Source organism: Hippoglossus stenolepis, chromosome 17 (genome assembly GCF_022539355.2).
Source record: "Hippoglossus stenolepis isolate QCI-W04-F060 chromosome 17, HSTE1.2, whole genome shotgun sequence".
Lineage (NCBI taxonomy): Eukaryota > Metazoa > Chordata > Actinopteri > Pleuronectiformes > Pleuronectidae > Hippoglossus > Hippoglossus stenolepis.
Genome location: NC_061499.1, coordinates 15644401 through 15753318, shown reverse-complemented (window position 1 = coordinate 15753318; position 108918 = coordinate 15644401). Strand labels below are relative to the sequence as shown.

At 41.7% G+C, this 108918-nt stretch overlaps 8 protein-coding genes and 1 long non-coding RNA gene across 13 annotated transcripts; all 9 read left to right on the top strand.

Annotated features, from left to right (window-relative positions):
• Positions 1–633: 633 nt before the first annotated feature.
• fhod3a (formin homology 2 domain containing 3a) lies at positions 634–57756 on the top strand. 4 transcript variants are annotated; one of them, XM_035182995.1, is made up of 30 exons: positions 634–1202; positions 7413–7522; positions 12029–12096; positions 30648–30715; positions 31520–31625; positions 33845–33939; positions 34756–34867; positions 34996–35090; positions 35984–36127; positions 36332–36567; positions 36734–36760; positions 38890–39003; positions 39249–39653; positions 40568–40627; positions 41097–41231; positions 42514–42564; positions 45052–45269; positions 47118–47456; positions 48547–49235; positions 50269–50409; positions 51777–51935; positions 52052–52234; positions 53246–53365; positions 53679–53840; positions 54064–54254; positions 54356–54560; positions 54690–54713; positions 54986–55196; positions 55306–55470; positions 56318–57756. In XM_035182995.1, the coding sequence occupies exons 1-30, from the start codon at positions 1038–1040 to the stop codon at positions 56398–56400; spliced, it is 4881 nt and encodes a 1626-aa protein (XP_035038886.1). In that variant the 5' UTR covers positions 634–1037; the 3' UTR covers positions 56401–57756. The 4 variants fall into 4 exon arrangements, with proteins under 4 accessions (XP_035038886.1, XP_035038887.1, XP_035038888.1 ...); XM_035182996.2 differs by lacking the exon at positions 54690–54713; XM_035182997.1 differs by lacking the exons at positions 36734–36760; positions 38890–39003 and having other exon boundaries at positions 635–1202.
• Positions 57757–57852: 96 nt separating this feature from the next.
• LOC118124825 (glutathione S-transferase A-like) lies at positions 57853–59476 on the top strand. Its single transcript, XM_047344151.1, has 6 exons — positions 57853–58099; positions 58527–58592; positions 58686–58791; positions 58887–59005; positions 59081–59166; positions 59259–59476. Exons 1-6 carry the CDS (start codon positions 57932–57934, stop codon positions 59389–59391), a joined length of 678 nt encoding a protein of 225 aa, XP_047200107.1. The 5' UTR covers positions 57853–57931; the 3' UTR covers positions 59392–59476.
• Positions 59477–60078: 602 nt separating this feature from the next.
• Positions 60079–63765, top strand: LOC118124823 (glutathione S-transferase A). The gene is made up of 6 exons (XM_035182993.2): positions 60079–60342; positions 60875–60940; positions 61056–61161; positions 62790–62908; positions 63148–63230; positions 63320–63765. The coding sequence occupies exons 1-6, from the start codon at positions 60175–60177 to the stop codon at positions 63450–63452; spliced, it is 675 nt and encodes a 224-aa protein (XP_035038884.1). The 5' UTR covers positions 60079–60174; the 3' UTR covers positions 63453–63765.
• A 2531-nt stretch (positions 63766–66296) lies between these two features.
• LOC118124822 (glutathione S-transferase A) lies at positions 66297–69450 on the top strand. The gene is made up of 6 exons (XM_035182992.2): positions 66297–66548; positions 66659–66724; positions 66902–67007; positions 67803–67921; positions 68970–69055; positions 69141–69450. The coding sequence occupies exons 1-6, from the start codon at positions 66381–66383 to the stop codon at positions 69271–69273; spliced, it is 678 nt and encodes a 225-aa protein (XP_035038883.1). The 5' UTR covers positions 66297–66380; the 3' UTR covers positions 69274–69450.
• Positions 69451–70724: 1274 nt separating this feature from the next.
• Positions 70725–74514, top strand: LOC118124851 (coagulation factor XI). The gene is made up of 9 exons (XM_047344218.1): positions 70725–70852; positions 70992–71148; positions 71477–71586; positions 71688–71853; positions 72638–72756; positions 72839–72971; positions 73231–73337; positions 73617–73776; positions 74236–74514. The coding sequence occupies exons 1-9, from the start codon at positions 70792–70794 to the stop codon at positions 74336–74338; spliced, it is 1116 nt and encodes a 371-aa protein (XP_047200174.1). The 5' UTR covers positions 70725–70791; the 3' UTR covers positions 74339–74514.
• Positions 74515–77173: 2659 nt separating this feature from the next.
• On the top strand, positions 77174–77905 carry LOC124855031. Its single transcript, XR_007034968.1, has 3 exons — positions 77174–77398; positions 77541–77628; positions 77796–77905. It is a non-coding gene; the product is annotated as an uncharacterized LOC124855031 (long non-coding RNA).
• A 6829-nt stretch (positions 77906–84734) lies between these two features.
• LOC124851130 (coagulation factor XI-like) lies at positions 84735–94665 on the top strand. 2 transcript variants are annotated; one of them, XM_047344215.1, is made up of 9 exons: positions 84831–85029; positions 85164–85320; positions 85649–85758; positions 85860–86025; positions 86336–86454; positions 86537–86669; positions 86910–87016; positions 87301–87460; positions 87920–88293. In XM_047344215.1, the coding sequence occupies exons 1-9, from the start codon at positions 84858–84860 to the stop codon at positions 88020–88022; spliced, it is 1227 nt and encodes a 408-aa protein (XP_047200171.1). In that variant the 5' UTR covers positions 84831–84857; the 3' UTR covers positions 88023–88293. The 2 variants fall into 2 exon arrangements, with proteins under 2 accessions (XP_047200170.1, XP_047200171.1); XM_047344214.1 differs by lacking the exons at positions 86910–87016; positions 87301–87460; positions 87920–88293 and adding exons at positions 93984–94090; positions 94370–94665 and having other exon boundaries at positions 84735–85029.
• A 615-nt stretch (positions 94666–95280) lies between these two features.
• Positions 95281–101752, top strand: LOC124851080 (coagulation factor XI-like; the record flags this gene model as incomplete). Its single annotated transcript, XM_047344243.1, has 9 exons — positions 95281–95323; positions 95463–95619; positions 96380–96489; positions 96591–96756; positions 100078–100196; positions 100279–100411; positions 100665–100771; positions 101051–101210; positions 101668–101752. Coding segments are annotated over 9 exons (1080 nt in total), but the record flags the coding sequence as incomplete, so codon positions are not given.
• Positions 101753–104386: 2634 nt separating this feature from the next.
• LOC124855039 (coagulation factor XI-like) lies at positions 104387–107270 on the top strand. Its single transcript, XM_047344242.1, has 6 exons — positions 104387–104515; positions 104656–104887; positions 105358–105514; positions 106274–106383; positions 106485–106660; positions 107199–107270. The coding sequence occupies exons 2-6, from the start codon at positions 104821–104823 to the stop codon at positions 107268–107270; spliced, it is 582 nt and encodes a 193-aa protein (XP_047200198.1). The 5' UTR covers positions 104387–104515; positions 104656–104820.
• The last annotated feature ends 1648 nt before the right edge of the window (positions 107271–108918 follow it).

The following is a 108918-nucleotide window of genomic DNA, read 5'->3' as shown; positions in this document are numbered from 1 at the left end:
AAATATTAAAGTATACTCCTACAAATATATAATAATAATAATAATAGTTATTATTATTATTATTATTATTATTACAGAAAAGGGTTCCAAGTTGGTCCACATTGTAGTTAATGTGGGACTAACATAAATACTGTACCTGCATTAACAAATTTTGGCCACAAGAGGTCAGTATATGTCAAGATTCTGCTTTAACTTGTTGCAAATAATATTCGTCCCTGTATTACTCTGATAAAAAAGTAAAGTGTGTGTGTGTTTTACTGTTTTGTGAACTAATAGCACACTTGTTTTGATTACATATTTCACCTCTTTATCCTAATAGTCAATTTGTTTAAAGTCTCCACCACATTCAACAGGCAAAAACTCTCTTATGAAGCTTTATACATATAAGTTTATACACTCTGCTACTGTATGATCTCATGATTCTGTCTATATGTTTGCACCTTTGCTTATTCATGTTTTACATGTAGGTTCCTCGAAATAAATGTAGGTTGTTATAGGATTAGTTTTCATATGGGAAGCCAGTGCTATAAGCCGGGCACAGATATGTGAGGGGAGGGGGAGGCAGAGATGAGGCAGAGGGGTAAATGGATACGGGGTGGGGGAGTGTGGGGGAGTGTGGGGGAGGATTTAGTGGGACTCAGACAGCAGACTGTCCCAAGCTGCGCTGATCCTTCACTCTCCGGCACAGAGCTGCAGTCAGTCCGCCTGCTGCTGCTGCCTCCTCCCGTCTATTACCACCGGCCACCTGCCTCTCCGAGAATAACACCGCGGCCCCAGAGAGCCGGGACGACTTCCACAGAGAGGAGGCGACACCAACCACCATCACCGGCTCCCTGTGCCACCGTCCTCCACCCGGTCCGCCACCTCCAGTGTCCCGCAGGAGGGAGGGAGCAGGCTGCGCACAGGGCGCACACACACTTGGCGACCCGGGGTTTGTTGTCGTTACCAGGAGGGAGAGCGGAGAGGGGAGAGGTCCAGGAGCGCGCAGCGGGTTCAGCTGCTCCGGCTCTGAGTCGCCCCAGTTGCATGGATGCACCATGGCCACGTTTGTGTGCCGGGTTCAGTTTTTAGACGACACCGATCCGTTCAACAGCACCAACTTCCCCGAGCCGACCCGACCGCCGCTGTACACCTTCAGGGAGGACATCCCCCTCATCAACCAGTTAGCAGGGGTCCACCGGCTCCTCAGAGCCCCGCACAAGGTAGGACCTGTCCCACCACTCACTTCTGTTCCCTCAAACACTCACTTCACTTTTATTCGGATATCAGGGCACTTTACATATGGTTGAGAACTTAAAATGACAAAAAAAGCACTCCCTCATTAAGTGGAAGAAATCTTTAGAACCAGACTCAGTGTGTACCTGCCTCGACCGGTCGGGTGAGAGGAGATACACGGGGAGGAGAGGGGAGAAGGAATATGTCATATATATCCATCATACCGATTTTAATATCTCATCATAAAACCACATGAAACCAATAAAATCCTACAGGAGGTTTTGTCATTCTAATGTTTTCTTTATGTCAATACATTTGTTCAATGTGAGTGTGCTTTGCGATCTTCAAGGTTGCTCTTTCCACTCCGAGCCTCCTTCAAATAAACTTCCATACCCGCCATTCTCCGGCTATTTTGGGAACTCGTGCAAGCACAAGTGACTCTGGCTCCGCACTGACACACGGCTGCAAATGTTTGCCTCAAATCCCACACTGACATCAAACATGACTTGTTTCAGACCAAAGATCCTCATTTAATCCCACGCTGGCAGTGGCACACACACTGGCCTTGCTGAGTTGCCATTGAGCAAGGATGCTAACCTTTGACCCCTGCTTTTGAATGAGAAATCATCCCACGTTTATTGCTGCATTGTTTTGCACCCTGCTTTGCATGTTACTGTGACAGGTGGTTGCAAAGGCATTACTGCAGCTATATCCTGCGTCGCCTCACTGTGCCCACAGGTGACGGTCGTACAAGCCCAGGACTTAAAAGATGCTCCTGAACAGTACATGATTAAAATTCATTGGATGAGTCAGATGCTGATGATGGATGTGGGAAAGTGACGAAGAGTAAGAGATTTTTCAGTGTTTGAAACAATCCAGAAAGAAAATATACTTTTATTTATATGGCACCTTTCAAAACAGTCATTACAAAGTGCATAGAGGAAAAAAGAAACCAAGAATGGAAAACATCAAAGACAAGAAGCGAACTAATACTATGTCATTTGAAATTAAACCGAGCAGATGATTTAACACAGAATCTAAAATAAAAAATGGCAAATGATATAATACAAAATCAAAACTCAAAGACAACGGTTTCATTTAATGAAAAACTTTGACTATGAAATATGCATTGCAGATAAACCAGGAAGGATGTACACAAAGTTTTGTCACTCTGCACCATAGACTGTTTAAAACCAGCTGTACACACACCGTCCAGCACGCAAACAGTAGAAAGTGACAGTATCTGTCTATCTTATAGGTAACAGCAAAACAACAACTAGATGTCATTTGGTAAAAGTTTGTTTTTAGGGATGATTTATTAAAGAAAAAGCAGCCTCACAGACAAGATTGAGTCAGACGCACAAACACACCCACAGAGGCCTTACAAGTAGAACAGATACTGCATGTGACCACATCTTTTATTCTTCAAGATGTTCCATTCAAGCTGGAAACTTAGACTTTTGAACACAGTTGAAAGTTAGACGGAGAGAAAAAGAGAGTTCAGCTGCTGGCACAGAGCTCTGACAGCGAACTAGTGTTCAACAGCAGAGTGGTTTTCCAGATCGAGTCAAGTCTCTCGCTGCCCCATCTTTTAAAAAGCCACAAAACAAATGAAAAATGGCCCGCGGCACAGAAAAGCTTATGATTACAACCTATACAAGGACAGATGGCACAGCTTGTGTTCCTGTTTGCAATTTTGTCCACATCAGGAGGAGCGACTGTGCGCAATGGCCACGAGGATATTGCCCTTAGATTATAGGGATGAAAGTCAACTGTTTGCAAATTTGCCCAGTGGACTGTCAAGATCTAAATGACGGTGCTTAAAAGACTTTAGTGTCATTATGTTATTGGAAAATATCAAAAGTGCTTGGACCATATGCCTTGATTATTTTGAGATAGTGATTCTCTCTTTTGTCTCAACCTTCTGCGCTCTCCTCTGAGAAAAATGCCTACTGTATTATTATGTTGCGATGGTGGAGCTCTGTGTATGGCTACACGTAAAGTATAGGTCACTTGTCCCAGAATTCCTGTGGCCGGGGCCCTGGATCCCTGCGACACTTTGTTCTCCTCACTTTTGGGTGCTGTGGTTTTCCTGACCTCTTCCTCCATGTCCTCCTCTTCCACCTCTCTTGACCATGTACACACACACACACACACACACACACACACACACACACACACACACACACACACACACACACACACACACACACACACACACACACAAGGTTAGGATGTGTTGCCAAGGTTAGGATGTGTTGCCAAGGCTAAATCAGTGCGCATGGGATGTGTCATTTTGTCCAACCTTGCTAAACAAAGCAGTTGCCTTTGGATTCCTATAGAAGAGACAATCATTTTAACCTTTCAAGCTTTTAAGAAATGAACCTACATACAAAACTCAGATATAGACAAAACAATTCACAATTCCGTTCCAACCTACTAATATTACAAACTTATGTCTGTATGTATTTGGAACTGGCAGCCTGTGGCCAGTACGTACGTCCCGGCGGATCATTTTGATAATCTGATTATTTTTATTTCGCCATTTCAAACTGACAGAGACAGAGCCAAGGGGTGCTGATCTCTGTCATGCCAATAATATTCATATAATTACTTTCTCTAAATACATGCACATTCTCCTGTGTCACTGTCCTTGAGACAAAAAGAGACTGAGAAATGTTCTGCTGTTGAAACATTTGATTTGCAATGAGAATAAGCTCTTTAAGATAATGTTAGTCATCTGTATTTATAGTATATATTCGTCCCTCTCTGTATTTTATTTCTGTTATAGTAATATGTATAAAATTTTCTCTTGACTACTAATGCATAACATGTATTCAAGATTTAGTTTGTTTGTGTTTCAGTTTATTGTAGTATTTGGGTGTGGTTTTTATATAAGCCATTACCGGTTTCCACCACACCCCACGTGCATATGCATAACATTTCATCTATGTATTTCATATTTATGTTGTGTGAACTAAATTAAACTAAACTAAACTAAGAAAAAAATCTCAACAAAGCTCAGACACCAGGTCTAAAAATGATAAATTACACATGAACGCAGAAGCATCACCATAAGTCAAACAGCTACAGTTGTGCAAGGGAAAACTCCCATTCCCCCTCCAAAAAAACAACAAAGCCTAGACTTCACAGCTTAACTTTTATTTCATTACCAAAGGCTTCCCATTAAAGCAACACTGGGAGATTTAATGGCTGTGTAGAACACGCCCTCCCCCCGCACTCTTCAAAGAGCCTGATCCTCCTCCAGCTCCGATCCCGACGCACAAAGAAGGTTCTTAAAATCTCATCGTCCACGTTACGTAAGGGCATCGTTAACTGTCGTCCCACTGTGATCGCCAGCAGGCTCAGTGTTGTTTTAACGTGGACGTAATTACTCCCCCTCACCACCGCTTTTTTGTCCTCCCTTTGCTTTGCTCTTCTGGGAGAAGTTGATTAAATGAGTGTAAAGTATACGAGCCACTCAAGTGTTTGCCTTTCCCGTCCCGGAGACTTGAGTGTGAAGGGTTTGCGGTTCCTCCTGGAGCCGCCGCGGTCCCGGCTTTACGCAGCATGATCTGTTTTGTTATGTTACTACTCCTATTACCCAATCCAAGGGTTTTGTGAAAGAGACCCCTTTTGCAGGGGGAGCTGTTTACATATTGAGTTTCAAAGTGGTCCTAGATCACCTCTTGCTGTCCAAGCAGTATTTATATGATTGAGTAATGTGCAAACATAAATTGGAGCAGCAGAAAGAGGAGATGGAGGTACTAGAGGATGTTTTGGGTGAGAATGCAGGGAGAGATAAATCCCCTGACATGCTAAAAGGATGAGGGACACGGCGACATATGGGTGGAATACTGATGAAAACGCTGAATAATGCTGACAGATTGGGCACAGCAAGTGTTTTTGTCTTATTCCTACAGTAAAAATCGGGGGAAGTGGGACAAGGCGTGATTAACACAACCCACTGTCCCCACCCGCCCTCTTCAAACCTCAATCTGAGATTTAGCAAATCTCACATGCTGTGTTGGCACGAGAAGCGTGAATAAAAATGATAACAGTGACGTTGCACCTGGATTCAATAGCAGGTGAAACTTGGCTTAGACTACAGATACGGCCCTTAGTTGCACTAGAATCCTTGTTATTTCTGTTTTATGGGTTCAAATTTTTGGCCATGCTAGCAACCAGGCAGGCAATGTTGGTCTGTCCAATACTTGTGGTCCAGAATGAAATATCTCATCAACTATTTGATGGATACGCACAATGCTTTGCACAGACAGTCATGATTGCAAGACAACGAACCGCTTTAAGTTTAGTGATCCCCTAAGTTTTACTCTTTGGGGTTTGCCTTGTGTGTGTGTGTGTGTGTGTGTGTGTGTGTGTGTGTGTGTGTGTGTGTGTGTGTGTGTGTGTGTGTGTGGGGTGTTTTTTTTTTGTGAAGCATACCTTTGCCAAGGCCCCCAATGTAACCACATTTAAATTCACAAGATCCAGATTTTTCTTTGGGTCTGCACTAAACTGCAAACACTATTTAAAGATATCAGTCCTTTAAACATGCCTTTTTTTTTTATCAACAAAGATCCATGAATTATTCTCTGTGAATTCAATGGAAATGTTGAAAAACACCCCATCTAAAATCCTGGATCCAAGTCTTGAGCCGGATCTGTAACAAAATTGTACGGGTTCTTCTCTGACCCATACTGCATCCTTCTACCAAGTTTCTTCATAATCCGTTCAGTAGTTTTTGTGTAATCCTGCTAAATATCAGAGAGACAAACAAACACAGACAAAAACATAACCTCTTTGGCGGAAGTAAAGATGGCTTAAAGAATAAACGATAGAGTCGTTCTGTAAAGTTCATCGGCAGTATCGAGCTGCTTAGATTCTCATTTGAATCACTTTGGGATATTCGGTTACACCCCCCCACCCCACCAATCCACTCCCAGCCTCTAAACACCCACCCTTGAGCTCCTGTGTGCATGCTGCCTCAGAGCAGAGCAAATATAGCAGGGTTATATTTATGCTGTGAGTTCATTCGACAGTCCGTCTGGCTGTTTCCAAGTGAAAGGGAGGGACAGACAGAAGAGCACCAGCGGGTCTTGTGATCTGTGGTCTTCGCCTGGTCAGCGAGTGTTGTCATGCAGCACAGGGTGGAGGAGTTCGGCGGGTGGTGATTTGGCAACTCACCAGAGGCCGGGCTTGGTTAAAACCCACCGGTACTATCGAAGTGCTAAATGCTAATTTATCTCAGGGCTCTGATCTCGTACAACAGCAGCTTTAACACTGGTTGTTTCGACATCATAACGTTACTTTTTTATGTGACGTCTCCCTGGGATGGCAGCTTGCACCTGCTATCAACTTGTGACTGTGCCCATAAACATCGCTGCCAGTGGTGCGCAGATATATTACTGTGCACCTGGTCTCAAACTCAGCGGGGTTTCTCATTACACAGCATAGTGGGTCAATTCTGACACTGGCCGCTCTGCAGTTTGACCTAAGATCAACTATCGCCGATGACGTGGGAGTAAGGTTGATCAGCTCTTGAGAGGTGAAAAACAGGAATATATGATGACAGTGATTGACTTAAACGTGCTTTAGCTTCGTATTATACGTGATTTCATAACATTTAAGTGTCATATTCCTCACAGCTGGTATTTAAATGCACACAATCTGTCATTCACTTTCTTTCTTCACTTTCTCCCTCTGGTTTTAGTTTCATGTTCTCCAGCCTTTATGGCAATGTCTCTAGTAGTTAAATCTCTTAACAGCTTTGTAATGGTAAAAGCAGAGCCACACTGCATATGGTCCCCCCCTCCACACTTTTTCATGGACCACTGTACGTACTCGTGTTCAAACCCCTACCCTGTAAACTGGCTTAGTTTTACGGGCTGAAATTGTTAAAAAAAAAAAAAAAGGGTGTGAAATGTTGGGAGACATAGTGTGGGAGCATTAAAAAAGTGAGCCCAGAGACCATTGTACATCACAGCCAGGGAAATGTCACATGCCACCTTGGATGTCCAAGTTCCTACTCAATGTTTTTTCCATCCCTAATGTAAATGCCAATTTTAAGTGGGGGCAACTGCAGCTATAGTGCTTCTCTCTTTGTGTTTTTCAGTTAAGTTAAATTCAACATAAGGCCCATTTCATTCATTTCAAACATTTGGATTAAAAAAAGATGTATTTCTTCCTCTCCACAGCTTGATGACTGTACGTTGCAGCTCTCTCACAATGGCACCTATCTGGATCTGGAGTCCTCTCTGGCTGAGCAAAGGGACGAGATGGAGGGATTTCAGCAGGACGACACAGGGTGAGAGTGACTCACGTTTATATTCTCTGCCGCAACCGCACACACCCCTAGAAAAACACACATACACTTCCACTCTCCTCCGTCAAAACATCTCGAATCATTTAAGTGTTGAGTCCCCTCGCCTCTCCTCTCCCTCAAACACACACACATTTCTCTGAGCTTCTCCATTCTTATAAAATGGGGAAGAATCACAAGCTGCTGGATATGGATTTCTTGGAAGCGCAAGTTCACGGAAAGTATGAAGCCCTTTGGAAAGCGAGACAGATGTGCCCTCCCTTCCACAGCAACAGCTCCCCTCTCTGAACTGTACTTTTATAATACTTGTTATTCTGGTCGTCTTTGTGACAAGAGTTTCACAGTTCACAAACCTGTCAACTCTGGATGCTCGAGGAAACAACACGACCACTTTCTTACAGTACTGCTGAGAATCATTTTCAGTCTCTCACATATCTGCCGTCTCTCTTTGGGTCAACAGGAGAAATGGAAAATTGAATCCAGCGACTACGGCTCAGGATTTCCCACAGAAACTTTTGTAGCAGAAGTGATGAGCCAGCTGGATCCTGACATATCATGTCTTGTGATCCATTTACTAGATTTAGGCCGCAACAATAGCCGTATATTATAAGCTGTGCAAAGTAGTACCTTAGTGTTGACAGGTGTATGATAATTATCAAATTTATGGGATAATTATAATTAAGCAAAAAACTAAAAATGATCCAGCTTGATTAGTGATCGTAGCTGATTTCTAGGTTGATTGTTGATGTATGTTAACTGTCCTGTTTAGAGACAGTTAATAAAGATGGACCACCTGACTGCTTCACAAAAGTGAAACCAAAGTGTCTTGATCACCACCTGGTGGCTGGCTGCAGTATAGGTCACGTCTCCCATGTTATTAGATGTGTCATGGATCAAACTAAAAAGTCAAAGTTCACATTAGATTCATTTTAGGTAGTTTTTATCACACTATTGTGTGTAAGTTTGTTTTAGTTAGTTATTCGATGTTAAAAAGCTGGTTATAAGGTCATGATTGACAACTAAGTCTGATTTCTGATTGGTCAAGCACATAGCTACATCCCCCATCACTACTTTGTTGGCTGTGGCTCCTAATGTACAAGATGGCAGCGTTCTTATCTGGGATATTTTGGCTTCATTTCTGGATAGTGAGGAAATAGTGTCATCCATCTTTATGTACAGTTTATGATATATGTCAGTGAATAACGTCGAACTGACTCTGGATATGCAATAACCGGCAAACACAATCAGTCAAGTCAGTTAGATGTTCTGGTTATTTTTCATTTTTTAGACGGGGGTATTTATTATTAATCGAATCAGTCTTTACATCAGCATACAGTAGGACTGAGGAGCTATTGTAAATAAATAATCAAACAATGTGGCATTAAAGGGATAGCTCACAGAAGAACTTAAATTCACTCATTATCTACTCACCACTATGCCAATGGAGAGGTGGGTGAAGTGTTTAAATCCACAAAACACTTTTGGAGTTTCAGGGGTAAACAGCGTTGCAGTCAAATCCCAAACAATTGAAGTAACTGGGGACTCCGTCTTTAAACGTACAAAAATAAAAATGCCTCCATACAGCTCCTGTGGTGTCGCTAGTTATGGTAGCATTGCTGCATAGCTGCAGTTGCTGCGGAGTACCGCTGATGTTGTCACGTGCCCCTTGGGCGAGAGCATAGAGGCGCGAGCTTGTGCGGTGCAGTCAAATTTGAATGTCGGGGCTTACAGAAAATTGGATGACACCACACGAGCAGTATGGAGGCATTTTCTGTTTTTTCCTGTTTTTTTTCACGTTTGAATAATGAAAATCTACTCACCACTGAGATTCCAAAAGTGTTTTGTGTCCTCAAACATTGGAATAGTGGTGAGTAGATTATAAGTGAATTGAAATTTTTCAGTAAGCTATCCCTTTAATTTCTTTCCAAAGGTACGTCACCTTCACATTTTTTTTCTGTGGTGCTATGGCTAGCCACCCCATTTCTAGCTAGCTAGCAAAGTTAGCCGGTTAGCTTGTTTTTTTTATCTTTTCATATGTATTGTTTACTAGCCAGTTAGCTAGCTAAGTTGGCAAATCATACATAGCAAATAGACCAAATACATGTTTACTAATGTTAACAAGTTAACAAAATGGGTACAAGTTTTCCAGATAACTTCTCGTTGTTTAACACTAAGCCATGTGTTGCTTAGCTGACCCGGTGAGAATTTGAGCTAATTAGCTTCATAATAAATAACTGAAAAACATAGTGTGACATTATTAACATTATAGTTTATAGTGTGAGGAGCTAGATTAATTGCACTAGACTGTCCTGTTGAGTTTAACTAGGTCACAACTACTCAGCTCTCAGGTATTGCCTCCAACACAATGCAGTATTGTGTTACCTGAAATCACTTTGTGTACACACAGCATTGTCATGTAGAGCTCCGAGAACAGAGAGTGCAGCTGTTAAGTGGCTGCATATGTCTGTGATAGTGTGTGTGGTATGTTGATGTGTTTGGAGACTGGGGGCCAGTAGAATGATAAGTGATGGCGGACCCACAGAGCTGCTTGTTCTCTGTGTCTGATTGCGCTTGTTTCCATGTGTACGTTTATTTGTGTGTCCGTGTGTGTGTGTGTCTTTGTTGTGCCTGGTGAGACTTTTGACAGATGATGGACAGGTGAATAAAGGTGTGTGTGTGTGTTTCGGGGCGGCTGAGACCTTGTGGAACTGGTTGAGTCGGACGTGCCTGTCTGTCATCGTATCAAACGGAAGCTCTTAGCGAGGTCACACTGTACTGGCAGCAGGAAGTGATTCATACGTTGGGTTGGGTTTGACCCCTTTGCCAGAGCAAAGCGAGGCTAAGGATCCTTCTTACTAAGCCTGTTCTGTCCTCCCTCTCATATTATTTATATTGTGTCTTAAATGAATGAAATTATCACACCTAATACCTCAGCCTCACACCCACACCACAGGCTGTTTTTGACAGCTTCTGCTGTAATTATAGCAAGAAGGTTACTAGTTCGAATCCCGGTTCTTTTTATGTTTTCCTGCGTCTGCTTGATTTTTTTTCCGGCTTCCTGCCACAGTCCAAAGACATTGGATGAGGTGTAGACTCTAATTTGATAAGTGAATCTGTGAATGCTTTTTTATTTCTGTATGCTGTTGGCCCTGTGATTCGCTGGTGACCTATCCAGGGTGCACCCCCTGTAACCCAATGTCAGCAGGGATTGGCTCCAGCTACCCTGTAACCTTCAAAGGTTAAGCAGTATAGATAACGGATGGATGCATTTTCTATTTTTTTACTGACAACCAGGAACTAGAAAACTGAATCTAGCCTTTCACTATAAAGAGAGCAGAGTCTGATAAACAGCACATTGGTATGTACATAATTTCAGTCCGAATTTACGTTCCCACGCATCAAATATGTGTTGAGATTCCAGCTGTGGCTGGACACTGCTCGCCACAGCCGACAGCAAACAAAGTCCTCTGGTGACAGGACAGCTCAGTCTGCCTCCACTGTAGGAGAGTGAGGATGGTATAAAAACTGCTGTAGATTATGCTTCCTTTTTTTATCCCTGCAGATATAGACAAAAATGTACAATCACGTTATATACACCCACACTCTGTGTTTACAGGTCTAGATTTTCTCCTATTGTCCACTTTTACTCTTTCTGCATTTCTGCTTTAACTGTCCTCCTCACACAATAAATGATCAGACTGGTAAGGAAAACAATTTTTTTCTATCATCAAATTTCATGTATCTAAACAGATCTTGTTAACATGTTGCTCTATTCCCGAGCAACGCTGATAACAGAGCACAACAGGATTACATGAGGCCAGCTGTTCTCTTGTTTGGGTGTGTGTTATCCTTACTACATGTTATGCATAACGAGTATCTTCCAACCGTGTGTATTTTGGGCTGGATGCTATCAGCATGGTAGTGATGGAAGCTCCTATAGATCGGATGATAAGGGCTGAGGTTAGAAGAGAGAGTTTGACTCAAAATACCATCATACTCTCCTCTCATGTTTATGTGCACTCGTTTTGTTTTTACACTGGAATTACGCTGTGTATGAATGTGTGCTCATTGGCATGATGGATTGCAGAGGTGTATAAATGTGTGTATAGTGTGTTGTGTCTGCTCGGGCAGTTCTGCTGTCTATATCCTCAAGGCTCAGATGTGTATCAGTATAGGGGTGCCAATCTAATGCAGGCCACCATTTGTTTTCACCATTCCCGTCATGCCAGCAGGTTTGTGCCATTAAAAGGTCCATCATAACAAACCCTTGTGTCATATTGTGTTTGGAAATCATATTTTTCTTCACACAAGTAACAAAATCAGTTTGCTAAAGCCACGGAAATTACACTTGATTCCTGAAATGAAACAATCGCTTTGGCCTTAGGTGAAATTGTTTAATTCATTCAGCTACTTTCATGAAAATATTTTAGAATAACTTATTAATCTCTTTTGTCGTTCCTCTCTTTCTCTCTCCATCTCTCTGTCTCTTAGGGCCAGAGGGAAGAAGCACAGTGTTATTCTACGGACCCAGCTGACAGTCCGTGTGCACTCCTGCATCGGTGAGTGCATGTGTGACATGTTTATATGTGCTTAAAAAAATGTTTTTCCCTGGGCACACACACACACACACACACATGCACAGTTTGACAAATCAGAAAGCACCAGTACACACTGTACTGAATGTTCAAATGGCTGTCCAGGGGTTTACACATGGTACATACTGGGGTCAGACCTTCAACACAGATCCATCAAATATTTGTAATCATGATACTACAGCATGTTTTTATCTCTGTCATATAGCCTTACACAATTAACATGCTTTAAGATGAGAAAACAGACAACAAAATCTCCCATGTATTCCAAGTGGAGTATTATGGCCATGTTGTTGTTGTGAAACTTATTCTGAAGTATAACTTTAAAAATTGTTCTATATTCCTCATTTTAACACAGACGACAGGCTGATCATCTGATATTCCCCTCTAAAATGACACGTGGTCTAAAATTCAACTTTATTTTTGTAAATATTTGACTTTTTTTATATAAAGTCTCAGATTTTTTTTGCTTTAGGTGGTCCTAATACTCCATAGACTTAAGTAGATTAATGACCCCCAAACCAAAGATAACCTTTAAATCTGTAGAATTTTCACATTGGTATATATTCATTAGAGTTGAAAGAGTTGAAAGGGTGGAAAATGTAGCTCACTCACTCGGTCCCCTGGTCCAGCTTGAAATAGCTCTGCAACTAACATTGATTGTTGTGAATTTGGTACAAAAATTCATGTCCCCCTCTGGACCAATTGTAATAACATCATGGTACTTTAAATACTCATGTGGCACTGCCATCACATCAAAGTTTCTCTCTGGTTTACGACCAAAAACCAAGATAAACTAAGATGGTGAACACACAGTCTGTTTCTTAGTCTTACTTTCCTTTGAGTCAGTGCTCCTCACTCCTTTCCTCCGTGACTATAGTCTGCATGGTTCACATTCTCCATGCCAGTGATAGCAGTGCTAATTCTGGATCCTAGAATTAGTGACTCTCATTCGTTGAGAACGTGAGGAGGTGAAAGGTCACACTGAGTGGGGCTGAGGGTGTTAAGGAGAGAAAACATGTGAATATATAAATACATATATGTATATTGTGTGTGATAATAATAGAAAGTCTACATGCATGCCACTAATGGGCCTGCCAATGTAATTGTATATATTACTATATTTGCTTGTCTCTACTATTTTAAAAACCAGCTTCCTATGAGAGCATATATTTAAGGCTGCATCATTACAACATGAGAGGCATTTCCTATCAAATGGCACGAGTGACATTTTGCCCTGGGCCAAACATAATGATTTTGCTCACTGTATTGACCGCACTCCAGATTTCAGTCGGCATGGCACAGATTCAGGGCAGCAATCTGATCGGGAGCGAAGCTGATATTCTGGAGCGGCAGGTTGTAATTCAGCTGCATTAAACAAACGTATAATAATCACACAGCTTGAGTTAGTCCAAGAGATCCATTTCCTTCAGAGATCCCACCCCCCTCTCAGTTGCTGCTGCAGTGAGTCGGTTCAGCTGTCCACTCATCGAGCCCTTTATCGCTCTGTAATCCTGCGGAGACTTGACCTTCAAATCGCCCGAGTAATGGGCAGCGTACTATCCACTAAATGAAAAGTCTGTCACAATCAAGGATAAAGATTATTTGTATAATCAAGGATCTACGATTTACAAGATGGTCGGTGGAGGATCACATGTTTGAACTAAGCATACACGTAGATCGCTGATGATGCCGCATGATGCTTAATGTTTACTATCTATGATTAAAGCAAAAGAAAGGATCAATTCCTGACAGATTCTCCTAATCTACGGGCTTGATCAGCAAATATCAGGATTTGATTGTATTAGGGTCAAATATTAGGAAGATTTTAAGGTTTCCGTCCTTCTTCAGTCATCTATTGATCTTATTTCAAGGCCACTAATAGAAACACTGCTTTGTTTGGCATTTCTTGGCACGACTGCTAATGCCAGACCCACACTGGAGGATAACTTGGCAGATTTTTGGTTGTATACGCCCCTCACGACAACTGCCAGGTTGTTCCATATTTGAGGTCAGTCTGGTTATCTGCCCAAATGATCCTGTAGCGTGAGGCATTTACAGAGATAATCTTAATGTTACTGATTGGATCTGAGTGTCCCGGATTTCCAGCCGTAAATCTTAAACATGTTTGGTATTCACTGCTTGAAATCCAGTAGAGTGAAATCAACAGAAATGGAACATTGAGTTGAAACCCTAACGAGAGTGAGCTGAGTGTAAGGCATCACAGAGACACTGATCAGTAATGATATAAAATGTATCTCCATGACATTGGAAGGTCAGAGAAAGTAAATGACTACATTTCTAATGATCACAATAGAATTAGCTTGTAGCAGCAGCTACCTGTTTGAGACTAACAATAAAACTTTATTCCCAAGTCACCTCCAGCTGATGTTGCAGAATGTATCAGCCAATTTTGCCCTATATGACGTGATCCACAGTGTTTCTCTTGTATTTAGTTTTTTGGTGCAAAACATCGTATACACACCCAACGTGCAACCAGCTGTCCATCACCTCCATTCGTTTTGCCCTGGAGTCGTGTTTGATCATGAACGATTCTGTGAGATCCCAAGTCCATCTCGAAATTGTCACTTTGGAAATGTCAATAGTATAAATGCCAAGACTGTGGTCCTGTGTCTTGACTTAATCGTCTCACTTTGATGATCCAGCACTTACTACATAACTCCCACTGTAAGACTGGGGTATTAATGTTGTCCTCAGTCTCCTCTCAGTTTTAGGTTGAGTAAGGTTTGGCCTGAGCCTCATCATTTTAATTTGTTCTTTTGTCTTTCAAAATCTGCTTGTGTGCCCTCTCTCACTCCCATATTAACACACCCTCTCTCAGTCTATCCCGTGTTCAGCAGTCTTGTCAGATCAGAACCGTTTGTTTTAGGGTTAATATTAGCGTTGGAGCCATAGACTGTATATAGGGTTGCAGTGCACTCGCTGTGGACCGTGGCTGAAGGGTGCAGAGAGGTGGTAGGGGTAAAGTGGAGGTGATATCTTTAGAATGTGTTGACAGCACAGAAACATGGGGGAAAGGAAGCGCAGCGCTGAACCTCCAGTAGCTAAATGTGTTACAGGAAGTAAGGGGTGCCAAAAGGGTTGATTGAGGAGACAAGAGAACTGGAAGGAATAATGTTGATAGGTGGTACAGAAATGATTTGAATGTTTTCTTGTGGCACTATTTTTATAAGCTATAATCAGCCAGATTTTTATTCAACAAGACTAGCAGTTCCCCTTACACCCCATAATATGCGTAAAGTGTCAATGTTATTACTTTGTTAGGGAGGTGGATTTAATCATTGTTATTATCTGGCTGCATCAAACTTAGTGATGTAAAAAGAGCAATCATCTGCTTAATGTGTTAGACAATTATTTTATGACATGGCTTAGTGTCATAAAAGTGTCCAAAATGTAAAGGGCTCATCCTCTTGGGAGCATGAATGTGGATCTTGGCTGTTGGCAGTATGGTAAATGGCTCCAGAGGAAAGGTCTAAGGGTCACCTACAACAGATTCTAGCAACATATTAGATATAGACCTATTAATTATATTCTATAATCTACTGACAGATATAAGATACCCTTATTTTATTTTCGTGGCAAATGTATTTACTCATCTGGACATTTTACAGTCAGAAACTATACATGTCAGTTCTATGTGTCAGGCAAACTATGCTAGAGACAGTGTTTTGCATGAACCTATTTACACATCCATTGGATACAGAGCTAAACATTAACTTGTAATCATGTCTCTGGCCTCCATGCTATCAGTTCAGCTTTAATCCTCTTTTTAGGGCTTGGACTCTATAAATTCCTGAAGAAAATCCCAGAAACAAAAGGCAAATTTAGCTGAGAAATGCTTCACTCTGTTCATTAGGTAGCCACTAGAGTTAGAGTTGTTTTGTTGACAGTTGCCTTTTGTGGTTCAACTCCATGATCACTACTGTGCAGACTCTTCCTCCAAGTTATGTCATCAGCGTGAGATGGAAGCACCCATATCAGGGCTATTTTGGCTTCAATTTCGCACAGTAGAAAGAAGTGGACATGCATCGTCCATTTTTATACACAGTCTATGTTTTATAAGAACAAATCTTTGAGCATACAAGTGACGTCAGCTCTAGCTATGTTATACCTAGTGTTTGTTTTTATGATCTTCATTACCTGGTGTATCTGCTCTACATTTGACATAAAAACAAAATACAAAATATGTCTAATGAATAAATTCAAATGTAGAAATGATAAAAGCTCATATAAAACTTACAGGCTGAGTACAAACTTCAACTCCTTTCAATTGCAAACGGCTTAATATACAAGTAACTGTGACAGAAAGTTTCCAGAATCCAGAAAGTGTTTTTTCTTCCCATGTGTCTCATTTCCCAGCCTCTCCTCAAGTGAAAGGGTATGCGGTAATTAAATACAGTTTAAGTTATCAAATATGGAGAGGCTATGCTATTTGACAGGTAAAGCTCCCTGTAATGAGTGGTACAGCAGGTGAAACAAAAGAACTGGAGTGCAGAACAAAAGACCTTGCATGTGTTTTGGAGCACGTTCAATCCCTTGGCAGTGAGCTGTGGATTTTAGCTTTTTTTTCCACTCAAAACGAAAGAAACCCAAAAAAAACTGGCCTCTGCGCTGCTGGATTTCTGCTCCCCAATTATCCATCTCTAACCACCCCCTGCAGTATAGTGAAGGAGAGGCGGGAGCTGGAGGGTGAGGTGAAGTAAAGGTTGACTCTCTTTGATTTTGTCTTGTCGTGTTTTTACATAACAAATTAGCATCATGTTGAAAATGTTTCATCTGTCTTCGCTCGTCTGTCCGTCCAACCTCATCCCTCCCTTTCAGCACAGGATTCACAACTCACAAAATACGTCTGTCCTCACACCACGTTTACAAAAGAAGAGTTTATGCTAACTGTATTTATACATTGTAATGATATATTTTGAGGATTTGATGGTATCAGTGAGGGTTGAATCTCTGTAAATATAAGCTTAAACTGACATGGTGGTCTTGAGTGACAAAGCAGCAGTCAGCGCTCGATGTTGCTTTACCAGTGGGGGTGCACAGTACTCTGGGCCTGAGATGCTTCAGAATGAGATGACCACAGCTGGTTTGAACAGCGATTTACTGTGGTGCTGTTCCCCCCCGCTGTGGGAGATAAGGCCTGGTAATGGCATGGTGTGACAGGGAGATAATGCTCAGTGGGTAATGGGTAAGCTGTGAGGGGCCAGTGGTGTACAGTTGAACATCTGTGGCTGTGCAGTCATAAAACTCCAGACCCATTATATGGTTTTGCTAAAACGCTGCCCTTTAGCATCTGTGCTACCCTTTCCCAACATGCTACTAACTACTTTTCAATCTGGCATCATTTCCATTGCTACTTCATCCTCTTTTTTTTACTTTGCCCTACATTGTCCATTTGTCCCCATTTCAGTTTTTCAACATCTCCCGACTGGTTGCACGCAAACACTCTGCACTTCTGTTGTTTAACCCCCTGCATTTCATTCTTTTCCTGGCCTGCATGCTTTGCTCTCTAAATCTATATTTACTCCGCTCAGCATCACTTACGGTTCCTAACACTTTGTTCTCGTCGACACCTGTGGCTTCAGCTCAAGGAGCTGTCGCTTTATGATTTGTGTGTTTGTATGTGTGTGAGTCAACAAGGACATTTTTCTGTGCTTATAAATAGCGATTCCCGATACCAATTCCGATACCTAGACTTTGCGCATCGGCTTATACCGAGTACTGATCCGATACCATACCATTTAAGAAAATAATAACTCATACAATGTAGTATAACAGCTGTATGCTACTGACCCTGTATGGAAGTGATGATTGCTATCATTGTTGTATGGCTCAGGTTAAATCCTATGAGAAACAAATACATACAGAGAATGAATAACTTGGAACGTAAATTTTCTTGTGTGACATTCATAACTGAAAAAGAACACAAATACATAAATCGATGAATACACAACAATGAGCACGACACAAGTTTTTTGGTCATCTGTCTTGCTTCTGGGTTGTCTTCGTTGGATTTGTCACGTAATTTTTAATGCGGTTTCCGAAGTTTGGTGCTGTAGTTTGTCCTTTTTTGCCGTTGGCCATCATATGAACTCATTGCACTCGTTCACATGATAGTTCTTTAAATGCTTTATGAGATTTCTACTGATGTAATTGGGAACAACAGTGCCACCATTTGAAACTGAAATCTTGCATATGGTTCATGTCGCTGTTTGCGTGAAATATCACCAAATTGCTGAAATCTTAGTTAGCTCTGGCTAACGCTACATTACCAGAAATCGCTTCTTCTTAGCCAATCTAAAAACAGTCCTTGCCAGTTGCAGTACAGCCCAACTGCTTTGGAGCAGCAAAGAAGAAGTGATTTCCCTGAAAAGAAAATTGCAGTTTTTAGACGTGGTAGTGGATCAGTACATAGATTTGCAATACCTCGCCAATACCCAACCTCGCATTTTCGCCAGTAATGGAGGCATTTCCGATGTTGGTATCTCTAATTGTTTGCATATGCCTTGACAAGTTTTCGACCTGTCACTCAGTCATTTTTAGCTGTGCTATGTGCACATGTGTTTATGTTTGTGTTTGTACTCCTGATCTGAGCATTACCTAAAGTCCAAAAAGAAGGCAACCTTCTCGGTTCTCATCTGTATTTCACAGAGAGAAAGTGTTTTCCCTCTACCCACACCAGTAGCTGAGACCCTGAGGAGCCACCGAGAGCATTGCGCCCACATGAGTCATGCCTAACTTAATGCTGTGGGAGATGGAGAGATCATCTGATGAGACATTAGGGATGGAGGTGTAGAGCAGCAGATGTGGTGGAATAACATGCCTGTAACATGCATCTATGTTGAAGCTGTTCTCCATTCCCACTGCTGTAGTGTTTCTCCAACCTGTGTTTTAACTGTAAATAACTTGCTGTCTTGCAGCTGTAGATCATGTTGGGTGAAAGGGTCACTGGGCTAAAAAAAAGTTAATCTGGTTTCTGTTGCAGTTTGCTATAAGCAGAGAACAATAACAAGTATGCACACTGGACATCAGGCTCAGCTGTCCGGCTCCACATTTCCATATTATGTGATTATTTCTGTCTTTTATAATCCTGTTGCATGATGTGTGTCTCCATTGTTGCTGTTATCAGTTGCTGTGTTGTGGCGGCTCCTGTGTATATGTCACAGTGTTGTGCTTACTGTGGATGTGGCAGGGTTTTCCCTGGGCTCTATTATGCTGACAAACATCAGCAGACCAACTGTTGTGCTGTGGCACCACTCACTGCGGTCTGGGCTTTTTTTTTTCTTTCCCAAGTCTCAGAGTGCTTGCTGGAAGAAAGTAAGAAATATACAGTATCCCTACGTGTGTGTCTGTGTGTGTCTGTGTGTGTGTGTTTGCCTGTGCACACGTGTGAGTCTGGGCTTGTTCATACATGCACCCGAATGTGTCTGCACAAAACCTCTGGCTGGTCTGTTTTAATCATTTTGAGGCGATTACATAATGCAATAAAACATTACAAGTACCACAAGCTAAACATCCAGCGCGCTCACTGGAGAATCTGCAGGCTTGGCGTCTTACTCGGCCATGGGCTTTTGGAGATGATGGGTTTAGGGAATGTGGGAATGTGTGGAGAGAGATGGGGAGAGGGCCGGTTTCCAGGGAAATGGTAAATCACTTAGGGAAGGAAGCACAAGGGGAAAACAAAGCGGGGAGGAAATGCACCTGCCAGACAGAGCAGCAGCAGCAGTTGGCAAGTAGATCCTCGAGTTATGTCATAGCTCTGTGGTCTGCTGACTTCCAGGTGAGGACAGAAAATAGAGAAAGTTATGCCAAAGTGTTACAGTTACAGCTGCTGCTTTCTTTTAACAACAACAACACACACTGTGGTTCTTTTACACTATAATGTGCATTCCCAAAATATATTGATTTGAAAGTTTCAACTAGAAATTAATTTGGCTGCACTTTGACTGATGCATGTGAAAATACTGTATGCATTCAGTAGTGTTATACAGTATTTCACATTAGCTTTTTGACACTAAAGTTGCTTAGTATAAGACTTATATCTGTCACACAGACAGACAGACAGACACACACACAAACACACACACACACTTACACGTTTGTCCTTCTATCTTAGTGAGGAGATATTTAATTCACTAGCCCCTTACCCTAACCTTAACCATCCAAACTAAATGCCTAACCCTAACCTAAGACCAAATAAAAAGTAAAGACCGTTCAAAATGTCCTAATTTTGCTTAAAATGGCCCCCACAAAGATATTAAGGAATCCCCCTAAACACACACAAACAAGTGAGGGCTATAATATCAGGTAAGTGTGGTATGAGTCAGAGCTTGAATTCACCGTGCTATAATCCACTCAGCAAGCAGCACATATCCTCCAATATCCTCTGTGTTTGCTCACTTTGGCTCCTGTTAGTCCTGCTCTGGTTTCTCTGTCTGTTTCTACTGTGTTTGTCTTTCTCACTCTTTCTGCGCCTTTCTTTTCTCTCCTTTATGCCTCTCTTCCTCTCTCTTATTGGCTCGCCTTCTTTTTTCTATAAACCCAATCCAGCCAATTTATTTAGATGACTGTTTATAAAAGTACGCTGCCTGATACATTTAAAACCCCACAAATTAATGGTTTAGATACTGAAATTTGATTGACATTATTGTTTGACTTGTCATAATTGCCCTCGATGTTCATGACAATTTCTCAATTCTGGATTTAAAGCTTTTGCAAAATTTAAAAGTGTGTGTACCTCTTATACTGCACTTATACCTCTCTCTCTCTCTCTCTCTCTCTCTCTCTCTCTCTCTCTCTCTCTCTCTCTCTCTCTCTCTCTCTCTCTGCAATATGTATTTTTTGTCTCTCATTTCATTCACACATTCTTTCATTTTCAAGTCTTACTTCTGTCATGCACCGCTGCTGCACATGCCCAGTGAATCAATTAACAATGACACAAACATCAAGCATGAGACACACAGGCTGACAGTGAGTGAGTGAGTGAGTGAGAGAGACAGGAGGACAAAGGGTGGGGAGGGGGGCGAGGGAAAACACGCTTGTTTCACATGTGCACAGTTGAATGTGGGCTTGAACACTGCCATATTTCCCACAATCAACTTTTGTTTCAGGCTACTTGCTGCAGAAAATCAGGTCACACTTTATAAGAATGCACTATCACAGATCAAATGCAATTACACAACAACTGTGATGCACAGAAAGCGACGTCAGCAGTTGAACAAAAGATTGATTTCTAAATACATTTAAGTGTTACAGTCTAAGTAAACACACACATGATTTAAATGTTAGCCAACTGCGGGTTAGAGCTTACAATAGGGACTGGAAACAGGCAGGCCAAAGCAACCAATCAACACCTGTAGGAATCACTCACATTATATATTATTTGTTTAATTCATTTAAAATCCAAAGTGTACCCATGACTCGTCATGGTTTAATAGTAGTTATGTGCCAGACTATTTTTTGGTAGTGAGCAGAATATTGCTGCTCACTCTGTCTGGTGATGGAAATTTCATTAAATATAATGTGTTATTTAGTGAGCTTTAGAGGTGCTGACAGACAGAGCCATGCAGGCAGTTTTCCTCTGTCTTCAGTCATTATGCTAAGCTAAACTAACAGGCTGCTTATAAAGTATAAAATCCAATATATTGAAATATTTCTGTGAGTATATAATGCTTCATCACTGTCTCTCTGGATACAGAACACAACTACCTAAAGATGTCTGTGTGTGTTTATGAGTGGGAGACGATGCAGCGACTGTGATGGCAGAGGGTATATTTATGTTTGTGTTGTGGGTAACTATTCTTGTGTGTGTGTGTGTGTGTGTGCGTGTGTTTTGGGACAAATGTGCATGTGAAGGGCAGAGGGTATTCTGGTCTTAGCATGTGGTGGGGCATAGTTTATTTGTGAGTGTGTATGTGTGTGTGTTCCAGGTCGTCCGCAAAACATAAATCATTAAATTTCAAGGTTAAGTCTAGGTTCAGGTTGAGATGAGGTTAGGTTTAGGTTAAAGTTAAAGTTAGGTTTAGATTTTCTTGTGGATTAAGGTTGGAGTAAGTCTCCAGTAAATCAATGACAAGTCAATGTAATGTCTTTGGAAGTCATGGAGACACAACTCTGTGTGCGTGTGCGCACGTGCTGGGCAGTGAGTTGCCTTCCTGAAGACATCTGCTTCCAAGCTTCTTTAACATCTGATGTCCTTCAGTGTTCGAGGTTACAGTCTGGAGATGTTTTAAATGTGTGTGTGTGTGTGTGTGTGTGTGTGTGTGTGTGTGTGTGTGTGTGTGTGTGTGTGTGTGTAGGTATGTATTATGTAGTATATATAAGTGTGCTACCAATAAAATATAGCAGCCATTTGTTTCTACAGGGGTGGATTTATGGGAAACATATAAAAAAGTTTGTTTTCCTTCACTCCCAAGTGTTTCCATTCACAGTACGTTTGCCTTTAGGCCTGAAGTTGTACTGTATCTGCCTGTGAGATGTGTGAACATACTTTGTGTGTGTACATGTGTGTGTCACTGGTGAGCTTAGTGTAATCGCCGTCTAGGTCCGTCGCCATTCTTTAAATCTCACGAATCCCACAGTAAAACCTTGGAGGTCTCACTCTCCCTTTCTGTCTCTCTTCCCCTCTCTCTCACACACACACAAACACACACACACACTGAGCTCATGGGGCCTCTATCGTCATCCGTACCATCAGCAGCCTCCAGTGCTGCTCGTACTGTATGCCAAGACCAACACACAAAAAATAGACAGTCGCAAAATAACCAAGTTGTCCTCAGCAGTCTGGCCCACGCCGCCTGCCAACTTTTCCTTTTCACTTCACTTGACATGAGACTGAAGTCGTGCATTATTGTCCAAACTATATCAGCGTCTGACAGATTGATAGAGTATTTATTCTAAGTACAGATTAATGGACATGGCACTCCACAGATGTGTGCACACAAGAAGTAAATACCACCCAGCGGCTTTGCACATTGGTACTGAGACGAAATGCAAACTCTTACAGAGAAATATCACTTGCAAAAGGTCAACATTAAAGCATCGTGGAATTTTACAATGAGTTGTCTCAAAATAATGAAAACAAATATGCCATGTTTTTCCAAAGAAAAATTGGAAACTTGTGATACACATGAAATTACATTGCAAATGGCTGAAAATTGTCTCGTCCACTTGACTCGTTCTTCATTGACTGAATGTAAAGTCAGGGCAGCACAGACACACACACACACAGTGCACCGCCTGACCTGAACAGAGCTTCAACCCATGCAGTATCTAGTGTTGTTACACTATGCTTGATACCCAACACTCCTATATTTAGCGTGATACCAGTGCACTGAGGGAAAAGACTTCCTGGGATTAAACCAAGCACTCCAGTGTGCACCCCATATGACTGATTGGCCCAGACAGCCGCGTCGGGGCTTTTTTAGAGGGGTGCAATGAAATCCTCCAGAAACACGAGTCAGCAGTTATATCTGGGCTTAAATTCAGGACCACCAGCTGTGACCCGCCCCTTTCTCGCCTGGCACACAAACAGTTGCACCTTCCTGAATAATATTACCCTTGGTCGACCTCAGTCTGTTTTTATCCGTAAATATCCTGCGACCTAATAAAAATGAATGACACTAAAATGATCAAAGCACAGGGAATACAACACCATGAAAAGACAACGTGCTTCTTATTTCAGAAGACGGCCTCATAGATGTGATCTCTAGGTTAGCCTGAGTCAGCTAACCTTCCTGAATCACAACAGTCCCAGTGGGTCCACAGTCACACACTGTGGCAGGTCCACATTGACTGTGCAGCAGATTAAAGGTCTGTCATGACTCAGGGCAGCCAATATATTTAGCTATCGTCTATTCAAACTTAAAATAATGCTTTTGTGCATGTTGCGGAAAACCTGATTTCCACAAAGTAGACATTTTACAAATCATGCAGCCATAACTGAACAACTTACAATAACTGCAACCAATGCAAACACATACAATTTTGCACAAAGGCAGGTTAGCACAGGTATTTGCAGAGAACAAGCCCAGATAGCTTTGGGAATTTTAAAGCTACAGTACACAACTTAATGAAATTAGTTAGTGCTAGCATGAGAATCCCTCTTCCTGCTCTGTTACACTCTACTCAGCCCTTCACCGACATCCTTCAATGCACGATGTCTCAGCAATTGCACAAATTGTGGATTAGTCTTAAGCTTTTTTTCAACAGGTCAAAAAAAATTTCCGCAGCGACTAAAATCTTGCTCAACTCCTCAACTGGCAATGGAAAAGTAGTCAATCACCTTCTTTAGTGGGTTAACCTGCATTTAAAAAACCTGGCAATAGTGATGTTTTCCAACTGCTGGCTGCTAAGTGGCTTCACTTTTGGATCGACATCCATTAGCTCACACGTCTTTGTCCTTCTCTTCTCTCTTAGTATAGGGTGAGGCTTGCTCTAACACCTTTTGTTGGAATATATCTGAACTTCTGCCAGGATTTTTGATGAGTCTCCATCATATAAGTCTTTGACAGCACCTCACATTAAAATACAGCTGGTAAAAAGTTACATTCAGTAGCTTTAAGTATTCATATTTTTATAATAAAAAAATCGTTTTTAAACTCAGTCCTAGTGCTAGAACTAGGTACAGGTAATGCACCGCAGGTTTCTGACTTTCTTGGAGAGCAGCCTTATTGAAAAAAAAAAACAAGACTATGAGAGCATGTGGTTGAACCAGAACAGTAAAGTTCTAGACTAAAAGGCTCTGCAGAGCTGAGAGGAAATACAGAGTTGGGTGATAATTCTCTTTGGGTTTATACAAGTGACCACTTTGACTTACAAGTAGTCTCAGGTTCTGTTGTTAATTAAAAAATATTGATTGAAGCCCCTACACGGACATAGAGGCGTCATTGAATATGCTCATAAATTACTGGATTTGTCATTTTGTTGTCGTTTTTCCTTGTCTGCTACTTCTCATCTTAACACCAGTGCTCCTTTAACTAGGTCACCTTTGAGAAACATCTGCTGAGCTGGCTGCCTTTTGTTAAATCTGATAATTAAACACAGTAGTAGTAGATTTTAGCTGCCCTTTGTGAAGGCCAAATAAGTAGAATTAGACTATACACACTCAACTGGGGACTCCAAATTTGCACTTAGTAGTATACAGCAAAATACAGTGTATTTCTGAAGATAATTTCTGTGGATTAGACCCAATGTAGCCTGAGCTGGCCTGTGTGCTTTTCTGTTTGGAGATGTGTAGATGATGCAGTAAATGTTGAGGGATTAGTCAAAGCTGAAGGGTCACAGCACTAATCTCATTATGGCACGAGGAGGAGGAGGGATCTGACCACTCCTGAGCGACTTAGCAGGCAGCCTCAGCCCGGAGGGAATCCCTGTTTCACTACAGAACACACACACACACACACACACACACACACACACACACACACACACACACACACACACACACACACACACACACACACACACACACACACACACACACACACACACACACACAGTCACTTACACACGCACATGTGCTGTAATGCACATACAAGCTCTTCCAATGCAATTTTCCACTTCTGAAAAAAGTGGAGTGCAGAAAGTTTCTGGAGGGATTCATTCAAAATAGTGACAGAATGATAAACAAACAAAAGGTCTTTGGATGATATGATGACTCTGTCAAGTCCTCACTTGTGCTGTTGACTTTGTGTTAAAGCTGTGAGATTTCAAACTGATCTCCCATGTTTTATAGGTTTTATGTGTTGTTTAACATCATTAAAGGCAAATAGAAGAATTTGTATGTGAATACACTAATACACGTATACTACACACTAATAGATGCCGTTCCCCTAAATAGGCCTTTAAAAATGTTTTAATGTTTGTTTTAATGCACAGGTTGTTTGGGGCGCTGCTGCAGATTCTGCTGAGTGGAGTTATAAGAGCAACAAAGTTTCAGTATTTCATTTGACACAGTGGCAGTTTGAGGTGCAACTCTACTGTCCACCAGTTGCTTTCCTTTGTGTCTCCAGAGTAAAAAACACACACACTCATAATCATTCATCTTCCGCTGCAAGAGCAATAAATTAATACATTATTTCTTGATAATTGATCATTTTTTCTTAATTATTTACACTAAGCCTTGAGGGAACATAGAGAGAGCATTCTAACAAATGCAATGCTCTGCTATTATAACCAACAGTAGCGAGCCTGTAGATACTGAGTGTCCGTCACACTCCCTGGGAAATCTACGATAATGTCAAAAAGAAAAGAAAAGAGAAAGTAAAGAAATTCCAGAATCCGTCCCTTTGTCTGGATCTGTGCCAAAATTGTGTCCAGGTCCAATTCTTCCACCAAGTTTCGTGGGAATCTGTTCAGTAGTTTTTGCGTAAATCTGCTGACAAACAAACAAAACAAACAGGGTTGAGAACATAACCTGAGAGGTAATTAAAGCAGAAGGTTACCAACAGAAGTGACTACATCAAAAACAAGTGGAAACAAGTGTCTCCGCTGGCAGATTTTTCCCCTTACTTTAAGAAAATGAAGTTTTGAAGATGGAATAAGAGGCTCAACGACTCGTTAGGGCTGACACACTGCAGGGCATGTGAGGTCATGGTGAAAAAGTGTGGACGAGAACTGCGAGTCTTCCAAAACAAAACAGTAAAACTCCAAGCAAACCTATAAATGAAATGAGCCTTTCTGTCTTTCCTTCCTCAGTCTTCCTGCACTCAGCAAACACAGGCCCCGGCTCGCACATGGGCGCGTGCACGCGATCACATGCATGCACACTGTGTACGAGCACATGCACAAGCCACAATGACACATCCCAGTGAGTGTTTTAGCTTTTCTTGTGACAATAATAAAACTGAGTGCCAGGAAAAAAAAGGAGAATGACCAAAGACAGATTCCATCCCTCTCATCTCCTTCTTTTTCACTTTTTCTCACATCTGCTGCTCTGTCTCAGACCAGATGAAGACATCTAATTAAGATACGTTTATCTTCTTAGTTTGTGTTTCATTTTTATGTCAGTTCACCTCTGGAGAGATAATGGCTCTGAAGTAATTTTGTTATGCCAAGCTGTTTGGCCAAGAGGTTGAAGGTGAGAGTAGTTTGTTTGAATTATTTCCAGCCTGAATGCACCATCATTCCAGACATGCTGTGTTCAGACAGCTGGAGCTCTTTGTGCCAATGGGAAAATGGCTGATTGATTATTTAGCATGTCAAACTCTGTTTACGCATGAGCAGCAGGGCAATTAGTGACACGACTTTATTAGCAGCTATAAGGTGATTATGGAGTATTGTCATGACAACACTTCAGAAAAACATCTTAGAACTTAATTAACACTTAATATAAGTCTGAAAAAAACGCTCTTTGTACTTCGTATCAGGACATCAAAACTTTTTGATTCAAGAATAAATCGGCACAATATCTCCTCATACTGTGCATCATCTGTCTCCAGGTAGGACAGTATTTCAGTTACAGTGCCGCCAACATAGGCCAATGTCGCCATGCAGTTTCGAGATACATTTATTTTAAGTCTGTATTTCAGTACACTGAAATTAGACTATGTTATTATTAAATTGATATATCTGGTCTGCATTTTGTGATTGGCTCATATGTGTACACTCACCTCAAGTCTGTTTTAAATTATGTTATTTATATTTCATTTGGTGTGACCTACATGTCAACTTAAAGAAAAAAAGAAAACTTGTCCGTTGATGAGGTTTGTCCTTATTTTCTATAAAAAAGGACAAAAGGGTTATGTCACAATACATACAAAAACACATCAAACTTTTCTCAAAGATGGTTTCTGTCATTTTTAGGGAGTTCTTGTCACACTGTTTGTTCCAATGTTATTTTTCTTGCAAGTTTAGCTTGTTAGTTATTTGCTGTTATTAAATGGAATAAAATGTCATGGTTGACAGCTGAGACTGACTCCTGATTGGTTGAGCAGATTTTTATGTCAGACCTTGCAAATGTGGTTCCTTCTCCTATTAGATACTCCATAATTGAGGCAAGGTCACACATAACCAAATGTTGCGGGTCAAAGTTCACTGAAGTTGAACTCCACGAGAAGCCATGCTTCATCACAGGAAGCAAATTCACTCGGTCATGAATGGGAGGTGAAGGTTCGCCACTGCTACGTTTGTGTTTGTAGGACACTTTGTGTCCAGGCTATATTAGCTTCATTTCTGGGTAGTGGGTGGAAGTGGTGACACGTCCTCCATCTTTATCTACGCACAAGGCCATAGCCTTCACTTTCTCTACCCCGTTTCCTGTCTTTCTTTCACTGTATATTTAGCTAAGAGACTTAGGGCTATCTTCCATGAAACCAGTGGTACACCAGAATGAATCAAGCCAAGTTTAAGCCTTATCGCTGCCGCTGACATGCTCCTGACAGACAGCAGACATTTTGGTAAAGGTTACCTTGACAGCCCCACTCGTGGCCTGATGAAGAACACGGACATTACACATGGTCGTCTGGATGAACCATTGACACCCAAAGGCCAGATGAAGTGTTTCCTGCCTCAATAAGAGGCCACTTGACTTCCAGGGAAACTAAGAGTCAAAAGAACAAGGAAATCAATCTAAACAGGTTATTTGAAGAGTTAAAGCTGAGCCACAGTTCAGAGTCTGTCGTCATGTGTCAAATGAGATACTGGTAACAGTATGTTCAAGAAAGATAACACAAATATATCTCTAGCATTCGATGAGGGTTGAATGGACTTGCCCAAATGATTTCAGGGAAATGGATACAGTACGAAAGAGTTTTAGGTTGAACTGGGTTAAAAAGGTTAAATACCAACAATTTACATTGATGACATGGTACAGACATATTTTGACTTTATTTCCAACTTTCTCAGTTATCCCCTCTGACAGACAGATAACCGAAGATGCATGCTAATGAACAGGCCGTCTGATGGTTGTGTTGAGAATATTTCCAACCTTTCCTAATCTTTTTCATCTTTGTGTTGCCTCTTCGCACTTTTACAATTTAAACACGTTCAATCATTTGATTATCTCTACTGTAAACTAGCACAGTTGTATGTCATGAATTCTGACCTCGGGCGAAGGGTACTGCAGATAGAGACACAGACAGGCCTGTAATTCTTTCTTCTGTGTGTGGAATGATAATGATTTTGACCCTGGCCTTGGGTTAGCCTCGTCTAGCTTAGCGACGGTTACCGCTGTGCTCAACACAGAAGGACAGACTGGCTGGCCCTTGTCTGGGCCCACATCAGGGGGAGTGTGTTGTCCTGCCCTGCCCTCACTTTTGTACTCTTTTGACCAGCCACCTCCCTCTTGATGGACTGAACGATTTATGAACAACACGCAAACTCAGGATTTACACACACAGGTTCCTGAACCCCCCCCGCTGACACACAGTTGAAAGCACAACTGTTCTTATGTGCACAAATGGTCATTATGGACATTTTCAGCTTAATGCAGAGCACTTTGGAAAATTATTTCTGTTGATGTCTGCATCATTGCAGGGGTCTGCACATGTCAATATAAGTACTGTATTACAGGCTTATGCAAATATTTGTAAATCCTGGGGGTGCACAAAATGATTGAGACACTGGAGTGTAGAGTAAAATCCAGTACAACATAAATTGCACCCTGAAAATGATCAGTCTGATCTAAAACACAAATTTACAGGCTTTTTTTCTGTCAACCCATGTTTATAGAGACATAAACACACACTTTAAAAGACAAGAAAAGAAAGCTGTAGTGTGATATTACAGCATGAATGAAGTGATGGCGATAATATTAATATAACAACATAGTAAATAATACGAAGTACTATAAACACAACATTTAGTACCAAAGAAACTCTTTAAAGGGTGATGATACATTCCTACATTATTTTTAAGGTACTGTAGGAATGATGTGTTGTGTCCAAGGGTAGAAATAATGGGGCTAAATATCAGTGTGACGGAATAATCTGTTGGTCCCAATGGTTTCTGTGTTGTGACCTGAATACTTCACAGTTGAATTCCGGCCAGCAGCTCATTAACATTCCGATACAGCTCTAATCACTACTGTAACGTGCGTGCGTGCGTGCGTGCGTGCGTGCGTGCGTGTGAGAGAGAGAGAGAGAGAGAGAGAGAGAGAGAGAGAGAGAGAGAGAGAGAGAGAGAGAGAGAGAGAGACCTTGCACGTTTTGCTCTGTGAGTGAGGATGCGGCGAAAGCGTGTAATGAGGTGCCCACCTCAGGTGATCAGAGCCAAATGGTGTGACCGGCTCCATCGACGTGCAGCGTTGTTTCTCTAGCCGGCCGAAGTGTTGTGCAAACTTCTGCACAGCTGAGACTAATTTTATTACAAAGATTTATTGAAAATGAAACATATGAATACTGGAGAGAGGTGAAATATGTGCAGTGGAAATAGATTGTGCCCAAAACATTGCCTGATGTCAAGCGGAAACACTTTTGCATTACTTGTGTCATACTTTTACTACTGTCTGTTGAAGTATAGTCCCATAACAACGTCTGTGTCTCTGTTTGTCTCTACAGAAAGACTGTATAACTCCAATGGACGTGACTTAAGAAGAGCACTGTTCTCTCTGAAGCAAATTTTTCAGGTAACACACACATTTCACATGCAATTACAGTCAGTCCATTCTTCTGCAGTTGGTTATTGTGGCCACTGTGTGCTTCCATGATGACAGGGATCTCAATCAACGTGGCATCTCTCTCCTTGTGTATGTCTCTGTGTGTGCGTGTGTGCGTGTGTGCGTGTGTGTGTGTGTGAATCCTTATTTTAGGCTGAGACAAGTTAGTAAGCCACCGATGGCTTTTTCTGGGGCAAATAAACAAAAGCACGCAAATATGACAACACAGGGTTCTTAAATAAAGCAGTGATGTGAGAACTTTTAAACTGTTTACATTTTTTTGTCGACTAGCATTTATCACATCTCCTCCTTTTTACTCACTCACTCAGAGCAGCCAAACCAAATTTAGCAAATTGTTTTCACCCAAGTCTCATGTTTGTTTCCCTGTAAAAGCTCTTGAATGAACGTAAAGCCACACGGAGCTGTGTTGATTTGGGAGTGTACCCAGTGAACCTAAAGAGTCCTGCATCTGTTCAGACAACTTTCAGACAAAGTGTTTTCATCTTCCTCGTTTATTTTAGTATGAAGGGATGTTTTAAAAGAAAAACTGCGAAGTACACTGTTGTTGACATCTGGAGTGTGTATCAGACTGCTTCAGTGTGTTTGTTTGTGGGGGGTGTACCAATTTAAATCCTCATCATGCACATCACTGCCACCATGTGGTAAGAAATGAGAACCGGGTAATGAGCTGTGGGAGATGTTTGGTTTTGTGGTTTTGTGGTGTATGTAGTAACAGTTACTGTTTTAACTTATTACACTTGTCTAATGCTTCAGGATGACAAAGATCTGGTCCATGAGTTCGTGATGGCTGAAGGTCTCACGTGTCTCATCAAGGTGGGAGCAGAAGCTGACCAGAACTACCAGAACTACATATTAAGAGGTACAGTCTCTCTCTCTCTCTCTCTCTCTCTCTCTCTCTCTCTCTCCAATATATGTATGTTGTATAAAACCAATCAGAACACTGAACAATAATAAAACACAGCAGATTTAGTGAGTGCACAGTATGTTATTTACCAATAAGAACTATTAATACTAAAATACGTGATAGAATATACATATGAACTGGAAGGGCACTCAGAAGTGTGCATACCTCCACCAAAGCCAAATAGAGGCCTTAAATTCAATCAAACTGCACCAAAGTGCACATACTCATAGATATCAGTTCCCTAAATGTGCCTTATTTTATTCATTAAGATCCATGCATGATTCCCTGGGGAAAAGATGAAAATGCTCTGCCCCTTGCTCTGGATCTAGACCAAAAATGAAAGGGATTTTCCCCTGGCCAATACCACAACCTTCCATCAAGTGTCATGGAATTCTGTTCAGTTGGTTTTGTGTAATCTTGCTTACAAACACACATATGAACCAACAAACAAACAGACAGGGGTGAAAACATTACGTCCTTGACGGAGGTAATAAATATAGTTAAGAGAAACAAGGTAAATCTGATGGCTGCTGTAGATCCAGCAGGACGGTCTGATTCCTCCATGTTGTGGCAGTCAGGGACAAACTGTCCTGCTGACAGAGTCGTAATTCGTCCCAGTGCATTTTTGTGCTTTTTCAGTAATAAAACTGTGGATGTTTATTTGTAAATTTAGAAGTGCTGTTCCCACACAGAGCAGCTGTATCTCTGGGACAGTTCCTCCGTGATCTTCTCGCAAAGTCACTCCTCCTCCTCTCTTTCTCTTCTTTTCTCTCCCTCTCTCTGACTGACTGACACTCAGTCTTTGTCTTTCCCGACACTTCCTTCCTGTTTCTGTCTGTAATGAGCTCTGTGCTTCCGTGAGCTTTTTATTATGACACTGTGGTGTATTTAGCACATGTTTTGATTAAACAACCACACATCTGATCAGAACAGAAGTGGCTTATTTAGATCGCAGCGAACACAAGAGACCACAACAGTGTAGGCATTGTTGAGCTGCTGTCATTTAGCTCCTGCAGCTTTTTCATTTCTTACACGCATGCCTCCCATAATTTCCACCATCAGTAAATACACTTGAAGTTCCAAAGAGAAGGCCTTGCTTTCATTTTTCACATTTAAACCTACACACACATTCCTCCCCACACACCCATAGTTCCCCCTCTCCATGTGTCACAGATAATCATTTCATGAGTAGCGTAATTACAGAGTGTCTTTGTTTGCTGTTAATTGTGTAATGACTGGCTATCGGCAGCCATGTGATAAATCTTACAGAGGCAGCTCTGAGCAGTGAGCGGTGGTGTCAGAGGATCTGTGGTCCCCTGAACCCCTCACTGAAACTTGTTAACTCCCCCCACCAGTAAAAACACACTGTGGAGGAGGGCATTTACAGTTCTTTATTTATACAACAAGCCTTTTTGTCAGGTGAAAGAACCAAGCTGGCATAAGGTGATTGTGTGTTGATATGACACAAGCTTTCAAATATGCACCAATTTGTTGAAATGTGTGTGTGTAGATGTAAATCTAGAATAAGAAGCTGAAGTGAAGTAAGAGTCACATACAATAGGTAATTTCTTTGATTATTGTAAAAGTCTTTGAGATCCCACAGAGCATCATAGTCGTCGTTTAATACTTGCTTTACAGTTCCTTAATCAGAATGCCATATGGTCGAATAGCTTTCTCCACTGCTCGTTTCTCATCCTCCTCATCAAAGGAGAGATTGCATTTGAAGAAAGAACAAATTTCTTGCTGTGCACAATATAAAAGGGATGAGATATAAATGAGAGTATTTGGCAGTGAGACCCCCTTGTGAGTCATCAAGGTCGAAAGGGGGCGTGGTTACACATTAAGGTAAAAACTCTGAGGTTTGGTTTCTGTGGGAAATCTCTTATAACCCCAACAACATAACACAAAATGTACAACTCTTGATTGATACACAAGACACATGCTTTTTCATGCTAGGCACTTGCCCTGGTTCTGAATAGGGAAAGACTGGAATTAATATGAAAATATAAATACTAAGTGCAAAGGTCATTCAGCACAGTCACAGTGTAAATGAAATGAAGAAACAAATGTCAAGTACCAGATCATATAAAAGCAACACACACTTGCTTTTTTAACAGTCCCTGTTTATTTACTTGTTCTGCCTGTCTAACCATTTGTTTGTGTTGTTCTCTCAGCTCTGGGGCAGATCATGTTGTACGTAGACGGGATGAACGGTGTCATCAGTCACGCTGAGACAATCCAGTGGCTGTACACTCTCGTTGGTTCAAAGGTAAAAACACGCATGCATACTAAATCACCCTCGACTCCAGTTACACCCAAGCATTTGCGAGCACACGCACAGACACACGCAGGCTTTCAGCAGCCCATCCATTGTTTGGTGGTCGATATTTTTAGCTTCTGTGCACAGTAACACATAAACACAAACACATCTGCTACTGATTTGTATTCTGTGTCCTGACCTGAGGCTGGTGACTTTCCCCTGATTTTGTGGTACTGTGGTATTTGTACTGGAAGTATCAGTCTTAATTCCAGCGCCTAAAGCCTGTCGTTACTTTGTTTCCATTTATATATTTATTTATTTATTTAATGTGGACAAATTATAGAACATACAGTGAGTGTACGATGAAATACAACCTTCCGCACTTTCTTCAATAAAACAAAGTTGAAATATTATTCAAATAAATAATATTTTTGAATATATCAGGTCTATATGTAATCCTGGTCTGTGTCTGTGCCGTGTGATTGGTTGTCTAATCACTAAAATGGCACTCATTAGAGTGCACACCTTCACCAAGGCCCAACAGTCCCCTAAGTCAAGCTGCACCAAATTTCACACACTCATAGATATCAGTTCCCTGAATATGAGTGAAAGTTGTACAAAATAATTCTGGATCTGCCCCCTGATCCAGTACCGCACCAAACTTTAAAGTCTTCTTCCCTGACATATACCACATACTTCCGCCAAGAAATCTGTTATATATCTAAAATATATCATGATGTATGCACAGGGATCAAATATAGTGATAATTTAATATTGCCGCATCACCAATTCCATTGTGCAAATTTGCTTGTATTTCTGCTCTAGTTCCGTCTGGTGTTGAAAACATCCCTGAAGCTGTTGCTGGTGTTTGTGGAGTACTCTGAGTCCAACGCTCCGCTGCTGATAGAAGCCATCACCTCTGTGGATGCCAAGAGAGGTACAGAAAACTGTGAACTAATTGTTCATTATGATTTTTGCTTATCTCATGGCTTGGTTTTAGAGGAAGGTGTGTGTGGTTGAGCAGAAACAACACAACTCAACAATGTTTTAATCTGTGATCTCCAGGCTGCAAGCCGTGGTCCAATGCTATGGAGATCTTACAAGAGAAGGATGGAGTGGACACAGAGCTGCTGGTCTATGCCATGACCCTCGTCAATAAGGTATATATTCTATTTACTGAATGTTTATATAAGAACTGGATAGAAGATCATACACCTCTGTTATGACATCTGTGCTTTATAACATACAATTTCTTATTTGTACCAGAGTGTGTTAATTCTTTTATTATTGAGTCATTTTTTTGGGGGGGGGGGGGCGGCATGGTGTTACAGTGGTTAGCGTCACAGCAAGAATGTTCTTGGTTCGAATCCTGGTTCGGTCGGAGTGTTTTTGTGTAGAGTTTGCATCTTCTCCCTGTGTTTGTATAGTTATTATCTAGCTTCCTCCCACAGTCCAAACACATGCAGATTGGGAATTTGGGTAATTGAAGACTCTAGAGTTCTAAAGTCAGTAGGTGTTAATGTGAATATCTATATTTCTGCCCTGCGATACGCTAGGATCTTGTTTAGGATGTACCCTCCCTCTCGACCAAGGCCCCATTGACTCTCAAAAAGATAAGCGTTATAGATTATGGAGGGATTGAGTTCTAATGCTGCTTAAAAGAGGCTTTCTGCTACATCATCCCCAAAGTGCAAGCAAACAAACTAAATAAATAAAAACAAGATTAAAAAAACAAAAAATCTAAATCAAAAAAAGAATTTCACTAGAAACAGCCCATATGTCACTGAAAGTCTTCATCTTGTCCATCATTTTGTAGTATGCATGCCCTTTCAGTGGTCCTACCATCAGGCACAGGCTCCACACTGCAAGGGTTTTGAACCTGGTTCTATGGCCAAGTGTCTAACTTAGCAGAATCACATACACAAGTTCAACAAATGATGTATATTTTTCTGTTTTGCCACCATCCTTTAAAAAAATAGTAGGTCATATTCTGGAGTTTAGCCATCAAAAGGATATCAAACCTCAGTTACATCTTGACCTTTTTTTTTTGCAGACACTCTCATCGCTGCCAGACCAGGATTCATTCTATGATATGGTGGACGGTCTGGAGGAGCAGGGCATGGAGATAGTGTCCCAAAGACACCTGGGACGGAAAGGCACTGACCTGGACTTGGTTGAGCAACTCAACATCTATGAGGTTTGAGGCACATGCACATTCATGTTCAGTCATTGCAATCTGATAGAAGCCTTTTATTAAAGATCAGATTTCAGTTATTAAGGGCTGCTCACGTCCAGTGAACATGATGTGATGTGACTCTGTACAGTATTTATAGCACAGTTGCGTAATACTAAAATTCTGGGAAGCACCAGTCACCTCACACTCAATCAACATTCCCCCCAGATGACCCTACGGCACGAAGACGGTGACGACGACAGCCAGCCGCCACCAGCGGGACGCCGGGACCGCCGACGAGCCAGCCTTGAGGGTGGGGACAAAAAGCAAGGTCTGGAGAGGAGGCGGAGCCGCAGGGCCTCCCTTGGGCGATCGGGCCACGCCTCCCCGTGCAGCCCGGCATCCCCACAGAGAGCCGGCTTCCAGCCTTTTAGTGGACACAGAGCCGAGGACACAAGCGAGAGGTGAGAGAAGGGGGGAGATAGACGAGTGTCAGAAGTTAAAGGTTGTCACAACAGCAGAGGGAAGAAGGGGGTTGCTTTTCAGCAGGTATAGTGAGTGATTGTGATGCTGCTAACTCAGCTCAAGAGAGAAAGGCTGACTATCTCATACCTCCACTTTCCGCTCCAGGGCTCTGTCAGGTTGCCTTCCTTCCATGTAAGTTCAAAAGTCACTGAAAAAAAAACAGTCAGCTGTTGACCTCTGTGACCTCCTGTCTATATTTTCCTGCTCCTCACCTACATGCTGTAACAGCTATGTCACAGTGTGTCCCTTGGGACTTTAAGCACTTTGAGTGTTTTTTTTTGGTTCTCCAATGAATCACTGGTGCTCAACTAAACAAAATAAAACAGTTCCCAGTAGCCACACAAGCCTTTAAGGTTTCATGTGCATTAATAAACACAACAGGCTTATTTCAGTGCTATGTGTTAATGCACAAAAAGGAGAATTTGGAGCATCTGGTGCTGTTTTCACTCAGGTAAAGATTTCTTCTCTGTGTCCTCTCATTCACTGTCGAAGATCTTTCACTTCTGCTACATGCCTCCTCCTTCATCTTTAAGCTACAATGAAGTATCGGTGGAAAAAGGGAAATTTTTTTTAATCATTTTGAGATTTCAAGCATAAAGACGTTATATTACAAGAAAAAAGTTATAATTATCATAATCAAAGATAGCCTCACAGTCCTCCACTACCAAACATTTCCTCCTCCGCAAAGAGGCAATTTCCTCCAAGTCTATCTGGTTCTTTCTTCAAAATAGACATATTTTTATATTTATATATATATGCATTTATTTCTCGTAATATTGCGACTCTATTCGGAATATCTGCCTTTTCATTATATCTGACTTTATTTTGTAATATTACGACTTTCTTCTCATAAATTCACGACTTTTCTTGTAATATTAGGACTTTTGTTCTCGTAATATTGCAACTTAAAGGTCCAGTGTGTAAGATTTAGTTGAAAGTGGCAGAAACTGAACATAACATAATCCTAGTGATGTTTTCACTAGTGTTTAATCGCCTAAATTGAACAAATTGTTGATATCTTTACCCTAGAATGGTCCCTTTGTATTCAAATACTTTATATTTACATCGGGAACAGGTCCTCGCTACGCTATGTTTTTTACAGTAGCCCAAACTGGACAAACTAAACACCTTTTGTGTTTTTATGACAGGCTGCCACAGGTTTTCGTTAATGTTTGGAAGTGGAGGGTGAGGTGAGGGGTATTCAGCTGCAGCATGCAACTTCACCACTAGATGTCACTAAATTCTACACACTGAACCTTTAATTCTCGTAATTTACAACTTTTTTCTCATAATATAACAACTTAATCCCTGTAGATTTACAACACTATCCCCGTAATATTACAATATTTTACTTTTACGACTTTTCCTCGACATAAATGTTCCCTTTAAATGGCCTTAATACTTCGTCATACTCACATACTGGCAGGGTGTAACCTGACCAAAGCAGATTATGTACCCATGCCTCAGCCAGTGTTAAAGCAGTATGTGTGGGTACGTGTGTGTGTGCGTGCGTGTGTGTGTGCAAACCAGGGCACCTGTTTACCATAGAAATTAAGTACAAATGTGGGCAACTGTGAGAATTTGTTACCATGTGGCTTTTCGGATGACGTGAGTTGTTGAGACTATCCTGCTTCATATTATGCATGCACAGCCACAGAAAAACAAACACAGCCTTTACTGGCCATCCCCGTTCTTCACACACACATGGCTCCAGTCTTGTGGAACAATACCTGCAGCACACGGCAACTCGACTGCATCAAGGCTCATCTGGTATCACTAGACAACAGCGTTTGGCGACATTGATCTCAAGTCAGTTGTTCAGCCATTGTGTGCTCCCCTCAGTATTCCTCCTGCCTGTCGTCACATTCTGTCCTCGTGTGCATGTAAAACTAACTGGAGGCATGGAGTGTGTAATGAGAAACATTCAGCCACCCTTTCTCCTGATTCAGTTTTCTGTATTGGCTCCTCTTAATCCTTTTGTTTCTCTATCACTTTATCTCCATCTGATTGATGCCATGTCTCTGTCTTGTAGTCTTGGAACAAATGTTTGTGTGGTTTGGTATTGTGCAGCTGAAAACATTATTTCCACACACCAATCCTCTCATCTAACCCTCCATCTCTCCATTACGTTTGTTCCATCTCTTCAAAAGTGTGGTAGTTTCTACTTGCATGCCATTCTCATGTATCGCATCATCTTTCACTCCATCCTTCCTTTACATTTTCCACTCAACCATTCATCCATCCACCAACCGCCTCCACAGAGAGGAGGAGTGTGAGGAAGGAATAGAGGAGGAGGACGAAGAGAGTCCAGTGACAGAGTCTGACTCCGATGAGCAGGAGGGGGCTAATACAGTGTCTAATCAGACCACCCCCAGGTATTCTAGGACATGGTGGTAACATGGAAATGAAAAAAAATTCTGTAGTCTTCTTGTGTAACTCTGGGCTCTATATGTAGCGTCACTGTTGTCTGTTGTTTATCTGGTGGGTTTGATCTCCTTGTGATCAATGTACATAGGGGTATTTAAGTGCATTACTCTGCAGCCCTTAATCCTGTTAAAGGGCTTCTCAGTCATTTAAGCATTCATCCATGTATCATCTCAATCTATTCCTCTCTTCCTAGCCCAGCTAGACATCTTCCATCCATCATTCATAGAACAACCGTCCAGTCCATCACCATCACTTCCAGAAAGGGGAGTATAAAGGAGGAAGAGAAGAGGACTCAGATTGAACCACCTCAAGCATCCACCCTCCGCTCCCCCTCTCCTCCCGTTTCCGCCCCTCTTAGCCCCCCATCCCAGCCCTCCATTCTGTCCAGCCTGCTGGCCAGGAAGAGGTCTGTCGTCACCGTCCCGGCTACCAAAGAGGTCAGCCCGCCGTTGCGTGGCAGCTCTCGGCCCTCCCCCGACCGCCTGCCCTACCTGCCCCACTCGCCCTTCCACCTCTTCTCCTACGACCTTGACGAGGAGCAGTCACCACCGGCTCCGGTCAAACCCAGTGCGGAGTCACCCGAAACGCCATCTCCCAGGTCAGAGGGACAATGTTCAGAGCTCAGTGTCCCATGAGAAGCACTGACAACCTTTCTCTTACCTCTTTGACGTTGCACTTTTTCACTTTCCACTTCTGTTTCTGCACCAACTTGGATCTCTTCGCACCACTTGTGTTATTCATCACCTTCACTTCTCACCAGTTCCTTTCACTTCTTTGACTGCTCGGCTTCTCACCTTCAGTCTGTCTGTGCACTTCTTATTATCACTTTCGTATCTATTTCTTCTTAATTCTGCCACTGCGTTGATGTCCAGATGTCTCTTGATTTCTTCTCCTCTGTATCTGTATTTTCTTCCTTTCTTATAATTTTTTTTATAGAAAGTGGCATTTTTTCATTCTTATTTTCTCCATTCACTGTCCTCTTTAATAGGTGTACTGCACTGTTGAGTTGGGTATTTCTCATGCTGGATATACTTTTTTTTTATATTACCTACATGTCACCAATACACAGGGATACGGTGCCATGATGCTTAAAATACATGCAAAAATGCTTTCTTTGACACCTTTGCAACATATTAATATTTCACCTCTTGTTATTTTGCATGTGGTACCAGACTCCTGAGTAATATACCTGTAGCTTAAAGAAATGAAGTTGCCGCCTGCCAACGCTTGCTAAATGAGCTGTCAAAGATAAATATGTTTTAGATGTGGTCTTGATGTGAAGAGAAACACCTTGCCTGGAGTTTCCCAGAAACACACATGAATAAACACCACAGCAGTTACTAATTAGGGTCACCCTAGTGTTGCACCAACATTTTATCCCCATTACGTAACAAGGTGTTGCATTCGTCTCTCGGCACCAGTTTTCACACTGACAGCGTGGTGTCGGGTGAATGGACGTCTGGAGAGAGGTCGCTCACTGTCACACGTTTTCTCCCCTCTTCTCTTACTCAGGAATGGAGGTTTCACGTCCTACTCCTCCCTCAGCAGTCCCAGTACGCCCACCACCTCCAGGTGAGAGGACCAACATGTGCCTGCACATGTACATGAAATCATCCCTAAAACATGTTCACATACAAGTGTGTAGACATGTGTGTTTGCATAAACAAACATGCACAGAGCTGATCTGTGTTCAGTCTCAGGGTGAACACAGTCTGAATGTGATCTCATCTCTCTGGTTCCTTAATGAAGAAGCTGCTTTAATTTCCTCACAGACATTACAACATGATTTATGATGTGTTACATTCATAGTTACACATATTCAAGCTCTGAACAGGCCAGGAACACATGTTGTGTTCACAAACAGATTAAGCTGTTTATCTTCTCATATTGCGTCACATTGGTACAGCAGATTAAAACAGATGAACAGTGATGTGGCAACATCATTGAAAAATATTTTTTTTTATCATCGTAATCCCCTAGCCATGAATAACATTGGTGCAATTGGACATTTTCCAATTTATTTTCTTGCTCTCTCCTTCAGACCTGCTCTGGGAGGTCTCCTGTCCTCCTCCTATCGACAACACCAGGAGTCTCTGGCCTCTGAGCGAGAGCGCCGCCGTGTGGAGAGAGAGGAGAGGCTGCAGAGGATAGAGCGGGAAGAGCGGAACAAGCACAGGTGAGTCAGTGCTGGCTTTGTGTTTGAAACGACCCCAAACAGTTTGAGATGAGCGAATAAATCTCATAAAGATAGAATAAATGATGGAAATGTAATATGATAACTCGATTAAGCCAAAGGACTCACAAAAGACCAATAAAAAACAAGAATGATCAAACTTGAAAAAGCAGAGCCCAAACTGTCTCTACTATGATTGAAGGTCCTCAAACACAGGAACATAAAACTTCAGTAAAGCAAATTAAAAATAATCTTTCATGAGACCTCCCCTGCCTTCTAGGATTGTACCCGATTCATACATTTCCACCCTGAGGCTACAAAGATGGTCCTGGCGTCCATGACATTGTTAGGCAACTAGAGAAGAGCCCAGAAACAAACAACCCAGCAAAATATTATTTCTATTTCTCCACAAGTTTGTGTACACATAAATATATAGGATGTGTTTATTGAACATTAATTAACTTAATTAAGTTATATAACTTAAGAGGTTCTGGTTTTCAGATTTGTCTTAAATTTAGATGGAACCAGTCTAGTTATTTCCCCCTGTCTTCAAGCTAAGCTAAGCTAACTGACTGCTGGCTGTAGCAGTTATGAGTGTCCTCTCAGCAAGAATACAATAAAGTGTATTTTCCAAAATGTCAAACTTTCCCTAAGTTTCCCAATCTGCAAAAAAAAGCAACCATGCATTAGTTTGAGACATGCATTAGTAAAGTGAATATTATTATAGATGCAATCGATTACTATATCATTAATTACAATAAAGATGATGTAAAGGGTTAAAAAGAACTCAAATAACAATACATATCAAGGAAAGGACAAGCATGACTTCATATGAAGAATAACAAATAGTTATATATATATAGTGCGTCAAATTAATGCAAAAGTATACATAAAATCTGGATTTCATATATTTAAAAAAGAGACTAAAAGAGTATAGAAAGTGGCTTTATGAGAAACATATGAGGATTACGTGTTACAGCAGTACCTTAAATGCTTGATGTGCATGACATGCAAATCTGTTGTATTTACACTGGCAGGTCTACAGAGAACAGACAGGGGAAGGCTACGATTGTTATGCTTTTGATATTCCATTTGATATTATTTTATTCAATATTTTTTAGCTTGTAATATTCGGAGCATTGCTATAAGAGAGCCTGTGACCCAAGCATTTCATTGCCAGCGACTGCTTAATGTAATTGTTGTGCATTTGACAATAAACTCTTGAATCTTGAATCTTGAATCTTGATTGTTATGCTTTTAAATTCTGTTTGTGTGTCTCTCTCAGCCGCGACTATGTGGATAAAATGGAAGAGGCCCGACATGCACGGGAGGAGAGGTAAGTGTGGTCACTAAATCAAAACAACACACATTCGGAACAGCTGAACCCGTGGGGGGGATATGCTTGAGCCAGTTGTTTGGGAAGCTCAGTAATAGTGTAATGTTTTCAGGTTAAAAAGGTGCCCTCCGCTGCCAGAGGCTTGGGGGGGGGGGGTTATGCCTAGCTGAATCTTGTCTTTTCCGTCTGCCTGTTTTCGTCATTCCCTAAAGGAGCTGTATTTTAACTGCTGCCTTCTGCCAGGGGCCTGATTGCTTTGGCTGCATGCTGTAAGAAAATCAGATTCCAGGATTCATCAGGCTCTCACACTGAATGACCCTGCACACACACACACACACACACAGACACAGTTTTTACTCAAGCGTTTGTCGACTTAAACAGACATGAGAAGAGTTTTCATATAATAACTCTATGTTTGTCTGCAGATGGGAATCACAGGAAGAAAGAGATTTACTGAAGAGGGTATGTGAGGTCACAATCAGATTTAGGACTGAGCCTGGACTGATAATAACTGTAGGAAGGCCAAAACCAACATGATGATCATCACAATATTTTAAAGTATGAGGAGGTAAAGCTCCTGTTTCCTCTTATTCTTATTCTTCTCCCTTTCCTACGTTTGCTTCTTTTTCTTCTATCGACACTCAACACTGTGCATACTGTTCATATCGCTTCTTCTGTTGGCTCAGACAACTTTCACCCTCAATTTAAGTTCAACCGATACAATAAAGCTAAAAGAAATAAAGCGAGACAGAGGGAAAGACAAACGAAGAGCACTTGGAGGAAACAATATACAGCACAGTAACACCTGCACAAGGCCTGCATGGAATATGATGTCCTCACATCAGACAACTGTATCCACTGTTAACTGTGTGCTTACCATAGACTGTGTATGAAAAGTGCTTAAAAGTGCAATACTGGCTCCAAAAAATCTCAAATAGGGCTCAAATAGCGGTAGGTTAGGGGGCGTGGCACCTGTCGTCTTGGATGATTGATTATACTTTTGGACCATAGACTGGTACGAACTTAGGTTGGACTGAAACGATCCCCTAAGTGTGATGCAAATAGTTGTTATTAATTAAAACCTGTGAAATAGGTTTTTACATAGGCAAAGAACACAATTTATTTCCCGTGACGATTTGGTTCAATCAGATCAAACTAAGATGTTGAACATGGGGTGGAACGTATTGGTTGCATTACCAACCCCAGCTTTAAGTAATAGTACATATTATGTGCAAAATGCCAATGATTTTTACAACCATTATATTTCAATGTATATAATATAATTATGATTATTATGAAGTGAAATGGATATATATTCAACTAAGGCCCTACAGTACTTCACTAAATCTAGTTACACTCCACATCTGCTTTCATCAGATGTTTTATACAGTGGTAATATCAGGTTAATATGTGATAATGCATTGATACTTCGAGTAATTGAAACTAATGGGACATATAAGGTACATAAATATCCATAAACAGCACAAGACTGGCCTCTGAAGTTTGTTCAAAAAATCACTTAACACAACTTATTTATTCAGGGTGTAAGGACATACAGCACATCGAAGGTTGTGCTCCAAGTTCAAGTGCACAATACACAGTTGGCTCACTCGCTCCATTTCAACAACACACACACATTAGTATCCAGTTCCTTCAGCCCTCTGAAGTGGCCTTATGCTAATGAACTCTGAACAGAAGCTCCACACATTCATGGTACGGTGGGAAAGAAGGAGGGCTTAGAGAAAGACACAGAGAGAGAGAGAGAGAGAGAGAGAGAGAGAGAGAGAGAGAGAGAGAGAGAGAGAGAGATGACTCAGTGCCCGAAAGCTCTGTTCTGGCCGGCAGGTTGAATGGTAACGTTTTGTAGAGGGAGAACAGGAGGAAGAAGAGAAAAAGGAAGAGAAATGAAAAAGGACGAGGATGATGGAGGCACATCTTGAACAGGTTTACTCTGATTTACTTCTGATGTTTGGCCTTTCTGCAGCCAAACTTACATGAACTTCTCCCCATCTCTCTCACCCTTCTTCTGTCTTGTCATTCTTCTTTCCCCCCTCACACTCTTCCTTCCTCACACTCGATGGTTGCATGTTTGGACTGATGAGTGTTTGGCTACAGAGGAGAGGAGGGTAGGGGAGGGGAGGAGGGTGAACCTCTAGACAATAGGAAATGAGTGATGAATGTATTGAATGCTTTGTGGACTATTAATGGGGTAAAGCAAATAAGTGGCGTTCACTTACATTGTAGTGTGTTAAGATGTTGGGCAGCTGTAGAGGAGAAAACATTGAGGAACGGTCTGAGTGCTTTTAAGGTAAATACAGCAGGTTGGAAGTTTGTGATGCATTCAGGTAAACTGGCAGATTGGTAATTGTAGTGGTTTAGTGTTTCTATAGTGACAGGCAAGACAGGCAAGGCAAGACGGATGGTGCATCATCTCAGACTGGTATTTTCACATGTTTTATTCTCATACTGCTTCTCCCTCCGTCTTAGGTATAAGAATGTGGAGCGTCTAGCCTCGGAGGAGTTTGAAAAGGAGCGCGTGCGGGTCTCGAGGACTCGCCCTGACCTAAACCTGCCTTTTACGCCCTCTGAGGCCTGGCCCTCGTCATCGCGCAGCAGCACCCCATCCTCATTTGCCTCCCAAGAGGACGCAGAGGTTGACCTGGAAGGCGAGACCCCCTCCATCCCCTATACGCAATCTGAGACTGGTAGGACAACTGAGAACACTCAGATTAACCATTAACACAGTACGGATATGGCTGTTATTAACCAGTTAAAATTTGCTTCTCCTGCTAGTGCTGCTAGCGCTACTATGATAAATAAGAATTTAAAGGTATTAGCCACTAATACCTTTAAATTCTTATTTTTTATAGTAGCGCTACCCCGTACTACACAGTGAATTACTTTATGGTAAATGGACTGCATAGTGCTTTTCCAATCTTATCGACCACTCACAGCACATTCACGCACACATTCATACAGCGCTTCTATACGCAGAGCTCTCTTGGGTTCAGTATCTTGCCCAAGGACACTTCGGAATGCAGACTGGAGGTGCCAGGGTTCAAACCACAAACTTCTGGTTAGTGGACGACCCTCTCTACCTCCCAAGCTGGTATTATAACAAGTGATGGGAGTAGAAACATTGAATTCAACTCACTTTCGAAAGTTGTTATCTTAAATATTTCAGTCCTGGTTTATTTGGTGGCACCAGGAGAAACAACAGAGCAGCAACTGGTTGACTTTGTTTGGCTGAACTATAAACGAACACATAGTTCAGCCAAACAAAGTCAAGTTTTAATAAACAAGGCAGTAATTGTTCACTCTGATTTCATGCTTCACACACTGCGAGTGGTTTTTAGTCGTCAGTAATAGACAACAGCAGGGGCACATAACTGGAGTCATGCTGAGGAGATGAAGGTATGCAGCACGCTGCCTGCAACTCCTCATCGAAAAGCTCTGATCTGTGGTCACATGCGACCACGTCTGATGTATTATTGATATACGATCACTGTCAGTGCTAAAGCTGGATTACATGCATGTTCTCCTATGAGTCCCTATTGTGTGTGAAGTCCAACGTGGGAATGGTTGACTCTGCCACTAACAGTGAAAATAACTATATATAGAGAAGTAATGACTGAATGTATACACAGTGCATTTGATGGCTGTTGCTAAAAATATGTTGCCTCAAAGTAGCTTCAAAACCGTGGGTTTGGCTTCAGGAAAATCTTGAGGATTATAACTTAAATGTTGTATTGTGCGGTAAAGACACCTTATATGACTTTGGATTCTACCAGCTGAAACTTATAATTAAAACCAGAGGGTCACTAGATCAATTCCCAACAATGTGCCCCCAAAGCAATCATTCTTAACCTCAAATTGTTTCAGCTCTGCTAGTCTGCTGTTTAAATGACCATGCAGGTGTGAGCAAAAGAGCGAGCGGAGAGACCGATTGTGGAAAATATTGCAGGAGAGCAGAACGAGAAAGAAACACAGAAAGAGGACGAAGGGTGAAAGGGTCAGGTGGGTTTTTGAAAGGGCTTTTTGAAAAGTGTGATGCCAAAACATCTTGTGTAAGAAAACAGCCTTGTGTCGGCGTCCATGCACAGCCGTGAGCCGTGTACTGTAGGTGAGTGTATGAGGCCTCAGAGCGGCGTGTTATTCTAACCCCGCCTTCATCACTGCACAGACTGTGCTGTTGAGTTACGTGTGTGCACCACGTACGTGAGTGTGTTTTGACGTAAACAGGAACTTAATTCTTCATTTCCTGTTCATATCCTGGTCCTGTGACAACCCGGCTTTGTGTAGCCGCCACATTTTTTTGCATTGGTGTATGGGTGTGTTTTTGTTTTTCATGTTGATACAGGGGTTTCCCATGTGCAAACAGTGGGACCTTTAAAATCAAAGGCAGCCATGTCACATGTTTCAAACAGTATTTCATTGCAGTCGTACAGAAGCTTCTGTGTGATTGAAGGGATCACGTTATCAATTGAAGAGATAAAGATAGTAAATCACGGTCTTAAAGAGGAACTGTAAGTAACACACACTTTTTATCACAGGAGAGGCGGATGACTCCGGTGCCAGTGTAGAAACGGGGGGACAAGAAGCAGAGGCCGCCGCTGAGGAGGAGGAAAAGCAGAAAGAAGAGGAGGGGGAAGAAGAGGAGGGGGAAGAAGAAGAAGTGCGGGAAGAAACGCCGGCAGAGAAAGAGGAGACAGTCGACGAGTACGAGCAGGAACCGGAGAAGGAGAGAGAGGAGGTGGAGGAGGACAGCGGCATCCTGAGCGACAAGGAACGGCAGAATGAAGAAGTAAATGAGAAGGACAACTGCTCGGCCTCCAGCATCTCCTCTGCCAGCAGCACCTTGGAGAGAGAGGAGAGGGGGAGCGCTGAGGATGGTGGGTAGTTTTTTTTACTGCAAAGCATTTGATTCAAGTTAGTTTCCAATTGGAGGAACCTTTGAGTTATATTTACAACTTATTTACAACTACTTGAGAGTTTTAATCCAATGCCAGTGCAGTTATTCCTCAAATTACAAATGTTTACCTCATGCAACGAACTCAGGGATAATTTTTATGAAAGGAACCACAAAGCCAGGTTCTTCAGCCTGCCATGACTGATCGCTTAAACTCTGGTCAGTGATAAATTCAGGTCTTAATGTTACCAAATGTGTCCTGAGATCCAATCACTCAGAGCACATTGGAGGTGGTCTTGGACTCACGTGGCCACATTATTTTCCCTGTGTGAACGTAAATGCGTCATGAGCTTCTCAGTGTCCATACATCGATTTGGTTTGTAGCCACAACATTAACACTGACCAACTCATAATGATTGATACTTTTCTTAAATTGGTAATAAAAGATTCTTGATAGCTGCTTGATTCAATTTATTCAGTCCCTTTTGACTCTACTCACTCTCCATCTCTCTCATATCTGTAAACTCAGACTGTGTTAATACAACAGTGTTTGGTCTTTGTGAACACAAATAATCTACGTGATTATTTGCATATAGAGCAGGGAAGAGTCCGATCACAAGTGGTTACAGGAGACACACTCAGGACGCACGTACTTAGCACTATCCACTTGTGATCGGATCTCTCAGGATGGATGTTAAAACAGGTCTGAACGGGGACATTGACTTAGAAACTGAATGTAAAGTACATTTGGCGGTTACCTGCTCACTATCGATGCTGATGCAGATCAAGTGGATCTTATCTGTGCCTCCTATATTTTCAGATTTCATTGATTCTATTACAGATGAGAGCATATTGCAGTGTTTTGAGAGAACGTAAAAAGTGCACAGTACGTATAAAATAAGTCAAACTACATAAGGAAACATACACAGGACCTATTACAGCCTTAATATTGGATAATAAACGAAGAGTAAAATACATGACTCTTGGTTAAATGATTCTTCTTATTGTATTTTAAATGTTACAATCGTAAAGTTCTACATCTTTTAACATCTCTCTTTCCCTCTCATTCTCAGGCTTTAAGGAGGGAGAGGTGAACGAGCAGTGCAGCAAACTCCTCAACAGCAAACTCTTCATGCTGGACATGCTGTACTCCCAGAACAAGAAGCCCAGTGATGAGGAGGAGGAAGAGGAGGATGCAGAGAAGGAGAAAGAGAGAGGAGAGGGGGAGGACAAAGAAACCCAGGAGGACACTGAGGAGCAGCTGGGCAATGATGAGGAGGGCAACAACAGTGCTGACAAGTCAGAGAACCAGGGCAGCATCCGTCAGTTCGCTGAGCGATTCGGAAACTTGATTAAGGACCTGGGAGCAGCCCCCCCTAACCTTGATGCTACCGCCAACGAGCCCCCTCCTCCTCCACCCAAGAAGGAATCAGACACAATCTGGGACCAGCTCCTGGCCAGCCCTCGAGAGCTGCGCATCGGGGACATCAACTTCACGGACCTAACGGAGGATGATGACAAGGACATCCTGGACGCCGTTTTGATGGGCGGATGTGGCGACCTCCCGCCCCCGCCTCCTCCTCCACCCTGCTTCCCTCCACCTCCACCCATGATGGGTCGCTGCCCCCCACCTCCTCCCTTGTTTGGGATTATGAGGCCTCCACCTCCTCCTTCCTTTAGTTCCACAATCCCAGTGCCTCCACCCCCAGAGCCGCCTCTGTTTAACAAGAAGAAAAAGACAATCAGGCTCTTCTGGAGCGAGGTGAGTCAAGACGCTAACAGCATTTTCAATAACCAGCTAAACTAAGGCTTTTCAGAAAAATGAGAAAATTACACATACATTATGCAGAAGATGACAACTCGAGTTCAGGTTTCACAGAACTGCTTAAATTACATAATGACATTCACTGGAGTCGCAAGTGCTGATCTCCGTCATGGCAACAGCATTCATAGAATCATTTCCTCTTTATCAATTTCTCTACAAAGCGAAAGCACAATGTCTTGTTTCGTTGCTGCAGTACTGTATATCGAGCTGAATTACAGAGTTTTTAATTTGAAAAGTTGTGAACTTGGGTCTGAAGCTTGTGTTGATTGCCTGACAAAAACAACAGCAATTCAGTAAATCCTTCAAACTTGTGATTAAACCACACACGTGAACAGAGATCAAGCAAATTCTGTTTCATTTTATTAAAAAACACAACATCGTCATTGCAGATAAACCAGGTAGGATGAACAGCAAGTTTTCTAACTTCACTCTGCACCGTAGACTGTTTATAAAAAGCTCACCACACAACGTTCAGACGCCAAAAATATAAACCAACAGTATATTGTAGAACTGCTTGAGGAGGACTCACTAATGGCAGGGAATATTTCTGAAGTGTCTCTGGAGCACGATCAAGCTAACAGCCCATTCCAAACAGTCAGGTTTCGAACGGGCACTTCACTAGTGATAGGAAATTACAGCAAACGATTTCACTTTAACAACCATTAAACTATGGTGAGCAAGGCATGCAGACATTCAGGTTCTCTACACCTGGAGGAATCAAGTGATTTAGGTCTGTCAGTATTTAACCAATTTTCTTGGTTGGGCAGATGATCCTGCAGGTCAACATGAAGAGTTCATTAAAGACACATGTTTCTATTAGCCTGTTAAGATTAAGGGGCCATCAAAGTCTATGACTCACTCACCGTGTTCCCTTTGCTGCTGTTATTTGTGATTCCTTGTTTCTCGTTTACCTATTTTATTGTGGGAAATGGGAGTCTCATACATGTCTCTGCTTAATGTTTGTGAACAGGTGCGTCCGACAGACTCCCAGTACAGAGATTATAAGAGAAGTGGCGACTCGTTCTGGTCAAAACTGGAAGCAGTGAAGTTGGACACGGCAAAACTGGAACACCTGTTTGAGACAAAGTCGAAGGAAATGCCAGTAACAAAGGTAAAGAACACAACTATACTCCACTACACTGTAATATAATAGAGGAGCTGTTAGTCATTAATTATTAAATTATTTAATATTCAAATGGTGCAGCGATTTCAAATTGTGACACGGTGCCCAAAGGTGGTGCTGTCATCCCAGAATAAATATTTGATCTGGACTTCAACTACTGTACATCATCATTGCGTGGTCATGTGTTATGGTCGCCTACCACCATCATCATGATTTCTGTGTGGGAAACACTCGCTGCTGTTTCATCACGAACACCCTTGATGTTGCCAGTCACACAGTCTGTAGGTTTAGCGTCCATTATCTCCAGTACTTGAAAGCTGTTGTTTTAAGGGTTAAGTGAGGTCATGTGTCCTGATCCCGACTGAAGCAGGGGAGCGTTGAATCCCTCGTAATTCTCACAAAGCCTTTTAAATAACCAAAGTATGGTGTCCTGAACGAGGGGAGCTGAAGCCAGGCGTCTCACACTTTGAACTCCTGCGCCGCTGCTTCAATCCACAACTTCTGATACGAGTTAGTAACTCACTATGGCTCGGCTTCTGGTCGACACGTAATTTGACAGCATGACGGTGGTCTCCAGCTACAGCTCAAGTAAATATGACTCCAAGTTTTAAAGGGATCTTTAAAATCACAGCAGGTTGTAGGTCAGACGGAATTCCAGCTGACGTTGGGCGGGAGGTAGGGTGCCCCCTCATCCTCATTTGGAGCCAGAGTGTGCGGAGTAGTGATCGTGATTAGTGAATGATTTGGCTTCACTTTTGGGGAGCCGTCATGTCATCCATCTTTATTCTGTGAGACAAACAACCCTCACATGCAACCCTCACAGTTTAACCTAAGCTGCATGTCAGTACACACATGTTCGAAACCAGAGCCTTTCTTTGAGGCAACAGTGGTAACCACTGCACCACTTTGCCGCCCCAAAGTTAGTATCTTATGTCTTATCGTAATAGCATTAAGTTTAACATGAGACTCAGATGTGGCAGAGTTGTACTTTAATATAAATCAACCCATCTCCATATTATGACAGTAAAATTTCCCAGAGGCAGTAACCACGTCTTAGCACCTTCTATGTTACACTTTTATGTGGTGACATATTAGGACTTTCTTCCAATAATAGCTAATGATAGCCTCGAGTACTGGCGAGGACATGGCTGCGCAGTGACAACATGTCTGCAGACTGAAACACACATACAGTACAGACCTAACCTGTAATGGTATTTCCTGCTCTTAATAACCGTGTAGTTCCTGCTGCATTGAGTGTAACCGGAGTAACGAGCCCTCTAATCCTAGAGCCCATAAAGAGGACCACACAGAGGAAGACACGCAGCTTTGACCCGCTCTGTGTTTCTGTGTCCTAGAAAACGGCAGCAGATGGCAAGCGTCAGGAGATCATAGTTCTGGATTCCAAGAGGAGTAACGCCATCAACATCGGCCTGACGGTGCTGCCGCCTCCTCGCACTATCAAGACGGCCATCCTTAACTTTGACGAGTATGCGCTCAACAAGGAGGGCATAGAGGTGAGAGATTTAGGTTGACGGTAAAAAAGGGAGCAAGTGATGATTGAAACTTATCTTTCATTTCATATATGACACCCATGTTTTCTCTTATCCCACATATCTGTCTTTGTCCTCAGAAAATCCTGACGATGATCCCCACAGAGGAGGAGAAGCAGAAGATCCAGGAGGCTCAGCTGGCCAACCCCGATGTCCCGCTGGGCTCAGCAGAACAGTTCCTGCTCACTCTGTCTTCCATCAGCGAGCTCTCTGCCCGACTCCAACTCTGGGCCTTTAAGATGGACTATGAGGCAACAGAGAAGGTCTGTTTAAACATGGGACAGTACTTTTATCTGTTAAAAGTGTTCTGATTATATTAAACTATAAGAATCTGTAACAAAACTTGATTTCTCATCATCAAATTAAGGAGCAACAAAACAAAACCATTGTTGAATGCATATTAAAACCTTACTTTCATACGTAATAAGTGAATGTGGTTTTAATAAAGCAGAAACATACTGTAGCGAAATGAACTTTGAACCATAAAGGGTTGAGTAAATGTGCAGTGCATGTGTGCATGTGTGTGTCTTTTTCCCGTGTCAGAAAGTATCAACAACCCTCTTAGTGCAAACAACATCCGCAAAGCATCAACATAGTTACATCATAACATCATAACAAAATATGCGAGCTTATTAGCAGCATCTCGTCCTCTTCTTCCCCTGGCACACCATGTTTTACTCAAGTGAAGAATGCGTCCAGGAGAGGAAGTTCAAAGCCAAACCCCCGAGAATGAGAAACATCCCTTGATGTCCTGTAAATTTTACGACTTTCCACAGGATGCAATTGTCTTTCATGTCTCCATGAAAGGCACGATACCCGACCGCTTGTTCCGTAGAGCGATGTTCCCGACTCAAGTCTGTGGGACGGTTGGGGCGAGGGCGGTTTAATGGAGGGCAGCGTACCGCGCAGGGACACAAACACAGACGCATAAATACATAAACACGGGTAAACAAAGGGTACGAGTACATTTGGTAGTGAAGGTTGACAGATGCAGAGACCTTTAAACAGCCTCTCATGACCTAAAACAAGAACAGATGGTTCGCGGCGGGAAGAGGAGGCGCACCTGTTCACATCTTGTATCGACTACTTGACTAATGGAACAAACGTTTTTGAGGTTGACTCAACTAATTATGTTTGTGTGTGTGTGTGTGTGTCTGTGTGTGTGTGTGTGTGTGTGTGTGTGTGTGTGTGTGTGTGTGTGTGTGTGTGTGTGTGTGTGTGTGTCTGTGTCTGTGTGCGTCTGTGTGCGTGTGCGTGTGTCCTCCCCCTCTCAGGAAGTAGCGGAGCCGCTGCAGGATCTGAAGGAGGGGATGGAGCAGCTGGAGAAGAACAAAACTCTGCGCTACATCCTCTCCACGCTGCTCTCAATCGGAAACTTCCTCAATAGCACCAATGTGAGTCGTGACCATCATCTTACTGGCTCATAATGACAAGGTTCCTTTCTACTGCAGTGATTAGTAGTTATCAGTCATTTTAATGGAGTGTGAATGAGCCAAGTCTATATTTTGTTGATTAAAATTTACATCACATATTAGAACCTGTAATTTGATATACCTCAAATGCAACCCCCTCAGTCATTACTACTTCCTATATCATGATTTTAAAGTTGTTTTCACGTGTATCCAAGTCCCTGAGGATTCTGGTTGATATAGAAAATTGTATTGATAATTTTTTTTTTGTAAGTAATCGGTGTCTTCATGTGTCCAGGCAAAAGGCTTTGAGTTGACGTACTTGGAGAAGGTTCCAGAGGTGAAAGACACGGTCCACAAACAGTCTCTGCTGCATCACGCCTGCTCTGTGGTGGTGGAGAACTTCCCCCAGAGCACCGACCTCTACTCCGAGATCGGAGCCATCACACGTTCTGCAAAAGTATGATCCACATTCACTACTGAAAAGCTTGTATACTAGATTGAAACCCTTTAAGCTGTTCTATCTTAGAAGTTTCAATTATGTTTTTTGCTTTAGAAATGTGGGTGATAGTAACTGACCTCAAATTGAAAGTTTGATTGTAATAATAATAAGATAAGACAGCATAATCCTTTATACGTCCCACCAACAACTCCCTTATTTGCTTTATCTTCTCGTCTATCAGGTGGATTTCGACCAGCTGCAGGAAAACCTGTGTCAGATGGAGCGCCGCTGCAAAGCCTCATGGGACCACCTGAAGGTAATCGCCAAGCACGAGATGAAGCCTCAGCTGAAGCAAAAGATGTCCGACTTCCTCAAAGACTGTGCCGAGAGGATCATCATTCTCAAGATTGTCCACCGCAGGATCATCAACAGGTAGCTCCCCTCGCAGCAACGTACAAACAAACAAAGAACACTCAAATACTAAGACCAGAGATTTAGATTACAATGTCCTTCCCTCCTCCTCTGTCCCCCAGGTTCCACTCGTTCCTGTTGTTTCTCGGTCATCCGGCCTACAGCGTGAGGGAGGTCAGCGTCCACAGGTTCAGCAAGATCCTCAGCGAGTTTGCACTGGAGTACCGGACCACCAGAGACCGCGTGCTGCAGCAGAAGCAGAAAAGGGCCGACCATCGCGAACGCAACAAGACCCGAGGAAAGATGATCATTGACGTCAACGCTCCTGTAAGCATCACACACACAGAATCCCTCGTACAGAGACTCACTCTTTTCCCAAATCTTGCTGCCTTTTCACTTTTCCCCTTTATTTTCTTCTATCTGTTCTTTAACTTTCACTCTTTCTTCCTCCTGTAGTCTGATGATGAAGACGAGAGTGAGGTATCAACATGTGTACTGCCTGCATATCTGCATGTCTGTGTGCGTGGGTGTGTGTGTGCATGCATCCAGTAACTGTAACTAGAGACGTTAAAGTTTCTCTTCACTTCAAATCTGAGTGAATCAGTCAATAAGAAACAGTTGAGACTATAATCTTTACAGGTTGGATGTGTTCCTTGATGTCTCAGGTTTGGCATGGTGAGGTCAAAGCCAAAAATACCTTCGATAAAAGCTGCCAAATTCTTACTCTCTTTCATTCTGTTCCTCCCTATCAGTGTGGTCGTTATGGCTCGAGCAGCAGCACCAGCGCCCCTAGTGGCAGCCAGGAGAGCGAGCAGCCTCAAGGCCTCGGCCACACAGAGGATGCTGCAGAACACGAGAACATGAAAGCGGTGCTGAGAACCAGCCTGAGCAGCAGTGACAAGGAGAGCAGCGTGGTACCGGGGCTTCGCACACGGACAAGGTCACGGCCTGGACGAGGAGGAGGTGAGGGTGACAGGAAGTTCCTTACAGCGTCAAAAACACACAGGAAAATAAGAGGCACAGATCTTTAAAGGGATTTTCTGCTCATGCCTCTCTTGCTTGTTTGGTTCAGGTCGCAGTTTGCAGCCGAGGACTCCGGTCGTGGAGGACACTCAGATCTGTGGAGACGACGCCGCAGACGAGATCATGGAGCGCATCGTGAGGTCGGCCACTCAGGGTCCAGGAACCAGAGCTCAGCCCAGAGAGAGGAGGAGATCCAGGGCAAACCGCAAGTCATGTACGACCTGAGTGATGAACCTATTCCAAAATTATAATAAAACTACATCAGTATGAACAGTAAACAAGCCCTGATTTATGAGTGTGTTGTTCACTGAAAGAAGAAGCGGCTCACATTAATCCTGGATAATGTACCTGTCAGCTGTAGAAATTATTGTATGATGTCATCAGGGTTATCTTTAAAGTTTTAAAAGAAAGCCTGCTTTAAGATGCCACGGTCATGAAATTTGACAGAAGCAGACACTTGGTCGAATGAAACAAACTATTGTTTGCATTTTGGGAAATGTAGGATCCAGCATTTTTCCAGATTGTGGCCATTAAAGTGGCCACCGAATAACAAAAACGCCACTGGAGTCATTTCCCTACGTATACTGATGCAAAATAAAAGATGAGATCTCCTGTCTGCGTTTTAAATACTTTATCAAGACTTATTTAAAATCAACTTCAAAAGGACAAGTGCACTGCTGAAAAACAAGCTTGTGAACTACCAAGCTAGCAAGATGACAAAAAACACAGATGCTCACACACGGTTGAAAAACTGTGACTCTGATTCCCTGCCACTGTTCACCTGTGACTCCTGCACGTGGCTATCTATGCCCTAAGGTGCCCATCAGCTGTAGCAGCATTAACTTAACATACCACCAGGAATTAAAAGTTAGCATTTGTCGACCTCTGCTGGAGACATTCTGATAATTTCCAGATTGATATTTCTCAAATAGTATTTCCTGTTGGTAGCACTTATAAGCACACTGTATGAGTATGTAGTATTGTATTGGAATAAAGCACCAGATTAACAGCAGCCCATGATCATGTGATCGCTAATCGTCTCTTTACTTTTCTTCCCACAGTGAGGCGGACTCTGAAGAACGGTCTGACGCCAGAAGAAGCTCTTGCTTTAGGACTAGCCGATTCTCCAGACTCACCAATGTGATCCCCGGCCCCCCCACCGTCCTCAACGCTGTGGAAACATAGCGGCACGCGTTGATGCCACGCCTCTGTCAGCTGCCTGCCTTCGACACACATTACAAACAGTCGTATTCCACCGGTTACATGCCCCCTTTAGATGTTTGACAGCTGCTAATCTTGCCTGATGTGTCTGAGTGAGAAAACTGCAGCCACCATAGTGTTTTGAATGCGACACACGGAAGACGAAGTGGAAGTGAAGAGAAAATGATGAATGAAGATATGAAGAGGGAAATAAAAATGTCGCCGCCTCGACACTGAGCTGAAACACTTTATTTATATGAACTTATTTTAAACGTTGCATTAGTCCAAAGGGATAATTTTTGCTTGTAAGTTTCTGCAGCTGTGAGGTGTTTCATTTATTTAAGCTGTGAATTTTGGTTGTAAAGATGAACGGGAGGCAGAAGAAGCTTCATTTACTCTCTTATCCACTTTCAAACAATCGGCCCAGACAAAGAGGCTTACTAAGAATCAACCTTTGTGAGAAAGCAAAATGTTTCGTGTCTGCAGCTGCACCTTTGACAAGCGGAGAGCAGTAATGTGAAAGGTTTTTAATCTGACGTGTGCCTTTCATGTAAAAGGGACATAGCTGTACCTTTTCTCCATCTCCTCCTCTCATTTTATTCACCTCCTGCTTCACTGTTGACGACAATAACCTTTTTTTTTTATGTTGACAAAGTTTCTCTCCGTATTTATTTGCAAAGCTCAGACATCGTGCACCTTACTCAGCATTAACGGTCTTTCGTGCTGAAATGAACAACTGTTTCAAAACACAGGGAAAAGGAAGTTTTTATCTCAGAGGAACTGTTTGTAAAGTGTAAAAAGACTAAAAGATGAGGACATTTTTTAAGATTTTAATAAACTATTTGAAGGACAATGCAGAGACTTCTGCATAAAAAACGTGTAAATGCCCTTGTCAAGCTGCCAGATACTGTGTGCATGTGTAGTGTGGTTAATGTTCTGTATTATTTTTGTAATTTCCTGTAGAAACTTGTATTATAGCCAGAGAGAAAGGTTAGAGGAAGAGGCTATTCTGTGAATTGTAATTAAAAGATAAAAAGACATTAAAGTTGTGGTCACAGATGAAAAATATGTGGCTCCCCGAAAAGAAAGGGAGAGGGGTGGAGGGGGGAGGGATTTGGACATGAAGCTTTTGAACTGTGGTCACATCGAGTCCCAGCTGAAGTGGGCGCTCCTGGCTCGCAGCACAGAGAAAACTGGGAAACATCACTGCATAAAAATGTAGTGAGCTGAACATAGGACAATCTCACTTGACATGCTGTGTATACACATTCTGCAATAAAGAAAACACTAAACTCTTAAATGAAAACGTCTTTCTTCTTTACTGCTTTCACTTCTGTGCCCTTGAGCACTCAGGAGACCACGTGGGAGGCCAACCTTTGGATCAATGAGGCGCCATAAAGCGCACACTAACTGCTGCTGCTCGCTTCAACCTGTAGTTGTTTTGGTTTTTGCTGAGTTTATCTGTGATTGTGTCCATGGCCAAGTCCATGACTCTGCTGTGGGGAGCCGGATCTCCTCCCTGCTGGAGGGTGATGATCGCTCTGGAGGAGAAGAAGCTGCACGGCTACAAACGCAAGCTGCTCTCCTTCGAGAGGGGAGAGCACAAATCCCAGGAAGTGCTGGAAATCAACCCCAGAGGACAGGTCGGCGTAGCATGCACATGATGATAAGAATTAAAAAAACAGGATGCCCTCTGGATAGAAGATACATTTCAGATCGCCAATATTATACTTATTACCTCCTCCAATAAGCTGGTTATGTTTTCATCTGCATTAGTTAGCTAATTTAATTGTAAGAAGGATTTGGCAAAAACTAGTCAACTGTTTTCCATGACATCTTTTGGACATGTGGGGTTTGACTCGAGGAAGAGCCCATTATATTCTGGGTCAGATTTTGATCATGGGGCGGATCCAAGAGTTCTTTTCACTGTCTTTAACTTTGCGAGACAGAACATTTTTCAACATTTTCATTGATTTTGCAGAGAATAATTTATTGAACTTGATGAAAAAGATGTTAAGGGGACTGATAGCTGCATGATGACTAATCTTAAACCTTATTTGATTCTGCCAGCTCCCCACCTTCAAACACGGAGACAACATACTCAATGAGTCCAGTGCCGTGTGTTTATACCTGGAGGTAAAGTTTAAAAACTGAGTATGGAATGTTTAATACTGTACATGTTATAGATGATCTTTATTCTTATTTTTTCGAATATCTCTGCTGTTATAGAATCAGTTTAAGTCTCAGGGCCACAAGCTGATCCCTGACAGTCCTGCAGAACAAGCTCTGATGTACCAACGCATGATGGAGGGTCTCACCCTCACCGAGAAACTCAGTAAGATACACACTCAGACACACACACCTGCACCAACACTCTAAAAGTTAGAAAAGTACCCACTCTACAATGATGTTCACATTGCCCTGTCTTAGACTCAGTCATCTACTATGAGTGGATTGTCCCTGAAGAAGAGCGGCATGATTCTGCTGTGAACAGACACAGGGAGGCTCTGACAGCTGAACTCAAACTCTGGGAGGGTTACCTGCAGAGGGTAGTGTACACACAGCACATACACACACATGGACACACACACACTTGTACTGACAGCAGTGCCCTCTGCATCAAGGTGGCTGTGGGCTCATACCTGGCCGGGGCCTTCTCGCTGGCTGATGTGATCGTCTTTCCAAATACTGCTTATGCTTTCCGTTTCGGGTACGTGACTGAGTTCAGTTCTCTCTGTAAAGAATGAGTGAGCCATGCCGGCCCTTTTTAATTTCTCAGTAACCTTGTGTTCTGTCCTTCAGGCTGTCTGTTGGACGTTACCCCAAACTGGCCAAATATTACAGCCTGCTGAAGGACAGACCCAGCATTAAAACCAGCTGGCCCCCTCACTGGGTGGCCATCCCGCAGGGTTACGACATCCTGAAGGACCTGTGAAGCACACAGCACAAAATCTTCATCGTTTTATCGTATGTTTGTTCGACATTAAAATAAAGTAAAGAAGTTGTGCTCTCATTTTTTATGCCCCTTTATCTGTGATGGCCATGGCCGGAGGTTTATGTTTTCAGGTTGTGTGGTCCATTCTTTGGAAAATTTCTCAAGCACGCCTCGAAGGACTTTCTCCAAATTTGGTACAAACGTTTACTTGGATTCACGGATTAACTGATGAGAATGTGTTGGTCAAGGGTCAAAGGTCAAGGTCACTGTGACCTCACAAAACTCTTTTTTGCTTTGTGAATGCAACAAAAGGTAACGTCTAAAGAGAATACTTTAAAAATGTTAATTCGGACTCACGGATTAACTAATTGGGTTTGAGTGGTCAAGGGTCACAGGGCAAGGTCGCGGTTGTTTCACACAACAATGTTCAACAAGATGTCCCAAATCTGTCTTTGGGAAATGTCTTCACGTTTTTGACCAGTTGTCACTTGGACTCAGATATAACGGATTAGATTTCAGAGGTTAAAAGTCACGGTGACCTCATATGAGTCTGGAAAGATTTATGTCGACATTCAACCAATTTTATACGGTTATTCCAGTTCAAGTTGTAGTTTCTTCTTCCGGACAGTAGGTGGCAGTGTGCGCTTCAACCACAGCTTGGATTCCCATGAATTCAGTGAAGAACAACAGCAGACACCTTCTTCTTCTTGTCAGTTACTCCGTGCGCGTCTCCTGCAGCAGTGACAGCGAAGCTCCAGTTTTCCGGCTCGACATCCAGAAACCATGGCCCAGGACATGACTCTGCTGTGGGGCTCCGGATCCTGTCCCTGCTGGAGGGTGATGATCCTCCTGGAGGAGAAGAACCTGCAGGGCTACAACCACAAGCTGCTCTCCTTCGACAAAAAGGAGAACAAGTCCCAAGAAGTGTTGGATATAAATCCCCGGGGTCAGGTAGGAGCCGGCTGGAGCTATAACATAACCACCAGCTGTTAGTGGACACATTGAAATAAACATCACTGATTTCCTGCTTCAAATCTGAACGTAAAAAGAGCCAAAATAAACCCATTCGATATTTTCAAATCTATTAACAAGTTTCAGAAGAAGATGAACTTGGAACATAAATTCATCCGCACAGTACATGAACCATTATCAGGCCGAAGTCCTCTTAAGTCATTAAAGCCCATTTCACCGTTATTAAATCACGATTTACCAGCTATTTAGTTTGTGAGCTAGCAAGATAAACATCAACTGACTTGAAACTTGAATGTAATTTGGCGGATTCCTGAGTGATGGTCTTTATTTACACTGAAGTTCTCCTCACAGTGTCTCTGCCTTGAAAACACCACCCATGTTACATTTCCCCATGCAGCTAGCTGAACGTGTTTTTGTTCCCATGAGCACTTGTGTGAAGCAGCTCAGTGCTAATTAGCTCCCAGGAGCATTAACACTGGATTAATGCTGCCAACTTCTGTTTCTCCCTCAGCTCCCCTCTTTCAAACATGGAGACAACGTTGTGAATGAATCCTACGCAGCCTGTTTTTACCTGGAGGTGAGCGAACCAGTCCATCACCTGAAAGACGTCATGACTACTTGTTTGACAGGGTTATACTGTGTGTGTGTTTGTTTGTGTGTGTGTGTGTGTGTGTGTTCTCTCCTCATGACAGAGTCAGTTCAAGTCCCAGGGAAACCAGCTGATCCCAGACAGCCCTGCGGAACAAGCTCTGATGTACCAACGCATGTTTGAGGGTCTGACGTTCTACGATAAACTTAGTAAGTTACTGACTTAATTAGTCAGGTGAAACCCTCAACTGTTGGCCGACCCCCAAGCAACACAAACCGAAGCTGACCTATTGGCTCATCATTACCACACAGGAGCACAAGCAAGGACACACGCCACAACAGTATCTAATTTAAATTGATTATTGGATGTTGAGGAAAGATGAGTGGCTAGAGGTGAAAATGTGTCCGATTGGTACGGAGACTGGTAGCGGGCTCCCCAAGCCAGTACCTATGATGGTTAACTAGAGAGGTGGATGGATGAGGGTTAGGAAGAGATGGGTCAGGAAATCTGAGCCGAACAGAACTTGATGGGTGGATCAGCTGACGCCTGACGACGAATGAGCCTGACAATAGACAGTGGATATCTGGGCCAAGACAGGGGCTTTCATTCATTGTGCGCTGTTTACAGTCAGAGTAGTTTCTTTTTTCTCTCCACGCAAAACGCAAACCTTGATACTTTTCGTAGTTGTTTTAGGTCGTGAAGACATTTTGGCTAATCTCAAGTGTGAATCTATATATACACAAAAAAAATTTGATACATTTTGATCAATGTGTTCCACCTCCTTTGCTCTCTACATTGATGTTTTAATTTTTTTTTGCCTGCTCAAACATGATTGGACAAATTAGAAGGCCAGATGGCTTCCATCCCTAAATTCCCTTCCCTACAGATTCTTCATATTCACATGTAGAATCTGTTTATAGAGATACCTGACTGGTGATTAGCTATATGGCTGAGAAGTGGCCTTGCCCCTGATCACAAGTTGACTTCATATAACGAGTTTAAAGATTGTTGCAGCTGCTGTTGCAGCCATAATGCCATCAGGAATATTGTATTTACCTGTTTTGTCCCATATTGTCATCCATAAATATTTATCCTATGTGTTTTAAGCAGCAATGGTTCAGACACAAGTGGATGTATGAATAAATCCAACAATTACTAAAGTCTGCCTGTGTCAGGGGTTGGATTTAATTTAATTTCTTTTACAAAATGAAAACAAATCCATGATTCACTTGTATCTTTCAGCTTGTTTTTCTTTGCAAAGAGCAAAACTGTAAAAAAAAAAACACAACGAGCCTCACTGTTGCACTGTTGTGTGACTTTCTAATGACGACCATGGGCCCTCCAGTTTATTGTTAGTCAAATCCACATGACTGTCGTACTGCTGTAAATACTGAGGATCAGATGTGTATTAATCCACTGCTGAAAGTAGTCCCAAATAAATACACTATTTAGTCCTATTTGAGAAATATATTTGAAACTACAGTCACCATAAGGGAATTAGTGAGGCTATTTTAAAAAACGGAATAATATTATTAATATTAATAATATTTATGAGCAAAGCCGAACAACCCTACTCATGATTCTCTAGTTCCTATTGTAGAAATATAAAAGAAAATTTATTTAAAGAAATATAAATTTTACTCTCAACTACATGTATCCCCACAATCTAAAATTGAATGGGTTCGCCCCAGGCCCAGGTCCCATCCCTCCACCAAGTGTGGTGAAAATCAGCTTTGTATTTTTTGCGTTATCATGCAATCAAATAAACCAGCAAACAAACATGTAAAAGCATGAAACAATTAAATGGGTTTTTCTTTTATTCATTTATTTGTTTTAGATGCCGTTATCTACTATGACTGGTTTGTCCCTGAGGACGAGCGGCATGACTCAGCTCTCAAGAGAAACAGGGAGGCGCTGGCAACTGAACTCAAACTCTGGGAGGGTTACCTGCAGAAGGTACTGCATGTTCATTAGCAACACAAACACAAACACAGACACACACACACAAGCACACACACACACACACACACACACACACACACACACACACACACACACACACACACACACACACACACACACACACACACACACACACACACACACACACACACACACACACACACACACACACACACACACACACACACACACACAGTTGGCAAACATTGACATGTTCGTGTCTCTCTCTGAAGCCGGGCAAGTATCTGGCAGGACCGTCCTTCTCACTGGCTGATGTGATCGTTTTTCCAACTGTGGCCACACTTTTCAGATTTGGGTGAGTGTGAGTAGAAAGGCCTGTCGCATCATCCTGAAGTCACACTGACCCGTGAACCACTAAATGTCTCCCTACCTGCTGTTTTCCAGGTTATCTGCAGAGAGTTACCCTCAGCTCGGACAGTATTACGCTCTGCTGAAGGAGAGACCCAGCGTTAAAGCCAGCTGGCCCCCTCATTGGCTGGAGAACGCCAAGGGCCAAGACACACTCAAAGATGTCTGATACTTACTCACTTTTGAAAGCTGCTTCTGTGTGTAAAGTTCGAGTTTGGATTCTCTAAACAGCCTTTTGCATTTGTTCTCTCAAGTGTTGAGATGATGTTCAAAATATATCAGTGTAGTAATGGCAGAATTTTTTGGGGGGGAAAAGAATTGGAAGAATAAATAAATAGACCATTTAGATGCACAAATTTAAAGATATAGAAACTGTACAAATTTATGAGAAATATTGGACATGTTAAACGTATACATGTGTAAAATAAGGTATTGATTGGACAAAGGGTGCAAATGAACAATAAATAGTCTGCAGCAACATATGAAAAGAGTTTTTACTGCATTTTGATTCTTTCTATAGGTTTTAGCCATAAACTGTATATAAAGTATGTCCCATCCGCTAACATGGAGGAGGTGGGATTTATGACCTGTACTGCCAACCACCAGGAGGGTAACGTTTGGGCATATTCATCGTTATATACAATCTATGGTTTTATATAACTTTGTGTTGAAAGTGAATCGCCTCCATCAGAGAACACGTCTGATCTCCAAACATTTTCTCCATAATACACACTACATTGTAATCCTGTATATCTGATCTACAGTTATAAGAGTGTATGTGATTGTATGACCTGATGTATAAGAGGTGAACAGAACGTTGCTGAAACTCATTATTCTATTCAGGCCATTGTGTGACGCCACAGATGAGATGAAGGTAGAAAAGGTAATTGGAGTCTATTCATTCTATTATGTGACAGGCAGTGGCTGAACCGGTTTTCTTCACTGAAATGACATGTGCTCTCATGACTGTGCATCAGTGTGTAGAGCTCATACATATGAGCTTGGGTTCAGGCCCTGTCAAAGCAGCATTTACAGTTCTACAACAGAGAGCAGCACTAGACGTCTAGTTTGCATCTTGGCCTTTGAATCCGTCTCTGGATCCGTTACTTCTTGGTACCGTGGACGTGCGTGGGGCTTCCCCCCCCCGTTTTGTCCCATCGGCTGACAATTACACGGGGCTGTTCCATCTAACCAACATCCCCTGCTGCCCGTCTGACAGGAGCAATACGCATAGTGGCAAATGAGAAGTTCACAGGCAGGCAATACTAACAGAATAAATATACTGCTTACTGTCAAATCCATGAAAACATTTATCTTTTTGACATAAAAAGATCAGTTTCTATGCTTTGGATTTCTTGCAAATAAACAAAACAACAAACAAGCAAATAAAGACAGGGGTGAAAACTCGAAAAAAATGGGGCCATGACAACATTTAATATAAAAACATTAGTACAGTGCACTGTAGTTTTTTCATCCACCAATAAGTTGTGACAAGAGAAAATGGCTGCGTCATGCTTATCAAGCAGAATGACACTGGTGAAGTGTTAGTACAGTGCACTGTAGTTTTTCATCCACCAATAAGCTTTGTCAAGAGTAAACAGCTGTGTCATGCTTGTCAAACAGAACGACACTGGTGAAGAAACTGATGATGAAGATTGAAGATCTGATGAAGATTTTCTTTTGAATGTGAGGTGGAATGTCGCCCGTTCACTCAAGCTAAATGATCTGACTCATTGAATATGAAGATATACTCAATGTGACCGGGAAAAATGAATACTGATCCTCAGCAAATTCATATGTTTCATGTACTTCTAATCTGCAGGTTGTTTTTTAATGTACCTGCAGACGAAAAACAGCAAAGAAGTGACAGCTGTGTGTGTGCATGACAGGATTGTGGTTCATCTCCACTCACAGGTTGGTGTTGACAGGGGCAACCAATCAAACACTCAACGTCTCTCCTGACCGCAAGATTGTGAACACTGTGAACAGCGGCTGCTCACTTTTCCATTATTCATTCACTGTCAGTGTAAAATGTCAGTGGTGAATTAGCTCCAGGTGGTGTCTGTTACATCCAGTGGATAACTGATTGTTTGGATGACTGAACCCAGAACTGGTCGTGTGTGTGCGCGCGCGCGCGTGTGCGTGTGTGTGTGTGTGTGCAGGGGTGACTGGAAAGTGCTGAGTCATTGTGAGTTTCCAACTTCAGGCTGCAGCAGACGCTCAATCACCAAAGAAATAAGTTTAAAATAAAAACTAAAATGCAATCATGTAGTTTTAATGGTGCATATATTGATAACTGCAGCCATCTGATCTCTATACACGCTTTAAGAATAAGAGCTACAAACTTAAAATCCCTTTTCAATGCATCGTTTGAAATGTAACATTGGAATTTCAGCGTTGAAGTGTCCTATATACATGCTTTTATGTTTTTATTGATTTAATATTTATTCAAATAAGTTCCTTCATTAGTGGAGAAACTGTTTTAATTCATGTTTCTCTGTTCTTTACGCGTTACGCGCCACTGAGCGCAAAGAGTATTAATACAAAGCAAGAGAAGCCCCCCCCCCCTCCACACATTTGCCTGTTCACACAAGCAGGAGCCATTTTAGTCATGCTTGAAATTCTTTTATTCCGTCAATACTGTGTTTTTATTCTGTTGCTATTTTCCATGCGTTTTTATTTGTATGTTTTTCATCTGTGCTTCTTTTTTTTTGCACTTTGTAACTCTGCTTCGAGAAGTGCCCAGTAAATAAAGATATCATTATTGTTCATCCACATATAGGTCATTTATAAATACAACCATCTGGCGTGATATGCATTTTGCAGTTGATAAAAACAAGTGTATTTTAATATGACATCATGTTGCCCTGAGTTACTAAGGGAAGGGTTAACATACTTGGACAGGGTGCGAACTATCTTGAGTCAATATCTTTGGCGATCACGCAAAAAGGGGAAGGGACTTATTTCCACCAATCCAGATGTGCAGGAGAGCGTGCTGCTATATAAGCACGAGTCTGTCCCACTCCTGCCTCACGTTTCACCTCCTCCATTCCTCCGCTCCAGGTCCTTACAGGTGCTGCAGCTTCTCTCTGAAACCATGGCCAAGGACATGACTCTGCTGTGGGGCTCCGGCTCTCCTCCCTGCTGGAGGCTGATGATCGCGCTGGAGGAGAAGAACCTGCAGGGCTATAACAGCACAATGCTCTCCTTCGAGAAAATGGAGCACAAGTCAGAAGTGGTGATGAAAATGAACCCCAGGGGTCAGGTGAGTGTACTCCTCAAATGCGATAATTTTGCTGGAATACACTGATATGTATATACATTTTTTAGCAGAGTATAAAAACAATGCATTAACTCCACTCTTATGTCTTAAAGCTTCCTTCCTTCAAACATGGGAGCAACCTTCTGAACGAGTCCTACGCCGCCTGCATGTACCTGGAGGTGAGAATTTGTTGCACAAGTCCTATAGTTACCTTGTAGTGAAACCATATCCATCCCAGGTGTGGCCCATGTGATCTCTGCAGACAAACGGAAACCTTACCCTGCACAGGAAAAGAAACTGGAGCTCCATGCAGCTGTTCACAGCCGTTGGTCTTTTTCATTTCTCCATAACAACAGAGCCAGTTCAAGTCCCAGGGAAACAAGCTGATCCCTGACTGCCCCGCTGAGCAGGCCATGATGTACCAGCGCATGTTTGAGGGTCTCACGCTCACCCAGAAAATGGGTACGTCAAACCCTGAAAGTGTTTGACCACTGTTTTGCAAGGCAACATACAACCTGTTGCTCCTGGAAATGTATCGGAAGATGTTCATTCCTCCAAACAAATGTTTAACCACTTAGATTCAGTGATTTATTAAATTAGAACCAGGCTTTCTCCCAGCAACAAATCCATAATCTAAATTGTTGTTGTCATTGGTCGGGCTGTCTTGTGAGACTTTGACCTGCACTTGGCAACATCGTACAACAATCTGCAACCTCTTAAACTCCAGAGACTTGATGTCTCCAGGAGCTGAACAGCGACCAGCCCTCTCCCACCCCGAGAGACCTGAGCTGTTAAAACGCATGCTGCGGCGTGCACTAATGAGCATCACATTCACAAAACACTTCTGTGTTGTGTGCACCCTATGAATCAGGTAGTGAAGTTGAGAGGTCACATGTTAATCCCACAAAGGATCACATGCTCAGAGCCGCTTGCAGCTGAAGTCATGGGACAGGGTGGTGCAAAAGAGAAAAAAGATTCTGAATTGCAATCAACAGGTTGTGCAATAAGTGAACATATTCTCTCCTGAGTTGGCTGCTTTAAACTTTATTTGAGCAGTTTGGAACTAATGTTGCATAATAACCTCCTGACTGCCCCCCCCTTCCCCTCTGCTGCTGAAGGGAAATGAAAACAATCCATCTCAGCACACAGTGGGAGTCCATGTTGTGCGGCGTCTTAATAGACTTTTATCCATTTGTATCTTTGCCGAAGTCCTCGGCTGCCACGACTGAATGCCTGTTTCACTTTCCTTTCTGTCAGCGGATGTTATCTACTACACCTGGAAGGTCCCGGAGGAAGAGAGACACGACTCTGCTGTGAAGAGAAACAAAGACAATCTGAGCACTGAGCTGAAGCTGTGGGAGGGATATCTGAAGAAGGTAAACGAGAGAAAGATCCATGTTGATCCAAAAAATTGATATGACAGGAAGTGCTTCCTTATCTGTCTTTCCCTCCACTGTGCTCTTGCTGCTGCTGTATATGGACATTTTGGCATCTCCGACTATCAGGTTGAGCAGCTGCCATTTTGAGGCGTCAGCTTTCACCAACTGTTTTTAAAAGCAAAACGCAGTGCATTAAAAAGGCTACAGAGTCGTTCAATACAGTGTTTGGTAGCTTGTTCCCCTTTTTTAGTTGAGAGTTAGAGGATCGATACAACTCGTGCACCTATAGGTTAAATATAAAGCTGAGCCATGTGTGGGGACTTTGCTGTAAACTCCACAATTAATGATGTGTCACGTTTCTGCGTTTAACCTTTTTTTATTGAGCGACTGCGTGTCATTACATGCACATCTAACTCGTGCAAAAGAAATCAGTCAATCTCTTTTTTTCCCTACCTCTTCACTTTCTTCCCTGTAACCTTGAACTAGACATTACTGCCACATTGTGGTCTGTATTAGTAACTACACACAATTGTTTAAACTAATACCACAAATAAATAATTTCACATTTTAGATCTATCATTATTTTATATTGTGTGTTTTTTAACTATACGAAGAACTAAAGATGCAACATGATAATCTTAACTTTGCATCTAAAGTGGAAATGGGGCAAACAAAATTGACCTATTTGACCCCAAAGTTATCAAAGTTTTAAATTTGGTACAAGATCTGAAGTGTGAAAATGACAAGTTGTGTTTTTTACTTTGCGTTTAGTACCACAAGTCACTGCACCCAGCCAAGACATGGTCCAATACATAACCCCAAGTAAAACTGCAACTTGTTTTCCCATTTCGATCTTTGTGTAGACTGAAAAAATTAAAATATAATAGTTAGTGAATTTTAAAAGGGTCTAAGTTCATGTTACATTTGGACAGATGCAGACTAGCCTTTTCTCTCCGTTTTTTGTTAGTCGAGCTATAACCACATCACTGCTGTATCCCACTGTGATAGTCATGAATGTGGATTCCGCTCCTCTGCTGTTTTACAGGCGTCCGGCTCGTTCCTGGCAGGAAAGAGCTTCTCCCTGGCTGATGTGACTGTTTTCCCAGGAGTGGCTTATCTCTTCCGTTTTGGGTAAGTGGATCAAATCCACGGAAAACGGTGTTGAGCTGCATGACAAAAAGCAATGCATGCGCACTGACCGCTCTCCATTCTGCAGGTTGACTGAAGAGCGTTACCCCAAACTGACGGCGTACTACAACTGTCTGAAGGAGCGGCCCAGCATCAAAGCCAGCTGGCCCCCAACCTGGCTGGAGACTCCACAGGGTCAAGACACGCTGAAAGACGTCTGAGATTCAAAACGTGCACCCTCTGCTCTCGTTGTGTAATATGTAACCATCCCTCGAACTGCACTACTGTAGCTGTCAGGAAACATGCATTTGCTATAACTGTGCTTGTTCATTTTCTATTATCATTTGTCTGTGACGTAAAAGACGCATGTTTCATCCTGCAATAAAAACTGACTTTCAGTGGTGCATCTTGTATTCATTTCAATATCAGTTTACACTGAGCCTTCTTTGAATCTATTTTTAACAGGAATATAATTCACAGGTCTGTGATCAGAGGAGCAATCAAATTGAACTAAATATTTCTCATGGAACAAAGTGCAACATATATAATTTATAAACCTAAAGGAAAAACAAGACTATAAAGGTGGCTGTTGCACATGGCTACAGGTGATAAAATTGCCCATCTGTTAGTAAAGTAAAAACTAGAAGACAAGAACATCTGCACATCAGTTGATGCTCCCATAAACTTTTAATTTTATTTTTATTGAACATTTCAGGCACAGGCCTTTTGGTTTTAGTCACTTCTGCCCAGGACCTTGTGTTTATCAAGTTTGGTTGTGCATGCTTTTCGAAACTTTCTGCACAAAGTAATGAATAGCTATGATTGATGGGCTATATAGAAAATACTAAACAAAAAAATTGTGGGATATAAATTAAACACATGAGGTATAAAGATGCGATGGTATTAAACTATAACTGTACAAGTATATTTGACCAAAGTCATTTAACCTGGTCACAAAGGGCAAGTTTGCAATTTTGATGGCAATTTTTTTTATCATGTGTAATCTCTTGACAGTCATCCCTGCACTTTTAGAGTTTTGACAGCATAGGTCAGTGGTTTGGTTTGACCTCATTCTGGTTTTCAGACCTGTTTTCATGGCATTCCAGCCAACACAGTGTCTAAATAGAACTTCTTTAAAAATCTTGTCATACCTACACTACAAAGAAACACTGAAAATATCACAGTCTGGGTCAGAGCCCTTGTGATGTTCTCATCCTCAGCTTCATCTCACTGAGCCGCTCAGTCTTTTACTCCAGACTCGACGCAAAATAAACCATGACCCCTTCATGTGACTCTTCCTCGGAGCAGTCAATGTGGACTCTGAAACAGTAAACAGCTGTGCGAGGACATACCTTGTTTACACAACACAGGAACATGCTGTGTTATGTGAAACCTTGCATGGGATTTACTTTAAAACTGATTTTACAAAGATTTTTTTAAGTAAGTCCATGTATGAAGAGCATGTTGTAAATCATGCGTTCCCTGTAAATTGGACATTACAATAACAAAGGTATATGATACAATATTGTGCACGAGTTTTTTATTTTCACTTATTGCACATTAAGGGGGCTGTATCATTGTGAACCAACCAATGATTGGGTCAACACTAAGTTGTACAAATAGATCGGATGTATAAATGTTGCAACGGCCCCTTGGCCTGTGTGCAGTTGCAGAGACGCCTCCTTCTACTGCAGCTGCGTTTCAGTGATCTTATTTTCCTCTGTGGCGAAAACAAGAAGATGGGAACCTGTTGGATTTTATTGGCTCTGCTCTCTATCTGCAGCCTCTGCTTTAGTCAAGGTAACTCATACACTACTTGATGAGACTGTGGCCACAGTTTTGACAGTCTTTTTTTTTTACCACATATGTAGTCAAATCTGTTTAATCTGTGTTTATGTGTACATTTAATTGTGTATGTTTGTTTTTCCCATTTCTTCAGAATGCGGTCAAGAGTTAATCGAGAATGTGGATTTCCCGGGAACAGATATAACATTTCTCTACTCTCCGGATGCAAGGCACTGTCAGCAGCTGTGCACCGAGCACCCCTCCTGTCTCTTCTTTACCTTTGTTCGACATGACTGGACCACAGATAAGAGGTATCTAACACTGACGCATCACATAACTCATGATACAATCCATTGAAGCCCTGTAACGTTTTAAAAATGAATACAGCCAAAGCAGGGTCAGATCAAGGGGTGCAGCCAGGGGGCACTGACCCCAGCTGAAATCTGATCGACCCCTGAAGTGCCCCTCTCCTGTCAGAATTTCTCTTGGTACTCTGGCTTCCTCCCACAGTCCTAAAAACATACAGATTGGGGTTAGATTAAATTGTCCATAGGTGTGAATGTAATGCTGGCATCAGCTCCAGCTAACCCCATCCAACCCTCAACGTTATAGATAATGGATGCATGCTTCTCTCTGCAGGAACTTCTACTGCTACCTCAAGTCCACTCCCTCTCAAGAGCCCAACGTCCAGACTCCACTACAGGGTGTCACTTCGGGCTTTTCTCTCAAAAACTGCACCTCAGAGCTGCGTAAGCTCACAAACATTTTACATCATTCTAAAAAACAGTTTATATATTTGTGATGTATGGGCACGCTCTCCTTAACTCTCTTTGTCTTCTCACCTGGGCAGAACAACCTTGTCGGTCTAAGCTGTACCAGAACGTGGACTTCCTGGGGGCAGACTACAAATCGTTGTTCACGTCCAGTGATGAAGAGTGTCAGAGGGTCTGCACGCAGGACCCTGACTGTCGGTTCTTTACTTTTGTAAATGGCGTCTTCACACAAGAGACCATAAGGTATAACTGGGGAACGTAATGTTTCATTTAATTTAAACATTCTTCCTTTGAAGGCAGATTATTATGTCATTGGTTGAGATAAACTTCAGTGGAGGGATGTAGAGCGAGGACACTAACCTTTTTGGGCATGTGTGAGAGAGGGTTATGATACGCAACAAAGATCCCCACTGTTATACCCAATAGTACACACTCAACATTGAGTCATTTAAAGGGGCAGTCCAGCAATTAATCATTTCTTTGGTTTGGTGACTCAAGAGAGACAGTGAAAAGGAATCAAAATCCAAAACATAACATGTAACAATTCTTCACTGATATATCTAACAGCGAATAATTATTTTTGACTTGTTTACTCACAGAGAAATCCCCAATTTTATTCAAGGTAATGGAAGGTTTTGTTTGGTCGCCTTCTAATTGAGTCATATCAGCTTTACCTGTCCCTGCTACAATGTCCAGAGCGAACAACGTTTAACGAAGTAAAATCCTTTCTCAGTCTGTATTGGTCACTCGTACTGATCACAAGTAGTCTTTGCTTTTTGGTGCTTGACCAAAGTTCTCGTCCAGAAAAAGCACAAGCTGAGATAACCTCAGTGATGTTAGAGCGACACAATGTGTTCTTTTCTTACACTTGGGTTAGGGTTGGAGCAACAGACATTGTGCGACTTCACAGACTGAGTAGTTTCCCTTGTGATGAGTGACTTCAGTGAATCCATCCAATGAGAAAGGAGGAGGATCTCTGACGTCGCAGGTTCTAACATTAAATTTTAACATCTCTGTTCTTTCCCAGATACAAATGTCACCTTAAACACAGCTGGTCGGTACCGAGGACTCCTGTTATAAAGAGAGAGGTTGGAGCAGTATCTGGATTCTCCCACGAACTGCAAATAACTCAATACTTTGAACCAGGTATGCACAGGTGGAAGCACAACATCCTGCGGGAGGTCTTTTACAATATGTTTTCTTATTATATTACCTGTGTGTTTTACAGTTTGCCAAGGAAAGCTTCTCTTAAACACTGACATCCAAGGACACGACATTGACAAGCTGCCCGCCGCCTCTGCTGAACACTGTCGGGCTCTGTGCACTGATAATCCACGCTGTACATATTTCTCTTATATCAGGTAGTGTGAAACAAGCACTTAAATAAACTTTAACTTCTCATGTGGCAAACAGAAATACATTCAACATTAGAAAGTGTAAAGTAACTGTATATATGTATATATACTGTATATATATCACTTTATTTGTTGTTCCTGGGACAGTTTCTTGACGGTCCTATAGGGGGTTGAACATTTGGTTCTACAAATTCAGCTAAATATGTTAATCTGCTTGACTTTCTCTAAACTCAGACATATTTCTATTGATTATTTTTTTATGCAGTGATAACTTCCAATGTTACTTGAAGGGAAATCCATCTGTAATGGGGACCAGAGCCAAAGTGGGAGTCACATCTGGGATACCGGTGCACTTCTGCCAGATGGATAACAGTATGTATAACAAAACACTGAGACTGGACACAGTGTTTGTTGACCATCACAAACCACACACACTGGCTCTGAACTGTTTTATACACTCATTTATGAAGAAATGAATCATTCACCCATTATGAATCCAACAAATATCAATGATGAACTGAGTCTCTGACGTTTTGCAACATGTGTAGATAGGTGACACTTACATCTGGTTATTATGTAATACTTGTTAGAGTAGTATGTTTGTGCTTTGGCCAGCAGGGGGAGTCTGACCCTGTCCCTCTCTGCTGACAGGTTGGCTTCTAGTGTCTCATGAAGGAGTCAGTTTCCAAGGTTCTGACCTTCGCTTTGAGTCGATGGATGATCCAGACACGTGTCAGAGGACCTGTACTATAGATCCTCTTTGCCAGTTCTACACCTACTTCAATGAATCCTACTCCAACTCTGCTTTCAGGTACAGTGTTCATTCATGTCAACAAAATCATGAACCAGGAATTCAGTTCACACAGAGAAATCATATAACATTTACCTTGCTATTCACAAGGAAGGACCAGGCCCCAACAATATGTGATTGAAAGGTTTGAATGGAAATTGATGAATTGGATGTTGAGGAAATAATGAATGGACATTGAGGGAAGGGGTTGAGGTGAAGATAAGAGATGAGGGAGGAAGGAAAGAGAGGATGAAGGGATGAGGGAAGGAAGATGAAGGGATGTGTGGAAGGATGTATGAAGGGATGGGAAGATAAACAGAGCATGATGGGTTGATCAGGTATATTTAGTCTTGACAGGTGATTGCAGGTGTGGTTGAGGTTTGGCCCTGCTCCTAAGTAGACTTGTTAACTTCCTAACAGATCAACTATCTAGTGTTGTCTACATGGTGTTTAATCTTGTTTTTTGATTTTGTGTCCCAGGGGCCGCTGTTATCTCAAACGTGTCATCACAGCACCTGCTCCTCCCAAAGTTAATAAATTGAATAATGTCGTGTCCGGATTCTCCCTGAAGAGCTGTGTGTAGAGACACACACACACACACTTTCCTTATCCTCATTCAGGCCGGAACGCCACTTCACACCCACACACACACCTCTCTGGACTGTTGGTTGGTCCTCACATGATCAGTTGTTTGCCATTTAAAACACAGATGATTGTTTTTGTGTTGTAACATGAAAAATAAAACTGACAATGAAGTAAGTTTTTATCCTGCTTCATTTATTTGAAAGTCAGTATTCATAGAGCTCTACTTCTTATTGGAGAGAGGTAAAGTATCAGTGAGATGAGCAATGATATTAAAATGTGTCTCTGCAACAAGTCAAGTCTATTAGAGGTTCCCAACAACAGCTGAAAGAAAATAGGAGATGCAGCTTTTGTAAATCATCCTCCCAAGTTGTGGAATAGACGACTGATAGACATCAGAGAAGCAAGTTCAGTAAAAAAAAAGTATAAGAAAGTATTTTAAATGTAATTTTACCATGTTCTTATGTTTCTTAAAAACATATATATCTCGTGATTCATTCATACATCTCTGTGTGTGCAAGTCTGCAGGATACGATCTTCTCTCTGACACCTATTCAATGACATTCAATTTTCAAATTCTATTCAGAGGTTGAAGAGAACAAAAGGCAATCAGTTTGATCTTTGGATCTACTGGTTTGAGTTTAGATAATTCGGTGTCCCTGCATTTTGTCCTTTTGTTACGTGCTTTAGTTGTTTCCTCCTCCTTTTCCTCACTCTCTCTCTCCTCTCAGCTGAGTGTGATGAGTGTGATATGTGGAGGGGTATTTAAGGAAAGCTGGAGAGTCTCTCTGCCATCTGAGTGGCAGCAGCACTCGTGGAAGTGTTTATTGTGTGTTTCCTTTGCCTTGTGAGTTGTGGGGGGAGTCTGATAGTCTTCTTTTTGATTTTTGAAGGGGGTCAGTAGGGACCCTCAAAGTATGAAAACAGTCACTCCGGGCTTTTTCACTCAGTCTATTCTAAGAAGTATGTTATTGAAACGTCGCGTTTCGTACTTCCTCTCCGAAGATGTCATCATGAATTCGCACTCTTCTCGCTGGGTGGGGCTGAGAGACTCCGTACTGTAACTCGGGACATTACTCCTACATTGGCCGACTGTCCTGCTAAAACTTGATCAAACATGAGGACGGTGTAACTTACCGTTCAGAAACATCCCGTTGTAACCGACTGTAAATATGTGGCTGGAATTCTATAGCGGTATGCAAACATACCAACGTGACTTTCAGCTGTGTTTACAAGAGTGAATGCGCCAGAAGGAGACCGGTGACAGGCCTGGTCGCGTGTCACTCAAAGTGCAGTCAGCCAATCAGAGGAGGGGCTCATAAATAATTAAAGAGGCAGGCAAAACAGCCTGTTCTATTCTGCCAGAGACAGGCAGAAGAGAGGACATGGAAATAGACATTGCAGCAGTTTTTTCGACTTTAAACCACTGACATATCATCTTAGGGGTACCAATAACTCAAATGAAATCCCAGAAAGGTGTAAAATATGAGCACTTTAACATTGCTGTGACCCAGGCCATGTTTAAGCATTGTGCTTTGAGTAAACATATAATGATTTTGTACAGTTTTATGGATACAGAGGAGTTAGATGTGCCTAATTCTCCTCAGTTTGTCAACCTGTTGTCTGCTGTGGTAGAGGGTAGTGCGGTGGTTGAAGTTGAAGCCCTGGTAGAACACATCTATGGCACAAGAGCAGCTGGCAGACACTGTGGCATCCAGCACCGCAGCTTTCAGCCCAGTTATTACCTTTGTGGAGCTGTCAGGTGAAAACTGTAAACAGACAAGACAGTTTTGCCGGGGATGTCATTGTAATAAGATTGTCAAGATCTTAAATAAACAAATGCTATTGTTTGCAGTCACTAAAGTGACAAACCTATAATATCCAATTAACATCTATGCTAATGCAGGTGAACCAATGACATTTGAAATTGAAAAGCTTGGATGCTCGGTATTACATTTAAGTTTTTAATTACATGTGCAGTAATATAGGAAATTGTAGATGTGATACATTGAAATGCATCGAGATGCATTGTTGTGCATTCGAATCGTTGACTGCTGAATCATAAGGCTGGTGAAGGTGCACTAGTGAGCACACAGTCATCACAGTCATGTCAGACAGGCAGCACCTCCCAGCTCCTGTTCCAGTTGTACTGTTTTGTCTTTGCTTGTGTGGAGCTGAGTGCTGATGAACTAATCTACCAGTTCCTCAGGTTTACAGCTAATTAGCCTAAAGACAAAAACATATATAGTAAACTTGTGTCTTGCTAGCAAACGGACAGAGGGTAAAACAAACACCAACTAAATGTGTATTTTGTCACGTTTTCTTTCCATTAGAGTGAAAGAAGATGACATGGAAGCAAAATTAATTAAGTACACGAAAAAACAATGTTTTTGCCTGTAGTGTCCTGCCTTAGACTGCATCATTTTGATTTTAGGCTCCTCATCTAATCACTATTCATTCTACTACTGTTGAGTATTTAACAATTATGTGAGTGTGAGGGTATTAAAATAAATTGTTAAGCTAGTCAGAGATGTGATACTATATTTAACTTTTTCTCACTTTAGCCCCTGCTCCCCAAAATGTGTGTGCATGTCCCTGCACAGGACCGTGCTGTGTTATGTAAAGCTTTTCATGGGATTAACTTAAAAATTGATTTGACACAGAATTTTAAAGTGCCTTTAAACCAAAGTCAAATTTAAATCTATGTATGAAGAGCATGTGGTAAATCATGCATTCCCTGAAAATAGGACATTCAAATATGAAGGTATATGATACAATATTGTGCATGAGTTTTTATTTAAGTTTTTCTTGGTTATTGCACATTAAGGGGCTGTATCATTGTCAACCAACCAATGATTGTGTCAACACTAAGTTGTACAAATAGATCGGATGTATAAATGTTGCAACGGCCCCTTGGCCTGTGTGCAGTTGCAGAGACACCTCCTTTTACTGCAGTTGCTTTTCAGTGATCTTATTTTCCTCTGTGGCGAAAACAAGAAGATGGGAACCTGTTTGATTTTACTGGGTCTGCTCTCTTTCTGCAGCCTCTGCGTTAGTCAAGGTAACACATACACTACTTGACGAGACTGTGGCCACAGTTTTAATAGCCTTTTTTACCACATATCATATGTGGTCAAATCTGTTTAATCTGTGTTTATGTGTACATTTAATTGTGTTTATGTTTGTTTTTCCCATTTCTTCAGAATGCGCTGAAGAGTTAATCGAGAATGTGGATTTCCCGGGATCAGACCCCAGCGGAAACCTGATCGACCCCTGAAGTGCCCCTCTCCTGTCAGTAATTCTCTTGGTACTCTGGCTTCCTCCCACAGTCCTAAAAACATACAGATTGGGGTTAGATAAAATTGTCCATAGGTGTGAATGTGATGCTGGGTTCAGCTCCAGCTAACCCCATCCAACCCTCAACGTTATAGATAATGGATGCATGCTTCTCTCTGCAGCAACTTCTACTGCTACCTCAAGTCCACTCCCTCTCTAAAGCCCAACGTCCAGACTCCACTACAGGGTGTCACTTCGGGCTTTTCTCTCAAAAACTGCACCTCAGAGCTGCGTAAGCTCACAAACATTTTGCATCATTCTATAAAGCTGTATATTTATTTGTGATGTATGGGCACGCTCTCCTTAACTCTCTTTGTCTTCTCACGTGGGCAGAACAACCTAGTCGGTCTCAGCTGTACCAGAACGTGGACTTCCTGGGGGCAGACTACAAATTCTTCTTCATGTCCAGTGATGAAGAGTGTCAGAGGGTCTGCACGCAGGACCCTCACTGTCGTTTTTTTACTTTTGTAAATGGCGACTTCACACCAGAGACCATAAGGTATAACTGGGTAACGTAATGTTTCATTCAATTTAAATGTTCCTCATTTAAACAGGTGGCTGATCTAGAGGCAGAGTTTATGTCAGTGGTTGAGATATCCTCAGTGATGTTAGTTCTTGAAAGAGTTTAAAGTGGTCTTTTCTTACACTTGGGTTATGGTTAGAGCAACAGACATTGTGCGACTTCACAGGCAGAGTAGTTTCCCTCGTGATGAGTGAATTCAGTGAATCCATCCATTGAGAAGGGAGGATCTCTTGCGTCAGAACATCGCAGGTTCTAACATTAAATGATGGTGTTTTTTTATTCTTTCCAAGATACAAATGTCACCTTAAACACAGCTGGTCGGTACCGAGGACTCCTGTTATAAAGAGAGAAGTTGGAGCAGTATCTGGATTCTCCCGCAAATAACTCAATACTTTGGACCAGGTATGCACAGGTGGAAGCACAACATCCTGCGAGAGGTCTTTTACAATATGTTTTCTTATTATATTACCTGTGTGTTTTACAGTTTACCAGGGAAAGCTTCTCTTAAACACTGACATCCCAGGACACGACATTGACAAGCTGCCCGCCGCCTCTGCTGAACACTGTCAGGCTCTGTGCACTGATAATCCACGCTGTACATATTTCTCTTATACCAGGTAGTGTGAAACAAGCACTTAAATAAACTTTAACTTCTCATGTGGCAAACAGAAATACATTCAACATTAGAAAGTGTAAAGTAACTCTATATATTGTATAAATATATCACCTTATTTGTTGTTCCTGGGACAGTATCTTGACGGTCCTATAGGGGGTTGAACGTATGGTTCTGCAAATTCAGCTAAATATGTTAATCTGCTTGGTTTTCTCTAAACTCTCTAAACTTATTTTTTATGCAATGATAACTTCCAATGTTACTTGAAGGGAAATCCATCTGTGATGGTGACCAGAGCCAAAGTGGGAGTCACATCTGGGATACCGGTGCACTTCTGCCAGATGAATGACAGTATGTATAACAAAACACTGAGACTGGACACAGTGTTTGTGGACCATCACAAACCACACACACTGACTCCGAACTGTTTTATACACTCATTTATGAAGAAATGAATCATTCACCCATTATGAATCCAACAAATAATCAATGATGAACTGAGTCTCTGACGTTTTGCAACATCTGTAGATAGGTGACACTTACATCTGGTTATTATGTAATACTTGTTAGAGTAGTATGTTTGTGCTTTGGCCAGCAGGGGGAGTCTGACCCTGTCCCTCTCTGCTGACAGGTTGGCTTCAAGTGTCTCATGAAGGAGTCAGTTTCCAAGGTTCTGACCTTCGCTTTGAGTCGATGGAGGATCCAGACACGTGTCAGAGGACCTGTAGTACAGATCCTCTTTGCCAGTTCTACACCTACTTCAATGAATCCTACTCCAACTCTGCTTTCAGGTACAGTGTTCATTCATGTCAACAAAATCATGAACCAGGAATTCAGTTCACAATGAGAAATCATGTAACATTTACCTAGCTATTCACAAGGAAGGACCAGGCCCCAACAATATGTGATTGAAAGGTTTGAATGGAAATTGATGAATTGGATGTTGAGGAAATAATGAATGGACATTGAGGGAAGGGGTTGAGGTGAAGATAAGAGATGAGGGAGGAAGGAAAGAGAGGATGAAGGGATGAGGGAAGGAAGATGAAGGGATGTGTGGAAGGATGTATGAAGGGATGGGAAGATAAACAGAGCATGATGGGTTGATCAAGTATAATTATTCTTGACAGGTGATTGCAGGTGTGGTTGAGGTTTGGCCCTGCTCCTAAGTAGACTTGTTAACTTCCTAACAGATCAACTATCGAGTGTAGAGACACACACACACTTTCCTTATCCTCATTCAGGCCGGAACTCCACTTCACACCCACACTTCATGCCTCTCTCTGGACTGTTGGTTCGTCCTCACATGATCAGTTGTTTGCCATTTAAAACACAAATGATTGTTTTTGTGTTGTAACATGAAAAATAAATGAAATAAGTTTTCATCCTGCTTCATTTGTTTGAAAGTCAGTATTCACAGAGCTCTACTTCTTATTGCAAAGAGATAAAGTATCAGTGAGATGAGCAATGGTATTAAAATGTGTCTCTGCAACAAGATATTCTAATACAACCATTCAATGACATTATAAGATACCTAACATTTCTGCTTGTATTAATTATTCATGATAAATGTTGCAAATGCCTGACAGTTTTTCTTTTTGGACATTTGTATTAATATTTTTGTATCTTCTGGCACAAGGCTATGAAACATATCATTGTTAGCATCTGTGACTCCTAACCCTAGAAGAAAAATAACTCTGTTAGCTATATTCCTTCTAGAACACTGAGATCATCTGCAGCAAGTCTATTAGAGGTTCCCAACAACAGCCGAAAGAAAATAGGAGATGCAGCTTTTGTAAATTATCCTCCCAAGTTGTGGAACAGACTACTGATAGACATCAGAGAAGCATGTTCAGTAAAAGTCTTTAAAAAAAAGTATTTTAAATGTAATTTGACCATGTTCTTATGTTTCCTAAAAACATATATATTTCGTGATTCATTCATGCATCTCTGTGTGTGCAAGTCTGCAGGATATGATCTTTTATCTGACACCTATTCAATGACATTCAATTTTCAAATTCTAATCAGAGGTTGAAGAGAACAAAATGCAATCAGTTTGATCTTTGGATCCACTGGTTTTAGGTTCAATAATTCGGTGTCCCTGCATTTTGTCCTTTTGTTACGTGCTTTAGTTGTTTCCTCGTCCTTTTCCTCACTCTCTCTCTCCTCTCAGGTGAGTGTGATGAGTGTGATATGTGGAGGGGTATTTAAGGAAAGCTGGAGAGTCTCTCTGCCATCTGAGTGGCAGCAGCAATTGTGAAATGTTTAGTATATTTCCTTTTGAGTTGGGGGGGTTGATAGTCTTCTTTTCGGTTTTAGAAGGGGGTCAGTAGGGATCCTCAAAGTATTAAAACAGTCACTCCGGACTTTTTCACTCGATTAATACATTGAAATGCATCGAGATGCATTGTTGTGCATTTGAATCGCTGACTGCTGAATCGTCATGGAATCATAAGGCTGGTGAAGGTGCACTAGTGAGCACACAGTCATCAGTCATGTCAGACAGGCAGCACCTCCCAGCTCCTGTTCCAGTTGTACTGTTTTTTATTTGCTTGTGTGGAGCTGAAGCCGTTCAGAAACATCCTGTTGTAACCGACTGTAAATATGTGGCTTTCTATAGCGGCATGCAAACACCAACGTGACTTTCAGCTGTGTTTACAAGAGAGAGTCAATGCACCAGAATGAGACTGGTGATCGGCCTGGTCACGTTTCACTCAATGTGCAGTCAGCCAATCAGAGGAGAGGCTTAAGAGGCAGGTGAAAACAGTCTGTTCTGTCTGCAGCTCCAGAGAGAAGCAGGAGAGTGGACTTGGAAATACACATTGCAACAGTTTTTTTTACTTTAATCCACTGATATATAATTTTAGCGGTACCAATACCTCAAATTAAATTCCAGGAAAGGTGTAAAATATGGGGCCTTTAAAACACCACATTTCAGCTTAACCCTGTTGTCCTGACTTTGTGCGTCATGTTACATCTCCTGTTGTGTAGCAGGTTGAAACATGTCTCATGAACTCCAGAGTGAATCAAACCAATACAAAGTAAACGTCAGTCCTGTATGTGTCCTAATAACTTGTGATCAGTGATGGTGTTGTTGTGAATATTAAACCTTAAGCGTGATACCATTAAATGCTGTGCCTTTGGGCATTCAATAAATTTGGTAATCAGAAAAAATATTGAGGATTAATATTAAACATAATATTAAATGTAACTTTAATTGATTCAAGTTACCTCGGGGCACCTCCCTTCAAAGGAAGGGACAAGATAGCCAATTTATTGAATAAGTCTCATGAAAGTACTAACTACAAATTTGGAACTCTGATTAATAATTAAATTAATAACTAATAACTATAGGTAGTTAGCAAAGTTGAAAGATATGGAGTTCTTGACAGTGTAGAGGATGGTAAAATTCACACTTATGCAACATTAATGAAGACAACATTTGTTAAAGAAAAACATTTATTTTGAAGATAATAAAAGTATAAAAACAAACTATTTAAGTTGTACTTACTATATACAGATGTGTGTGTGTGTGTGTGTGTGTGTGTGTGTGTGTGTGTGTGTGTGTGTGTGTGTGTGTGTGTGTGTGTGTGTGTGTGAGAGTGATTGTGCTTTCAAAATGGCGACTGGTCACTATGAAGACCAAAGACCCCCTGGAGTGTTGGGATCATGTGGCTGAGATCACATGTATGTGTTAAGTTTGGGGAGATGTGTGAGGTGTTGGTGCCAGGTTAGAGAAAGTGGTTAGTTGCATGCAAAAAAAGACTGAAGAGCATAACATAACTAACATTAACTTTCAAGTAACTTATTAGCAAATATCACAACAACACAAATCAAACTTATAAACATCACATGAATAGAATTGAACAGTCTTTGTTTAGCCTAGTGTAATTATTAAGCCCAGTTGTGTTACCCATCCACGAAAAGGGGGAAAAGGTTGATATGCTGTTTGAAGTCCAGTAAAGACGTCTTGCTGGTTTGTGGCTTCTGTTGTTGTGGTTCTGCTGTGCGATGCAGCTCTTGTGCTGAAGTTCTTAGGCAGGCTCTCGCGTCGCTGCCTTTTGGAAAGTTTTGGCAGTCTGCTCCAGGCAGGCCGGCTTGAAGGTTGGTAGAGCTTGGGTAGGGAGGAAGTTTCCCTGGCTGGGTGAGCTGGAGAGCTCCACCTCTCCTCCAGGAGAAGTGAGTAGAAAAAAAAGAAGAGAGCGGGAACTGGGCTTATATTGGCCTGGTGACCTCATGGGTCATGGGGCCCAGAGTGACCATTAGTGGTCAAAAACTGTGTCCAGGGGCAGTTTTAACACCTAGGTGTGAAGGTGAAGCACCCTGGGTCACTGAGTTCTGGAGGCTCTGGTTTGTATCCAGAACTAAGAAACATGTGGTTGCATGCTTTGGCTGAACATGTCGGCCCAACTATAGTTCACAAATACTAGGTCCCAACAGTGTTTATTGTTAAAGTGTAAAGTGAGCGCAGGTCAGAGGAGGAGTGAGGAGGAAGCAGACTCCGACAAAGACTCAGGAGGACCAGACCTTTAATGTGTGTGTGTGTCCTGGTCCTGAAGCAATGGTTTTCTAATTATTCAGTGGTGGGACATCGTTAAAAACAAAATAAGTCGTTTATGTTTTCTTTATTCAATCAATATACTTGTTTTACAGGGAAGCTGTGCACAAACAGGAGTATAATATTAATATTAATAGTAATGCACTTCAGTCCAGTGGCTTTTTCTAGGGGGGGCAGGCAGTGCCATCTTGATGCAGTAAAGGCTATAATCAGAGTTTGACCTTTTAAGCCTTAGGTGCAGCACACCGGTCTAAACTGGATAAAAGACAAATCAGTGTGGAGAGCACTGACCACTGTCATACACTTACTGTTGTAGTCTGATTTATGAATTGAAAACCTTATTTTGTAAATTACAGCACACTTGTAATAACAGAAACAGTCCATAATACTTTTTAAAGCACTTTCTAAATAAAAACGGAGTTCATGTTTGTCTGACTGATTTTATTAACTGATATTAACTGATGAAAATGCAGCCATTTGCAATAATATAGGAAATGGTAGATGTGATACATTGAAATACATTGAGATGCATTGTTGTGCATTCGAATCGTTGACTGCTGAATCGTGAGGCTGGTGAAGGTGCACTAGTGAGCACACAGTCATCACAGTTATGTCAGACAGGCAGCACCTCCCAGCTCCTGTTCCAGTTGTACGGTTTTTTCTTTGCTTGTGTGGAGCTGAGTGCTGATGAACTAATCTACCAGTTCCTCAGGTAATTAGCCTAATGACAAAAACAAATATAGTGAATTTATGTCTTGCTAGCAAACAGACAGAGTGTAAAACAAACACCATCTAAATGTGTATTTTTTGACGTTTTCTTTCCATCAGAGTGAAAGAAGATGACATGGAAGCAAAATTAATTAAGTACACGAAAAAACAATGTTTTTGCCTGTAGTGTCCTGCCTTAGACTGCATCATTTTGATTGTAGGCTCCTCATCTAATCACTACTCATTCTACTTCTCTTGAGTATTTAACAATTGTGTGAGTGTATTAAAATAAATTGTTAAGCTAGTCAGAGATGTGATACTATATTTAACTTTTTCTCACTTTAGCCCCTGCTCCCCAAAATGTGTGTGCACGTCCCTGCACAGGACCGTGCTGTGTTATGTAAAGCTTTTCATGGGATTAAGTTAAAAATGTATTTGACACAGATTTTTAAAGTGCCTTTAAACCAAAGTCAAATTTAAATCTATGTATGAAGAGCATGTGGTAAATCATGCATTCCCTGTAAATAGGACATTCAAATATGAAGGTATATGATACAATATTGTTCTGAGTCCTCTGAGTCCTCTTCCGTGAGGCAGCTCAGTTGCTGCCTTTTTAACCGTGTGGATCAATCAGCTAACAGCTCTCACTTGTGCTGATTGATCCTCTGTGGTGAAGGTGAAGGTGCTCTCCCAGCCCCCTCACCTCCACAATTGCACATTTAGGGGCTGTATCATTGTCAACCAACCAATGATTGTGTCAACACTTAGTTGTACAAATAGATCGGATGTATAAATGTTGCAACGGCCCATTGGCCTGTGTGCAGTTGCAGAGACACCTCCTTTTGCTGCAGTTGTTTTTCAGTGATCTTATTTTCCTCTGTGGCGAAAACAAGAAGATGGGAACCTGTTTGATTTTACTGGGTCTGCTCTCTATCTGCAGCCTCTGCTTTAGTCAAGGTAACTCATACACTACCTGACGAGACTGTGGCCACAGTTTGAATAGCCTTTTTTTACCACATATCATATGTAGTCAAATCTGTGTTTATGTGTACATTTAATTGTGTTTATGTTTGTTTTTCCCATTTCTTCAGAATGCGCTCAAGAGTTCATCGAGAATGTGGATTTCCCGGGAACAGATATAACATTTCTCTACTCTCCGGATGCAAGGCACTGTCAGCAGCTGTGCACCGAGCACCCCTCCTGTCTCTTCTTTACCTTTGTTCGACATGACTGGACCAGAGATAACAGGTATCTAACACTGACGCATCACATAACTCATGATACAATCCATTGAAGCCCTGTAACGTTTTAAAGATGAATACAGCCAAAGCAGGGTCAGATCAAGGGGTGCAGCCAGGGGGCACTGACCCCAGCTGAAGCCTGATCGACCCCTGAAGTGCCCCTCTCCTGTCAGTAATTCTCTTGGTACTCTGGCTTCCTCCCACAGTCCTAAAAACATACAGATTGGGGTTAGATTAAATTGTCCATAGGTGTGAATGTGATGCTGGTATCAGCTCCAGCTAACCCCATCCAACCCTCAACTGTATAGATAATGGATGCATGCTTCTCTCTGCAGGAACTTCTACTGCTACCTCAAGTCCACTCCCTCTCTAAAGCCCAACGTCCGGACTCCACTACAGGGTGTCACTTCGGGCTTTTCTCTCAAAAACTGCCACCCAGAGCTGCGTAAGCTCACAAACATTTTACATCATTCTAAAAAACAGTTTATATATTTGTGATGTATGGGCACGCTCTCCTTAACTCTCTTTGTCTTCTCACCTGGGCAGAACCACGTGGTCGGTCTCAGCTGTACCAGAACGTGGACTTCCTGGGGGCAGACTACAAATCGTTGTTCACATCCAGTGATGAAGAGTGTCAGAGGGTCTGCACACAGGACCCTCACTGTCGGTTTTTTACTTTTGTAAATGACGTCTTCACACCAGAGACCATAAGGTATAACTGGGTAACGTAATGTTTCATTCAATTTAAATGTTCCTACTTTAAACAGGTGCCTGATCTGGAGGCAGACTTTATGTCAGTGGTTGAGATATCCTCAGTGATGTTAGAGCGACACAATGTGGTCTTTTCTTACACTTGGGTTAGGGTTAGAGCAACAGACATTGTGCGACTTCACAGGCTGAGTGGTTTTCCCTGTGATGAGTGAATTCAGTGAATCCATCCAATGAGAAGGGAGGTGGATCTCTGGCGTCAGAATGTCGCAGGTTCTAACATTAAATGATGGTGTTTCTTTGTTCTTTCCAAGATACAAATGTCACCTTAAACACAGCTGGTCGGTGCCGAGGACTCCTGTTATAAAGAGAGAGGTTGGGGCAGTATCTGGATTCTCCCACAAACTGCAAATAACTCAATACTTTGAACCAGGTATGCACAAATGGAAGCACAACATCCTGCGGGAGGTCTTTTACAATATGTTTTCTTATTATATTACCTGTGTGTTTTACAGTTTGCCAGGGAAAGCTTCTCTTAAACACTGACATCCCAGGACACGACATTGACAAGCTGCCCGCCGCCTCTGCTGAACACTGTCAGGCTCTGTGCACTGATAATCCACGCTGTACATATTTCTCTTATACCAGGTAGTGTGAAACAAGCACTTAAATAAACTTTAACTTCTCATGTGGCAAACAGAAATACATTCAACATTAGAAAGTGTAAAGTAACTCTATATATTGTATAAATATATCACATTATTTGTTGCTCCTGGAAAAGTATCTTGACAATCCTATAGGGGGTTGAATGTTTGGTTCTCCAAATTCACCTAAATATGTTAATCTGCTTGGTTTTCTCTAAACTCTCTAAACTTATTTTTTATGCAGTCATAACTTCCAATGTTACTTGAAGGGAAATCCATCTGTAATGCGGACCAGAACCAAAGTGGGAGTCACATCTGGGATACCGGTGCACTTCTGCTGGATGGATAACAGTATGTATAACAAAACACTGAGACTGGACACAGTGTTTGTTGACCGTCACAAACCACACACACTGTTTTACAGTTGAACTGTTTTACAGACACGTTTATGAAGAAATGAATCATTCACCCATTATGAATCCAACAAATATCAATGATGAACTGAGTCTCTGACGTTTTGCAACATGTGTAGATAGGTGACACTTACATCTGGTTATTATGTAATACTTGTTAGAGTAGTATGTTTGTGCTTTGGCCAGCAGGGGGAGTCTGACCCTGTCCCTCTCTGCTGACAGGTTGGCTTCAAGTGTCTCATGAAGGAGTCAGTTTCCAAGGTTCTGACCTTCGCTTTGAGTCGATGGATGATCCAGACACGTGTCAGAGGACCTGTACTATAGATCCTCTTTGCCAGTTCTACACCTACTTCAATGAATCCTACTCCAACTCTGCTTTCAGGTACAGTGTTCATTCATGTCAACAAAATCATGAACCAGGAATTCAGTTCACAATGAGAAATCATGTAACATTTACCTTGAACCTCACTAGGAAGGACCAGGCCCCAACAATATGTGATTGAAAGGTTTGAATGGAAATTGATAAATTGGATGTTGAGGAAATAATGAATGGATATTGAGCGAAGGGGTTGAGGTGAAGATAAGAGATGAGGGAGGAAGGAAAGAGAGGATGAAGGGATGAGGGAAGGAAGATGAAGGGATGTGTGGAAGGATGTATGAAGGGATGGGAAGATAAACAGAGCATGATGGGTTGATCAAGTGAATTTAATTTTGACAGGTGATTGCAGGTGTGGTTGAGGTGTGGCCCTGCTCCTAAGTAGACTTGTTAACTTCCTAACAGATCAACTATCTAGTGTTGTCTACATGGTGTTTAATCTTGTTTTTTGATTTTGTGTCCCAGGGGCCGCTGTTATCTCAAACGTGTCATCACAGCACCTGCTCCTCCCAGAGTTAATAAATTGAATAATGTCGTGTCCGGATTCTCCCAGAAGAGCTTTTTGTAGACACACACACACACACACACACACACACACACACACACACACACACACACACACACACACACACACACACACACACACACACACACACACACACACACACACACACTTTCCTTATCCTCATTCAGACTGCAACATCACATCTGACTTCACACCCACATTTCATGCCTCTCTCTGGACTGTTGGTTCATCCTCACATGATCAGTTGTTTGCCATTTAAAACACAGATGATTGTTTTTGTGTTGTAACTTGAAAAATAAAACTGACAATGAAATAAGTTTTCATCCTGCTTCATTTATTTGAAAGTCAGTATTCACAGAGCTCTACTTCTTATTGCAGAGAGATAAAGTATCAGTGAGATGAGCAATGATATTAAAATGTGTCTCTGCAACAAGATATTCAAATACAACCATTCAATGATATTGTAAGATACCTAACATTTCTGCATTTAGTTATTAGCTCTAATAAATGTTGCAAATGCCTGACAAATTTTCGCTTTGCGGAAATTTGTATTAATATTTTTGTAATTTCTGGCACAAGGCTATGAAACCTATCATTGTTAGCATCTTTGACTCCTAACCCTAGAATATATAATAAAAATAACTCTGTTAGCTATATTCCCTCTAGAACACTGAGATCATCTGCAGCAAGTCTATTAGAGGTTCCCAACAACAGCTGAAAGAAAATAGGAGACACAGCTTTTGTAAATTATCCTCCCAAGTTGTGGAACAGACTACTGATAGACATCAGAGAAGCAAGTTCAGTAAAAGTCTTTAAAAAAAAGTATTTTAAATGTAATTTTACCATGTTCTTATGTTTCCTAAAAACATAGCTCGTGATTCATTCATACATCTCTGTGTGTGCAAGTCTGCAGGATATGATCTTCTCTCTGACACCTATTCAATGACATTCAATTTTCAAATTCTATTCAGAGGTTGAAGAGAACAAAATGCAATCAGTTTGATCTTTGGATCCACTGTTTTTAGTTTAGATAATTCGGTGTCCCTGCATTTTGTCCTTTTGTTACGTGCTTTAGTTGTTTCCTCCTCCTTTTCCTCACTCTCTCTCTCCTCTCAGCTGAGTGTGATGAGTGTGATTATGTGGAGGGGTATTTAAGGAAAGCTGGAGAGTCTCTCTGCCATCTGAGTGGCAGCAGCACTCGTGGAAGTGTTTATTGTGTGTTCCTTTTGAGTTGAGTTGGGGGGGGTCTGATAGTCTTGTTTTTGTTTCATTCATATATTGTTGCTGAGGTAGATGAGGAAGTATCTGGATCTGATGGCCCATTGCGTGGTTGGTCCAGACTGTCCAATTTTTCTGTTCTTTTTCGGCCAGGCCTCCACGCTCCCACAGATTAAATTAACTTTAACATTGGTTTCTTCTTTGTTTTGTTAATACGCTCGTTTCAATGACCGTCATTAACACAAATCAACAACAAGAAGCCTTGAAAACAGCCCAAACCATGGGATTTATTAACACCAAACTACACAATAAACAGACCGTGCAAAACCAGCAGACCACATGCTGGAAGCCACCTCTTCTGATTTGGGAGGAGCAGCCACACCCTGCATGGACTCACCAGCTGACAACAATCCCAACCCAACCAACTCAGAGGAGCTGGGTTTGGTTTCAGCCGTCCCGATGGTGACAGAGTGTCTGACGGATTGGTTACAAAGTATCCTCAGGTGTCTTTGGCTTGTGCTGTGACCCAGGCCATGTTTAAGCATTGTGCTTTGAGTAATCATATAATGATTTTGTACAGTTTTATGGATACAGAGGAGTTAGATGTGCCTACTTCTCCTCAGTTTGTCAACCTGTTGTCTGCTGTGGTAGAGGGTAGTGCGGTGGTTGAAGTTGAAGCCCTGGTAGAACACATCTATGGCACAAGAGCAGCTGGCAGACACTGTGGCATCCAGCACCGCAGCTTTCAGCCCAGTTATTGCCTTTGTTGAGCTGTCAGGTGAAAGTTATGGAAATTAAAGGGTTAATTTAGCTTGACCCCGTTTTAGCTCACTTGCATGATGTCACATAGGTCGGTGTTTGCTGACGTGCCTTCACGCACAAACATCATACAGAATGATATAGATGTAGGTGAGATGGCACGTGCACACATCAAAGGGGGCTTGAGCCCCTGCCCTTTTTTTTCATTCTCCCTTTTTTGGGGGTGCTTTTTTTTAATAAATGAAAATTATACTGCTGTGCACTGCTTCTCTGTCAAACAAATATATTGATTGAATTAACAATCAATATCAGTTTGGGAGATTGTCCCTGCCCTCCCTCCCTCCACGTCTCCTGCACAGTGCTGAGCACTAGAGCTGCGGACATTTCTTGATTCTTAGATGCATCGCGACGTGGACAACTTTTCATCGATACAAAGACAGAACATAATCGATTCATGTTGTTTTTAGCGATGTCCCACCACTGAATAATTAGAACACCACTTCTTCCGGACCAGGACAGACGCACATTAAAGGTCCGGTCCTCCTGAGTCTTTGTCGGAGTCTGCTTCCTCCTCACTCTTCCTCTTACCTGAGCTCACTTTACACTTTAACAATAAACACCATCACTGATCACAAGTTATTGGGACACATACAGGACTGACGTTTACTTTGTGTTTGTTTGATTCGCTCTAGACTTTATGAGACACATGTTTAAACCTGCTACACAACACGAGATTTACCATGACGCACAAAGACAGGACATCAGGGTTAAGATGCAACGTGGTGTTTTAACTTCACTGTTGCAGAAGAAGCAACGCATCGCTTATCCAGGAGCATAAATATGACTTCAGCAGCTTTTTATAAAGATCAGTTCTAAATGTGTTTTACACTCTGTCCGTTTGTTAACAAGACACAAGTAAACTATATATGTTTTTTGTCTTTAGGCTAATTAGCTGTAAACCTGAGGAACTGGTAGATTAGTTCATCAGCACTCAGCTCCACACAAGCAAAGAAAAAACAGTCCAACTGGAACAGGAGCTGGGAGGTGCTGCCTGTCTGACATGACTGTGATGACTGTGTGCTCACTAGTGGACCTTCACCAGCCTTATGATTCCATTACGATTCAGCAGTCAACGATTTGAATGCACAACAATGCATCTTGATGCATTTCAATGTATCACATCTACAATTTCCTATATTACTGCACATGTAATTAAAAACTTAAATGTAATACTGAGCATCCAAGCTTTTCAATTTCAAATGTCATTGGTTCACCTGCATTAGCATAGATGTTAATTGGATATTATAGGTTTGTCACTTTCGTGACTGCAAACGATAGCATTTGTTTATTTAAGATCTCAACAATCTTATTACAATGACATCCCCGGCAAAACTGTCTTGTCTGTTGACATCGACGACTACTGATGACATGTTGGGTTTTTGCGACGACTAATTATGATGTAACAGCTTCTTGAAGTGCTGTCCCAATTCTTGGGGCTAAGATTTCAACCACTACCCCTTGTGACTCCGTTTCAAGGGGCAAGATAACCCTAGAAAACAAGGGGTAGTGGTAGGGCCAAGGGGCGAATGGGATTGGGCCTTAGTCCCTTGTACTGGTCAACCATGAAAACATCTGGATCCTACATTTCCCATCATTCAACCCCAATTACATCACTTGTTTACATCTTTCAAATTCAAAACCCTCACTTTATAAAGCAGGTTTTCTGTTCTCGTCCAGAAAAAGCACAAGCTGAGATAACCTCAGTGACGTTAAAGCGACAGAATGTGTTCTTTTCTTACACTTGGGTTAGGGTTAGAGCAACAGACATTGTGCGACTTCACAGGCTGAGTAGTTTCCCTCGTGATGAGTGACTTCAGTGAATCCATCCATTGAGAAAGGAGGAGGATCTCTGGCGTCAGGAGGGTTGAGTGACGTCGCAGGTTCTAACATTAAATTATTACATCTTTGTTCTTTCCCAGATACAAATGTCACCTTAAACACAGCTGGTCGGTACCGAGGACTCCTGTTATAAAGAGAGAGGTTGGGGCAGTATCTGGATTCTCCCACAAACTGCAAATACCTCAATACTTTGAACCAGGTATGCACAGGTGGAAGCACAACATCCTGCGGGAGGTCTTTTACAATATGTTTTCTTATTATATTACCTGTGTGTTTTACAGTTTACCAGGGAAAGCTTCTCTTAAACACTGACATCCCAGGACACGACATTGACAAGCTGCCCGCCGCCTCTGCTGAACACTGTCAGGCTCTGTGCACTGATAAACCACACTGTACATATTTCTCTTATACCAGGTAGTGTGAAAAAAGCACTTAAATAAACTTTAACTTCAAATTCAGCTAAATATGTTAATCTGCTTGGTTTTCTCTAAACTCAGACATATTTCTATTGATTATTTTTGCAGTGATAACTTCCGATGTAACTTGAAGGGAAATCGATCTGAATTGTGTTTTTACAGGGAAGCTGTGAACAAACAGGAGTATCATATTAATTTATTCAAAAAAAGCAACCCAGAAAAAGGGTAATTTCACTGGAGGAAGCCCCCTTTGATGTCTGTGTGCACGTGCCAGCTGCGGGGGAATGCGCCTCAGTCCAGTGGCGCTGCTAAGGGGGGGCCAGGCGGTGCCAACCTTGATGAAGTAAAGGCTATAATCAGAGTTTCACCTTTTAAGCCTTAGGTGCAGCACAACAGTCTAAACTGAATAAAAGACAAATCAGTGTGGAGAGCACTGACCACTGTCATACACTTACTGTTGTAGTCTGATTTATGAATTGAAAACCTTATTTTGTAAATTACAGAACACCTTTAATAACAGAAACAGTCTTTTTAAAGCACTTTCTAAATAAAAACAGAGTTCATGTTTGTCTGACTGAATTTATTAACTGATATTAACTGATGAAAATGCAGCCATGTGCAGTAATATAGGAAATTGTAGATGTGATACATTGAAATGCATCGAGATGCATTGTTGTGCATTCAAATCGTTGACTGCTGAATCGTGAGGCTGGTGAAGGTGCACTAGTGAGCACACAGTCATCACAGTCATGTCAGACAGGCAGCACCAGTAGTGCTGTTTTTTCTTTGGTTGTGTGGAGCTGAGTGCTGATGAACTAATCTACCAGTTCCTCAGCTAATTAGCCTAAAGACAAAATCATATATAATGAACTTGTGTCTTGCTATCAAACAGACAGAGGGTAAAACAAACACCAACTAAATGTTTATTTTGTCACGTTTTCTCACTTTAGCCCCTGCTCCCCAAAATGTGTGTGCACGTCCCTGCACAGGACCGTGCTGTGTTATGTAAAGCTTTTCATGGGATTAACTTAAAAATTGATTTGACACAGATTTTTAAAGTGCCTTTAAACCAAAGTCACATTTAAATCAATGTATGAAGAGCATGTGGTAAATCATGCATTCCCTGTAAATAGGACATTAAAATATGAAGGTATATGATACAATATTGTGCATGAGTTTTTTATTTCAGTTTTTCTTGGTTATTGCACATTAAGGGGCTGTATCATTGTCAACCAACCAATGATTGTGTCAACACTTAGTTGTACAAATAAATCGGATGTATAAATGTTGCAACGGCCCCTTGGCCTGTGTGCAGTTGCAGAGACACCTCCTTTTACTGCAGTTGCTTTTCAGTGATCTTATTTTCCTCTGTGGTGAAAACAAGAAGATGGGATCCTGTTTGATTTTATTGGGTCTGCTCTCTATCTGCAGCCTCCGTTAGTCAAGGTAACACATACACTACTTGACGAGACTGTGGCCACAGTTTTGACAGCCTTTTTTTTTACCACATATGTAGTCAAATCTGTTTAATCTGTGTTTATGTGTACATTTAATTGTGTTTGTTTGTTTTTCCCATTTCTTCATAATACGCTCAAGAGTTAATCGAGAATGTGGATTTCTCGGGATCAGATATAACATTTCTCTACTCTCCGGATCCAAGGCACTGTCAGCAGCTGTGACATATTTCTATTGACTATTTTTTTTTATGCAGTGATAACTTCCAATGTTACTTGAAGGGAAATCCATCTTTAATGGGGACCAGAGCCAAAGTGGGAGTCACATATGGGATACCGGTGCACTTCTGCCAGATGGATAACAGTATGTATAACAAAACACTGAGACTGGACACAGTGTTTGTTGACCATCACAAACCACACACACTGGCTCTGAACTGTTTTATACACACGTTTATGAAGAAATGAATCATTCACCCATTATAAATCCAACAAATATCAATGATGAACTGAGTCTGTGACGTTTTGCAACCTGTGTAGATAGGTGACACTTACATCTCGTTATTATGTAATACTTGTTAGAGTAGTATGTTTGTGCTTTGGCCAGCAGGGGGAGTCTGACCCTGTCCCTCTCTGCTGACAGGTTGGCTTCAAGTGTCTCATGAAGGAGTCAGTTTCCAAGGTTCTGACCTTCGCTTTGAGTCGATGGATGATCCAGACACGTGTCAGAGGACCTGTACTACAGATCCTCTTTGCCAGTTCTACACCTACTTCAATGAATCCTACTCCAACTCTGCTTTCAGGTACAGTGTTCATTCATGTCAACAAAATCATGAACCAGGAATTCAGTTCACACTGAGAAATCATGTAACATTTACCTTGAACTTCACTAGGAAGGACCAGGCCCCAACAATATGTGATTGAAAGGTTTGAATGGAAATTTATGTATTGGATGTTGAGGAAAAATGAATGGACATTGATGGAAGGGGTTGAAGTGAAGATGGGAGATGAGGGAGGAAGGAAAGAGAGGATGAAGGGATGAGGGAAGGGAAGAAAAACAGAGCATGATGGGTTGATCAGGTAAATTTAGTCTTGACAGGTGATCGCAGATACACACACACACACACACACACACACACACACACGTATATGGCACCGTGGCAAGCAACAAATCGCAAATGTTCTCATTTCGCTCCATGTGACTCTGCCTCTGAGCAGTGTTTCCTCCAAGCTCACTCTGTGACATAGTGCTTCTTCAATAATATACATGAAATGCAGTGACAGGGTACAACATCCATGAATAAACAAGCCGTAAAGTGAATGAAACAGTAAAATCATGGTATGCATTGATTCTAATCTGGACTCTGAAACAATCAATAGATGTGCAAGGAGAACTTTTGCTTGGGATTAGCTTTAAAACTGATTTTATACAGATTTTTCAAGTGCCTTTGAGCCAAAGTCTAATAGTATAAAAAGTTGCAACTTTTACTGCAGCTGCGTTTCAGTGATCTTATTTTCCTCTGTGGCGAAAACAAGATGTGAACCTGTTTGATTTTATTGGCTCTGCTCTCTTTCTGCAGCCTCTGCTTTAGTCAAGGTAACACATACACTACTTGACGAGACTGTGGCCACAGTTTTAATAGCCTTTTTCTTTTACCACATATGTAGTCAAATCTGTTTAATCTGTGTTTATATGCACATGTAATTGCGTTTGTTTGTTTTTCCAATTTCTTCAGAATGCGCTCAAGAGTTAATCGAGAATGTGGATTTCCCGGGATCAGATATAACATTTCTCTACTCTCCGGATGCAAGGCACTGTCAGCAGCTGTGCACCGAGCACCCCTCCTGTCTCTTCTTTACCTTTGTTCGACATGACTGGACCAGAGATAACAGGTATCTAACACTGACGCATCACATAACTCATGATACAATCCATTGAAGCCCTGTAATGTTTTAAAGATGAATACAGCCAAAGCAGGGTCAGATCAAGGGGTGCAGCCAGGGGGGCACTGACCCCAGCGGAAATCTGATCGACCCCTGAAATGCCCCTCTCCTGTCAGTATTTTTCTCATAAACAAACTACAAATAATAATAACAATAAATATGCCAATTTATTAAAAATAATTTTTATTTTCTAATCTTTTTTTAATAAACAGTGTATTTGAAGACATCATATATTCAATGACATGTGGCTTTCCTCAAAGCTGTAGAGCTAACAGTAAACAAGGAATGACTTAAATGTGCACCTTACTGAATCAGGAATTGTGCATGGATGTTGGACTTTAGCCCCTCTGTGTAAATTGTGGCCCCTTTATCGCCCCTGATTTTCAAAAATCCTACGTCAGCCACTGAGACCAATCGTGACCAATTCTCAATGATTTCATTACATCGTTTTTTCATATATTTGTTATCAAGCTCTGTCAAACACCAGAACATGTCACACCCATAAAAAATTTTGATAAGTAAATTGCTTCTCCTCATGTCCTAGTCAGTTTTCTCTGAGTACTCTGGCTTCCTCCCACAGTCCAAAAAACATACAGATTGGGGTTAGATTAAATTGTCCATAGGTGTGAATGTGATGCTGGCATCAGCTCCAGCTAACCCCATCCAACCCTCAACGTTATAGGTAATGGATGCATGCTTCTCTCTGCAGGAACTTCTACTGCTACATCAAGTCCACTCCCTCTCTAAAGCCCACCGTCCAGACTCCACTACAGGGTGTCACTTCGGGCTTTTCTCTCAAAAATTGCACCTCAGAGCTTGGTAAGCTCACAAACATTTTAAATCATCCCTAAAAACTATTTATTTATTTGTGATGTATGGGCACGCTCTCCTTAACTCTCTTTGTCTTCTCACCTGGGCAGAACAACCTAGTCGGTCTCAGCTGTACCACAACGTGGACTTCCTGGGGGCAAACTACAAATCGTTGTTCACGTCCAGTGATGAAGAGTGTCAGAGGGTCTGCACACAGGACCCTCACTGTCGGTTTTTTACTTTTGTAAATGGCGTCTTCACACCAGAGACCATAAGGTATAACTGGGTAACGTAATGTTTCATTGAATTTAAATGTTCCTCCTTTGAAGGCAGAGTTTATGTCATTGGTTGAGATAAACCTCAGTGTATGGATGTAGAGGGAGGACACTAACCTTTTTGGGCATGTGTGAGTGAGGGTTATGATATGCTACATATCGTTTGGTCTCCTTCTAATTGCGTCATATCAGCTTTACCCGTCCCTGCTACAATGTCCAGAGCAAACAACATTTAATGAAGCAAAATCCTTTCTCAGTCTGTATTGGTCACTCGTAATGGTCACAAGTAGTCTTTGCTTTTTGGTGCTTGACGTGAATAAAAATTTATCACATGACCTCATCCATTATTTTGCGTCTCAGTCACGTCAGGTAGATTTTCTTTGGCAATGGTGGTGAAGACAAAAACTCCCATGATCCTATGCTGCTTCACAGAGTCATCAAACAAGATCTTTTGTTTTTGTTTTGATTGAGAGACCCCTAGTGGCCGAAGTTACATGTTGTCCGTTTAAAGGGGACATAGCATGCCCATTTTACCACAAGTTGATATGGTTCCTTGGGGTCTTAATGAAATGTCTGTAACATACTTTGGTCAAACTACCACAAGGATCATATAAAACAGCACCCTTTTTACCCTGTATAAAACAGCCCTCCACAGAGTGACCTGTTTTGAGTGCCTGGTCCTTTAAATGCTAATGAGCCAGCTCCCCCCTCCCCCCTCTCCCCCCATGATTTTAAACGATATAAATTACATATTTTATATGATATAAATTATCAAATATGCATCCCATACTTTGTATTCCCCTTCTGTTGTCCTGGAGTTTTAATTTTCCCAATCACATAATTAAATGTCCCCCTCTGCCCATCCACTACAAGCACACAAGCAGACAGACAGAGAGAGAAAGAGAGGGGTGGGGGGGGGCTATGAAGACCATCATTTACCCCCGAACCCCGACATTCAACGGGTACAACAACAAGCGGAGAAAGCAGAATCGCGGGCTGACCTTATATGTACAGTCTATGGGGCTGACCAGCGGAGAAATGCACGTCCCGTGTGAACAGCCAGGCGGCTGCGTGCTGGAGAACGGCGCTGCGCTGCCTCGCAGCGGCACTTCCGCGTCCGGTGTAAACCCGGCGTAACTACTGTAACCCGTCGTACAGTAGTGCTGAACACTGTGGAAGTCTTCCACACTGCTGGCTGTGTGGAAGACTTCCGCAGTGTTACAGTAGTGCTGAAGACCATGTAGGGAGACTTCCAGTTCCTTGTTACGACACAAAACCCAGGAAGCTCAATCGAGTCGCTCAAGCATGACGTTTCTGACTTAGAGGAACCATAACAAAACGCGCGAGTGTTTTTTTCCCCGAGTTTTTGGGTTGGTAGACATGCCAGATACCCACATTAACGTGTAGAAGCACTAACAAAGTGGAATTTGCATGCTATGTCCCCTTTAAAGAAGCAGACTTTTAGGCCCAATCCCATTTCGCCCCTTAGCCCTTCCCCTTCCTGTTGGGCATTCACGTGTAGGGGTATGCTGTCCCCAGTGTTGTGCATGAACGCGTTCAAAAGAACGCGTTCATTGAACACGTTCATTTTTATGAGAACGATGAACTGAACGCAACTTAATGACAAATAATGAATTTGAACGGTGAACACGTTCATATTATCTGAGGTCTAGCTAAAACGTTACGGTATGTTTTCCTTCTCCTGAGGAGAGACGCTGTCTAAATCGAAATGCTTGCACCATGTCGTTGCTCAGTGCCCGTAAAATGTCTGCGATGTAGCCTAACCTAAACCAACTAACTCGACTTCGCACTACGTTACCCATGATTCATCGCACACACATGTAGTCCAAACAAGCAACGTATTCTAAGACAACAGATCTCGGTCTCATATAAAAATGGCAAGTGAAAGCAGAGACGCAGACTCAGTGACTACATCCGATGCACCTTATTATTATTTGCGGGATTTTTACACACTGTCTGATAAAGATTCCGACAGTAAAAATCTCACCTTTCTGTGCAAATTGTGTCCTCCTGCGCTGAAAAAGCAAGTCCGGACGTCAGCCTCATCCGCATCTAATTTAAAACGGCATGTGGAGCTGAAGCATCCAGCTAGCCTAAAAAGTTATCTCCAAGTAATTGAAAGTCAAAAAAAGACCAAGACCCCCTGCCAACAGCCCCAAATGGCCCAAACCACATTGTCTGCAGCCTTCAAGGGTATGATTTCCCAGCAACAGGTAGACAAACTCGTAATTGATTACATTTTTGGAGATTTACAGCCTCTGAGTAAAGTGGAAAAGCCCTCCTTCATCAGACTAGTGAATGGTTTGCAACCAGGCAGACAAACCCCCCAAAAAACTTTTTGTCCTCTGTCCACACATTTATTTTATGAATTTAAATGATAGAATTTAAGGTCTAGCCTAATAATTGGTTTCATAGCAAGGCATAGCACTATGATTTGTTGTGCCTTTTGTGTGCAGGGTATGAATAAATAAAAAGGCAAAATTAGCAATAATTAAAACAAATAAAAAAACACATTTATTTTAGGAATTGATACATATGAAGTACAGTTTAAGGCAAGGGGTAGTGATGGATAAAGTTTTCTTTAAAAAACAAGTTAAGTCTTTCATTCTCACTTTCCACCTTAAAACTATGAAATGAACTGAACTATGAACTAGTTCAGAATTTAAATGGTGAACTATGAACGTGAACTATTCATGTTTACTTGTATGAACTGAACTTTGAACTAGTTCATGAGAGGTGTGAACTTGCACAACACTGGCTGTCCCAATACCTGTTGGGGCTAAGGGGTAGGGCTAAGGGGTAGGGCTTTATAGCCATCGAAACAGAGATTTTTCAGACCCTCTCTTCGAACCTAGGGGTACCCAGAAGGCCTTGTGAATCACGGGCAAGCTTGGAGAGAAACCCACAAATGTAGTATTTTCTCCATTAATAAGGACCTTTGTTGTTGTTTTGATTGAGAGACCCCTAGTGGCAGAAGTAACATGTTCTCTGTTTAAAGCAGCAGTCTCTTAGTCCCTTGCTTGTCAACCATGAAAACATCTGGATCCTACATTTCCCATCATTCAACCTCAATAACATCACTTGTTTAAATCGTTCAAAATAAACCCTCAATTTATAAAGGTGAAAATAGGGTTAGAGCAACAGACATTGTGCGACTTCACAGACTGAGTAGTTTCCCTTGTGCTGAGTGACTTCATTGAATCCATCCAATGAGAAGGGAGGATCTCTGGCGTCAGGAGGGTTGAGTGACATCGCAGGTTCTAACATTAAATGATGGTGTTGTTTCTTTGTTCTTTCCCAGATACAAATGTCACCTTAAACACAACTGGTCGGTACCGAGGACTCCTGTTATAAAGAGAAAGGTTGGAGCAGTATCTGGATTCTCCCACAAACTGCAAATACCTCAATACTTTGGACCAGGTATGCACAGGTGGAAGCACAACATCCTGCGGGAGGTCTTTTACAATATGTTTTCTTGTTATATTACCTGTGTGTTTTACAGTTTGCCAGGGTGAGCTTCTCTTAAACACTGACATCCCAGGACACGACATTGACAAGCTGCCCGCCGCCTCTGCTGAACACTGTCAGGCTCTGTGCACTGATAAACCACACTGTACATATTTCTCTTATACCAGGTAGTGTGAAACAAGCACTTCAATAAACTTTAACTTCTCATGTGGCAAACAGAAAAACCTTCAACATTAGAAAGTGTAAAGTAACTGTATATGTTGTGTGTATATATATCACCTTATTTGTTGTTCCTGGGACAGTTTCTTGACGGTCCTATAGTGGGTTGAACATATGGTTCTGCAAATTCAGCTAAATATGTTAATCTGCTTGACTTTCTCTAAACTCAGACATATTTCTATTGATTATTTTTTTATGCAGTGATAACTTCCAATGTTACTTGAAGGGAAATCCATCTTTAATGGGGACCACAGCCAAAGTGGGAGTCACATCTGGGATACCGGTGCACTTCTGCCAGATGAATGACAGTATGTATAACAAAACACTGAGACTGGACACAGTGTTTGTTGACCGTCACAAACCACACACACTGACTCTGAACTGTTTTACACACACGTCTATGAAGAAATGTATCATTCACTCATTATAAATCCAACAAATATCAATGATGAACTGAGTCTCTGACGTTTTGCAACATGTGTAGATAGGTGACACTTACATCTGGTTATTATGTAATACTTGTTAGAGTAGTATGTCTGTGCTTTGGCCAGCAGGGGGAGTCTGACCCTGTCCCTCTCTGCTGACAGGTTGGCTTCAAGTGTCTCATGAAGGAGTCAGTTTCCAAGGTTCTGACCTTCGCTTTGAGTCGATGGATGATCCAGACACGTGTCAGAAGACCTGTAGTACAGATCCTCTTTGCCAGTTCTACACCTACTTCAATGAATCCTACTCCAACTCTGATTTCAGGTACAGTGTTCATTCATGTCAACAAAATCATGAACCAGGAATTCAGTTCACACAGAGAAATCATGTAACATTTACTTAGCTATTCACAAGGAAGGACCAGGCCCCAACAATATGTGATTGAAAGGTTTGAATGGAAATTGATGAATTGGATGTTGAGGAAATAATGAATGGACATTGAGGGAAGGGGTTGAGGTGAAGATAGGAGATGAGGGAGGAAGGAAAGAGAGGATGAAGGGATGAGGGAAGGAAGATGAAGGGATGAGGGAAGGAAGATGAAGGGAAGGGAAGATAAACAGAGCATGATGGGTTGATCAAGTATATTTAGTTTTGACAGGTGATTGCAGGTGTGGTTGAGGTGTGGCCCTGCTCCTAAGTAGACTTGTTAACTTCCTAACAGATCAACTATCTAGTGTTGTCTACATGGTGTTTAATCTTGTTCGTTGATTTTGTGTCCCAGGGGCCGTTGTTATCTCAAGCGTGTCATCACAGCACCTGCTCCTCCCAGAGTTAATAAATTGAATAATGTCGTGTCCGGATTCTGAAGAACTGTGTGTAGACACACACACACACACACACACACACACACACACACACACACACACACACACACACACACACACACACACACACACACACACACACACACACACACACACACACACACACACACACACACTTTCCTTATCCTCATTCAGGCTGCAACATCACATCTGACTTCACACCCACACTTCATGCCTCTCTCTGGACTGTTGGTTCATCCTCACATGATCAGTTGTTTGCCATTTAAAACACAGATGATTGTTTTTGTGTTGTAACATGAAAAATAAAATAAAAATAAAACTGACAATGAAATAAGTTTTCATCCTGCTTCATTTATTTGAAAGTCAGTATTCACAGAGCTCTACTTCTTATTGCAGAGAGATAAAGTATCAGTGAGATGAGCAATGGTATTAAAATGTGTCTCTGCAACAAGATATTCTAATACAACCATTCAATGATATTATAAGATACCTAACATTTCTGCTTGTATTAATTATTCATGATAAATGTTGCAAATGCCTGACAGTTTCACTTTTTGGACATTTTTATTAATATTTTTGTATCTTCTGGCACAAGGCTATGAAACCTATCATTGTTAGCATCCGTGACTCCTAACCCCAGAAGAAAAATAACTCTGTTAGCTATATTCCCTCTAGAACACTGAGATCATCTGCAGCAAGTCTATTAGAGGTTCCCAACAACAGCTGAAAGAAAATTGGAGACGCAGCTTTTGTAAATTATCCTCCCAAGTTGTGGAATAGACGACTGATAGACATCAGAGAAGCAAGTTCAGTAAAAGTCTTTAAAAAAAAGTATTTTAAATGTAATTTTACCATGTTCTTATGTTTCCTAAAAACATAGCTCGTGATTCATTCATGCATCTCTGTGTGTGCAAGTCTGCAGGATATGATTTTTTATCTGACACCTATTCAATGACATTCAATTTTCAAATTCTATTCAGAGGTTGAAGAGAACAAAATGCAATCAGTTTGATCTTTGGATCCACTGGTTTTAGGTTAAATAATTCGGTGTCCCTGCATTTTCTCCTTTTGTTACGTGCTTTAGTTGTTTCCTCCTCCTTTTCCTCACTCTCTCTCTCCTCTCAGCTGAGTGTGATGAGTGTGATATGTGGAGGGGTATTTAAGGAAAGCTGGAGAGTCTCTCTGCCATCTGAGTGGCAGCAGCACTCGTGAAATGTTTGTGTTTTTTGTTTTGAGTTGGGGGGGTCTGATAGTCTTCTTTTTGGTTTTTGAAGGGTGTCAGTAGGGACCCTCAAAGTATGAAAACAGTCACTCTGGGCTTTTTCACTCAGTCTATTCTAAGAAGTATGTTATTGAAACGTCGCGTTTCGTACTTCCTCTCCGAAGATGTCATCATGAATTCGCACTCTTCTCGCTGGGTGGGGCTGAGAGACTCCGTACTGTAACTCGGGACATTACTCCTACATTGGCCGACTGTCCTGCTAAAACTTGGAGAAACTTGAAAAAAACACATAAATCAGTGTGGAGAGCACTGACCACTGTCATACACTTACTGTTGTAGTCTGATTTATGAATTGAAAACCTTATTTTGTAAATTACAGAACACCTTTTAATAACAGAAACAGTCTTTTTAAAGCACTTTCTAAATAAAAACAGAGTTCATGTTTGTCTGACTGATTTTATTAACTGATATTAACTGATGAAAATCCAGCCATGTGCAGTAATATAGGAAATTGTAGATGTGATACATTGAAATGCATTGTTGTGCATTCAAATCGTTGACTGCTGAATCCTAAGGCTGGTGAAGGTGCACTAGTGAGCACACAGTCATCAGTCATGTCAGACAGGCAGCACCTCCCAGCTCCTGTTCCAGTTGTACTGTTTCTTCTTTGCTTGTGTGGAGCTGAGTGCTGATGAACTAATCTACCAGTTCCTCAGGTTTACAGCTAATTAGCCTAAATACAAACACAAATATAGTTTACTTGTGTCTTGCTAGCAAACAGACCGAGTGTCAAACAAACACCAACTAAATGTGTATTTTGTCACGTTTTCTTTCCATTAGAGTGAAAGAAGATGACATGAAAGCAAAATTAATTAAGTACAAGAAAAAACAATGTTTTTGCCTGTAGTGTCCTGCCTTAAACTGCATCATTTTGATTGCAGGCTCCTCATCTAATCACTAATCATATTACTACTCTTGAGTATTTCACAATTGTGTGAGGGTATTAAAATAAATTGTTAAGCTAGTCAGAGATGTGATACTATATTTAACTTTTTCTCACTTTAGCCCCTGCTCCCCAAAATGTGTGTGCATGTCCCTGCACAGGACCGTGCTGTGTTATTTAAAGTTTTCATGGGATTAACTTAAAAATTGATTTGACACAGATTTTTAAAGTGCCTTTAAACCAAAGTCAAATTTAAATCCATATATGAAGAGCATGTGGTAAATCATGCATTCCCTGAAAATAGGACATTAAAATTTGAAGGTATATGATACAATATTGTGCATGAGTTTTTTATTTCAGTTTTTCTTGGTTATTGCACATTAAGGGGCTGTATCATTGTCAACCAACCAATGATTGTGTCAACACTAAGTTGTACAAATAGATCGGATGTATAAATGTTGCAACGGCCCTTTGGCCTGTGTGCAGTTGCAGAGACACCTCCTTTTACTGCAGTTGCTTTTCAGTGATCTTATTTTCCTCTGTGGTGAAAACAAGAAGATGTGAACCTGTTTGATTTTACTGGGTCTGCTCTCTTTCTGCAGCCTCTGCGTTAGTCAAGGTAACACATACACTACTTGACGAGACTGTGGCCACAGTTTTGACGGCCTTTTTTTTTTTACCACATATGTAGTCAAATCTGTTTAATCTGTGTTTATGTGTACATTTAATTGTGTTTGTTTGTTTTTCCCATTTCTTCAGAATGCGCTCAAGAGTTAATCGAGAATGTGGATTTCTCGGGATCAGATATAACATTTCTCTACTCTCCGGATCCAAGGCACTGTCAGCAGCTGTGACATATTTCTATTGATTATTTTTTTATGCAGTGATAACTTCCAATGTAACTTGAAGGGAAATCCATCTTTAATGGGGACCAGAGCCAAAGTGGGAGTCACATCTGGGATACCGGTGCACTTCTGCCAGATGGATAACAGTATGTATAACAAAACACTGAGACTGGACACAGTGTTTGTTGACCATCACAAACCACACACACTGACTCTGAACTGTTTTACACACTCATTTATGAAGAAATGTATCATTCACCCATTATGAATCCAACAAATATCAATGATGAACTGAGTCTCTGACGTTTTGCAACATGTGTAGATAGGTGACACTTACATCTGGTTATTATGTAATACTTGTTAGAGTAGTATGTCTGTGCTTTGGCCAGCAGGGGGAGTCTGACCCCGTCCCTCAAGATGTGAACCTGTTTGATTTTATTGGCTCTGCTCTCTTTCTGCAGCCTCTGCTTTAGTCACGTTAACACATACACTACTTGACGAGACTGTGGCCACTGTTTTGACAGCCTTTTTTTTTACCACATATGTAGTCAAATCTGTTTAATCTGTGTTTATGTGTACATTTAATTGTGTTTGTTTGTTTTTCCCATTTCTTCAGAATGCGCTCAAGAGTTAATCGAGAATGTGGATTTCCCAGGATCAGATATAACATTTCTCTACTCTCCGGATGCAAGGCACTGTCAGCAGCTGTGCACCGAGCACCCCTCCTGTCTCTTCTTTACCTTTGTTCGACATGACTGGACCAGAGATAAGAGGTATCTAACACTGACGCATCACATAACTCATGATACAATCCATTGAAGCCCTGTAATGTTTTAAAGATGAATACAGCCAAAGCAGGGTCAGATCAAGGCTGCAGCCAGGGGGGCACTGACCCCAGCGGAAATCTGATCGACCCCTGAAGTGCCCCTCTCTTGTCAGTATTTTTCTTTTAAACAAACTACAAATAATAATAACAATAAATATGCCGATTTCTTTTAAATAATTTTTATTTTGTAATCTTTTTTTAATTAACAGTGTATTTGAAGACGTCATATATTCAATGATATGTGGCTTTGCTCAAAGCTGTAGAGCTAACAGTAAACAAGGAATGACTTAAATGTGCACCTTACTGAATCAGGAATTGTGCATGGATGTTGGACATTAGCCCCTCTGTGTAAATTGTGGCCCCTTTATCGCCCCTGATTTTCAAAAATCCTACGTCGGCCACTGAGACCAATCGTGACCAATTCTCAACGATTTCTTTACATCGTTTTTTCATATATTTGTTATCAGGCCCTGTCACACACCAGAACATGTCACACCCATAAAAATGTTTGATAAGTAAATTGCTTCTCCTCATGTCCTAGTCAGTTTTCTCTGAGTACTCTGGCTTCCTCCCACAGTCCAAAAAACATACAGATTGGGGTGAGATTAAATTGTCCATAGGTGTGAATGTGATGCTGGCATCAGCTCCAGCTAACCACATCCAACCCTCAACGTTATAGGTAATGGATGCATGCTTCTCTCTGCAGGAACTTCTACTGCTACATCAAGTCCACTCCCTCTCTAAAGCCCAACGTCCAGACTCCACTACAACGTGTCACTTCGGGCTTTTCTCTCAAAAACTGCACCTCAGAGCTGCGTAAGCTCACAAACATTTTACATCATTCTAAAAAACAGTTTATATATTTGTGATGTATGGGCACGCTCTCCTTAACTCTCTTTGTCTTCTCACCTGGGCAGAACAACCTGATCGGTCTCAGCTGTACCAGAACATGGACTTCCTGGGGCCAAACTACAAATCGTTGTTCACGTCCAGTGATGAAGAGTGTCAGAGGGTCTGCACGCAGGACCGTCACTGTCGGTTTTTTACTTTTGTAAATGGCGTCTTCACACCAGAGACCATAAGGTATAACTGGGTAACGTAATGTTTCATTTAATTTAAATGTTCCTCCTTTGAAGGCAGAGTTTATGTCATTGGTTGAGATAAACCTCAGTGGAGGGATGTAGAGGGAGGACACTAACCTTTTTGGGCATGTGTGAGTGAGGGTTATGATATGCAACATATCGTTTGGTCGCCTTCTAATTGCGTCATACCTGCTTTACCCGTCCCTGCTATAATGTCCAGAGCAAACAATGTTTAACAAAGGAAAAACCTTACTCAGTCTGTATTGGTCACTCGTAATGGTCACAAGTAGTCTTTGCTGTTTGGTGCTTGACGTGAATACAAATTTATCACATGACCTCATCCATTATTTTGCGTATCAGTCACGTCAGGTAGATTTTCTTTGGCAATGGTGGTGAAGACAACCATTCCCATGATCCTATGCTGCTTCATGGAGTCATCAAACAAGATCTTTTGTTTTTGTTTTGATTGAGAGACCCCTAGTGGCCGAAGTTACATGTTGTCCATTTAAAGAAGCAGACTCTTAGGCCCAATCCCATTTCGCCCCTTAGCCCTTCCCCTTCCTGTTGCACGTTCATGTGTCGGGGTATGCTGTCCCAATACCTGTTGGGGCTAAGGGGTAGGGCTAAGGGGTAGGGCTTTATAGCCATCGAAACAGAGATAAACCACGCTGTACATATTTCTCTTATACGAGTTAGTGTGAAACAAGCACTTAAATAAACTTTAACTTCTCATGTGGCAAACAGAAAAACCTTCAACATTAGAATGTGTAAAGTAAGTGCATATATTGATTGTCTATATATATCACCTTGTTTGTTGTTCCTGGAACAGTTTCTTGACGGTCCTATAGTGGGTTGAACATATGTTTCTGCAAATTCAGCTAAATATGTTAATCTGCTTGACTTTCTCTAAACTCAGACATATTTCTATTGATTCCTTTTGATGCAGTGATAACGTCCAATGTAACTTGAAGGGAAATCCATCTGTATTGGTGACCAGAACCAAAGTGGGAGTCACATCAGGGATACCGGTGCACTTCTGCCAGATGAATGACAGTATGTATCACAAACCAACACTGAGACTGGAAACACTGTTCGTTGACCGTCACAAACCACACACACTGGCTCTGAACTGTTTTATACAAACTTTTATGAAGAATTGTATCATTCACCCATTATAAATCCAACAAATATCAATGATGAACTGAGTCTCTGACGTTTTGCAACATGTGTAGATAGGTGACACTTACATCTGGTTATTATGTAATACTTGTTAGAGTAGTATGTTTGTGCTTTGGCCAGCAGGGGGAGTCTGACCCTGTCCCTCTCTGCTGACAGGTTGGCTTCAAGTGTCTCATGAAGGAGTCAGTTTCCAAGGTTCTGACCTTCGCTTTGAGTCGATGGATGATCCAGACACGTGTCAGAGGACCTGTACTATAGATCCTCTTTGCCAGTTCTACACCTACTTCAATGAATCCTACTCCAACTCTGCTTTCAGGTACAGTGTTCATTCATGTCAACAAAATCATGAACCAGGAATTCAGTTCACACAGAGGAATCATGTAACATTTACCTTGCTATTCACAAGGAAGGACCAGGCCCCAACAATATGTGATTGAAAGGTTCAAATGGAAATTGATAAATTGGATGTTGAGGAAATAATGAATGAACATTGAAATGAAGATAGGAGATGAGGGAGGGAGGAAAGAGGATAATTTAATTGATAACTATAACCAAAATTACCATATAGGTAGTTAGCAAAGTTGAAAGATATGGAGTTCGACAGTGTAGAGGATGGTAAAATTCACACTTATGCAACATTAATGAAGACAACATTTGTTAAAGAAAAACATTTATTATGAAGATAAAGTACAAAAACACAAACTACTAAAGTTGTACTTACTATATACAGATGTGTATGTGAGTATGCGTATGTGTGTGTGTGTGTGTATATATGTGAGTGATTGTGCTTTAAAAATGGAGACTGGTCACTATGAAGACCAAAGACCCCCGGAGTGTTGGGATCATGTGGCTGAGATCACATGTATGTGTTAAGTTTGGGGAGATGTGTGAGGTGTTGGTGCCAGGTTAGAGAAAGTGGTTAGTTGCATGCAAAAAAAGACTGAAGAGCATAACATAACTAACATTAACTTTCAAGTAACTTATTAGCAAATATCACAACAACACAAATCAAACTTATAAACATCACATGAATAGAATTGAACAGTCTTTGTTTAGCCAAGTGCAATTATTAAGCCCAGTTGTGTTACCC

Coding starts and splice junctions, on each gene's coding strand:
- fhod3a (XM_035182995.1), top strand. CDS start 1,038: ATGGCCACGTTTGTGTGCCGGGTTCAGTTTTTAGACGACACCGATCCG. Junction 33,940..34,755: donor ACACTCTCGTTGGTTCAAAG/GTAAAAACACGC, acceptor TTTCTGCTCTAG/TTCCGTCTGGTGTTGAAAAC. Junction 54,714..54,985: donor ATGATGAAGACGAGAGTGAG/GTATCAACATGT, acceptor CCTCCCTATCAG/TGTGGTCGTTATGGCTCGAG.
- LOC118124825 (XM_047344151.1), top strand. CDS start 57,932: ATGGCCAAGTCCATGACTCTGCTGTGGGGAGCCGGATCTCCTCCCTGC. Junction 58,100..58,526: donor AAATCAACCCCAGAGGACAG/GTCGGCGTAGCA, acceptor TGATTCTGCCAG/CTCCCCACCTTCAAACACGG. Junction 58,593..58,685: donor CCGTGTGTTTATACCTGGAG/GTAAAGTTTAAA, acceptor CTGCTGTTATAG/AATCAGTTTAAGTCTCAGGG.
- LOC118124823 (XM_035182993.2), top strand. CDS start 60,175: ATGGCCCAGGACATGACTCTGCTGTGGGGCTCCGGATCCTGTCCCTGC. Junction 60,343..60,874: donor ATATAAATCCCCGGGGTCAG/GTAGGAGCCGGC, acceptor TTTCTCCCTCAG/CTCCCCTCTTTCAAACATGG. Junction 61,162..62,789: donor GACGTTCTACGATAAACTTA/GTAAGTTACTGA, acceptor TATTTGTTTTAG/ATGCCGTTATCTACTATGAC.
- LOC118124822 (XM_035182992.2), top strand. CDS start 66,381: ATGGCCAAGGACATGACTCTGCTGTGGGGCTCCGGCTCTCCTCCCTGC. Junction 67,922..68,969: donor GGGAGGGATATCTGAAGAAG/GTAAACGAGAGA, acceptor GCTGTTTTACAG/GCGTCCGGCTCGTTCCTGGC. Junction 69,056..69,140: donor GCTTATCTCTTCCGTTTTGG/GTAAGTGGATCA, acceptor TCCATTCTGCAG/GTTGACTGAAGAGCGTTACC.
- LOC118124851 (XM_047344218.1), top strand. CDS start 70,792: ATGGGAACCTGTTGGATTTTATTGGCTCTGCTCTCTATCTGCAGCCTC. Junction 71,854..72,637: donor TTCACACAAGAGACCATAAG/GTATAACTGGGG, acceptor GTTCTTTCCCAG/ATACAAATGTCACCTTAAAC. Junction 73,777..74,235: donor TACTCCAACTCTGCTTTCAG/GTACAGTGTTCA, acceptor TTTGTGTCCCAG/GGGCCGCTGTTATCTCAAAC.
- LOC124851130 (XM_047344214.1), top strand. CDS start 84,858: ATGTATAAATGTTGCAACGGCCCATTGGCCTGTGTGCAGTTGCAGAGA. Junction 85,321..85,648: donor GACTGGACCAGAGATAACAG/GTATCTAACACT, acceptor TTCTCTCTGCAG/GAACTTCTACTGCTACCTCA. Junction 86,670..93,983: donor ACATATTTCTCTTATACCAG/GTAGTGTGAAAC, acceptor TTTTTTATGCAG/TGATAACTTCCAATGTTACT.
- LOC124855039 (XM_047344242.1), top strand. CDS start 104,821: ATGGGGACCAGAGCCAAAGTGGGAGTCACATCTGGGATACCGGTGCAC. Junction 104,888..105,357: donor CTTCTGCCAGATGGATAACA/GTATGTATAACA, acceptor CCATTTCTTCAG/AATGCGCTCAAGAGTTAATC. Junction 106,661..107,198: donor AGACCATAAGGTATAACTGG/GTAACGTAATGT, acceptor TTCGCCCCTTAG/CCCTTCCCCTTCCTGTTGCA.